Raw genomic sequence first — 144,179 nt, forward strand, 5'->3', positions numbered from 1 at the left:
AATTTTAAAAAATAAAATGATATTTACCCCCCTAAGTGCAAAATAGTAAAACCTGATCTAAACACAAAACACCCCAATTCAATTTCCCCAAAATCGACTAAGCCCTAAGCCCTAACCCGATACCCAATTTCACAATTCACAAACCCTAAATCCACAAATCACAAATCATGAATCATGAATCGATCCCTGTGCTGTCAACAATCACCCATCCCCTATTCTTGTCATTGCCAATCGATTGACGACGTGGAGGAATCACGACTTCACCTCCAAATCGCGAAACCAATTCTTCTCCTCCAAATCGAGCACAAAATCTGCAGGAATAAGTTAGTAAGTATCCATTCCAAACCCACAAATGATGGATTGATTTCGTTAAGGTTCATTAACATGCTTGAAAACTATGGTTTGTACAGTCTGAATTCGTTAAGGTTTATTTGCACACAGTTTAGGGTGAAAAATTGATGATAAAAAATGTATGGTCTATAGGGTCGATTCTCTGCTTGAATACTTGTCTGTGAAACACTGATGATGAAAAATGTATGGTTTGTGTGTGTGTTGCACACGAACAAGCCACTATTTGCAATTTTGCACACGGTTTAAGCCACTATTTGCACACGAACAAGCCACTGTGTTAATGAATCTTCAGTTTGCACATTATGAAAAACTTATGGCCTGTGTGTGTTGCTGGATTTTGTAGTTTGTGTTACTGGATTATGGAGTTTGTGTGCTTCGTTAATGATGGATTCTTATTTTTGAATTATAGGTATGGCCTCCGAAGGCAATTCCTCAAACACCCCAACATTGGATGACGTCAACGATATAGTTACAATCAGAGAAGTTGATCATAACATTTATGGAAGCACAACCATTACCCCTACAGAACAAAGTGTCAATAGCCCCGAAAATGTAGTGGACAATGACAATTCACTTCACAGGAAGAAAAAAGCCAAAACATCAGCGGTGTGGATAGAATTTAGGGAGGTGGTTGTCCTTGGTGGTGCAAAGAAGACAGAGTGCATCCACTATAAAACCAAGCTGAAAATGACTACTATTGGAAGCGCTACCCAATGTAATAGACATTTGAAGAAGTGTGCGAAGAGATCAGCTTCCTTAAGGCAACAACAAAAAAATTTTCACCTTTCCAGTTCTCAGGGTACATCTGTTATCCTACTTGCTCTACAAGGCCAGTTTGATATGCTTAAGATGAGGGAACTTATTGCCTATTGGGTGCTGATGCATGAGCATTCGTTTACTATTGTGAAGGAAGAAGTACTGAATAATATGACGAAGTATGGGATTCCTGAGTGGAGTCTGATTTTGTGTAACACTTGCAAGGATGACTATGTGAAACTGTATGAAAATGAGAAGCAGAAGTTGAAGACGGTACTGAAGGGTGTCAAAAAGATTGGTCTCACCCTAGATCTACGGAATCTAAGCAATCAAAGGATGGAATACATGGTGTTGTCTGGGCATTGAGTTGATGATAATTGGAAGTTGAATAGACGAGTCTTAAATTTTGTTCATTTGCCTCCTCCCTGTACTAGTATTGCCATTTTTGATGTCATTTTCAAGTGCTTGATGGAGTGGGGAATTGAAACTAAGGTCCACACGATCTTAGTGGACAGTGCTTCAAGCAATGGTGTTTCAATCGAAGTCTTGAAAGAAAATTTTTAGGCTACATGGAAGCTCATATATGGGGGCAATGTTGTGCACACATCTTGAACTTGGTTGTTCAAGATGACTTTTATCAAATAAGACACATTATTAATGACATCGGTGACTGCGTGTTATATATCAATGCATCGAAGAGTAGGCTTAAGGTTTTTTCAAAGATTGTTCAGAAGCTACGATTGCCGTCTCACAAGCTTATCCTTGATTGCAAAACACGATGGAATTCACTATATAATATGCTGCGGTAGTGAAGTTCAAACGTGTTTTTCCTAGATTGAAGGAAAAGGATATCAGTTACTATTACTATCCTAAGGAGGATGATTGGGACAAACTAGATAAACTTTGTGATAATTTGAAGGTATTTACTGGTGCGACTAATCTCATATCAGGGAGTGATTATCCGATATTAAACTTGTTTCTAAAACAAGTTCGTCTAATCAAAATGATGTTGGATAGTAAGAATAAAGATGAAGATGAATTTATAGGGGACATGTGTTGGAAAATGAAAGAAAAATTTGATAAATATTGGGGGGAATGTAATCTATTGATGGTTGTGGCTGCTGTCTTAGACCCTGAACTGAAGATGAGGGTCACACAGTGGTCGTTCCCTAAGATGTATCCTGACTCGGAAGTACGGGCAAATATTGATATTATTCGGAAGCCTTGTATGAGATATATAGGGAGTATGTTAATGCTAGTAAAGCATTAACTGCTTCCCGCACTTTTGCATCATGAGGGGATGAAGTTGAGGCTGTTGGTGAGGGGTTGGGGGCAACGGTAGCTAGGCCGAAGGATTGGGATGAATTTAGCAGCTTTCTAGATGTGGTCAAGACAGTTGAGTCAAGTAAATCAGAGTTAGATTGTTATTTGGAAGAGGGATGTCATAAATGTGTGGGGGATCCTACAGCATTTGATGCTTTACAGTGGTAAAAGGCAAATTCAACGAAGTTCCCAATTTTTTCTACCATGGCTCGTGACATTTTAATCATCCCTATCACTAAGATTGCTTATGAGTCTACTTTCAGCGTCGAGAGTAAGGTTATCAACATATATCAATCGTCGTTGGCTCTCGACACGGTGGAGATGCTCTTATATGGATGTGATTGGTGTCGCTCTTTGAATGGGGTGAAGAAAGGGTGCAAAGTAGGTTATATTGAATATTATTTTGATTAAATTCAATAATTACATTATCTTTATTCTAACTAAACTTTAATTACTCCTCCTTTGTTATTTCAAAAAGAACGGCAACTATTGGAGATTAGGTTTCCTATCTCGTAAGTTCCTCGGAATCATATTCAATACATGGTTTGGCTATGGCAGGAGTAATGCACAGGTACATGGTTTACGAGTTATTTTCTAGTTCTTGACTGGTTCTTTATGCTGTGGAAATCTATTTTATATTTTTTGTTTGTATTGTGGAAGTTGTTGGAATTGGGCAGTTAAGGCCAATTAGTTGGGTGTGGGGAAACAGTTGGGGCTGGAATTGAGCAGTAGAGACCATTTGGGCGTGGGGAAATAGTTGGGGAAATAATTGGGCAGTAGAGGCCATTTGGGTGTGGGGAAATAGAAGTTATTTGCTTGATTTTTCTTAATTGAATTGTGTTGGTGAGTTGCGGAAATTGGTTAGGTGAAATTTGGGCAGGTGTTCATCAATTAATTGTGTGTTGTAATTGCAGGTGAAGATTGGGTATTTAACAAATTTTAATGGTGGTTTCAGTACAAGACATAGACAACCCATCTACATACTACAGCCACCTCTATTTTGATTGTTGGATAGCTGTTATTTTGATGTCTTGGACTGTATTTTGATGCAAACTTAGTAGTTACTGCTAGATTAAAATTAAGACTGTATTTTGATACAATCACATGTTAATTTGTTATTGGTTTTGTAGCTCAAACATTAATTAAGTGAAGTGAACTAAAATAAGAAATTTAGTTCACTTAACTTAATTTTCCATACAAAGCTATCATGGTTCAAGGGTGGATCCAGTATCCTGGGCCTACCCTTGGATTTTGAAAAAAAATTGCAAATATTTATAATTAATTGTTTTTATATCAATAAGGTACAAATATATATGGCCCACGATCAAACTAATTGTTATAATTTGTTAATGCAGCAATGCCAAGCTGACCCATCATAAATATTGTGGCTATGTTGACCCACCAGTTTCATTATTATAAATATATTATCTATATGTCGTATGCGACCAATCTCCATAGGACCACAACTTTTGTATCCCTAATTTTATTTAGTGAGTGCGTCTCTCTTTCTCTTTGTCGTACTGGCTCGGTTGAAGTTACAACTTTTGAGGACTATTTTCTGCTTTTATCAGTTTTAGGTATGTATATTACTTGTTTTAGTTTAGTTTATTTTAGGGTTAAATCATATTTGTTTTTATGGAGGTTTTTTATTCTGATGAAAAAAAGTATGAATATTGTGAGTTTGTTTGATTTTGTAATTGGTTGAAAACATTATTATTAATTTGTGACTTTAGATATCACAAACACATTTATAAAATTAATTTTTTATATAATTAGAGGACACCTTGATTTTTTGCACCAATCATTAATATATTGATAATGATATTTTTATTATTTTATAATGTGATTAGTCTTGTGTTTAAATTATGCTCTATATAGTAATTAATTAAATCAGTTGATCTATGCCATTTAAATAAGCAAAAAATTGATTAGCAAATTATATAAGTTTTAAATTTCACTAGATTTTAATTATAAGAAAATTACACAAAAAACTGATTAATTATTGCTAAAATACCTTTATATTAGACTAATTGTTACATCTAAACGGTATCTCGTCCTTGTAATTTTAGTAATTAAGTTTGATCGGTCTTTCTTTACAGGTTCTCATATTATTCTTTTTTTTATTTGATAGCTATGATATTCATTATTTCAAGAGATTAACAAAATTCCAACAAAATTGTGATAGCGACTCTATGATATTGAGTGATTAACCCATAGAAAAGAAGCTCCCACATCAGCAACAACAACACCAAGTAAAGAAGCTCACCTTCGGTCGGGATGTTCAATTTATAGAGCTGTGAACTCCAGGATTGAGGATACTAATTAACGACTGTTGTACGACAAGCAAAGGAGAATTTCGAAGAGCATACTTGTTGAAAGGTCCTTGCCAACCTAAGATCATAACTTCCTTTCCACTCTTGTGGAGATAAGCGTGAGGTTCCAACCAGAGTGGTACAAAGAAAGTCCAAGTGGAGGGAATATTAGGGCAAAAGATTGCCTTTTTAAATGTTATCTTCAAAACGATTAGGGTGACCAAGCATGGTTGAAGTTTTGTGAGTAAGGGATTATATACGGAAAGATAAGCGAAAGTGAAAAAACATGGTGGAGTCATCATACATCAACCAATGTCGCCAAGGTGTGTTGATTGATAACCAAGGCAAATTGGACATCGCATCGCAGAATGCATCAATTGAGCATTAGACAGTTTACATCAAGGATTGACATTCTGGGTCATGACGAGTCGGTAATCTGAAAATCAGGTACTTTAGGAACATGAAGTTTCTATCCAATCATAATGACGACGTAAAAAAAGTTGTGCTGAAAATGCTCCAAAAAACCATCAAATGACGGCCCCAACACCCAAAGGGAATAACTAGTGTTGTTGCTCATTTGACGACTAAGAAAATATTGCAAAAATTGTGAGAGCTAAACAACCGGCCCTTTACTAGTAATGCTCTCATGATGGGCAGTGAAAGAACAAATGGTATGTTTTTCGTATGTGGACAAAAGGGTTGTGTTATTGAACGTTTTATTGGGTTGTGCATGTAAGTAAATCTGCAAAGTCTTAAAAGCATAGATGCCTTTTTGTAAAGCATGGATTGAGTTGACAGAGTCGAGGCAAGGTTATGATGAGCAAGCAATATGAGGGTGTGAGTTCATTGTGAAGACTTTGATATTGAGAGAAATAAATCAGCTTTCTACATTCATTGTTTCTCTCTCAACTCCAACTGGCGCTAGCAAAGTTGTAAGTAATCATTCGGCAGGGTGGAATTTTTTCAATCTCTTTTTATGTTACAAACAATAACCAGCATCTTGTAAGCGTAGAGATCTTCTACATGAAAACATAGAATGGGATTTCTGATGTGTGATCTTCATATGGGACAAGGTTTGAATCAAGAATACACTATTAAACGTCAGGGATACACGTTGGGTTCACACATAAGGACAATTCATGTCATAAAATTATTTCTTGTTGGATGTGCTGAGGTGATTGATTTGAAGGAGACAATTGGCAAACAAAAAGTCAAGCAAGGAGTTTATACGAACAGGGACAATGGAACCTTTTGTATCGAATGAAAGAGTATTGGAATCACAAATGACTATCACAAGCATTACAAAGAAAGACGGAATCTCTTAGCAATTAGAGCAAACTACTATGAAAAAGTACGTAGAGAAAACTAAATTTCTTGAAAACAAGGGTCGACAAAAAAGTGAATAAAAGAGAAATGAAGACACTGCTCCAAGTGGAAACACTGACATGGCAAAGATAAGGACAACCAATTGGAGATGGAAGATAACTTGGGGAGGACAAACGGGGGAGGCGCAGTACAATAAACACATTTAAGGGGGATTGATTGACAGTGGGATAACATCAAGAAGATACCAAAAGCATGGATGAAGTAAATATGAGATGCTTTAAGGTATGGCACTCTGATCCAATAACTCTTTTGTGATTAACAAAGAGATAGATTATGATTGCAAATCCGCCGACCAACACGATATGGGCCAGACACGATCAAACAGCGAGGACGGTAGCACCAAGCCATTCACCAGTGTGGAAGGGAGCCGACCTGCTAAAAAAAGGTGAGTTAAGAGGGAGTGCTTACACAAAGCTGGCTAAAAAGCAGGGGGCCGTGGGCTACGGCAACAGGAAAGGGCGCTGCAATCTGAAAAAGTTGCATACGAACGGGAGACTGACGGAGAAAAGCTGGGGGGTGACAGAAAAGGATGCTACAATTGAAAAGGAAGATCTATGGAACACTAGATTAATCGAGCGGAAATGAAATGTCAAAAGATCTTCAGGAACATCAACTTGCTTATATAAACAACAAGATCATTATTAAACGCAGGATACAGCATTCGGATGTAAACACAAGGATGCGTGGATCTAATCTGAGAAGTGAGTTGAATAACGTGCGATGGGAGACAACAAGCCTGGGATGGATCGGGAAACTAGAGTTGACTGGTAAGTGAACTCCTCGGTAGAAGATGTCAGTAGTTGAACTTTGAAGAGTTGACTGCCGACAGTGGGGCCGGGGACGGTGAAATAGGTGGTCCTACGAAACGGTGTCCGTGGAAGGATGGCCAACACATTGCTGCAAGTTTGGGAGTTATGAGGGGGGGAAAGTACACTAGTTGTGGCAAACATGGCGGCCGTGGAGGCCCCCCGGAGCAAAAACTAACCCCGCCACGTGCAGTGGAAAATGATGAGGAAGTGCAGTTGTTGATGCGGAGAAATATGTATTAAAGGTTCAAGAGCAAAAAACAGCCTGTAGGGTTGAAATTGGCGGAGGGTCATGCCAAGCAGTTCGACCCTAATGAGCCAGCTTGAACTGAGCTGCGAGCCAGCTCAAGCATCACAAGCCGCTCCTCCGGACAGGTCCAAGCGACCGAGCTCAATCGGTAGCAGCAGCGCTGAAACCCCAAAAACTTGGCGTCGCCTCGTTTACACCTATTAGGGGTGAGTTCGCACTCTATATACAAGTTGGCAAGTTCGCACTCTCATAACAAGTGTGCAAGCTCGGGCTCCATTTACGAGTGAGGCAAGTTGCACCCCATAACGAGTTTGGCGAGTCTACACTCTTATAGAGGCGTATGTTGTGGAACATACTCAGTAACATCTGAGCTCCAACCTTGGATTTGGACGATTCTCAAACCATTGGAAAGCTTACCAAGAGACTACAACTTATGTTACACTCGCAGACTCATACTCACCCGCCAATACTCCCCAACCGACAATAGCTTTGATTCCAGAGTGGATTGGGCGACATGGGCAGACCGGGGTTGGTTTTTGTGATTTGAAAGATGGAAAAACTGCTAAAAACAAAAGTTCGAGTGTTCAAGCCCCTCCTTCTAGTGTAAGAGTGATCTGAAAATTCACACCAACTAAGAATTCGATTGACCTTGATGAATCGAAACTGAGATGTGTGTGACTAATGAAAATCAGCATTTGAATAATAAGAGCAAAAATGAGTTATGACAAGAGACAATTTAAAGTGGTTTAGCGTTTGAATCTTGAGTTTACGTCCACTGTTTCTATTGAATGAGAATTACAAATGATGAATCTTTTCCTAGAACAATGTCCAGCCCTCAAAAACAAGTTTGATAGGTTATATAGCACCTATTTACATGATAGAGTTGAGGTAAGATTCAAATAGTAGGATTAGGAATTTGCAGGATTTTCGACTACCTATTGGAATCTAAGTTAATCTGAATACTTCCTTTCAATTGAATCAATCTAAATCTTCTCTCCATATGGGAATTATCCTCTGCAAATTTCCCACACAACGTAAATGAATTTTAAATGATAGTGAATATTAGTTCAATGCAAGTATTTGTCATGTCACTTTCTATAAAAATTCATATAAAACTTTGTAAGTGTAGTATTACTCTAGTTATATTATTAGGAAGTTGTTTTATTAAAAAGTCCGAATTAATGGTGGGTGATGCATAAGATTCTTGTCCGTTGTGACGTTTGTCCTATCTTAATCTTTATCTATATAGATGATTAAGATGGTGAGTTAAATAGACTCTCTGTCGGATCTCTTTTTAGTTTTGTTATACATTTCTCTTAACAACTAATTACAAATATAAATTTTAATAGAAAATAATGTGACAAGAGTGGTGGTAGTATAGATTTAAAAGGTGGAGTCAATGGCCCAATAAAACACTCCATCTAAATAGAACCATACCATAGGAAAAGCAAGCTAATATCGATCACTGAGCATTTAACTTAAGTAATTACCATTTATAATTTTAAGTACACTTAATGAAGTACATTACACTTTTGGTGTCCTCTAAGGTAGAATTGAAGAGGCACAAGGAAGAAAGTAGGGATGCAAAATCTTTGAACATGGCTATGAATGGAAGTATGCTCAAATTTCGGAGTTTTATTAGAGTAGCCTTAACGGACAGTCTCATGCCGTTATTTCCGAACAAGCTGCTCGGCAACAAATTTACACACGCAGAATCCACTCATGCATAATAATCTTAACTTAAGCAGTTGATTTGAGGGACAGAAGTGATTTGATTTCATCAGCTACACTCTGAGCATCAATACCAGCTAAATTAAGTCCTCGCCTTGACAATCCAACGCAGAACAAACCATTCTTTCCTTTCCAGTGATTTGGGTAGCTCACTTTTGTAATTCCATCTTCGTCCAATAAGTAATCATCTCCCTACATAATAAAATTAGTGCTCTGATTTATTTTATATGCTTTCGTTTATTAAATCTTTATAAATCAATTTACCTTAAGCCACTTATTTGTTGATCTCTTGAACCCCGTACAAAAAACAATTGAGTCAAATGGATTTGACTCGCCATTCTTGAACACCACTTCATTGCCTCTTAGTTTTTCTATAGCTGGCAACACCTGCACATTTCGACATCAATGGTGAGTTTAATATTGATAGTTACTATGCGAAATAAATGCACCAATATCTCGTGGCCCTTGCACTGGACAACACTTCTTGCTAACTAATTATTTTAATCATTTTATTTAGTTTTCTAACTTTTTGGCTCACACGTGCAATTAATTTACATTAAGTTAGCGTATAAGGCAATAGAATGTAGTAAGTCAACCAAATAACTTACTCCAGCAAAAACTTTTCTTTCAAGTAATGAAAATGTCAACAACGAACCCACCTCCCTCAATTAATAATTTAGGAACCGACAGAAACAAAGAACGGAAAAACGATGTAGCCATGACTCCTCTCTTTAACCTTGATCTCTCCGGATTTAATCTTCTTGAAAGTTCCGACATCGATGATTGGGTACTTGCCGTATGCATTCTTCAGGAAAATGGACCCCTTTAGTCTCCCAATTCCATACCTGCTCTGATCTCCGTAAACAAGCTTGCTTAGAAACACCAATAAACGAATCCACCATCCCTAAGGAAAATAATTTAACATAGCAAATCCCAGTACACAATCTGTTTTGACAATATATGAACCTGTACCATCATTCAACATCCAAAAATTAAATAATTAAGTCCATTTGTCAAAAATATAATATATATGTAGAGATTAAATGAACTGATTATTTACCGAACTACGAACAACTATGGAGGTTTTAGCACCGTGATTGGCTATGTCTAGTGCAATTTCCATGCCAGAATTACCAGACCCAACAAAGAACATTCATATTACCATATGGCTTGCCGTTTTTATAGCGAGTTGAGTGAATAACTTCTCCAGTGAAAGTAGTCCCTTCATCTCTGGTATAAAGGATGCTTGCTTCTCCATTTGCCAATCAAGAACCTGGCTCTGTATTCCTCACTCATCAGAACATACATAGCCTTAACAATCCCTTGGGTGTCTTCATCGTAGTTTGCCAACTCGACGATCTTGGTACAGAGTGATGTTGAAAGTAAAACATAGTGATCAAAGGTTGGGAGAAGGTCTGTGGGACAAAGTTGGATAAGAAGCAGGGAATGGCAAGTGAGGAAGCTCGCAGTACTGTTTAGCCAAGTGAAGATGGAGACGATCACGCATATTTCTAAAAGAGACGCGTAGCAACTTCTCGCTCAAGAATTATGTAAGGTATTGAGAGCTGGTTAGGCAGGCGGCCGCCGAGACCGAGGGGCCACACCCTACTATTATACACATGCTTCCCTTCCATTTTTTCTTTCATTATCTCAGCGGCTCCACGGCATAAGGATTGTTGTGAATGGCCACTTATATGTTATAGTATATACACACAGTAAATGATGTAATTATGGAAACTGATGATCATTACTACAGGTTATTTTAAGAAAATTTTACCCTAACATCGTTTAATAACTTTTTCACGTCATTTTATTATGATAATATAATTAATTTAAGTGGACCAGAAATTTGATAAATACAATATAACCTTTATAAACAATAACTGTAGGACCATATAGATTTTTTAATTAAAAGATGTATTTGATTAGATAAACATACATTTAATCAACTAAAAATTTATTATATTTTACCAATTATCATTGAATATGAACTAATCCACTAATATATATTAAAGCAATGATTTAAATTCATTATACTTGTCTACTAATTAAATAATTTCATAGTATATAATATATATAATTTAATTAAATAATGTTTAGAAAAATCGTTGTTAACATACCTGAAAAATCTAAGCTGAGAATGATACAACAATTTGGAGACTGTTACGTGCAGGAATCACCAAAGCATCATCAATACTTTATAATTTTTTATTCAATTCAAGAATTCAATCCCGGACTTCTAAATGTAATAAGAAAAATTATAGTTGAATCCAACAAGATTTAAATTTCAAAGTAATAGTAGAACATATTTTAATAAATACAGCATTTAGTATTTTTTATTTCATGTCTTTGAAATGCCTGTGCTCAGACCTCAGATACGTGTGAACGTAGAGTGACGTGGTTGCAATTGAGAAAGGCCTGCGTGTTTGTTGACGTTAGAAGGAAGGAGTGTCACGGGACATCAAATCCTAAGATGTTTGTGTAGAAAAATAATGAAATTTCCTATGTTTAATTTTATTTAAAAATAATTTTAAATTATTTGTAAATTGTCACATAATAATATAAAAAATGTAATTCAAAAGATAAAACAAAATATTTGTACAAGTAACAACGCAAGAATCTCGAGGAGAATTAGTGAAATATATGTCATTTCATTAAATAAAATACCCACTTCATTTCCAATTACTAAGCTATCCATAATGCCAAATTCTCTATAGTATTTGTGATTTATTTAGATTTAAGTGAGGTTATGTTCCACTACTATATAATTTAAAAGAAGTAATGATACATTTACACTACTCTTTACACTATTTTCATTACATCATGATGTGGTATACAACCAACCACACTTCTATTATAATATATAAAAATTAAAAATAATTAAAAATTTATGTATTATGATATATGTCACATCATGATAATGAATATGATATAAGAAGTGATATAAATGTAGTATTACTCATTTAAAAGATTGTCGGTGTCATTTACAATTGATGAAAATTTTTTGAGTAATTTATTATAACAACAATCCGTTAGGCAGTATCAATAAACATAAGAAGCTGGGTCGATAGAGTCAAATTGACAAGGTTAAGCTACTTCAATTGAGCTGCTTTATAAAATATGGATAATACAACTTAATTCATTATCAAAATTTGGTGAAAAAAACAATTAATTTGAGTATGAAAGATTTAAGATGAAAATGTTAATCAATATAATATAATATATATGAAAACTACGATGGATTGGCCTAGCGGTCAAGAAGGTTTGCTCATTTCATTAGCTTTTTAGATTTGAACCTTGGAATCACCTACTATATTTGTGACTTACCTTGAGTCCCAGAGATTAATTGAGATACACGCAAACTGGCCAGAACACTCTAGTCATAAAAAATAAGTGGCTCTTCTTAACCGTTAAACCAATCCCTTGGAGTTTTTATATAATATAAGCAATTATTCAAAAAACAAATATAATATATATATATACGTATGAAGGAATTGTAATAAATAAGACAACTAATCAAGTATTGGTTTAGAGGCAATCCGTTCACTGGAAAAATACATCCTTAATTATACTGGTAGAGGACAGATATTAGAGATTTAGATATAAATCCATGTTTGTTCAACTTCTTCCAGCTTTTTTGCTGTTCTTTTCCCAATCATGTGATCAACTTCTTCCAGCTTTGTTGTTGCTGTTTTCCCAACCAAATGCTTTTCTAAACCTTTAAAAGGGGTCTTCTAAAGCAATAGAATCATCCCGCTAAAGAACTTGAATTGTTCCCTAACCTCCCATTCATCAAGTAGTAATACAAATACAAGATTATTTTCACAAGTTTGTTTCTAAATTGAAAAATCTTTTGATCCATAATGAGTTTGGGGTGGAGTGCGGACGGGCTCAGTAGGGAAGGCCCACCCCCATATTGGCTGATGGAAAAGGAGTATGGGCTTCCTTCCCTAATCCTAACTCTACCCACTAGGCACTAGCTAATATTATTNATCTTTTAATTAGATCTAATTGTTACATCTAAAAACGTGATAAATCAGTCCTTGTAATTTTATTAATTAAAGTTTGATCGGTCTTTCTTTACATGTATCATATTATCTTTTTTTTATTTGATAGCTATGATATTCAATTATTTCAAGAGATTAACAAAAATTCCAACAAAAATTGTTGATAGAGACTCTATTGATATTGAGGTTAATTAAATCCCATTAGAAGAAGAAGTCCCACATCAGCAACAACAACACCAAGTAAAAGAAGCTCAACCTTCGGTCGGGATGTTCAATTTAGATGAGCTTGAAACTGATCCAGGATTGAGGATACCAATTAACAAGATTTGTTGTATTGACAAGCAAAATGAGGAAATTAACAAGATTTGTTGTACTGACAAGCAAAAGGAGGAAGTTCGAAGAGCATACTTGTTGAAAGGTCCTTGCCAACCTAAAGATCATAACTTTCCTTTCACTCTTTTTGGAGATAAAAAGCGTAGGTTTACACCAGAGTGGTACAAAGAAAGTCCAAGTTGGATGGAATATAGTGTGGCAAAAGATTGCATCTTTTGTTTAAATTGTTATCTTTTCAAAACTGATTATGGTGACCAAGCAGGTGGTGAAGTTTTTGTGAGTAAGGGATTTAATAACTGGAAAGATAAAGCGAAAGTGAAAAAACATGTTGGAGATCATTCTAGTACTCATAACCAATGTCATGCCAAGTGTGTTGATTTGATAAACCAAAGGCCAAATTGGACTATCGCATTCGCTAGAATGCATCAATTGATTGCATTAGATTTCTTTTACATCAAGGATTGACATTTCGTGGTCATGACGAGTCGGTTGAATCTGAAAATCAAGGTAACTTTATGGAACTATTGAAGTTTCTATCCAATCATAATGACGACGTAAAAAAAGTTGTGCTGGAAAATGCTCCAAAAAACCATCAAATGACGGCCCCCAACATCCAAAGGGAATTAACTAGTGTTTGTGCTCATTTGACGACTAAGAAAATTATTGCAAAAATTGTGAGAGCTAAACAACCGTTCCCTTTACTAGTTGATGAATCTCATGATGTGGCAGTGAAAGAACAAATGGTTATTGTTTTTCGCTATGTGGACAAAATAGGTTGTGTTATTGAACGTTTTATTGGGATTGTGCATGTTAAGAATATTTCTGCAAAGTCTTTGAAAATTGCAATAGATGCCTTTTTTGTAAAGCATGGATTGAGTTTGACAAGTTACGAGGCAAGGTTATGATGGAGCAAGCAATATGAGGGGTGAGTTCAATGGTTTGAAGACTTTGATATTGAGAGAAAATAAATCAGCTTTCTACATTCATTGTTTCTCTCATCAACTCCAACTGGCGCTAGTCAAAGTTGTAAGTAATCATTCGGCATTGGGTGAATTTTTTCAATCTCTTTTTATGTTATCAAACATTATACCAGCATCTTGTAAGCGTAGAGATCTTCTACATGATAAACAATATGAAAATGTGATTTCTGATGGTGATCTTCATATGGGACAAGGTTTGAATCAAGAATACACTATTAAACGATCAGGAGATACACGTTGGGGTTCACACATAAGGACAATTCATAGTGTCATAAAATTATTTTCTTTTGTTGTTGATGTGCTTAGGGTGATTGAATTGAAGGAGACAATTGGCAAAACAAAAGTCAAGCAAGGAGTTTATTACGAATCATGGACAATTTTGAATTCATCTTTTTGTTATTCTTAATGAAAAGAGTATTGGGAATCACAAATGAACTATCACAAGCATTACAAAGAAAAGATCGGGATCTTCTTAATGGCAAACAATTTGTACAAATTTAGAAGCGTTGATTGCATAAAATGAGAAATGAAGACACTTGCTTCGACATATTGTTAAAAGAAGCTTCTGATATATGCAAAGATAATGACATACCAATCTTGAAGAATATGGAAGATAACTTTGGGAGGACAAAACGGGGGGATTGTGCCAATTACGAATAAACATCATTTTAAGGTGGAATTGATGTATACAGTTTTGGATAACATTCAAGAAGAACTCAATAATCATTTTGATGAAGTAAATATGAGATTGCTTTAATGTATGGCATCTCTTGATCCAAGTAACTCTTTTGTTGTATTTAACAAAGATAGATTACTTGAATTTGCAAAGTTCTATCCTGCCGATTTTCCTCAACACGATATTTGGTTGCTCAATGATCAACTTGAAAACTATTATGAGGACGTTAGCACCAATGCCAATTTCACTCATGTTGAAGGGATTGCCGACCTTGCTAAAAAAAATGGTTGAGTTTAAGAGGGATGTTGCTTACAACAAAGTTTTCTTGCTTATTAAATTAGCATTGGTTTTGCCTGTGGCTACTGCAACAGTTGAAAGGGTATTCTCTGCAATGAATCTTATGAAAAATAGTTTGCATAATCGAACGGGAGACGACTGGATGAATAATTGCTTGGTGGTTTACATTGAAAAGGAAATTTTTGCTACAATTGAAAATGAAGATATCATTGAACACTTTCAGAATATATCGAAGCGGAAAATCATGTTAAATTGAAGATCTTCAGGTATACCATTCTAACTTGCTTTTATATTTAAACAATCAATATTCATATATTCAAATCTTCAGGTATACCATTCTAACTTGATTTTTTGTTTAATACACAGAGGATGTGTGGATCTTTAATCTAGATAGTTGAGTTTTGATATTAACGTCTGAATTTGGAGTTATACAACATGAAGTTTGACTGCTTCTCTGGTGATTTTAATCCATCTCTTTGTAAACTTTTATGTATTTTACTTGTGTTAGAGTTGTGATTGACCTCTAAATTTGTGTGAAGTATTTTTGGTGGATTGTGGTTGTTGTAAACTCTTTTGGTTATATTAGATTTAAGTTCTCGTGGTTTTTTGCTCTCTTCACATTGAAGAGATTTTTCCACGTAAAAATTTTCTTTTGTTTCCTTGTGAATTGGATGTTCTTGTCAACACATTTGCTCAAGGTTTTGCTTAAGGTTTGATGGGTTTTTAAAAGTTTACACTAGTTGTTTGGCAAACAATGGCGGAGCCGTGGAGGCCCCCCCGGAGCAAAAATCCTAACTCCGCCACTGTCATGGTTAATATGATTGAGGATGCAGTAGCTATTTTTGGATGCAAAATTATGTATTTAAATAGGTTCAAGAGCAAAAAACAGCCTGTAGGGTTGAAATTGGCGGAGGGTCATGCCCAAGCAGTTCGACCCTTAATGAGCCTAGCTTGAACTGGAGCTTGCGAGCCAGCTCAAGCTCAAGTTCAAGCTCGCTTTCTCTGACTTGACAGGCTCAAGCTTGAACTCGAGCTCAATCTTGTAGCATACGAGTCGAGCTCGATAAGCCAAAAACTTGGCTCGGCTCGTTTACAATCCTATTATGGTGAGTTCGCACTCTTATTAACAAGTTATGGCAAGTTCGCACTCTCATTAACAAGTTTTGTCAAGCTCGTGCTCTCATTTACGAGTGATGGCAAGTTTGCACCCTCATTAACGAGTTATGGCGAGTCTACACTCTTATTAACGAGTTATGGCGAGTTTGGAACATACTTCAGTAATTTGACAATAACTTGAGCTGCAAACCTTGGATTTGGACGATTCTCAAACCATTGGAAAGCTTACCAGAAGATCTACAACTTTTATGTTTACACTTCGCTAGACTCATACTTCATCACGCTCAATACTCCCCAACCGACAATAGCTTTGATTCCAGAGTTGGATTTGGCGACATGGGCTATAGCCATGGTTGGTTTTTTTGTGATTGAAAGATGGAAAAGAAACTGCTAAAAAACAGAAAGAGTTCGGAGTGTTCAAGCCCCTCCTTCTAGTGTTAAGATGTTGATCTGAAAATTCACACCAACTAAAGAGATTCGATTGACCTTGAATGAATCGAAACTGAGATGTGTGTGACTTAATGAAAATCAGCATTTGAATAATTAAAGAGCAAAAATGAGTTATGACAAGAGACAATTTTTAAAGTGGTTTAGCAAGTTTGAATCTTGAGTTTACGTCCACTGTTTCTATTGAATGAGAATTACAAATGATGAATCTTTTCCTAGAACAATTGTCCAGCCCCTCAAAAAACAAGTTATGATAGGTTTATATAGCACCTATTTACATGATAGAGTTGAGGTAAGATTCAAATAAGTATGATTAGGAAGTTGCATGATTTTCGACTACCTTAGTTGGAATCTAAGTTAATCTGAATATCTTCCTTTCAATTGAATCAATCTAAATATCTTCTCTCCTAATAGGGAATTATCCTCTGCAAATTTCCCACACAACGTAAATGAATTTTAAATGATAGTGAATAATATGTCAATGCAAAAGTATTGTCATGTCACTTTCTATAAATAATTTCATATAAAATCTTTGTAAGTGTAGTATTACTCTAGTTATATTATTAGGAAGTTGTTTTATTAAAAAGTCCGAATTAATGGTGGGTGATGCATAAGATTCATTGTCCGTTTGTGACGTTTGTCCTTATCTTAATCTTTATCATATATTAAGATGATTAAGATGGTGAGTTAAATAGATCTCTGTCTGATCTCTTTTTAGTTTTGTTATACATTTCTCTTAACAACTAAATTACAAATATAAATTATTTAATAGAAAATAATGTGACAAGAGTGGTGGTAGTATAGATTTAAAAGGTTGAGTCAATGGCCCAATAAAACACTCCATCTAAATGGAACCAGGCCATAGGAAAAGCAAGCTAATATCTGATCCATGAGCATTTTAACTTAAGTAATTACCATTTATAATTTTAAGTACACTTAATGAAGTACATTACACTTTTGGTGTCCTCTAAGGTAGAATTGAAGAGGCACAATGAAGAAAGTAGGGATGCAAAATCTTTGAACCATGGCTATGAAATGGAAGTATGCTCAAATTTCGGAGTTTTATTAGCGTAACCTTAAACGGACAATCTCATGCCGTTATTTCCGAACAAAGCTGCTCGAGCAACAAAAATTTACACACGCAGAATCAACTCATGCATAATATATCTTTAACTTTAAGCAGTTGATTTGAGGGACAGAAGTGATTTGATTTCATCAGCTACACTCTGAGCATCAATACCAGCTAAATTAAGTCCTCGCCTTGACAATCCAACGCAGAACAAACCATTCTTTCCTCTCCAATGATTTGGGTAGCTCACTTTTGTAATTCCATCTTCGTCCAATAAGTAATCATCTCCCTACATAATTAAAATTATTAGCTCTGTATTTATTTTATATGCTTTCGATTTATTATATCTTTAATAAATCAATTTACCTTAAGCCACTTATTTGTTGATCTCTTGAACCCCGTACAAAAAACAATTGAGTCAAATGGATGTGACTCGCCATTCTCGAATACCACTTCATTGCCTCTTATGTTTTCTATAGCTGGCAACACCTGCACATTTCAAGATAAATGGTGAGTTTAATATTTGATTGTTACTACGCAAAATAAATGCACCAATATCTCGTGGCCCTTGCACTGGACAACACTTCTTGCTAACTAATTAATTTTAAATCATTTTATTTAGTTTTCTCACTTTTTGGCTCTACACGTGCAATTAATTTAACACTAAGTTAGCGTATAAGGCAATAGAAAATGATAGTAAGTCAACTCAAATAACTTACTCCAGCAAAAGTTTTTTCTTCAAGTAATGAAAATGTCAACAACGAATCCCACCTCCCTCAATTAATATAATTTAGGAACCGACAGAAACAAAGAACGGAAAAAACGATGTAGCCATGACTCTCTCTTTATTACCTTGATCTCTCCGGATTTAATCTTCTTGAAAGTTCCGACATCGATGATTGGGTACTTGCCGTATGCATTCTTCAGGAAAAATGGACCCTCCTTAGGTCTCCCAATTCCATACCTGCTCTGATCTCCGTAAACAAGCTTGCTTAGAAACACCATAAACGAATCCACCATTCCATAAGGAAAATAATTTAACATAGCAAATCCCAAGTACACAATCTGTTTTGACAATATATGAACCTGTACCATCATTCAACAATCCAAAAATTAAATAATTAAGTCCATTTGTCAAAATATATAATATATATGTAGAGATTAAATGAGACTGATTATTTACCGAACTACGAACAACTATGGAGGTTTTAGCACCGTGATTGGCTAGGTCTAGTGCAATTTCCATGCCAGAATTACCAGACCCAACAACAAGAACATTCATATTACCATATGGCTTGCCGTTTTTATAGCGAGTTGAGTGAATAACTTCTCCAGTGAAAGTAGTCAATCCTTCAATCTCTGGTATAAAAGGAGTGCTTGCTTCTCCAGTTGCCAATATCAAGAACCTGGCTCTGTATTCCTCAATCTCATCAGAAACAATATTCATAGCCTTAACAATCCATTTCTTGGTGTCTTCATCGTAGTTTGCCAACTCGACCGATCTTTGGTACAGAGGAGTGATGTTGAAATGAGAAACATAGTGATCTAAGTGTTGGATGAATTGGTCTTTGGGAACAAAAGTTGGATAAGAAGCAGGGAATGGCAAGTGAGGAAGCTCGCAGTACTGTTTAGCCAAGTGAAGATGGAGACGATCATACGCATATTTCTTAAAAAGAGACGCGTAGCAATCTTCTCGCTCAAGAATTATGTAAGGTATTGAGAGCTGGTTAAGGCAGGCGGCCGCCGAGAGACCGGAGGGGCCACACCCTACTATTATAACACATGCTTCCTCTTCCATTTTTTCTTTCATTTAGCTCAGCGGCTCCACGGCATAAGGATTGTTGTGATTATGGCCACTTATATGGTATATAGTATATACACACAGTAAATGATGTAATTATGGAAACTGATGATCATTACTACAGGTTTATTTTAAGAAAATTTTACCCTAACTATCGTTTAATAACTTTTTCACGTCATTTTATTATGATAATATAATTAATTTAAAGTGGACCAGAAATTTGATAAATACAATATAACCTTTATAAACTAATAACTGTAGGACCATATAGATTTTATTAATTAAAAGATGTATTTATGATTAGATAAACATACATTTAATCAACTAAAAATTTATTATATTTTACCAATATAATCAATTGAATATGAACTAATCCACTAAATATATATTAAAGCAATGATTTAAATTCATTATACTTGTCTACTTAATTAAATAATATTCATAGTATATAATTATAGTAATTTAATTAAATAATGTTTAGAAGAAATCGTTGTTAACATCACTGAAAAATCTAAGCTGAGAATGATACAACAACTTTGGAGACTGTTACGTGCAAGGAATCACCCAAAGCATCATCAATACTTTATAATTTTTTATTACAATTCAAGAATTCAATCCCAGGACTTCTAAATGTAATAAGAAAAATTATAGTTGAAATCCAACAAGATTTAAATTTCAAAGTAATAGTAGAATCATATTTTAATAAAATATCAGCATTTATGAGTTATTTCATGTTCTTTGAAATGCCATGTGCTCAGACCTCAGATACGTGGTGAACGTAGAGTGACGTGGTTGCAATTGAGAAAGGCCTGCTGTGTTTGACGTTAGAAGGTAAGGAGTGTCACGGGACATCAAATCCTAAGATGTTTGGTAGGAAAAATAATGAGAAATTTCCTATGTTTAATTTTATTTAAAAAATAATTTTAAATTATTTGTAAATTGTCACATAATAATATAAAAAATGATAATTCAAAAAGATAAAACAAAAATTATTTGTACAAGTAACAACGCAAGAATCTCGAGGAGAATTAGTGAAATATATGTCAATTTCATTAAATAAAATACCCACTTCATTTCCAATTACTAAAGCTATCCATAATGCCAAATTCTCTATAGTTATTTGTAGATTTATTTAGATTTAAGTGAGGTTAGGTTCCACTACTATATAATTTAAAAGAAGTAATGATACATTTACACTACTCTTTTACACTATTTTCATTACATCATGATGTGGTATATACCACAACCACACAAATTCTATTATAATATTAAAAATTAAAAATAATTAAAAATTTATGTGATTATGATATATGTCACATCATGATGTAATGAATATGATATAAGAGAGTGATATAAATGTAGTATTACTCATTTAAAAGATTGTCGGTGTCATTTACAATTGATGAAAAATATTTTTTGAGTAATTTATTATAACAACAATCCGTTAGGCAAGTATCAATAAACATAAGAAGCTGGGTCGATAGAGTCAAATTGACAAGGTTAAGCTACTTCAATTGAGCTGCTTTATAAAATATGGATAATACAACTTAATTCATTATCAAAATTTGGTGAAAAAAACAATTAATTTGAGTATGAAAGATTTAAGATGAAAATGTTAATCAATATAATATAATATATATGAAAACTACGATGGATTGGCCTAGCGGTCAAGAAGGTTTGCTCATTTCATTAGCTTTTTAGATTTGAACCTTGGAATCACCTACTATATTTGTGACTTACCTTGAGTCCCAGAGATTAATTGAGATACACGCAAACTGGCCAGAACACTCTAGTCATAAAAAATAAGTGGCTCTTCTTAACCGTTAAACCAATCCCTTGGAGTTTTTATATAATATAAGCAATTATTCAAAAAACAAATATAATATATATATATACGTATGAAGGAATTGTAATAAATAAGACAACTAATCAAGTATTGGTTTAGAGGCAATCCGTTCACTGGAAAAATACATCCTTAATTATACTGGTAGAGGACAGATATTAGAGATTTAGATATAAATCCATGTTTGTTCAACTTCTTCCAGCTTTTTTGCTGTTCTTTTCCCAATCATGTGATCAACTTCTTCCAGCTTTGTTGTTGCTGTTTTCCCAATCAAATGCTTTTCTAAACCTTTAAAAGGGGTCTTCTAAAGCAATAGAATTATCCCGCTAAAGAACTTGTATTGTTCCCTAACCTCCCATTCATCAAGTAGTAATACAAATACAAGATTATTTTCACAAGTTTGTTTCTAAATTGAAAAATCTTTTGATCCATAATGAGTTTGGGGTGGAGTGCGGACGGGCTCAGTAAGGAAGGCCCACCCTCTATTGGCTAAAGGAGTATGGGCTTCCTTTCCTAATCCTAACTCTACCCACTAGGCACTAGCTAATATTATTATTATTATTATTGGCGTTTATGTGTTTGTTTGTTTTCGGCGTTTGATGACATAACTATTATTTTATATTATAATTGAAGATCCGGTTGAAGTTGAAGCTGTAAAATGAGAAGAGTCCAAAATTTATTTATGACGGGGTGAGGTGTCATTTTCAATATTTAAATCTAGAGATAGAATGGTCTCCTCCTATTACTATCCCCAGTAAAGTTTTACCAGAGTTGGCTCTGTTCACACTCACTCTCATCCCCTGTTGCTATTTGGACTTTAAACAAATCTTTCTGAATTCAATTTCAAAACATATTTACTTTTACAAACTGCTGTTTTCTAAATAATTATATTTCAACCCTGCAATAGAAAAAACTCATCATTGTGCATCCAAATTAACCCCATTGACTTCACGCACAGTACCAGCAAGTTAACCATCAGTGAGAGAGAGAGATAATAATATAATATCACTCTCCTTATAGCAAAAGTCTTTTTTAAACCTTCACAACAAAAATTCACGGGCATACTAACGGTATACAGCACACAACACTCAGAGAAAAGATAAAAGACCCACCCACTTCATGTGCTCCGGAAGAATTTTGCATAATCAATCTTGTCACTTAGCAAAAATGCAGAGCTGTATTTTCATAAGACAACCCATCATCTTTTGCCACCTATCATTCTGTCCCTACCACCACTTTTTGAGCTCAACTTTTAAGCCTTCACCATCCTTTACTTCTCCTCATTCTCCTCATAATTCTCTTTTCATTACCTCTCCTCTCTCTTCTTGAAGTTGAATATACACATTTATTGAAGTTGATTATAGGAGAATTGATTACGCATCATTTAATGGCTTCCTTTTGGTCCTTCTTGGCAACTTTATGCTCTTTATCACTATTTTTTCTTCAACTCAAATACTGCAAAGTCTCCACAATATCAGCTGCCCGCATTCTTGCCTAGTGCTCCTATTCCCATAGCTTCAACTCCAACTTTATCACCAGACTTACTCCTTGTTTTCCTACTCCTAAAGGTATGGCTCCTTCTCCAACTGATCATCTCTCCCAACAATTCCTTCAGTCCAAGCCCTCCAATCCAGACGTTAATAGCACCTGGACCTGAATTGGCTTTGTCACCATTTGGATCTTTGCCAGTTCCTCCTCAGTTTCAGCAGCGCCATTAAAGTTAGCATTTTTTTGGTTTTCTACTGTTTGCAATGCAGCTTCTTGTATGTGAGGTACTGAATGGCAGTTCCAATTATTGTCAGTAGTGCGTCCACTTTATGTTTGTATATTCTTTTGTGGTTATGTATTTGCTTTAGTGATTTTAGTGAATCAAGTGTGTATGGCATTGTTGGGCATTATGATAGGATAATGTTTTAAAAAAAATAACGAATAATTAGTTGTTCCTGTTATTCGTGTACTTTATTATTGTGTTGAGAAAGAATTTTTTTTGAGACTGATAGTGTAAAATTTATGGAACAGTTTAGTTTATTTCTTTTCCATTAAAAATGAGACTGCCATATTCATTAATGTTACCTGGCAGGCTCTGTTTGCAGTGAAGTGAATTTCTCTTTACTAGGCTACTAGCATAGGAAAATTTGAACATCCAAAAGGTTATATGTGAATCAGATTAAAATTTGCATAATTATAAATTTTATTATACATCTATATACATATGATAACATCTTCAACGTAAACCAAAAACAATGGAACTACCAAAATGTACACTACTCTAACTTTGTTAAGTTGAGCTAAAATATCCCCATTTACATGCTATATTCTATATAAACCTGTGCTACAGATTAGGCTACTTCCCAGCATCCAATTCCAACCCATATCTAGAGATCTAGAGAGGCAAACCACTACCCTGAGACTTTGAAGACCCACTAAATAACTTTCCTAAAATCCTCCTTCAATTTCTTGAACTCAAAGGGGCTGCTTTCTTGGAGTCTCTAGCTATAACTTTCTCAGCTTCATATTTTCTTCCTTGAGCACTCCCACAGTCATGCTCACGTGTCTAATCACTTCTCTCTTCTCTTCATCCTCTGCATTAGTTGATCCTCCTGTATCTTGTTCCTCTTTAAGTCTCTGAATTTTCTTCCTCAACACCTTGATTTCATCATTACGAACTCACTTGAAACAACATCTTTTTTCAATTCTTTAACACTTGAATTTCCTCTTCCTGTTCAGAATCTTCATCTTCTTTTATTCTATATCAACTTGGTGTCATTTTCCACTTCAGGATCCTCAACTCCTTCAATTTCATTTTCAATTTCAATTTCAGCCTCCTTTCAGGATTGTCAACTTCAGATCAGCATAGTCCTCTGCATCGGAAGTCTCTGAGTAGCTATAGTAGGTTTGACCCATTACACTTGATAATTTCTCTGATTTTGTGCTTGACTGAAGAGAATGGATCCAAATGTTCTAGGACACGAGTTCCAGTTTCAGACTTCACTTGATCATACCGCTCTGCTAATGACCGATGGGCCCGATAAAATCTTCAACCATGCTAATTAACTCTGGCCGTTTCTTGTAAAACATTTCTGCACGTTTGGCAAAGGAATCTGCATCTTCTTCAATCAATTTCGCATTGCCTTTGTCTTCTATCTAGCTCTGTATCAACCAGTCAATCAATTAATGAAAGAAAGCATCCAATCACATATATATCATAAATAGAAGTGAGCAATGAGTAGAGAATTATTAGATGTTAGAAAGTTGAAAGGGATGCATCAATAAACATCAAGAGATTCACATATGAACATTTTCAAAAGTTCTAATCTGTAAAATTGTAGTCATGTGAAAGTATTATCTTTTAACATTCACCATAAAATTTTAAGTTGGGGCAGTTATAACACGGAGAATTACAATCAAAATGTGTTTAAGGAAGATATTTGTTCGTAACACATTAGAAGTATGCAAACCACAAATAGTTGACCTAAGAATGAAACATGTTCAACTAGCTACCAATAATACTAGAAGTAGCATTTTATAATTTAACATAATGAAATACTTGTAGGGTCCTTCAATTCCAAAGTTTACCCACACACAGCAAAGAAGGGGCAAACAAAAGGAGCATTCTGAATTCAGAACATGACCCCACCACGCAAATGGGAATCAGGAAATGAGAGTCCAAGGCCCTACCACTTTCCTTGTTCCATAGAAGCAACACTTGTTCATCATAAAAAAGTTATACATGTTAACTGTACTAATGGGTCCCGTACATTATTGGTCATAAATAGCGTTGTACAATGCTTAAAGATTATTAATTAAGAGGCCAATCCTAAAAGTCAACAAATAGAAAGCGCTGACAAACTTTACGCATTTGAGTTAGGTTCCTCTACACTGAGACCACCATATCACAATAAATTATACCACCACTCGATTGATCTCTCTAGAAATCATCACTATCTGACCGAAGAACACATCAAAACCAGTGACATAAAAGATAATATATATCCTTCTTCAGAGGAACCTAAGGCTCTCCTCTCCCATTCATTCATTTCTCAAGCCCATCCTTTCTCATCCCTACCACTAATAATACTGTGGACCCTAAAACAATGTAATACTAATTCATAGATGGTATTATTATTCTGTAATACAGCTAATAAATCCAAAAGGTGAGCCCCTCATTAATTATCCTTTTGTTTCTTTACAGTAAACCATTTCAGATCAAAAAAAAAGATAGTTTAAAACCATAGAAGTACTCTACCCCTCAAAGTAACAAACAGTCTTCACCAATTATGTTCACTTGTAAGTCAATTTTTGTGTAAAGTAACATAACATCAAAAGAAAACAATTCAACCTTCAAGAATATTAAAAAAAAAAAAGCACATTCTCCAACGGTCGAGACTCAAGAATTAGAACCAAGATTCAAAAGGCACATGGTTCAGAGAAAAGAAAGAAAACAATAACAAAGAAAGAGTAGGATTATTTATAACAGGAAAAAGGGGTAAAGAGGTTTACCAGCAATAGTGGTTTGGAGCCATGGAGAACGGTTGGAGCTCTTGTGACTGTCAAACCACCACCAGTGTGATGTTTCCTTCTTCTTGATCATCTCCAGCATCCTTTCTATCTCTCTCTAACTCTTCTTACCTTCTTCACAATCAAATTCGAAAGCGAAAGACAAAGAAACAAAAAAATAAAATTCACACAGCCTTTTTAAAAGTTCAAGAACCTAGAAATAGACAGCACCAGAGTCCAGAGAGCAGATAGTATTATCAGAATTGGGTAACAGCCTTTGGATTGCTACATTTGTCATTAAAAAGGGCAAACTGTACAAATCTATGAAGGGGCAATTCAGTCATTTCAAGTCCTAAATGCCAAAGAGGGAATTTCAATTTTCAAATGCCATAATAGCTGCCAAAAACAGAGTATCTGGAAAATAAAAACAATGTGAATCTAATATATGGAAAGAAATATCTAGAACTTCCCAAAAAACAAAATCAAATCTCAAGAGAACGGAAAGACCTAAATGTCCTCCTTTGGATTCTCAGTCACTGTAGTGTTCTCAACCAGACATCAACTGATATTCAGGTTGTTATCACTACAAAATATAAAAATAATGAGAAAGAAAGAGTACCTGAGTGGTCTTCGGTTTGTGGGGAGAACCCGGAGAAGAGAGAAAGAGAGCGTGGCTACTTGGTAAATAGAAGAGACTGAGCGGTGCTGCAACACTTGTAGTTTAAATACAATACAAACTTGTTACTAATTTCACATCTATTAATATAATGCTTAAGATGTCGTAAACCCCGAGGCACCCAAAATACACATGCCTTCAAATTATTTTTAGATTTTTACTTTTGCACCCAACTCCCATGTCCATGTGGTGGTTAAATGGAGGGGTAAGTAAGTGTGTGAATTTTACATTTCCATTGGATTCAAGTGGTCTCTCGTTTAGCCGTTCTAAATCAGATGGCACCACAGGTTTTTTAGTATTTCTACAAAAGTAGATAGTGAAATTGTAAATAGTGCCTTGGTTGGTGGATCTAAATTCAAAAAGCCTAAACTTATGCCACTGTAACTGTACAATGCACAAGATAGGTAAACTGTTTTTGGACGTATTTATGTACCACTAATTCAAATGGCTTTCAAAATTCAACTTTGCGTGAAGGAAATCATTTGGAGCGTATGGGAGCCACAAAAAATATTAATAATAATAAAAGGAACAAAAATACTGCAACGGTCGAAAACGCCAGACTGGAGCTTCTATCATAAAAGAAGCAAACAAAATTATACAACGAGAGTCCAACTATCTGTAATCTGTCTCAGACTGACATCCATCAACACTTCAACTTCATGCTTGCATCAATAAAAGTAAACTACACTGCTATGCTAAATTTCACCATCAGTAAAACGTATTCTATCTCCTTAATTTCTTTTTTATTCAATATTTACACAAGTTACTGAGTTAGAACCCGAGGTGTACTCACTCTTAACAAAATTTCTTATCCATCCGTTATCGTTTAATATTATTTTACATGGATAAGCCCACCGGCTCTATATGATAAACTGTATATCTAAATCAACAATTCACGGGGGTTGTTGCTGTTGAGCAACGACTGGTGTGTAACGTGGGCGGCCAAATATAGGGCTCATGATGGCCTCATCGAATCTCCGCCAATAGTAATGGATACTGTGACCTGGGTCGCTTAGAAGCATGCGTAGACTTGCCGGACGAGGCATATCAGCTTAGCATCACGCCCATTTGCTAGAAGTGGCAACGCAACGGACAGACATAGGATCAGAGGATGTCCAGCTGCTTAAATCTTCCCGTTGCAGAGCCATTAACCTTACAAGAAGGTTTGTCATTAATCCAAACACTTGAGAAGAGATCAAGAATCCATCAGAATTTGAGAATGAGCGACGATTTTAACAGATCACTTTTTGGACACCTTCCCAAGCTAGACTTCATATACTTGAAACACATCGAGTAAAATTACAGAACAACCATTTTTTATAGCCATTGGGCAGATACCAACTTAAGATAGAACAACCAATCCAAATAAAGGGTAACTTTGAATCCTCTAGGACAGAGATCCCTTTCCACAGTGCTGAACAGAACAATTGTGATGATGCTGGCGATCATAAAGGTATTTCCGTCTAGTTAAGTATGTCCTGACCTAGTAAACTGCGAACACATCATAACACAAATTCCATCAGAAAAAGGAAAAAGAGTAAAAAAGACATGTTAATTATCATAAACAAATAAATGAGTGTGGCTATGCATCAATATTTGGTTTTCATGTATTCTAATTGCAAAAGGTTATAACACCGAACAAATTAAGCATATTGCCACTACTCAGAATGCTCATTCTTTTTCAGACTCGGAGTCTCATTCTGTCAATAACTATAAAAAAAAAAAAACTAACAGTCTAGTCAGAATGTGGTGCCGGCCAATTATACCAAATCAGTAAAGGGTTTCTGAAACTAAAAAGCAATTAAATTCATTTAATTGTCCCACATTTTAACTGATTGTATGCAAGTGCAACAGATACAGCACCGCGCATGAGCCCAGCCCACCAAACTATAACCTGAATTAGTATTATCATTTGTCATTAGTAATTCAAGAAAGAAAGAAAAAAATCAAAGCAAGACCAGCAAAGTTCCTACCTGCTGTTTAAATTCAATTTTGTTACGCTTACACTTCTTCGTTAAGTTGGTTAAAAATGATAAGGGAAATACAGAAGCTGCCCTTCCAACCAGAACAAGGCAAGCAACATTGAACTCACAGCAATTGAAGTTTCAGGACTGGAAAGCAAAAAAAAACAAAAATTAAGAACAAGAATAATATACATATATGCTGCAGGGCAAGTTACATCATGGACATTCTTGTATCCCAGAAAAACAAGAAGGGGCAAACGGGCATAGACAATCAAATAAATATATTTACAGATTAGTTGGGGAGGTTAAATGCAATTAGTACCTCTGGCTTACAACCTTCCACTTCTCAATATCCAAGGCATCCATACCAACATAAAGAAAGATGAATATCTCTGATATAAAAGACATCGTTGCAAAAGCATGCATGTACAAATCATTTGACAGCTCAAGAAATTACCAACATAACTATATACACACACAGAGTAAGAATACATTTTAAGGTATTGAAAAGCCATTTTGAAACATTCAACATACTTAGCGGTGACTCTTGAATCTTTATTCACACAGTGCTAATTGTAGTGTGACATGACAATCCCGCAAAACGGTGAGTATGCCACTCAAATGAAATAGCTGGAAGGACAAATAACAGTTGCCAACAAAATAATTGAAGACCAAAGTTGTATGACGCTAGAAAAAAAATGGTCATGATTTCATTAATTATACAGGTTAACTAGAAAATTACTTCAGCTATAATATATGAAAAGTAAGCCATAAGAATTTTAATAGCAACTTCTCGATCAGTTGTTCGGTCCCTGCAATTTGGCATGGTTTTAGGTACTTCAGTTTCCAAAAGATATTTATAGTAACTTATCCCATCAATATATTTTGACAGATAATACAAACAGAATCTGGAAAGAGTTCACCAGAGGCAAGCCAATGGCACACAAATCCCACTTACCATGGTCTGAAGTCTGAACTATTGATGAGTCATACCAAACATTTCTGTGAAAACATATACAACCAGGGTGTTTTAACCCACAATAATACTGATAAAGAATATTCATAAGCGAAAATTCTAGCTTTATCTTAAGACCGTTAGTCAAGTAATTTGTTTATATACCGATCAGTTAGGAGATCCCAGACAAACAAGAAGATGGAGTTTAGTCGTTTCTAATGGACAGTACCAAAACAATTGTAAAACTCCATCAATTAGTAGTTCCCTAAGAGAGAACAATATCTTTCCAACTAACAATGGTAAAAGAGCAACCATATGTGAATTTTTTATACCATGAAGAAGGTAAAAAGAAAGACAAAACTTGAGTAAATTCAATAAAGAACTAATTGGCAGCAAAATTAATTGCGGGTACGATGGTGTGATACCTGTCAAAGTAAAACTTCCTTCTAATCTATGCAATTATCAACCCAACCTGCAACAAAAGAGGCATGATTTTTATGATAAAACTAGGTATTCAGAATGTAAAAGAATGCAAGACCATTTTAAAGCGAAATGATAAATGGTTGTAAAATATTACTGAAAGCCCAAAATATCATTTGGATTCTATTAATCACTTACCCCTTCTTCCTTACAAGCCAAGTTGTTTGGAATTTTAAGAATAACAATATATAATCTAAAATATTACCCTCATGCAGCTGAAGAAAGAGGGAAAGAGGAAGAAGAGATTCACAGCCATCCCAAGCAACCAGCTTAAAACAAATAAATATAACAAATTGCCAATCAATTACATAACAGTGGTTGAGGTTATGTGTGAAAGGTCAAATCTTATCCATTTGGCACACTTTTCCTATCCTATCCTATCCTATTCTATTATCTTATCCTAAAAACTAAAAAATACGTTTGTTTTAATATTTTTTAAATCCAATCATATTCTATTTAACTTAAAATATTTAGATTATTTTAACCCTTTAGGTTTGTTATTTTAACTAAACACCTCTAACAATAAAAGTTTATAAATTAATAAAAACACCCCCACCATCCACATATTACCAGATTATGGCCACCACCGTCAGACCGATTGGATCTAGCCATTTGTGCACTGATCTAGCCTTTTTTCGGTCAAATCCACCATAGATTTGGTAAAAAAAGATCAGATCAGCACACTACCTGCTAGATCCAGCTGGTAGTGTACCATTATGACAGATTCTAGCCACCTTCCGATGATGGTGGCCAGCTGTCGGCAATACGTGGGTGGGTGAGGGTGTTTTTGTTAATTTATAATTTTTTTATTGTTGGGGGTGTTTAATTAAATTAACAAACGTAAGGAATTAAAAATAATCTAGGGTCCGTTTGGCTTATTATTTGTTCCCATATTCTCAAACCGATTTTGCGAATACCGTTTGGCTTATTATTCAGACAATACAACCCTGAAAATACAATTCTGACAGGTATCCTGACAGGTTTTTGACCATTGAAGACAATTTGCAGCTTTTGTTTCTCTTTCTCAGTTTTATTTCACTTTCTCAGTTTTGTTCACTGCATCAATGCTTCGCCACCGTGACAAACCATCTTGTTCTTCTTCCATCCAACTTCTTCTCCACCACAATCTTCCACCTGCAAATACAAAACAAAGCACATTCAACAAACGACCAGCCACCTAAATCAGAAAACCACCCCACAGCACCACCCAATCAATCTTCCACCATCCTCACAACAGAACCGCATGGCCACCACCCATTACCATCTTCCACCATCATGGCATTACCACCCAACCGCAACCACGCATCACCATCTGCCGCCATCATCACAACACAAACGTGACCGGAATCAAACCATCATCCACTGCATCACCATAATCACAAACAACACCACGAATCACAAACCATTGACGGCGACTTACGTTAAGCCCCGACGTCACCGATCAGAACAAACCCACAACTGTGAACCCACATCCTCACAGATCTGTCCCACGTGAACCACCGACATCATCGATCGTCACAAACCGACCACTGTGAACCCACCGTCGTCGTAGATCTGTCCAACGTTAAGCCCCGACGTCACTGATCGGAACAAACCCAGCACCGTGAACCATCGACTTTGCAGATCTGTCCTATGTGAACCACCGACTTTGCAGATCTGTCCCATGTGAACCACCGACAACCCCGATCGTCACAAACCAACCACCATGATCCCACCGTCGTTCGCAAATCTGTCCACAAGGAAAGCCCCGGCGTCATCGATCGGAACAAACCCACTATCGTGAACCACCCACGTCGCAGATCTGTCCACAGGGAAAGGTGATTGTGTTTGTCGCAGAACTGTCCAAAATATTCAGGGAAGGGAAAGGTGATTGTATATGATTTTTTTTTTTTTTTTTTTTTTTTTGCAGGTTATATCGTGTACAAAACATCTGCGCATAATTTGTGATTTTATTGCATATCTGTCCAAAATATTCAGAAAGGGGAAGAGACTCTCGAAGCACCCAAATCCAGTTTGTGAGCTTTGTGACCTATTTGTTTTCAAGACACCCGAGATGCAATTTTCCTCATTTTTATTTTATTGGAAATAATTTGTGTTAGTACTGTTTTTTCTTTTCATTAATCCTTTTAATTTCGATTTTAATATTGCGTTCTATAATTGGTTGACTCAAACTAATATCTGCACATGAGCACGATTGGATTTGTGGATTTGTTTGTGGGGTTTAACGGTTACAGTATGTGCTATGTTGCTTACAATGTTTAGCACATGCGTCAAAATATTGTGCAGTTTCATATGTTTTGTATGTAACATACTGTATGCAATGAATAAATTTTGGGAGTAAATAATTATTGGATTATTGGAAATAATTTGTTGGGATTTCACTAACTGATATATTTATTCTGTAGATTACAATCATATGCATAAATGTCAGTATAATTTGTCCCGACGTCGTAAGATCGATTACTACTTGCAGCAAAGGCGAAAGTTTCGACGTTTTTCCAGACTTGGAGTTCGTCATACACCCTCTTGGTCGACATTGTCTGTATCTTCCCCTGCATCTTCCCTTGCATTGATGTCTTCAAGCAGTGTTGGATTGAACAAGGTATAAGTTTATCTGTGTTTACTTGATTATGTTTACATGTGCGTATGTCTGTTTGCAATGTGATTGGTGATTCGTATGGTGTCCCAATGTTGGTTGTCGTTCTCACCGTACTATCCTTAGATGAGTGATAACATGAGCTGGTTTGCTGAGATGACCCACAAATTTCTGGTCCTGTTGTCTGAGCAGGCGAAAACTTTGCACTGTACTTCAATAAAAACAATAGATTACCAGGAAATGTTAGACGACATATCATCAGTGGCTGGGAGGAGACTCAACGTCACACAACTAACCTCTAAGTACTTTCGCCTGCGAAAAGTATATCAAGCATGGCGGAAATTGCTGTAACACACGGGGTTTGGTTGGGATCATGAGTCGCAAAGTCCAACGTGTCCCGTAGAGGTTTGGAAAGAACATGTGAAGGTAAATTTTCAACTTTTTTAACTAATATTAACAAACAACACCATAATTGTACGCATTTTTTTTTCGGATTGCCAAATATTAATATATTATTCTTTTACATTACTAGCAAAACCCACTGGCGCAACAATTCTACCACAAGAGACTTCCTCACAAGGACCTTTATGAAATCATATTTGAGAAGCAAACTGCCACTGGGAGATATGCGTACAACTCTACATCTCAACCGATGGAGACCTCCACTTATTCCAATCAGGGCGTGGTTCCTATGGATGATAGCGACTTTGAACCTGATCCAGATCGGACGACAGGGGAAAAACGGCCAAACACATCTGGCCATGGAAGAGCGAGAAATAGGAGGAGGCGAAGCGGCCCGGGACAATCACTTGCGGATGTCATTGGTAGATTAACGGATGAGCTTGTGGAGAAGCGGACTATAGGATCGAGGGCTAGCAATCGCAGTGGAGATGAGAGGGACAAGGAGAACACCAATGGTCCATCTAATCCGTTTTCCATGAGCAATTGTATTGACATCATGATGGTCATGCAAGTACCCATAGAGTTTTACATGCCGGTTGTGAAGTACTTATATCAAAACTCAGGGTGACGGGAGATATTCGTGAAACTCCCACCCAAGGAAAAGGCTAATTGGATTTATAACGACTTTCGCAATTTGTAGATGACACTGCATGTCCTAAGTGTTTGCCAACACTTGTGTATGCGTCAGTGGGCACTTGTCATTAGAATTAGAATTTATAACGCTACTGTATGAACTTATTAATTGTGCTACTGTTTTATGTGAGATTACATGTTTCATATGAGTTTTGGATTGTCATTAGAATTAAATATTGACTATAATATTTTGCTAAGTAGTACAACAACTGTTAATTGTGGATCAATGTTTTGCAAATATGCAGGTTTAAATGGTGTCGTCTAGTCGTACAGGAAGAAGATGATGTTCTACAGATGACGAAGAAGAAATACTGACAGATATAGCCATTGCACTTTGCGGTGTTGCCATGTTAGAAACAACTGGGCGTCAACTACGACATACATCCATATTAACTGGTCATGAGTACATGTTGGAAGTACTTAATGGCCATGCTGACAGGATCTTTGACAAGTGCCGCATGGACAGAGACTGTTTTACATACTTATGTGAAATTTTGTCAGAGCAAGGCAAATTGTGACCAACCAGGAGGACGAGTGTGGAAGAACAAGTTATGATATTTCTAATAATCATTGGTAAAAACGAGACAATCAGAACGATGATGGAGGATTTTGAACATTCAGTTGAGACGATCTCTAAACATGTTGGCGCAGTTTGCGAGGCAATATGTGAGTTGAAGATAGAGTTTATCAGACCACTTGACTTCAGTGATGTTCCATGGGAAATATCAACCAGCCGAAAATATTACCCTTTCTTTAAGGTACTGGTTCATTATGTTTTTTATTAGTGGATAGTTAAGTTCATTGTGTTATTAATGTTGATAGTCGGTTAATATCAGTAAAATTCAATTTTGATGATAGGACTGTATTGGAGCCATTGATGGCACACGTGTATACGCTTCGATTCCACATGAATTTGCCGATAGGTACCAGAATCTCAAAGGAACGTTGTCATAGAATGTAATGGCTGCATGTGACTTTAAGATGATGTTCACTTATGTCGTTACTGGATGGGAAGGATCTGCGCATGATTCCAGAGTGTTAAATTCAATTATTGATGATCCCAATTTTGGATTCCCACATCCTCCACCAGGTATAAGTATTTTCTTGACGTATTATAGCGTATTTGCTCCACTGTTGAGGCCCTGTAATTCAAATAACATGTATGATTTTATTACAGAGAAATACTATTTGGTTTATGCAAGTTATCCAAATAGAAAGGGGTTCCTCGCCCTTCATAGGCGAGTGGCTTACCATATTTCTAATCACAGCCGTAACCGAAGGGGGCCACAAGAGTTGTTTAACTACAAACATGTTTCACTCCGTAATGTTGTCGAGAGAACCTTTGGTGTTTTGAAAAGACGGTTCCGTATTCTGAATGGAATGAACAATTACCCGTTAGACAAACAAAGGAAAATTGTTATGGCATGTTGTGTACTTCATAATTTTATCAGAATGTATAATATGGAGGACTCTATTTTCTAACAGTATATTGAAAATACAGGTAATGAGCAAGTATATTGTGATCGCCAAAACAGGGCAGAAGATGGCTGAAATTGAGAAGGACCGAGTCAACCGCAGCAAGGTATTATAGACAATATGACGACTGTACGGGATAACATAATGAATGCACTGTAGGCATCACAGTAGACCATGTCGTAGTTGTTAATGGAGTATACGTGTAAGAATGATTGTAAGGGTTGATAATTAGTACTTTTGTCATATATGTATTAATGTGATGTTTTTAAATAGTTAGATTTAGAGGTGGAACAAATGGGTCGGGTTAGGCGGGTCAACCCTAACCGGGCCCACATTAGAGAGGGTTCAACCGCCTTAAAAAATGGGGGACCCTCCTCCTTTCCTTCATATCCAAACGGCACGCACACTCCCTAATTGGTTTTGTAGAGCTAGTAATTGACCCTTACTGTTTCCCTTTTCAATGAGCTTAAAATCAGCATAATTTCAAATCATGACCTGCAATTTTGATTTGGTTGGTGTCTTAATCTAAGGATATACGTATGGGGAGGGACCCTGTAGAAAGATGGTTAGGAGATGAGATTTCAAAAGAAAAAAGAAAAAAAGATAACAGGTTGAGAATAAGAAACAGTGAAGATATTCCTCTTTTACTACTGAGGTTGTGAATTGTGATGGTCCCATATGCATAAAGTTTAGATTCTTTAGAAAGCCTAACGATTAAGTGGTTATCAGATTGACAGAACTGTGAATTATTGTCAGTTTGTAAAGAATAATAGTCCTTGTTAAGAGGCGTGTGTTTTATCTGCTTCAAATCAAACGGGACCTGTGTTTATGCTTTTCTTATCATTCATTATACCTTAAAGACTGATTAAGGACTGGCAATATCCTCTTAACGTTAACTCTGAATGATAAACCCGTTGAATAAATCTAATTTTTCTTATATTACAATTTTATTGTATTAAAATTAAATTAATATTTAAAATATTAATAAAAAAATTAATTTAATTAAATTATTGATATCTAAAAAGTTAACTAAAAACAATTATATTTATTCATTTATAAATCGTTAATTATTTATTTGAAAAGTTAACTAAATAAAACAAAAAAAAAATTCAAAAAATATGGTTAACCCGGCCCGACCCACAGCCTAACCCAGCGGGTTAGGGTTGACGGACCGGGTTGGGCCGACCATTACCCCAAAAATGACGGGCCTAACCCGGCCTGCCTTTGTTGGCGGGCGGGTTAGGACCAACTCGCCAAAAGAAGTAACCCGTCGCGGGCTAGGTTGGGTTGGGCCGGACGGGTTACTTTTCCACCTCTAGTTGGATTAGTACTTGAAATTAATATGAGTTTACATTTTTTAATATTTATTAGTTACAAAATTACCAATAAAATGTTTAATATTATTAAAATGTAAATTGATAAGTTTTAAAGTTATAATAATACATTATTTTAACAAAATGCACCAAAATATTATATTAATAAATCATTTATAAAAAAATATATCAATCAAATGTTCAATACAAATATTAAGGTCAAAATACTCTACCAAACACATATTCTTCAAATCCTATTTTTGTAATAATAATCCTACTCAACTATCCAATGTTATTCCCAAAATTTTATCCAAAATAATAAAACAAACGGACTCCTAAATATTTTCAGAAAATGCTATTAAAACATATACCAAAAAACTTTTCAAAATACTATCCTGTTTTACAAAAATACAAAATAGCACAGATCCGGAAAATGCCATAACGACGTGTTATAGCACAGATCCGATCGGTCTGTGCCGTAACAAAATTTTTCGACCACTGCAGGTGGTGGGGGTATTTTTGTCATTTTATCTGTTAGGGTCTTTAATTAAATTAGTAAACCTAAGGGTTTTTTTACAAATTTTTAAAATTTACCTCGTAATACTCCCCTATCCAATAACCCAATACTATCCCCAAAATCCTATCTAAAATACTAAATCAAACGCACCCAATGTTATTCTAAATAACCAATCAAAAGAGCCTTAATTTTAGAACCCAACTCATCTGCTGTGGGCCAAATAATCCAGCCCAGTACCAAAAAATATCCCAACAGCATAGTGATTTTCTTCAAACTGTTTAATCACAAGTGAATAGTGATAAATCTTCATTTCTTAAGAATCATTTCTTCAATGTGAACTGGGATACTTCTCATTCATTCAATTTAAAATCTGTAAATGATTTGTTTTTTTCTCGAATAATTTGACGTTTTGGCTCTTTAATTTGACATTTTGGTCCTTTAATTTGATTAATTTGACGTTTGGTGAGAGTCACCTTCCTTGGTTTTAATGTGCATGGTACTTCCAATCTTCATTTCAATGTGCATATTTAATTCTTTTAGCTGTTAAAAACTCTTTTTGATTACCAGTCCATGGTACTTCCAATCTTTATTAATTTACTTAAGAAACGGTATTTAAATTAATAAAAAAGATAGTTTTAATTGGTTATATGAAATAATATTTTTATAAGAGGGTATTTAATAATTATAGAGGGATTTTTAACAGTTTTAAAAAAAACGTTGAGTTTGATTAAAATAAAGGATAGTGTGTAATATCAATAATGTTTTACTTACAATTGAGTCATATAACCAGATAAAAATTGCACAAAATTTATGTAAAATGACTACCTTATTTTTTGTTTTTTGTTTGTATGACTCGATTGTAAACATAGCATTGTTCGTGTAAAATATACTCAACAAACAAAATAATATTCTACATAGATACAATTAGTAATCCAATGTTAGAAAGACATTTAAGACTTTAATTGGTTCACTTTTCTGATTTTTTTATAATAGTATTTTAGAAAAAGTAAAGTTGAATTGAGTTGAGTTATTTTTAATTTTTTATTAATGTTTTGAGTTGAATAAAATATGATTAGATTAGGAGGATATTGAAACCAATTGCATTAAAAAGTACAAACGAGGCATCATTTAGACATTTACCACACCTTCGTCAAAGATTAGACTGTACAATAAAGGTGTCTCATCTTGATTAAGCAACTGTCAGATCACATACAAAACTTAGAAAACAATTTTCATGATTTAGTTCTCATTGAGAAGCTTGAAATGTACTAAACTACTGATACCTGCAAAGTGCAAATAGAATCTGTAGCCGAAAAGATTGCTCAAGTGCTTAAAAGTATTCGAAAACAAAGATATATTAATTTGAAGACAACAAGAGCAAAATAACTGCATAAAACAAAACAAATCCGACTACCTTGTGATTTCAGATTAAAGTGGCAAACCTAGATATCAAATCTTATTTTAATGAAGGATTGATGCCCCATCCTAAAATGTGATGCAATTAAAAATAATTGAAGTTATAGAGAATACCAAGTATTGATACATAAATATGCACCAATAAGAGAATTCCGATTGATCCTGTCGGAACCGGAATGAATGTGTTTGTGATTTAATAAAAATCAGTAATGAATAAAAAAAAAAGAATCATAAATAACAACACAAGACAATTTTTAAAGTGATTTGACAAATTAGAACTTGAGCCTACGTCCACTGTTATCTTATTGCTTTTGAGAGCTTACAAAGGACAATATGATTCCTAAGAAAATTTGCTTAGAACAATTGTCCAGCCCCTCTGAAAACAAGTTATGATGGGTTTATATAACACCTATTTACGTGGTAGAGTTGAGATAAGATTCAAATATATAGAATTAGGAAGTTGCATGATCTTCGGCTACTTTAGTTAGACTCTAAGTCAGTATGAATATCTTCCTTCCAAATTGAGTCAATCTAAATATCTTCTCTCCTAATAAGGAATTATCCTCTCCGGATTGACCGCACAACAATAGCCCCCCAGTTTTTGGAGTGTGTAATCATGCTTCAAAAACTCATATCTTTGATCTGGATGGTTGTCGCACTATAGGTTGTAGTCTCGAACTCAAGAACTTGAGTTATGTCTGGCGCGATCTAAGAGATCTGAAAGATCTTGAACACGTGATCTCAAGCGAATGAGCGAGTTTATGAGCTTAATCAGGGAGTATAAAAAGCTCGATCTGAGAGTGCGAGGAATTCGATTAAAAAACACGGAGAGTTTGATCTGAGAGCATAGTTAGATTAAAATGCATGAAGAGCTTGATATGAGAACATAGCTCGATCAGAAAGCATGGAGAGCTTAATCTAAGAGCATTGCTCGATCAGAAACCATGGAGAGCTTGATTTGAGAGGATGGCTCAATCAGAAAGCATGGAGAACTTGATCAAAGAGCATTACTCGATCAGATTGCATGGAGAGCTTGATCTGAGAGCATAGCTCGATCAGAAAACATGGAGAGCTTGAGAGCTAGCTTAAGAGCTCGATACTTGGGAGCTCAAGAGCTAGAGAGCTAACTTGAGAGCTAGCTTGAGAGCTCGATAGCTTGGGAGCTCGAGAGCTCAAGAGCTCAAGAGCTCGATAGCTTGGGAGCTAGAGAGCTAGCTTGGGGGCTCGATAGATTGGGAGCTAGAGAGCTAGCTTCAGAGCTTGATAGCTTGGCAGCTAGAGAGCTCGATAACTTGGGAGCTAGAGAGCTAGCTTGAGAGCTCGATAACTTGGGAGCTAAAGAGCTAGATTGAGAGCTCGATAGCTTAGGAGCTTGAGAGTTTGAGAGCTAGCGAGCTCTTTCTAATCTGAGAGATCTGAGAGCGCAATCTAAGCGATCTGGCCACGTGATCTGAGAGCTCTGATTTGGAATAGGCTTCAGTATTTTAACGATAACTTAAGCTATAGACCTCGGATTTGGATGATTATTGGACCGTAAAAAAGATAACTTGAAGGGCTACAATTCTTGTGTTTACTGCTTAGCCAGATTCAAACTTTATCCTGCTCATATTTTCACATTTGATAACGTGATTCTAGAAAAAGAAGCTGGGATTTGCTGAAGAAGTTGAGACTTGCTGGAAAAACATGGAGAGCTGATGTGAATCAGACCCTCCTTCTAGCGTCAATATGTTGATACAGAAATCTGTACTAACCAGAGAATTCCAATTGACCCTATCGGAACCGAAATGAATGTGCGTGTGATTTAATTAAAATCAACAATGAATAAAAAAGAAAGAGTCATAAATAAGAACACAAGACAATTTTTAAAGTGGTTCGGCAAGTTAGAACTTGAGCCTACGTCCACTGCTATCTTATTACTTTTGAGAGCTTACAAAGAACAGTATGATTCCTAAGAAAATTTGCTTAGAACAATTGTCCAGCCCCTCTGAAAACAAGTTATGATGGGTTTATATAACACCTATTTACGTGGTAGAGTTGAGATAAGATTCAAATATATAGAATTATGAAGTTGCATGATCTTCGGCTACTTTAGTTAGACTCTAAGTCAGTATGAATATCTTCCTTCCAAATTGAGCTAATCTAAATATCTTCTATCCTAATAGGGAATTATCCTCTTCAGATTGGCCGCACAACACCAAGATAATCTACTGGATCCAATAAATCAATATATGAAACTTGTTGAATAATTGAGCTACACCTGTATCAAGAGTCTAATGTTAAAAACCAAAATAATCATAATCAAAAGGGTATAGATTCTTTGGTACAACAATATGTCCTAAATTAACAAGAGTTTATTTTTATTAACAACCTTAAAGATATACCTGTTGATATAATGCCAAAAGAAATCAATGTACCAAAAACTACAAACATACTGATAGTGATGAAGTTTTTTCATATGAAATCACCTCACAGAAGAAAAGTAAATGGTTGAAGCAAACAATTAAGAAATAAAAAATTGATTTTGGGCAATACAAGTTGATAAACAGATGACCAACAACAATGAGTCCGAAAGTGGTAACGGAAAGCAATATATAATATGAACTTATATTGCAACAGAAAGTGAGGAAAAAGAGCATAGAAATTGTGATATAAAATCAAACTTATTCAGCATTAAAATATGATGGGTGGAAAAAGATATATAGAGAAGAGCTTTTCGTTAAACACCAAAGTGTGCGAGCTTTCCCTCTGGGGGCGATTTGGATCAGGGGTAATCTTTGTTTATTTTGCAAGATTCATGTGTTTGGTTTGCAAGTAATAAAATATTACGGTAATCTTTTATTGCAAATAGTGTTTATTGTTGGTAATGTAGGGGGTAATCTTATTACCTTGTTAGGGGGTGTTATTAAAACATTATCGGGGTAATCTGATTTTTCTATCCATTTTGCCTTTAATTAAAAACCATTTCGGACACAATTGCCTTCAAATGTCTACCAAATAACAATTGTCCAACCCCCCTACATTTGAGAAATTAGCTAAAACACCCCAACTACAAAAAGTTTAAAAGTTAACAAAATACCTCTAACCACCTAAGACCACTGCTGGCCGTGACTCACCACCGTCGATCGTCGGCATCAGTTACTGTAATGGTGCATGACCAGTTGGATCTAGCTGATTGTGCGTTGGTAAGGCCTTTTCTGGCCATGGATTGTTAACAACCAGATATAGCGTTTCTATGGCCATGAAATGGCATAGCCAAAGATTTGGCCTTTTCATGGCCATAGATTTAGTTGTTTTTCGGCCAGGGATTTGTGATCCATGGCCATTTCTGGCTTTGCCCGCGCATGGCTGGTTATATACAACCAATCGTGCGCCATTCCGTCAACTGTCGGCAATAGCCGGTGATGGTGGGTGGCTGTTGGTAGTGGCTTGGGGTGGGTGTGGGTGATTTTGCTACAAATTAAAGTTTTATATGACTGAGGTGTTTTAGCAAAATTTCAAATGTAGGGGGTTAAAATAAATGATTCAAAAAATAATAATAAAAAATACTATTATATTAATATTTAAAAAAGAGGGCAATTTAGCAATTTATATAATACACCCACCCATTTATCCTCTCAACCAAATATATTATTCACCAATTTATTCAAACCAACCAAACATATTTTCTAAACATTCCTAGTAATCTTTAAAGTGATATTTCTTTCCGTTAATATAATATACCCCTATAATAAAATATTATATGATCTAAACACCCCCTTAATGGTAAGTAGAATAACAATGCTAGTAGAAAGGCCCTACACTCAATGGCAAATCAAACCATTATCAATTGTTATGGACAAAATGTAAAGGTTAAATTAATTTTGGAATGTAGAATAGATAAATTCACAATGAAAAGTGAAGTAATTGAGCCGATCATCCATCGCTTATACCAGAATGTTAGAAATTTTCTTGATTGTACTAACATTAATTATAATTCTGTTTTATTTAAAATCGGGTAACTGTATAGTTCAAATGAGATATTTAGATGGATTTTATGTGATCATTTTAAAATTGTCCAATATATTTTATTATAATAATCTTGGTAAATGATTAGTGTGGGCTTAGCCCAATTAACCAATATTAAAATTGACTAGTTCTCATTTTCAAATGCATCAAAACAACTTAATCCATTGTAAGTTGCCATTCAGTGTGTGTTATTGCAAATAAAAACCTATGCTTACTGTCGCTTATGGAAAACCTATCACTTCTTCTGTAAAGAATTCAAGAGTTTAAAATCACGGTACAAACAAGTTTATCTATAACTTTTAATTATTGATTCTGTGCTCTATAATCTATGTGTTGATCTTTTGATTTCATTATGAATAGATTCTATTCTTATTGATTATCTGTTAACACAGAAAGCTGACCAATGACAATGCAAGCACAAAGGAGTATCAGAAACAGAGTTGTAGAATGTACGAAGTTTTATCTGGGTTATTAAATATTGTCGAATTAAATTAACAATATCCACACTCATATCCATTTAGCTTTCTCCGATCATAAGCTCCCTGTTCCAAACACAAATAATATATTTTATCACTTCGTCAGACTTAATATCAATGTAGATTAAAAAAACAAATCAACGAAATATATTAATAATTCTATAGGAATGAAACAAAACGAAACCAACCATTGGAAGGAACGGGGAAATGCAATAAAAGTAACCATTTCAAGTTTGGAACATAACTCTCAAAATTAACCAACCAAACCAAAAAAAAACAGCATAGTCATATTAACCAACCAAACAATGTAAAGTAATACTTATCCTCAAAAACACAAAACGTAAAATAATCGAAAACTTAACAGCTAAGAATCCGTAACTACCTTGAGAGCATCTATCTANAAGGAGGATCTAGCAAATCCCTCTTTGGTTCTTTTGAGATTGTCTTCGTGTGGACTACGTGGGTTCGATCCTACACTTGGATAGGTAGCAAAAACATTCGTTAACAAATTTGGTGGAGCCTCCAATGTGCGTTTGTTTCTCTTAACTCATGTTTAATATTTCTGCAGATTCTTATTATGATAAAATTGTAAAATTATACCCTTGATCTTGGCTCATGTAAACGATCCCTGAATTATTTGTTTTTTTGTTTCCGCTGCGTATATGGGACTGTTTACTAACACCTTTGGTGTTTGGAAAAGACGGTTCCGTATTCTGAATGGAATGAACAATTACCCGTTGGACAAACAAGGGAAAATTGTTATGGCATATTGTGTACTTCATAATTTTATTAGAACGTACAATATGAAGGACCCTATCTTCGAAGAGTATACTGAAAATACGGGTAATGAGCAAGTATATTGTGATCACCAAAACGGGGCAGAAGATGGCCGAAATGGAGAAGGGCCGAGTCAACCGCAGCAAGGTATTATAGACAACATGACTACTGTATGGGATAACATAACGAATGCACTGTGGGCAGCACAGTGGACCATGTCATAGTTGTTAATGGAATATACGTGTAAGAACGATTGTAAGAGTTGATAGTTAGTTCTTTTGTCATATATGTATTAATGTGATGTTTTTAAACAGTTGGATTAGTATTTGAAATTAATATGGGTTTACATTTTTTAATATTTATTGATTACAAAATTACCAATAAAATGTTTAATATTATTAAAATGTAAATTGATAAGTTTTAAGATTATAATAATACATTATTTTAACAAAATGCACCAAAATATTATATTAATAAATCATTTATAAAAAAATATATCAATCAAATATTCAACACAAATATCAAGGTCAAAATACTTTACCAAACACATATTCTTCAAATCTTATTCTCGTAATAATAATCATACTCAACTATCCAATAGTATTTCCAAAATCTTATCCAAAACAATAAAAAAACGAACGCTAAACTATCGAGTCCAACAAGTTTTAGTTAAACTATCAAATCATACTGTTAAATGTTACACTATTGAATCTAACATAGTTTAGCATTATATATTAATAATATATCTCTTTTTTTTTTTTTATGACTGAAGTGTTCAGGTGAGCTTACACGTACCTCAACTCAGGAACGTAGCTAGGAACTCATTCTAGGGGGGTCAAGACGTTAATTAAACTTAACAATACAATTGTAAATAAACTTATAATAAATAATATATTGGGTATAAGTTATACAAAAATATGAGTATTTATTTGTAATGCTTTTGAAAATTAATATATTTATTATTGTGTTTGCCTATTTGGAATAAACATATAATACTTTAACGAGTGTAAAACAAAACCAATAAAATTTACTAATGAATAAGTTACTAAGCCAACACAAATATCTACACCTCCAAATTCAACTACAATAAAAAATTTATTAATAAAATATTCAAAGATTTATCTAGCTTTTATAGTAAAATATTATAACTTTTGTAATAATTTCGCTTTTATGTTTTGACCCCTTAAAATAATGCATCAAAATATAGATTTTTTATATTTATCTTTTTTTTTTTTTCTCTTATCTTCAATATTTTTATATGACCAATATGTGGGTAGGCTAGATGATTATAACGAATTGGGGATTTTGTTGATAGGCATGCAGTCTCAAGTTTTTATTATTACTAAGCATCCACAATTTAAGTGAGGGGGTCGTGGCGGTAGATTACAGGCTAATATATATATATATATATATACTATATTATTATATATCTATATATATACTACACTTGCAATTCAATCTCACAAACTTTCTCTGACAACCTCGACTTGGTAGCTTACAATTGGTCAGCTCGTATTGGGTCCCACTTGCCCAATTGCGAACTGTCATGTCAGTTTTCTGAGAAAAAATTTGTATGATTGGGTTGTAAGCCAATCTTTATTTATTTATTTTTTTAAGTAAGAAGTAGTGAAACACAAAACAATTGACAGTAGTTTAATTTGACAAACAAATTTTATAAATGATATTTATTTTATAAAATATATGAAAAAATATACAAACTTTCTTCATTTTATTCTTTGTACAATTAAATAATATATATAAAATTCATTATATAATTTATTAAATGTATTTGTGAGATTTTTTTGTAAAAAATAAGAATTTAATTTGATATATTTGATGAATTTAAAAATTAATTTCACACACACACATATATATATATATATATAAAATTTTTTAAAGTCTAGAGGGTCAACTGACCCTCCTTGACCCCCCTCCCTCCGTCCTTGCCTCAAGTAATGTCCCGGGACCCTAGAACTACTAGACGAGTAAGAGTTCTAGTGACTATCCCTATTAGCAACCGAGGAGAGACTCGAACTCCCCTATTAGTAACCGAGGAAGGACTCGAACTCATGATTGCTAGTTACCCAAAATAAATAAAAATACACCCAAGAGTCCCTATAGAACCACTCAGCTATCCAAAGGTAGTTAATAGTATATCATTTGTTATTTCATTAAAGATATAATTGGTAAGTCATTGGATTTTATTACTAGATTTATACTTTAAATAAAACCTGCACGTTTTGAATTTTTTGTATTATTAATTTAACTATATGGGGCCGTTTGGATTAGGGGTATATAAAATAACGGGGATAATCTTCGTTTATTTTGCAAGATTCCGGTGTTTGGTTTACAAGTACTAAAATATTATGGTAATCTTTTATTGCAAATAGTGGTTACTGTTGGTAATGTGGGGGATAATTTTATTACCTTGTTAGGGGGTGTTATGAAAATATTACTAGGGTAATATGATTTTTCTACCCATTTTGCCCTTAATTAAAAACCATTTTGGACACAATTGCCTTCAAATGTCTACCAAATAACAATTACCTAGCCCCCCTACATTTGAGAAATTAGCTAAAACAGCCCAGCCACAAAAAAATTTAAAAGTTAACAAAATACCCCCATCCACCTAAGACCATTGCCAACCGTAACTCACCACCACCGCCCGCCGACGTCAGTCGTCGTAATGGTACACGAATGGTGGGATTTGGCCAGTCATGCGCCGGTAAAGCCTTTTTCGATGGAAACGGCCAGATCTAGCGTTTTCATGGCCGTTTCACTACCAAAGATGTGGCTGTGAAAAGGCCAGATCTTTGGTTGTGAAATGGCACGGCTAAAGATCTGGCCTTTTCACGGCCATATTTATGGCCGTTTTCGACCACATCTTTGGCCATGAAATGGTCATAGATCTCGCCGTTTTTCGGCCATGGACTCGTGATCCATGGCCATTTCTGGCTTTTCCGGTGCATGGCTGGCTATATATGGCCATTCGTGCGCCATTACGGCGACTACTGGTGGTGATGGTTGGTTACCAGCAGTGGCTTGGGGTGGATGAAGATGATTTTACTACAAATTAAAGTTTTATATGACTGGGGTGTTTTAGCAAAATTTCAAATGTAGGGGGTGAAAAGAAATGGTTCAAAAAATAATAATAAAAAATATTATTATATTAATATTTAAAAAGGAGGGTAATTTAGTAATCTATATAATATACCCACTCATTTATCCTTCCAACCAAACATGCTATTCACCAATTTATTCGAATTAATCAGATACATTTTCTAAACATTTCCAATCATTTTTAAGGTGATATTTCTTTCTGTTAATATAATATACCCATATGATCTAAACTCCACTTATATGTTATTATTTAGAAAATATGGATATCTAGTGTGGTATGAATTAAAATTTTATTGTCAATTTGTCCTTTTCGTAAAAATCTTATGAAATGATAAATATTGAGTCAAGTCTCATTAACTTTATAAAAGCGTAGCTTTTTTCTTCTAATAGTAATAAAGATGGGAACACGAACAATAATACTCAGTTTTGCAAAAAAACAGCGGCCTTGTCATGTCTATTCCATTGAACAGACAAATTTTGTGCTAGATTCCTGCACATTGTATGGTACTTCCCAAGTTACTATGAATCATACATATTTACCAAAAATAAAAGAGCCTTTTTAGTAATTTTCTTGGTGGAAGCGACAAATAGGAACTACCAAAAATAATGTCACATAATATAAATTAATTTAAAGTTATAAAGTAGATAAATAATACTAATAATGCAATAATAAAAAAAATAGATAATGAATTACTAATTTATGAAAGTGACATGTTTAAAATATGTCACGTCTTGTGGTAATTCTATAGCAACGATCAACTCTTTTAAACTGTTTTAAGTTTTAATTCTAGAGGCATCTATTATTTGTTTGCTTTATGGATTTACCAGCCTTCAATTAAACTAAAAAACAATGTCAGTTAGTTAATTGGATTAAATTATTAATTAGTTAATTATCAGAGGAAAAATATTTTTTCGTTTTGAATCAATCCAGCTGTGCTTTCAACATTGACAATCTGTTCACTGGGACCCAGCACCTAATTAATCCGAGCCACGTGTTTTGTTGTGCGATAACAGTACATAAGTACAATAATCCCTCTCCGCAAACAAAATGGTCAACCCAAACTCACGTAATAAAGAAGTCAAAGTACACAAATCAGACGGCTAAAATCCTCAGTCCATTTATCATCCCGATCAATTTCATCGGGTTCACAGTCACACTGCAGGCGCCAAAACCTCACCCTTTTGCAAAATAATTCTCTCTCCGCCTACCTTCCAAAAAATAAAAATAAATAAAATAAAAGAAACTAAACAATTAATTAAATAAAACCATTTTATTTATTTACATATATATCCGTTTCTCTCTCTGTACAGTTCGATTTTCAAACGGAGAGAAGCATGGAGCTCCAAAACACAGTGAAAGAAGCCCTAAACGCACTGTACCATCATCCAGATGATACGGTGCGTATGCAAGCCGATCGATGGTTGCAAGATTTTCAAGGCACCATCGATGCTTGGCAGGTGACTCTATAATCTCTCATTTCATTTTTATGATTTATAGTTTAAATTATCTGAAACTTATTGAACTTGAGTTCGATTATTTAGTGTTTATATTTGAATTATATGTTATATGCTTTTTAAAAATTTTGTTATGTGTTTTTGTTTTGTTTAATTTCGTTTTGGCGAGATTGGATCAATTAGCCGTGTTTAGTAATCAAAAGGCTAAGTTTGAATTCTTCTTTAGTTAGGGTTTTGTTTGAATTTTGAGTGCCCTTGGTTAACTGAAGCAGTGTCTTTACTTTTTAATGTTATGCTATTACATTTTGCTTCAGTCTACTTTCGCGCTGCTGCTGTTAATTTTATATTATACCTTGCTGTCTGAGTTTAGTTATTCTTTTTCCTCTATTGAGATGAAAATGTGTTTATTGTTCTCTTTCATATTATTTTGACGTCTTATACTTGCTTTAGGTTGCTGATAATTTGCTTCATGATGCCACCAGCAATCTAGAAACGTTAATATTTTGTTCTCAGACGCTTAGAAGTAAGGTAACGAAATGTAACTTTGCATCACTGCTCTGATGGCTCATGATTATTGAGCCAGTTGTGAAGTTTACAACTGTTTAATTTCACATGGCTGGGAGATGCTACCACTGTTGCAATATTTATAGCACCAAGATCTTGTGTGGCACTCTAGTGTTTATTTTATTATTAATAGCGGCTGATTTTGATTATTTCGGTATTTGATTTATAGGTACAACGGGATATTGAAGAGTTACCTTCTTCTGAAGCTGTTCGTGCGCTACAGGATTCCTTAAATGTGAGTGGTTGAAGATATGTACTTTCTTCCAAAGGCTTGGGTGTAAATTTTATTACAATATCTGATAGCATGTTTTGTATTTGATGAACCTTTGAAACTGAGCTATGATATTTTAATTCTAATTGTGAATTGCTGGTTTTCTGACTGAACATCTTATGATTTACATTGTCCTCATAGAGATTTTATCCCATAATAAGTTAACATGTGGCTCGATATTCTAATCTGTACTTGCATCTATGAAAAATAATTTTATGCTGCAGAGCTCCTGGTTCAATGATATATATTATTATCGTCCTCATCATCATTTTTATATATATTATTTGCAAGTAGAAGGAAGGGAGGAGGATGAGAGGCTAAACAACCCCCCTCCTCCTAACCTTGGGCAAGCTTTTAAATCTGTAAGATCGATCAACTTAAGATTTTCTTTGAGCTTCTTTCTAGTTTGAGAGGGTCCTGAACTCCGTACTATGTTCCTCCCGGATTTATTTTTTAGTTTAGAAATATTCTTGATGTTGTTTTTATGAACTAGATATACTTCATGAGTAATGGTACTATTTATATGTCCACTTACACATATGTTAACATGTACATAATGCTTGAATTTCCCATATCGTATATGGAAGTTAATGGCATGGATGTTTTAAAATGCAGACCTTATTGAAAAAGTTCCATAAAGGCCCCCCTAAAGTCAGGACTCAGGTATTTTCTTGATAGTTCCTTTTCACACACTATGACCTTTTTTCAATGCAACTTATCTATACTAAGAGAATTATTGTGCTGAATTATTTGGCTTTCTAGATAAGCATTGCAGTAGCTGCCTTGGCTGTCCATGTTCCTGCAGAAGATTGGGGAGGTGGTGGTATTGTTAGTTGGCTTCAGGATGAGATGAATTCTCACCCTGAATACATACCTGGATTTTTGGAGCTACTTACAGTATTGCCTGAGGTACTGCTTAAATCACATGTTGGAGATGGTTCTTTTTGCTGCATTTTGTTTGTTTGGTTGTTCCATTTGTATATATGTGCATTCGCTTAGGTTTTTAAGCAGACACAGTATGGGAGAACTGGCAAACTGTGAAGGAAAAAGGAGAAAATGGTTCTTATGAGGGAAATATCTTGATTGAAACTTATAATTAGTCTGATAATTGAAAAACTATAACGATAGAATGGCTGCATGATGCAAGAACTTGATATGCATTTTTTCTTTTGAACATAGTAGATGTACAATCATATGGAGCTCTATAAGCAGCCCACAACAAAGAACTAGAACAAGAAAGAAAAACAGAACTCTTATTTCCAGCTTAAGGTAAAACAGATTAGCTATCTCTATGGATATAGGAAAAAAGAATTATCCTTGAAACTAAAGCCATAAAGAAGCTGAGGAGTGGACAATGTCAACCAGTTTCAGAATTCAACATTTCAGAATATTAATTTAGTTACATCATTGAGTTTTCCTTCAGTTCAATCCTTACTCATTTTGAATATCGGATTTTCTAACTGGTTGCCTGGGAATGTTAATCAGGGTGCACCTTTTGGTGTTAGAGGATACTTGTTACCGCCTAAGACTCTTCTAGTGCTCTGAATCATGAGGGTTTTATTACTTTTAAAGCGGACGCAAAATGCTTTGCTTGTGTCCTTCACAAAAAATATAGAATTTTAGCTTGTTTGTTAGTGTTGGAGACATCTTCACTACCTCTTTGTCAATTATCTTTTTTTTTTTCTTTTTCTTTTTTTTCCTTTTTTCTGTTTGTTATTTCATCAGGAAGTATACAACTACAAGATAGCAGCTCGTCCAGAAAGACGTCGCCGGTTTGAAAAGGAGTTGACTTCTCAGATGGAGGTTGCTCTTAGCATATTGACAGCTTGTTTGCAGATTAATGAACTGAAGGAAAAGGTGGGACATTCTTCTTGCCGTTTCTCTCATAATGCCATATTTAACTGAGTATTGTATGGTTATTTTTAAGATTGCTTCCCTCATTAATTTACCCATTAAGAAGTGTGCTGGTGAAATCCTTTGATACATTTCTCTGTATTGATGGGGTAGGAAAGAGGAAGCTGTCAATTTCAAAATTTGAGTTCACTGATAGTGTACCTAAATGACTAATTTATGTATTTATTTATTTTTGTTGCTTGTATATACATAGTTTAAGTTGTTTATTAGGTTATGAAAAATATTTTTGATTTCGTCAATCATAGATGATATCAAAATATAGGCCTTTGAGTTAAAACAAAGGATAGTCTCTTGCTAGTAGAATTATTTCTTTCCAATATATTATTGAAATTAGTCCTGAATCGAATAGCAAACTGATTTGTGCAGAAAGTTTGTACCATAGAGACAATTATCAAGGTTTTTCTTTTTAGATCACAAAATTTGGTACCTACAACTAGCATAGCGTTGATGGTGTTGGAAAATCATAAGTCTGACTTTTATTTATCTCCTTATTTGTATGTCACGTGCAAAAATGATGTGGAAAGTGTTGTTACCATTTTCTTCATTGTCCCATAGCATTGAAGTTGTTTTCAACTTTTCCGCTGCTAAGGTATTGCTTGTGATTCTGGCCTGTATTGCTTCCTTAATCGCCGAAGACTTTTGTGCTTTTGGAGGAGCAAGGAAGGTTGAAGTTTAATTGGAAATGTAGTGTACTGAGAATTTATTAGATTATTGGGTGGACAAGAATGAAAAAAGTTTTTGAAGATGCTCTTGAGAAAGAATGGGGCACTTTATGGGATAAGACCCCTTTTATATCTTCATTATGGTCTTCGATTTGTAGTGGTTAATCCTTGCACGCATATAGACCCTCATACCTTGTGTACTTTTATTTAACTTTAGATTCTTCCTTTGTCATGTAGCATTTTGGATCCTTCTTTCATCGAAAGTTTAGACAAGTCTGCTTTTAAATGCATCATCAAGTGGCTTTCTGATCACTTCATCTTAATTGATTTGCCAGGTTCTCGAGGCATTTGCATCTTGGCTTCGATTAAAGCATAGGTGAGTATTTTGGAATGACATATTTTAGGTCATTCTTATGTAATATTTTTTAGTAGAACTAGAAACTGAGTCCTATGTATTTTGTTTGGTGATTTGCAATACTTTCCAGTTAGTATGAAAGCTCCTGCCAGAATTTTGTTTCTATAACATGTTTGAACCTCATGGAAATCTTAGATTATAATAAGGCTTTTTCTTTTGTATGAAAAGGATGGGATTTTCTATAAAGTTGATGTGTCATAAAGGGCAAGAAGTGGCCCTAAAGTGACTCCAGATCTGCATTATGGTTTTCATATTAATTTATTGACTTAGAGTCTGGTTTGATTTGTCTAATTTTTTCTTTTTCTTTTTATTATTATTATTTTGTGCAAGAAATCATGGCATAATTACACTCTATAAAAGAGTTAATTTCTTAAAGGGATTGCTTATCTAACCCAATTTTGTTGCTTTTTGCTAATTTAGTAAAACTTGTTGCTATTGATACCATAGATCTTGGTTGGTCCCTTGCTATAAATTTGTAGCTGACTTGTATGAACTTGCTAATCTGCCTTGCTTTAAAGGGAATAAATTATAGTTTATAATTCGTAGAACTTATCTTAACTTCTGCTGGTTTCAGGATTCATGGTTCTGTGCTTGCCTCTCATCCACTGGTGCTTACAGCTCTCTCAAGCTTGCATTCTGAGATACTTTCTGAGGCATCTGTAAATGGTATTGTCTTTGCAACATACTCATATTTCTTAAAACATATTGACTGTTCTTCTGATTTTGTAAAATGTGTTTATGGCGTTATTTTGATTTTCTGCCAACTATTTATGCTGTGCATTATAAATGGATATTGAACTTATCCAGAAAAGAATAGTTAGAGATATTAATGGAGTTTACCTCTCAAGAATATTGGCATTTTGTCTTTTTCAAAATAATGAGGAGAATGTGGAAATCAATTGTTCAAGCCTGAAAATTAGCAATAGAATTTTCTGAAATGTTATGAAAGAGCAACACAGTATGAATTTTCTTTTTAATCTTTGCAGTTATCTCTGAACTGATACACTACTCAGCAGCTGGAAGTTCTGGTGGTGCTGCTGTAAACATGCCCTTAATTCAAGTAATTGTACCTCAAATTATGAATTTAAAGGCACAGCTTACGGATTCATCAAAGGTATTGTGTCATTTAGTATTTCTGGGTCTCATGTGGATACCAGTGGCTGGCCCTGCATGAGTGATTGGAATTTGATGGTATTTTGTGTTTACTTTTATATTTACTTTCAGGATGAGGAAGATGTGAAGGCTATTGCTCGATTATTTGCTGACATGGGTGATTCATATGTTGAACTGATTGCAGCTGGTATACGTTATTTTCCTTTATTGAAACTCGTAATTTTGTGTGCTTTTTGCTTCATATGGTTCTTATTACTCCTGATTAATTCAAAACGCTGTGGATGAGTTGGTTGTTTTACTATGATTTATTCCTTTGTGGTTGATGTTTTTTTCCCACAGGTTCTGATGAATCAATGGTGATAGTGCATGCCCTGTTGGAAGTTGCTTCACACCCAGAATTTGATATTGCTTCAATGACTTTTAATTTTTGGCACAGTCTTCAGCTTATCTTGACAAAAAGGTGAATCATCTGCAGCTTACCAGAATAGATTGTTCGTCTTCAGTATGATGTTCTGGATATAATGATTCTGATGTACCAGGGATTCTCATATCTCATTTGGTAATGAAGCATCTGCTGAAGCCGAAAGAAATAGAAGGTTGCTGGTTTTTCGTTCAGCCTATGAGTCCCTTGTGTCCTTGGTGAGTCAGCCAGTTAACTTCATAACATCAACATTTTGTAGTTTCAGCTATTAATTTTCTTTAAATGGACCATGCCTCACGTATTTCAGTAATAATGGCACTACTCGCATTAGTTTAGGGGTTATTATCTTTAGAAAAAGGTTGTCCCCAGTGTGTTGTTTAGCTTGAGTAGAAGTAGATGAGTCACCTTGATTTCTGGCATTTGCATTATCAACCTCCACCAATTTTTTTCTGCCTAGAATTAATTGATATTTTTCTCCAAATGTATCTTAACTGATTAGAAGACGCAACTGTATGGAATTCTTATTAGCTAATGCTTCTAGAGTGCTATGGTTTTTCTTCACAGGTTAGCTTCCGAGTTCAATACCCTCGAGATTATCAAGACCTTTCATTAGAGGACCTCAAGGAGTTTAAACAGACTAGATATGGTAATAAAAAGATATTTGGTGTTTAAGATTATTTTTGCTTCTACTAGTACTTGCTAAAGGTTCATAGATCACATGGTGGTTGTTTCAAACAATGTTCTTTTGCTAAGCTCACAGAAACATAACAAGGCAATATTTTAGTATTGATTTTTATTTGTTACTGTGAGACCATATTTTAGTGGACAAAATAGTATCCTTGGGTTGCAATCGTTGATAGAATGGACAGATGTAATCCTTGAAAGGAACTTATGGGAGATGAGAGGTAGAAATAGCAACTATGGTTGGGAAAATGCTGACTGTGTGGTGATGCCTTCTAAAATTTGGACTTTGCTATTCAGTGAATGGCAATATAGTCAGATCTGTTAGCTTAGTGTATTGTTAACATGGTACTTTGTGTACTGGTGATCTGTTTCAATTTATATTGACTTTTGCATATAATTAATTACTTCTGATACCTTCCTCCTTTTCATCTATATGGTTCATGTTAAAGCTCATTTATTTAAGACTATAAGCGTAACAATTGAAAAATGAATGGCCCTCAGTTATCAGCATTGTTTTATTAGACACTTTGTTCATATTTTATGTTGTTTCAGTGACTAAAAAATAGGTACTTTGGCACGTTAATTTGAAATATGCTTCTGCTGTAAGGCAGAGTTTACATTTCTGGTCCTCTGAGTAATGCGTATTATAGGCTGCTCTTCAGAGGGGGATGCTATGAGAAACATCATGTGTTTAATTTTTTCCTATATTTATTGTGGGAATGTTCTATAGGCAGAGTTCGAAATTTTCTTGTCACTGTAACCTATATGTCTGTTCTTACACATATTTCTCATAGAAGTGAATCAAGAGCAATGAAGTAATTTGGTTTTATCATTCTCATTCAGTTTAGTCAACACAGTAATTTGTTTCTCCATGTCGCAGTGGTATTATTTATCTCATTGCTTATTCTATGTGATTTAGTCAAAGTTATCTTTTGAATGTGAAGGTTGTTACATCTGCCTCTTCTTTTATATTTTCATCTTGATGAGACCTGGCATCTAGCACTTCTTCAACGCTAACGGAATCTCTGATGTTGCTAGCTGTTGCGGATGTCCTAATCGATGCAGCATCAGTTTTAGGTGGTGATGCAACGTTGAAAATTCTTTACACGAAGCTTGTTGAGGTGTGTACCATTTGCTTTGTTGTGGGAGCAATAACCTCCATTGTCTGTGAAGTTGTTAGATCTTTTTTTATGGTTTAATTTGTGAATCTCACAAGGCTTATAATATTGCTGGTATTCAAAAGATTGTGTGTGCTCTCTTCTTTCAATGAGTAAGCTTACATGAATTCATATATGCTCACACACAATTTGTATCTATGCGTGTCTGAGAATTGGGGCCAAAATAAAACTGTGTAAGAGTTGTTATTATTACACTGCCAATGAATTCTTAAAGATCATCCCAATTGTACATCAAATGCCTATATGACGCCAACCTCCACCCTTATTGGATTTCTATAACTATTTGACTCAAATGCATATTTTCTTATTTAATAAAAGTTCAAGACTTGGCTCATTCTTCTCTAGAATCGCATATTTATTTTTCGATTGTAAAGTTGTTTAGCATGAGGGTTAACTAAATTCATTTAAGGGCTCTAATGAATAATGTTGATGTGGTTAGTTTTACTCCAAAGTTTTGAGCCCTTTGATTATGTAGTGATGTTATTTTTCTTAAGAGTGAAGCAGAGTACTGATGCCCTATCAGTTCTTTCATCTAATTCTTCTCATGTCCTATATTTTCCCTTTTTTTTCTCTAAGATAACGCCTTCTCTTGGAGTATATTTCATCCATAGCTAAGTCAAATTAGCTTGGGAGCTAAACAAGCCATTTGTTAGGTCTGATAAGAGAAGGGTTTCACCAATGGCTGTTGTCACTGAAAATCATATGGACACTAACTTTAGCTGTTGATGTCAGCGGATCTAACACCATCATACAGAGAGTGCCAGCTGTTCTTTTACTGGTCTATTTTTGCTGCAAGCAGAGTTTTCTTAATAGGTTTTCAATTCATCAAGCACTGGGGTAGGAGTGGACCCATTGTGTATGTATATTCTAGTAACCTGGGGATTCTTACTGCTATTATTTGACCAGCCTAGTGACTTTTGGCTGAGTTTAAACTCAGGTTTTACAGTCTAATAGAGGATTGAATTATGTGATTTTGGGAATATTTGGTCATCAAGCCTCGCATATTTATGAATTTCTGTCGCTAAGAATTAGACCGAGCATGTGCATCTATCGTTGGCTTTTAACAAAGGTCTTTCTCTTGTGAATTAGCACATTTGCTATATTGATCATCCTTCATCTGCAAACAAATTCCACTGACTCTTAGTTATGGAGTAAAGTGATCAAGATTTTCGGCAACAATTAAAGGGTTAGTATTATGCACTTCAGGTTGGTGCTCAAACTTGAATGATTTATAATGATATATTTAGTTTCTTCTTTCAGTTCCCAATTAGTTCAAGTTAACAATCCGTTTTCATGTAACCTGATGACAACCTGTTTTTTAGATCTTGGTCCATCCTAACTTTCTGTTTTTTAGAGTTTGGTCCATACAAAATTTCTGCTGCATGACATGAACCTGTGACATGGTTCTAGTGACCAGTTTGATGTTATGTGTTATCTTAGTTGCGAAAAGTTATAGTTAAAATATAGTGTCTGTCTTGGCAATGATGTTGCATTTCAGATAAGTTTTTTAGGAGGGCGACAAGCTAATTAGATAGTGGCATCCTCTTTTGAACAGACTTGAAGAATTATGATAAAAATAAGCCCTGAGTGTATAATGGCTACTCCCGGGATGTGCTGCTAGAGCATAGTGAAAGTTAGACCTTATGGCATTCTAATTGATGTTATGACTTTATGCACAGGGTTTTCTTTAGATATGGCGACTGGAAAGGTTATTATTGTTGCATCCTAGGGACATCTGATATTTCTTATGATGATAGGAAGCAGAGGAGTTGAAGTATCAAAGTTATTTTGAAGAATGGACACAGGAGATTGATGACATGGAATACTGTTATAAAACTATAATCACTATTCAGTTTTCTGTCCATTAGTATAAACTATAAAGTGTCTTATTATAATTTTTCACAATTTTCCTCTTGGGTAACTTAGTGTCTACTTTAGACCGAGGTTTGGCTCAACGCTAAAACTTGTTGTGCTACATTATTAATCTATTCTTGAATAATATGTGAAGTAGGATATCATGTTGAATGGGATGAGCCATTAGAATGTAGAATTGGGTGCTGGGATCCCTTCGTAGGTAAATTGTGTAAGAAAATTATATCAAACAGTATACTAGAAAAATTGAATGACCAAGCTGTTTGTAGTACTTGGTACTCATGTCCCTTCATGCTTAAAAACTATTTTTCTGCTATCATTTGGCTTAGAGCATTGTTGCAGTAGATGAAATTTTGGCATAATCTCGTTGACTTTGACTCATTTTTTCGTGTAGCCAAAAGTTTTAAAGTCTTGTTGATGATTGCTTATGTTCTTATTTATAGAGTTCTTTACTTAATGGGTTGCTATGATGTCGTTATTTTGTCTACGGAATTGTCAGATACTTGGTGAGAACATGTTAAGCTTATTTACCAGATCATGACTGATGAGATCTACGTACTTTTTTGCTATTCTTGGCAGTTATTTATTTTATTATGTTTGGGTTATTGATGCAACAACCTCTTCTGTGGCTCAAATGCTTTTCTTTTGTATTATCCAAGGGTGTGGCTTGTTGTGGAAATGAACATAGTGAGTGGCGTCCAGCAGAGGCTGCTTTATTTTGCATCCGGGCTATATCCAATTATGTTTCAGTCATTGAAGCTGAAGTGATGCCCCAGGTTTGAATGTTCTTCAATTTCTCTCATATTTTCATGGTATTATATATATAGATATTTTAATTGTATGCTTTTGCTTGGCTGCTTGGTGAGTGTTCCTATGTTTGATACCTCAATTTGCTTTTGAAAGTTAACTTGGCTCCTTATTCGGTTTGTGTAATTGAGTGTTTTGCATTTTATAGATTCTTTAATTGCCATGGGTAAATCTTTTTCTCTTTGTTTTTGTCCATTCACATGAATTTCAATGTTGTTCTATTTGTTATACAGGTTATGACTTTGCTTCCAAAACTTCCTCAACAACCCCAACTGCTTCAGACTGGTATTGTGTGAATGAGATTTTTTCTATTTTATTTTGGAAAACAGAACATTTTTTTTTTCTGTGTCAGTAGTCTTATGTTTTTCCAAATTGGTGGCTTGACAATTAGAAGCAACCTTTATGGTAGAGTGTTTATCCTTCATTATAAATGTGCTATCTGCTTACCTAATGAATTGCAGTTTGCTTAACCGTTGGAGCATATTCAAAATGGCTTGATGCTGCATCAAGCGATCCATCTATATTGGCTTCAGTCCTTGGTATGCTCACAAGTGGCATGGGTGTATCAGAAGATTCAGCTGCGGCTGCAGCTTTGGCATTTAGACACATCTGTGATGGTATAGGATCTCTTTTATTGAGTAATTATTTGTTGTGTGATTCTAAGACCGGGAGAAAAGAAAGAGAGAGGGGGGAGGGGGGAAGGTTTTGTTTTTACAATATCTTGGTCCCCATTGGTTGCTTACAGGGAATGAATGAATTATATGTGCTTGTAACAACAAAAAATGGGCTCTGTTTGGTTCACAATTTTGTGTTTTTGGGAAAAGTTTTTTGAAAAAAGTTAAAAAAAAGTTAAATTTGGCGGGTATTACGATGTAAAATTTACAAATTAATAAAATATCCCTTATGTTTGTTTTTTTACAAAACACCCCCTATAATAAAACATTAAAAGTTAATAAAAACACCCCCAACCCACCCTTAAATACGGACAGCTGGCTACCACCGCCGGAGGGTGGCCGGAGTCGCCATAACAAAAACATTAAAAATATTTAGGGGTATTTAATTAAATTAATAAATTTAAGGGGTTTAAAAAAAGTTGAATAAAGTTGAATAATATTGTGAGTTTTTGGATATTTTACTGTTTAACTTTTTTGGGAATACTAAAAATAGTATTCCCAAAATCCAACCAAACGAAGCCTAATCAACCTATATGTTCTCTTTATTATGTAAAATTTTTGTTTATGTCCCTAAATGGAATTGAGCTTTTGATCTTTAGGCTTCAGTGTCTTATTAGGAAATTGATGGCTTTGACATGAAGTGACTTCTAAAGGGCTGACAAATAAACAGAGTTTGGGTTCATAAAGGACAATGTTTTCAATTACATCCTGGAAGTTTTAAGGTTCCTGTTGGGTTTTGGGTTGGTATGTGTTGGGGTGAGGATTGGAGTAGCTCATTTAGGTTTTATCTCATGGTCAGGATACTTTTTTATTCTGCCTTGGAAATCTTAAATAGTTGTAATATGTCCTCTATGATCCTTATGTTTGCTGTCCTTGTGCCTGAATGTTTAATTTCAATGCTACTATTGATGTGTGTTCGTTTGGTTTTGATGTAGATTTAGTTTATCATTGATTGTTTCTTTGTTTACTTATTCACATGTCCATGGAAGTATGAGTCTGTTTTTAATTGGTTTTTAGTGTGATAGTAATGATTTATATACAATTGTAGATTGCCGGAAAAAGCTTTGTGGATACTTGGATGGTCTCTATAATGTGTATCGAACAGCAGTTAATGGGGAAGGTTGTTTAAAAGTTTCTGCTGAGGACTCATTGCATTTGGTTGAAGCCTTGAGGTATCTATTGCTCAACGACTTCAAAAGCGAAATACTAGATAATTTGAGTTCTGCATAAATAACTTGATTAATTTCTTCTAAATCTATTTTTGCAGCATGGTTATTACAGAACTTCCCCAAGATGATGCTAAGAAGGCTCTGGAGATGTTGTGCTTGCCAGTGGTTACTCCCTTACAGGTTAGTTCTGCTTCTACTGGATTCATTGAGTTTTATCTGCTAGTGGACAATATTATTAATTATATGATTTGACAATCAGGAAGTTATCAATCAAGGACCAGAAGTATTGCATAAGAAACATCCTCGTGACTTAACTGTTCATATTGATCGATTTGCCTACATCTTCAGGTGTAGTCACTGTCCTTTCAGTTCTGTCTTTTACTGATTTTATTCTATAGAATTATTCTCAATGTGCTATTATCCCCAATTTTAGGCATGTAAATCATCCTGAAGCTGTGGCAGATGCAATACAAAGGCTTTGGCCCATATTCAAAGCTATATTTGATATGTGAGCATTTGTAACCTACCAATTTTGGAATTTTCATGTAAATGTACCTTCACTGCATCACATTTCATTCTTGTCTAATATCTGTTGAGCATGTTTCTGGTGCAGTCGTGCTTGGGATATGCGTACGATGGAGTCTCTTTGTCGAGCTTGCAAATATGCTGTGAGTTCAATCAAACATTATAGAAATCTAGTAGTCAAAATGTTGCTTTCTGGTATATTGACTTGGTGGATTTACAGCTTTATATTAGAAATCTAATAATTAAATTAAACTTGAGCTCTATACTGATGCTATTTATCTGTGTTGAGATAAGAATCCAATGAAGGGCTGTCTTGTTTTTCTGTTGAAGCTTATCTTTCTCTCTCCATCAGGTGAGAACTTCCAAAAGGTATATGGGAATCACAATCGGAGCCATTCTAGAGGAGATTCAAGGTTTATATCAACAACACCAACAGCCATGTTTCCTTTATCTCTCTAGTGAAGTAATAAAGGTATGTATGGCTTGATACAAGCATCGACATTCTATTTACGTTTTTTACTATCATCATAAACTTGAGCAGTCAGCATGTTTTGCTTCACAGATATTTGGTTCTGACCCATCTTGTGCTAGCTACTTACAAAATTTGATTGAAGCTCTTTTCAAGCGCACGACATGTCTTCTCACAAGTATTGACGTATGATTTCAATGAGCTCTATATTGTCTTCTTCTTTTTAGGGTTTCCTGATATTTATGTTGCTTGATCCCCTATTTTGCAGGAGTTTACTTCAAGGCCTGACGTTGCAGATGATTGTTTTTTGTTGGCATCGAGGTGCATTCGCTATTGTTCTCAGCTATTTATCCCCTCTCCTGTATTTCCATCATTAGTAGATTGTGCTATGATGGGAATTACAGTACAGCACAGGTCTAGCTTCTCTTTTCTACTCTGTGTGTATGTTATATCTTTTTAAGCACTATGGTTTTTCTTGAGTGCTTAGATATGATTGTTTAAATTGGTCTATGCAAATATGATAAGAAGCTATGTTATATAAAGGGACAAGTGGAAAAGTAACACAAATGACCATTTAATTAATACAGTTATCCCTGGTATAGTCCACCACCGATTAAGCTAGTTTCCTTTTGGATCATACATCAAAGGAGACCTTGAGTTGGGCTTATCTTCCTCGAAGTTTTAAATACAGAACATCCTTCCGGACTAAGAAATAAGTTGTGTAACAGAATATCAAAAACTAAAAACAGTACTGTACTGTCACATCGTGCAGGCATTCTAGTAAACCCAAATTTCAGTATAAACTAATATCTGTGATCTGTAGGTGCTATCATGTTAAAAGTGTCCAACGCCAAAACTTTTTAGAAAATTATCTTACCACAAAGTGGTATAGCTTAGACACCAAGACACATGCATACAAACATATGCAAATGTAGCCCAAAAAAACCTTATGCATATGTACCCATCTACACTGTATGTTATCGTATCTGCATTAGATTTTTTGATATAAAAAATGGTGGAGATACACGATTTACATTTGTCTGTTGATACAAGGTTCAAGTTTACACTGCATTCATGTCTTTCAGGCCAGAGACCTTATGAAGGGTTTTCCTTGCATTGTTTTCTAATCTTTTTGTGTTTTCGCATTCGTAAATTTTTTGATTCCTATCCCTACAGACAGTTTTCTTTATTGTGTAATGGTTATTCATGAACACACTTTCTGAATCTATATGTTGGCATTTGTTCATGGTTAATTTACCCTGTTTCATTTTTTAATGTTTTATTTTTTTGGTTTGCAGGGAGGCCTCCAATTCCATATTGACCTTCCTATCTGATATCTTTGATCTTGTGAAGTCTTGTAAGGGAGAAGAATATTTATCTTTGAGGGATAGTGTCATTATTCCTCGAGGTGCCAGCATTACCAGAATTTTGATTGCCTCATTGACAGGAGCCCTTCCAAGTTCTCGGCTAGAGACGGTAGGTCCAAGTTTTCAATAAAATTTTAACATGTTATGGAAAATATAGTGAATTAGAATCATGTCTTTTTACCTATATTTTGTTGATTCGAGTGTTATGGAACCTTCTTTTACTCCAGGTAACTTATGCACTACTGGCCTTAACTCGAGCTTATCGTGTCCAAGCATTGGAGTGGGCCAAGGTGAGTGTTTCGTTGATCCCATTGACAGCTGTTGCAGAGGTGGAACGGACAAGATTTTTGCAAGCATTATCAGATGCAGCATCGGGAGCTGATGTCAATGCCCTGATGGGTCCAATTGAAGAACTGTCTGATGTTTGCCGTCGTAATCGAACAGTTCAAGAGATTGTTAAAGGAGCTTTGAAGCCACATGAATTAAATGTGGTGCCTGTATCATAGTGGAAAGTAAAAAAAAGGGGCTGTTTTGCTGAGGTCCCGATTGTCGGTTATATGAATTACTTGATTGTGTATTAGTTATATTTTTTTCATCATTGTGTATCCATTATCATTCTCCAATTTTTTCTGAGGAGAATCTGGCGTTTATATTGGGTGGGCGAGAATAGGTTGCCATTGTATCTTCATTGACTGAGTGGTTCCAATTGTTTTGGCTTCAATTTTTTTTTAGGGTAAAGTTTCGGGTATAGATTTGTAATTTTCTTTGGTAATGGAAAAGGCATTTTTTCTTTCATCATAAATTTTTTAATTCTTTACTGTGTGTATGTCTTGTCTTGAACAATGTTCTTACCTAAAGAAAATCTGAACTTGCAAATGGTTGGAAGTAATTTGCCTTGTCTTCATTGATGGTTAATGGCCAGACGTGAATGATAAGGAACCTGGTTTTGCTGTGGAGGACGTAGATATCTGTCACAGGTGTCAGAATGTCCCTTATTAAAGCACCCTCCACTCTTTCATCCTTCGACCACCTTTCACAATCCAAAGAATATATACTATGCTAGAAAAGGTTGAAGTTCTCATCTAATTCAATTCTATTGATGATAGCCGCGAAACATACTATGTAAGTCAGACCAAACAAGGATTCAATTCAACTGGGCGACAACACATTAATTTGAAGAAAGACTATAATTCTAGATTAAGGTATACGGTCAATAGAAAATAAAGTCATTCTCATTTCCATTGTTTGAAATAGCATAAAAGAATTCAATACACAAAAATGTGCATACACCCAAATGCATTAAGTCAACATGAAACTAAATACTGATTTGATTGAATTTTCGAGCACACCAACCATCTACAGCGTCACAAACAAAGCTGCAATAATATTGTAAACATAATTACACTCTTAACACTACAAATACTAAATTTAAAAATTAAAAACAGAGCACACCCCTCACCCGATATAGTAAAGGATGGAGAAAACCCATTTGTCATAGAAACATATTGCAAACGCAACGCAATTCATGAGAACTCTAAATGGAGTTCATACAATCTTGGAGTTAGCCTCGTCAAGATAAGAATGGGTATTGATTGCTATTGTGTATGGGCATTTTACTGACTAGAAATTTCATTCTGGTGGCATGCAAAACCTGGCCAAAAATTAAAAATTAAAAAAAAAAAAAAAGCCTACAGAAATTTCTAATTATATATATATATAGTAGTATTGAGAAACACTAGTTTTGGAACAATTATGAATTGAGAAATTTAAGTAAAAATAAATTAATTAATTAATTAAAAGGCTAATGTTGTATTTTTAAAAATCAGTAAATGAATTTTTGAGTGAAGTTGTAAATTAATTATCTAAAATCAGTAGAATCATTATCCTATTGTTACTGGAAAATTATTAATTTAACTCTTATTTAAATTTCTATTCCTACTCGTAAAGGCATACCGCAAACTTGTTATATAAATAGGAGTATACTTCTTTGACACAAGAAACCAGAATTCCCAATATCAATTTAAATCCTTGCCAAAAATAAGTATAAAAAGACCCACAGTAATTTCTAACTCTTATATATATAGTACTATTGAAAAACACTAGTTTTAGAACAATTATTAATTGAGAAATTTAATTGCAATGTCTTGAAACTTTAAAAAAAAAAAAAAAAAAATTAAAATGGTAATTTTAGAATTAATGCAAATGTTATTTAGAAATGGGGGCTAATAATTTAATTGGTGGGATGCGTATATAGCATCACTCATTAATAAATTATTCTTATTAAAATTCTTAAAAATCAATAAATTAATTCTTATTCAAATTCCTACTCCTACTCTATCACTAGAATCAGTATCTTATTCGTATTGGAAATTAATAAATTTAACTCTTATTCAAATTTCTATTTCTACTCGTAAAGGCATATCACAAGCTTGTTATATACATACGAGTATACTTCTTTGACACAAGAAACCACAATTCCCTCTAGGACTGTGCAAAACCGGGTACCCGAATCGGTTTTTAGAATACCCGGTTTACGGGTACCCGAATTTGATTAAAATTCATCATGAATTTTAATTTTTTACAAGATACAATTCCATCGGGGTATTTCATTCAATAATTTTACAATTGAAGAAGCAGCAGCAAAGAAGTATGTGAAAGGAAGTAGACTGAAGCCGAATGTGGAGAATTTTTGCAGTACCTTGAAGTCTTAAGAAAAAAATTTCAGTGGAGAATTAATTAATTAATTAAGCACCAACACATAAAACAATTCTATGCACTTCACCAACAAGCTAACATATGGGCACAACACGCTGATGTTTCTTTTTTATTTCCATCCTTTAAGAATCTCTTAAAGGTCCAGGATAAGTTTCCTTTTTATTTAGAAATTTTTTTCCCTAATAATAATGATCACGAGGGTTTCATGATCTTTACTTTTGGCACAAAATAATTAAAATAAATTAACTAAAAGAAAGTTAAGCAAAAGAGAGGGTTGGATATAGCATATCGCCTTTAATTTTCCCATAAATTAGTTAAAGCTCCACAAATAAAAACAAAATATATTGAAAACAAATAAAAAATTGGAAAAAGTTAGGATTGACACACAGAGGGCATCATTTCCAGACACAAGAAGCAAAAATCATAGTTAAAACAGAAGGATGAAGGGTTATCCGAAGACAAACTAAAGCAGAATTATTGATAAAAAGAATTTCATGATACTTATTAACTGTAAAGAAAATATGATCTTCAACATCAGTCCACAAACGTACTGGAGAGTGGAGACTAGAGAATTTGAGAGAGATGAGTGCAGATTGTGGGACCTGACGCACTTTACTGGAGAGTGGAACTGGAGACTAGAGAATTTGAGAGAGATGAGAACAAAGTGCGGGACCTGACGGCTGACGCAGTGACGCTGATGGGCTGAAATTTTAGGGCAATGTATTTGCCTATTTGGGGCTTTGCCCTTTGAAAATTGAAGTAAAAAAAAAAATTTTAAAAACTGGTTTTTTTTTTTTTTTTTTTAATAAAACCGGGTACCGGGTACCCGGTTATCTTAAATTAAATAACCGATAGCCGAACCGAAAATTCGAGTATCTTATAAAAATTACCCGAAACCGACCCGAATTTTTAGGTACCCGAAAATTCGGATTCGGTTCGGTTATCGGTTTTTTTTGCACAGCCCTAATTCCCTCCCTATATTTAATTCCTTGAAGTTTCCCGTTCAATTCCATGGCAAACTTTTTGAAGAAGACGTTAACTCTGTTACATAGCAAATTCGAAAAGAAAGAGGAGAAACACCATAGGGATGATGAGGAGGAGAAGAGGATTTGGGAGTCACTTTCGGAAGATATATTAGGCGAAATTATCCGCAAATTAAGTTTACATGATGCTCTTAGTATGAGTAGGGCTTGCATGTCCTGGAGATCAGCACTGCAAAACAATGTCCAAAACATTGTCTACAAAACAATGTCCAAAACATTGTCATCTGCAAACGTTGTAGTTGCAGGAATTATTTTTCCATATGATAAGTTAGTAACTTGTAGGCCAAAAGACAAGAGTTGGACCATCTGGGATTATGATCATTTACGAGACATCATATTTTCTATTGGAATATTGCATGCTTTGATATACACAGAATTACATTCTCTTGAAACACATCCATTGAGGGTAGGGTATATGGATGTTATTCTCAAATTATTATCAGTCCCTCGTCTTGATATCCAACAATATAATGAAATTGAATTCGAATTAGGATTGACATCAGTTTGTGAAGGGCTTGTGTCATATTTGGTGGAGTCCAAAGGCGAAATTTTACTTGTTCAAAAGATGTTTGAACATACAATTACTCGAATAGGCTACTATGAGTCTATGATCATTATGATACTAGTTGTGGATTTATGTATGACTTAACTCGTGGATTTTATATGCTAAAGATTGGTTATCCTACTATCGCATTCATCAATACAACTAGGTTAAATAGCTTGGATGACCAAATATTATTTGTGTCACAACACAGTTCATACATTTTAGATAGAAATCTCAACGACTTGGAAGGGATATTTGTGTCACAACGCAGTTCATACATTTTAGATAGAAATCTCAACGACTTGGAAGGGAATTGCATTTTCTTTTTGGATGAGAATGATCATGTTAACGATGAAGATTATGATCAGGGAGAAAATAGTCAATTTTATGAACCACATCCCTCTGGCGAATCAGGTATTTTTAACTTTAAAGATAAAAAAATACTGCACACTCTCCCAAGTTTCAAGAATTTACCACATTTTCAAATGTGTTGAGTAAAAACAAAGTTGAAGAATCCATAGGTTTTATTTATCTTACATGTATAAAGTCTTTATTCCCATTATCATTTTTCTTAATATTTGGGTTGCTAGTTATGCGCCAATTAACTGTAACAGTATATATGACTTGAAGCTTCATAAAGCTTCTAATTGCAAGACAGATTTAATAATATATTTTGATTGTTATCCTTGTACAGTTTCAATTCATCATATGAGGACACTGCACCAATCTATGAACTCTTGTGAGTACTAATTGGTTGGTTAATGGGCAGATGTGAATGATGAGGAACCTGGTTTTGCTGTGGAGGAAGTAGATATCTGTCACAGATGTCAGAATATCCTTTATTAAAAGCTTAAATTACTTGAAATTTGTTGTATCCAGTGACATATGACTTTGAGGATTGGTCATGTAATTAGATAGGAAGAGTTTTTAAATTATGTTGTATGGTTGAACTCAAATCAAAGATTAGAACGATTAAGAAACTTTAAATAAGTTATTTTATATGTACAAAGAATTTTTTTTAATATTAGAATCCTTTTTTCTAATTTACAACTAGACAATTTATTTTATATTTATCTTTAAATTTATAAATACTTTATTTTGAAAAGTTCTTCTGTTTTAATAATTTTTACATTCCTGAGTTAAAATAAGCTAATTAAGTAGATTTCTGAATACGAGGACCTATTGCTTTTATTGGGCCAGTATCAGCCCTTTGGATCAGGATCAGGATCATGGAGCACGGTAAAGTGCTTTTGTCCTCAGCGATTGAAATTGACGACCAGCCCAAGCGCGTATAGGAAATTCAGTCAACATCTCTCTCACCTGCTAAATTCATATTCATTCACCAATAATTGATTTGGTGCCTACAAGTTGCATCACCATCACCATCACCACCACCACCACCACCACGCTCTGCAACCTTTGATCTTAATCCAACATCTCTCACTTCTCTAAAATAAAATGTAACAACCTCAGCTTCTAAAGCCTCCCTCGTCGGCTGGCTTCTGCTGCAATCATGGTCTCTTCATCACAAAAAGGCCTTCACACTCTCTTATCAGCCAACCTCAAAAAGCTAACCATCACACCACCCTCCGCTTCTTCTCCCGACTTCGACTTCTCTGAAGTTTTCGGACCCTTAACTCCCCACCACAACAACAACAACTCCGCCCAATCACCTGCTTCCACGTCATCAGCTTCCGCTTTCTTAGCGGACCCACCTGTTATCTACAACCGTTCCCACTCCTTCGTGGGTCCATCCCCTCGCTACACCCTCTCCTCTTCTCTCCCTCTCCAAATCCAAGAACTTGAAAACGAAAGCCTTGAAATTGCTAGTGAAAGTGAGAGTGAAATTAAAAGCGAGAAAAAGATCGGGCCGGGAGATTTTGAGATACTGAGAGTTGTAGGACAAGGTGCGTTCGGTAAAGTTTTTCAGGTGAGGAAAAAGGTAGATAGAGATGATATTAACGGTGGTGATAGTGATGGTGATGGGGATGGGGATGGGGATGGGATATATGCAATGAAAGTGATGAGAAAAGAAACGATAATAAAGAAGAATCATGTGGATTACATGAAGGCTGAGAGGGATATTCTCACCAAAGTCATGCATCCTTTCATTGTTCAGCTTCGCTATTCTTTCCAGGTAATTTTTTTAAAGTTAATTGGATTCAATGTTTATTTAGTGTCTATTTACTGTTGTTTTATGGATGAACTTTCGCAGACAAACTGTAAGCTGTATTTGATCTTGGACTTTATAAATGGAGGACATCTCTTCTTTCATCTGTATAGGCAGGGGATTTTCAGGTAATTTGTTTTAAACTTATGAAATTTCCTTTGTGAAGTATGTTCAACTGTTTTGATTGTGACTTTTGGTTTTGTGTATGTCTTGAGTAGTGAGGATCAAGCTAGGATTTATACTGCTGAGATAGTATGTGCTGTTGCACATCTTCACAAGTGTGGGATCGTGCATCGTGATCTTAAACCTGAAAATATACTCATGGACGTTGATGGGCATGTAATAGACCTCTTGTACTCAACTTTATGCTTTTAAAATAATGATATTAATTTAAGCTATGAGTTATTTTACCTTTTTGTTGAACATATGTTTAATTCCTAAATGTGATGCTTGTTTTATAGGTTATGCTAACTGATTTTGGACTGGCAAAGGAAATTGATGAATCAAGCAGATCAAATTCAATGTGTGGGACAACCGAGTACATGGCGCCGGAAATTTTACTTTCTAAAGGCCATAACAAGGATGCGGATTGGTGGAGTGTTGGAATACTCCTGTATGAAATGTTAACTGGGCAGGTAAGACCATCTGTGGAATATGCAATGTATATAGATATGTTTGTGTGTGTAAATTTCAACTTTTATTGCTGGTAACTTACAAATTAATACTGCTTGTCTGTATGCGAATAATCAGATGAATTCTTTTTTGGTGTAACATACTTGTACAAGTTTATGAACCACTTTTTTATCCGGTTTTTTCAATTACTTTGCTTGAATTGTTATCCAGTTTTCTTTTTTTTAGGAATGTTTTTAGATTGCTTACCCATTACACAGAGGATTGCCCGTGCCCTGTTGATGTTTTTGACTGACTTATTTAAATTTGTTGTCACTCTTTCTTTCTGGCAGCCACCATTTACTCATGCCAATAGGCAGAAGCTTCAGCAGAGAATTATCAATGAAAAAGTGAAACTTCCACCATTTCTCACCGGCGAAGCACACTCGTTGCTCAAAGGAGTAAGAATTCCATTAGCCCAACACCCCCAACCCCACCCCCCCTCCCCTTCTCCCTGTCCTTTTTTAATTTACAAATTGATGGCTAAAACAATGGAAAATCTTTTTGTTTCAGTTGCTGCAAAAGGATCCAACTAGAAGGTTAGGTAGTGGACCCAATGGAGGAGATGACATCAAACGTCATAAATGGTTTCGGTCAATCAACTGGAAGAAATTGGAGGCTAGAGAACTGGTGCCAAAGTTCAAGCCAGATGTGAGTGGAAAAGATTGTACTGCAAATTTTGACCGGTGCTGGACGACAATGCCTGCAGATGATTCACCAGGTACTACACCGACAGCAGGTGAGCATTTTCAGGGGTATACTTACGTGGCACCTAACCCCTGGCTTTCATCAGATGACAGAAAAGTTCACAACCAAGGAGAAATAAAAGAAAAATAAGAGATCGATAATGAAGGGTAAATGAAAGAAGTCATCTGTCTACATTGTGATGTTAACTCATTGTAAGTTTTTTTTTTTTTTTTCAACCAGAACACAAAATGATACAATATCTACATTATATGTACTCTCTTAAACTGTTCTCATACAAATGACCATAGATTTTCATTCAAGGGGTTTGTAAATGCTCTCATCTGTTGTATTTGTAGATGGCAATAATCCCAGCAGATTTTTAATTGAATAATACTTTTTTATATTAAATTGAAGTGGATTCCGGTCAGAGCTCTTGAGTACACTTTATTCCTTGTTAGAATGAAATATATTTTGATTCTTTTGGTCCAAATATTTAATCTAAGAACTATATGTCAACGAAAATATCTGAAGCCTTATTATTAAATCTCAACCCTTTGTTGTAATCCTGACATGGTAGTGTTTTCCCGAGAAACCAACAGTGGTTTTTAAGATAGAAAATCTTAAATTTCTTGACTGTGTGAGGCAAGACAAACAAAACATGAGCTGGACATGGGATGGAGAAAGTTGGCTGAAATGGTAACGAGGAAAAAAAATAGACTTCATTGCAGTTGTATTGACTAGCCTGAGCTAAGTTGAATTTGCAGAAGGATTATGGTTTTGATGTTGTAAAATAAGAAAAATCAAAAGATAGGAAACTAGATAGAGCTGTATAATGGAGCAGTTCCACTATGATAACGATAAGGTTTATTGGGTCAAGCTGAGGCAATCAGAAATTGAATCCTCTTAATGAGATAGTATACACATTTGATAAAGAGATACTTGGGCATGGCCGAACAATAATGTCTTTCTTGTTAAGCCCTTTTATCTCTTTAGGTAAATTGGAGAGCATCGGAACTGGATAAGGTTCTTAAATCTGATTTAGCACCAATTAAAGCATAGCAGAGTACTGATCTAAAGCACCAAGATGCCTCATGGGTGGCCTTAGTTACAGTGTATTTAGGGACAGAAAGCCATAGGGTGGTTGGTGGATTCCCTCCATGGCTTACTCATGACGGCGATGTAAAACTAGTGACGTTGAGCAGTGACGAAAAAGTCAAAAGAAGCCATTACAAAGAAGAAAGCGGAAAAAGGGCTGTGTAGGGAGAATCTTGTTCCCCGGGACCAAGCAACATATTGCGCTTACACACCTCACTTAAATGCGCTTAACTGCAGCAGCATACCACAGAGAACTCGAATCAGTTTTACCTTAAACAAATTAGGAAAAAGGATCATGTGAATATATAGATATAATCCCAGTTTTCTCTTCCCTGTAAATTACGTTGATCGCCGAGTGTGCCGGTATCTGGAGGAAAGTTATGTGTATGCATATTATGCCATGTGCAATAAACACTTCAAGATATCTAAAGAGGATAGATTCTTCCCAGTGAGGTTTCAACCTTCAGAAAAGGATTTCATTTCCAATGAGAAAGGGATCCACATCCTCAGATTTGGTTGGTTGTCGGTTGTGAAAAAGAGTTAGCACAAATCTAGATGACCCCATTTACTGGACCACTCTATAAACCCCCTAAAATCCATTGCTTCAAAACCAAGTTTCATAAGCTTATTTATAGACCCTGTCCATCATTCAATCTTCAATCATCTCATTTTGTTCTAGGCGTGTAGTTTGTGTTATACTTTTTTAGAGTAGCCATGAGAGGTAAGGATAGAAGCAATTCTCTTCGTGATAATTCAATGAAGATGGTGGTCAATATCGTCAAACAGTCATCTTTTTCCATTGCCAACATGAGTCTTGGAGTTGCCAAACCTTCCACAACTGCCAAAGATCTTGGACTTAGGAAAGGCTCTATCGCGGGTGATAATGAACCGCTGCTTCCTCAGTTTCCGGGGAGCCAAAAGTCAGAAAAGCCATGGAACAGTCCAAAGCCTATTTTCTTGATGGAGCCAAGCGGAGAGGATAAGTCTTCATATGCGAATAAATTGCATGAAGAGAAATTCGCTAACTACATAATGAAGGTGCACCAGAAGAACCAAAGTTTTTCTGAGGCATCAAATCTTTCACAAGACATACTGCCACCTCCACCTCGCGCAGTGATGTAGCCAGTTATATCTTTGTTATGCATTTAAATTATGATTCCAGTTACCCTGTTTAGAATAAACCACTAAATAAAACAAAATATTTTGTAGTAATTTTTCTTTATTGTCGATTTTTGTTTTCAGAAGTGTACATATAATTAATTTCTGTATTTGGTTTTCTTTTATCCCTTGTTGCCTGGAGCTCATGGGGCAGGACATTATAAATGCTCTGTTTGTACTATATAATTTTTGTTGTCTCCTTCTATTTAAAGATAAATTTTCCATTGTGGATTAGTCTATGCTTAATCATAGAGATATGATACAGACATCATATCTTGATTGGGGATAACATTACAACCACTTGAAAGATTCCAATCCCTAAAATACTAATATCTCTGATAGAATTACTCTGTTTTCAGGAAATGCTTTCCTGTCAATTTAGATAAATCTCAAGAATCAGGGGAATCTATGATCGATCATGTAGGTCCTGGAAGAAGTAGAGAAGGAAGGGCAAGCAATCTTGGTCTTTGATAATATAAACAACCCCACGTGATTTCAATAATATCTAAATCAAAGACTATTGCAAAAGGATCTTTTATTACTGTTTATGAGGAAGTTTGTTGATAAAATTTTACTACTGTATAAAAGAAGTAGCCAGTATTCAAATTCCAAACTCTATTGTTCTTTATTTATATAATGCAGAGATAGTATGAACTTTTTTTCTAATCCCATAACCATGATGCCATAATACCATGCCCACAAAGTCTGATAAAAAAAAGGTTTGATGTTACTTACAATCTTATATCACCAAGGAGATCCTTTTAATGTTCTTAGTTTTTTGTTCAATATATATATAAATGACAACACATACATCTAGGGGTGGGAAAAAAAAAAAACCAAAAACTGGACTGAAACCAAACCCAAAATCCAGTTTTTTTAAAAACCAGTTCGGTTTCGGTTAGAAAAATAATTGAACCGGTTTCCGCTGGTGGTTGAGTATGGTAGAAGGTATCTTGTGTGTTGTGTTTTGCAAAACTCTGTTTTTAAATTATTTTTTATTTAAAAACTGGTTTTCCAAACCAAATTATCGGTCCGGTTTACAACCAGTTTAAGCTGTAAATCGGTTCGATTTTTTGCTTTAACCAGTTTTTTCCACCCCTAAAATTATCATATCAAAGTAGACCAGGACATAATCTATGAAACCTTGTGAAAGGATCATGATTCCATAAATGAATACAATATAATAACATTTATGATTCTTATATTTTTAATATAGAAAAATTAATAAAGATGGTGCATGAATATGAATATGGAGAAGAAGAAAAAAAATATTTAATAGGAAAGAAACAATGTAATGAGAGTTTTAGAAGAAATGGATTACAGAGAGTAAAGCAAGCAAGAAGAATCTTCATTTAACAACCACCTGGTTAACAAAAGTGCCAGATTGAATTACCTGGAATTTATACTCCATCATTATGCAAAAAACATTTTCAAAAGGAGACAGCATCTTTAAAGTCTATTACCAGGCATTTTCCTTTCTGTGTCAACTAAGCCAATCATCTTGAAATAGTATTTTATTAAAGAAAACCGCCCAACAAATTTCTAATTGAAAGTTTTGTCTTCAGGATATCACACAACTTTTTCTTGCAAAACCACTCAACGAATTACTTCATTACAGACTTTCAGTGCAGCTCCATGAGGATCTCTATGGGGTCCAGCTAGAATACTACAATCTCTCCATTTCAAGGAAAAGTAGATAGCCAAAGATTGGTTCTTTAATAAAGCGTGTATTGAAATGGATATCTGGTCTTATAAAATAAGTGAACCCCATAAAGAAAATTTTGCCTTGGCTTTGCTTTAATAAAGCAGGTTCCTCCTACGAGATTTTATATAGATTTGTATGCGTTTATTCATTTATTGCTTGGAAGCAAAAAAATTCATAGTTTAATCCAAACCCATTTCGTGTGTTGCCAAGCAATTGCTTCAACAGTTTTCGGAGACTAGGTAAAAGCTACAAGAAATGTTGAAGTCAATGTGTTCCTTCTCTTCTGTTTTTCAAATTGCCCAGAAACTGCGTTTTTGAAACTTTTTGCTCATTTTATTCATAGCAATAATCTGTCACCAAAGTATCTATAACTGTAGTTGCTATTTATTTACATAATAATCTTTAAATTGTTCCTGAATTGCATATAGGTTTTTATCTGCTAAATGGGTAGCTTCAGTAGCTTGGGGATTCATTTCATTTATCTTTGTTTACGCATTCATGATGTTACTGCCGGTCTCCCAAGTTGCGCTTTTGAGAAACAAAGCAACTCCAAGAAACCGAAAAAGGAATTTCGAAGACAATCCCAATTTTCTTTATCCACGCATCCATCACACCATTTCCATTGGTACCACCCAAGAAAAAGAATTCAAACAGGCAAACAATGTCTCAACCACACTTGAAGTTGCACACAGTTTTTCCACTTTTTTTCTTTTCTTTTTTTTCTGTCGCCTCTTATCGTCATAGTTCTAATTCAATTTGCTAACCTCAACCAAACTTACAGGGAGTTGGTTGGTTTAACAAAATTTCCTATCCAATGTAATTAAAATCAATTGCTCCTTCAGTGCCGTCTTCAAACATATTTAGAAAATTGTTTAATTCATATATAGCTGAAAATTGCACATAAGCAGCGTAGGCCCCCTTCCACCGCCCGCCATGCAAAGTGGAAGCTCAACATAAACGTAAAGTAAACATTGATGATTAAACCACAATACCCCAAATCTCAAACTCTCTTTGTTAACAAATACCCATCGGATGGGATGGGACTGATTTTAGTCCACATTCATTTGGCAGCCGCAATTTTGAGTGATTTGAATGACCACCACTCATGTTTTTCTTAACTCCTTTTCCTTTTGAACAGTAATAATATCGTAATGGAAAAATAAACAACTGTTTCTTAATTCGTGGTAAAATACAATTTTTCAGATAAGGAAGATTATGGCTATTGAACCAAGGAATTAACCTTACGATCAAGAATTTTTACTTTCTTTATTGATTTTTTGAGTTCTAACTATCTTGAAATTACCTGTGATTTACCTTAAAACATTAGATTTGTAAAATATTTAATAAACCCCAAAGATTAACTTAAAACATTAAATTTGTAAAGTATTTAATAAACCCCAAAGATTAACTGGGACAGGCATATATTCTGCAAGGCTCCAACCCAGTTCAAGACGGTCTAGGATTGGTTGATATGGGGGAGAGAATCCAAGCCCCAAAAGGCAAAGCCAAGTTTTGAAAATAAAATCGTTTCAACTGTAAGAATCCTTCTTTTCATTATTTTTTATTTTTATTAATCTTTCTTGAATACTCTTAACCTAAACACCAAATTCATGTGAATAATAATAATAAAGGTCTTGTCAACTGTGCTCAAAGCTCAGCTTCATGTAAATTGCTTTTCCACATAGCAAAAATTAGTCTAATACTACCCACTAGAAGCCGCTTGTATGGAGGAAGGCCCTTTCACCATAGAAATCATCGAAGTCACCCACCTGCAGGAGATAACAAGCCCTATAAAATTGACATGACAGCATCCTTTGCCTCTTTAATTAAAGACCAATCGAGCCATAGATGTAAACCCACCACACAAATGACAACTCACTTTGCTCTTTATATAAATCCAAAGATAAGGTATCCTCTGTGTGCCCCATACCATACCACCAGTCATTAAAAGGGTACATCTATCCAAATCCATTAATGAGGACCATATTCAATACCACATTCATTCCCAAAATTCAATCACATAAAAAAGAGAGAAGATAAAAAAATGCTTCCCTACCACTAACATCCAACTTGATATTTTCCTTCATAAAGTGATCAACACCACTAGATGTCAGACAACAGATCTACCAAGATCATAATGAAAGGAGAATATAAGGTTTATCATCAGTTATATTAATTATACTGGACAAACAGACAAATTAGCAAGAATTAAAGATAATTCCATCATAAAACCAACAACACAGCAACAGGAAATCATAGTCTTTTTCATGCTCTGTACAACAACAAAGGATCATTAACAGTCACCTAATTATCTTATCATCATCTCCCTCTAATTATCCACCTTTCCTTCAACTCTTATTTCCCTTCTCAAGCAACACTGATCATGTTATTGCCATCCCCATTATTTAAGGTGGGCATCACCTGAAAAGCTGAATGCCTTGATGATGAAGATTCCCTTTGACCCGACGGCAAGGACAGCTTAAGGGACAATGGCGATGGATCCATCATTAGATTCAAATTCAAGTTAAGATCGGACATTTTTACAGCTTGAGGAGCTGGAACCACAGGAATTGGGCGGACGAGATTTGTCCCCATTATGATTGATTGATTGAGTTGTCCTAATGTCAGATTTTCCATTGGATTCTCAGTCGTTACCGGTAAAGCTACAGGCACAGGACGCATCACAGCAAAGTTGTTTGTTTCAAGCTGCTGCAGAGTCGCCGATGTATTGTTGTCTAGCTGATCAACTTGCTCATCCTCTATTGGAATATCCGCCACCTGAAAGAGTTCAACCCACAAAATCTTAACTTTGTTAGGTTTATGATCTATACTTTTTACAAGTTTGACATGAGATCCAAGAAAAAAAAAATATTTTTCTCATTGTTTGAATTGATTGATTTGAGTCAACTTATTCAGATTCAACTTCATTTTATTATAGTTTCTCAATGTTTGAATTGATTGATTTAAGTCAACTAATTCAGATTCAAGAAATCAAAGTGAAATGGTTACCGAATCTGTAGTGATATCAAAGAGGCTAGATCGGCGGCGTCGACGGTTGAGATTGCTCCGGCGAAGAAAGTACTTCTGAGCATGACTAGCCACCTGTGTTGGAGTTCTTGTCTTAACGAAATTTCTAGATATTCCTCTCCAGTCTCCTCTCCCTACTTTCTGTAACCCTAACAAGAACAGCTTATGCTCTTCCTCCGTCCAAGGCACTCCTAATATTATCCAATTAAATTAAATAAAAAAAATCAACAACAAAATTGTAAATTCATGAGACTAAAACTTAAACAAAAAGAGATCTGAATCCAACCTCGCTTCCGCTCGCGACTCGCTCTAGAGTTCGGAACAGCGTCGTCAGCAGAGGCGTAACCAGCAGCCACCACGTCATCCTTCTTGTTGTTGTTGTTGTTGTTATCGTTACCGTTGTTTTCATGAGGTTGTTCATACTGAGACAAGTTATTCATACTCACACTCTTCCTCATGGAATCCACCACCACTCTCACGCCAAACAACATAATCTCGCCGCCGTCGGTGACGGAGGAGCCACTGGTATCCGACATCGTACGAGTTGATAAAATTTTATACTGTATAAAAGAAGTAGCCAGTATTCAAATTCCAAACTCTATTGTTCTTTATTTATATAATGCAGAGATAGTATGAACTTTTTTTCTAATCCCAAACCATGATGCCATAATACCATGCCCCAAAGTCTGATAAAAAAAAGTTTGATGTTACTTAAATCATATCACCAAGGAGATCTTTTAATGTTCTTAGTTTTTTGTTCAATATATATATAAATGACAACAATACAATCTAGGGGTGGAAAAAAAAAACCAAAAAATGACGAAACCAAACCCAAAATCGTTTTTTAAAAACCGTGGTTTCGGTTAGAAAAATAATTGAACCGGTTTCGCTGGTGTTGAGTTATGGAGAAGGTATCTTGGTGTTTGTGTTTTGCAAAATTTTCTTAAATTATTTTTATTTAAAAAGTTTTCAAACAAATTATCGGTCCGGTTACAACCAGTTTAAGCGTAAATCGGTTCGTTTTTTGTTTAACCAGCTTTTTCCACCCCTAAAATTATCATATCAAAGTAGAACGGACATAATTATAACCTGTGAAAGGATCATGATTCCTAAATGAATACAATATAATAACATTTATTATTCTTATATTTTAATATAAAAATTAATAAAGATGGTGCATGAATATGAATATGGAGAAGAAGAAAAAAAAATTTAATAGGAAAGAAACAATGTAATGAGAGTTTTAGAGAAAATGGATCAGAGAGTAAAGCAAGCAAGAAGAATCTATTTAACAACCACCTGGTTAACAAAAGTCCAAAATCCATATCCATTATGAAAAAACATTTTCAAAAGGAGAAGCATCTTTAAAGTCTATTACCAGGCATTTTCCTTTCCGTGTCAACTAAGCCAATCTCTTGAAATAGTATTTTATTAAAGAAACCCCCCAACAATTTCTAATTGAAAGTTTGTCTTCAGGATATCACACAACTTTTCTTGCAAAACCACTCAACGAATTACTTCATTACAGACTTTCAGTGCAGTCATGAGGATCTCTATGGGGTCCAGCTAGAATACTACAATCTCTCCATTTCAAGGAAAAGTAGATAGCCAAAGATTGGTTCTTAATAAAGCGTGTATTGAAATGGATATCTGGTCTTATAAAATAAGTGAACCCATAAAGAAAATTTTGCCTGGTTTGCTTTAATAAAGCAGGTTCCTCTAAGAGATTTATATAGTTATTAGTTGTATGCGTTTATTCATTATGTTGGAAGCAAAAATCATAGTTTAATCCAAACCCATTTGTGTGTTGCCAAGCAATTGCTCAACAGTTTTCGGAGACTAGAAAAGCTACAAGAAATGTTGAAGTCAATGTGTTCCTTTTTCTGTTTTTCAAATTGCCAGAAACTGCGTTTTGAAACTTTTGCTCATTTATTCATAGCACATAATCTGTCCCAAAGTATCTTAACTGTAGTTGCTATTTATTTACATAATAATCTTTAAATTGTTCCTGAATTGCATATAGGTTTTATCTGTAAAGGTAGCTTCAGTGCTTGGGGATTATTTCATTTATCTTTGTTTACGCATTCATGATGTTACTGCCGGTCTCACTCCCAAACAAAGCAACTCCAAGAAACCGAAAAAGGAATTTCGAAGACAATCTCAATTTTTTTCTATACACCATTTCCATTGGTACCACCCAAGAAAAAGAATTCAAACAGGCAAACAATGTTCAACCACACTTGAAGTTGCACAAGTTTTTCCACTTTTTTTTTTTTTTTTTTTCTGTCGCCTCTTATCGTCATAGTTCTAATTCAATTTGCTAACCTCAACCAAACTTACAGGGAGTTGGTTGGTTTAACAAAATTTCCTATAAAATCAATTGCTCCTTCAGTGCCGTCTTCAAACATATTTAGAAAATTGTTTAATTTATAGCTGAAAATGCACATAAGCAGCGTAGGCCCCCTTCCACCGCCCGCCATGCAAAGTGGAAGCTAACATAAACGTAAAGTAAACATTGATGATTAAACCACAATACCCCAATCTCAAACTCTCTTTGTTAACAAATACCCATCGGATGGAGGGGAGATTTTAGTCCAATTCATTTGGCAGTTCAAGGGGTTTGTAAATGCTCTCATCTGTTGTATTTGTAGATGGCAATAATCCCAGCAGATTTTTAATTGAATAATACTTTTTTATATTAAATTGAAGTGGATTCCGGTCAGAGCTCTTGAGTACACTTTATTCCTTGTTAGAATGAAATATATTTTGATTCTTTTGGTCCAAATATTTAATCTAAGAACTATATGTCAACGAAAATATCTGAAGCCTTATTATTAAATCTCAACCCTTTGTTGTAATCCTGACATGGTAGTGTTTTCCCGAGAAACCAACAGTGGTTTTTAAGATAGAAAATCTTAAATTTCTTGACTGTGTGAGGCAAGACAAACAAAACATGAGCTGGACATGGGATGGAGAAAGTTGGCTGAAATGGTAACGAGGAAAAAAAATAGACTTCATTGCAGTTGTATTGACTAGCCTGAGCTAAGTTGAATTTGCAGAAGGATTATGGTTTTGATGTTGTAAAATAAGAAAAATCAAAAGATAGGAAACTAGATAGAGCTGTATAATGGAGCAGTTCCACTATGATAACGATAAGGTTTATTGGGTCAAGCTGAGGCAATCAGAAATTGAATCCTCTTAATGAGATAGTATACACATTTGATAAAGAGATACTTGGGCATGGCCGAACAATAATGTCTTTCTTGTTAAGCCCTTTTATCTCTTTAGGTAAATTGGAGAGCATCGGAACTGGATAAGGTTCTTAAATCTGATTTAGCACCAATTAAAGCATAGCAGAGTACTGATCTAAAGCACCAAGATGCCTCATGGGTGGCCTTAGTTACAGTGTATTTAGGGACAGAAAGCCATAGGGTGGTTGGTGGATTCCCTCCATGGCTTACTCATGACGGCGATGTAAAACTAGTGACGTTGAGCAGTGACGAAAAAGTCAAAAGAAGCCATTACAAAGAAGAAAGCGGAAAAAGGGCTGTGTAGGGAGAATCTTGTTCCCCGGGACCAAGCAACATATTGCGCTTACACACCTCACTTAAATGCGCTTAACTGCAGCAGCATACCACAGAGAACTCGAATCAGTTTTACCTTAAACAAATTAGGAAAAAGGATCATGTGAATATATAGATATAATCCCAGTTTTCTCTTCCCTGTAAATTACGTTGATCGCCGAGTGTGCCGGTATCTGGAGGAAAGTTATGTGTATGCATATTATGCCATGTGCAATAAACACTTCAAGATATCTAAAGAGGATAGATTCTTCCCAGTGAGGTTTCAACCTTCAGAAAAGGATTTCATTTCCAATGAGAAAGGGATCCACATCCTCAGATTTGGTTGGTTGTCGGTTGTGAAAAAGAGTTAGCACAAATCTAGATGACCCCATTTACTGGACCACTCTATAAACCCCCTAAAATCCATTGCTTCAAAACCAAGTTTCATAAGCTTATTTATAGACCCTGTCCATCATTCAATCTTCAATCATCTCATTTTGTTCTAGGCGTGTAGTTTGTGTTATACTTTTTTAGAGTAGCCATGAGAGGTAAGGATAGAAGCAATTCTCTTCGTGATAATTCAATGAAGATGGTGGTCAATATCGTCAAACAGTCATCTTTTTCCATTGCCAACATGAGTCTTGGAGTTGCCAAACCTTCCACAACTGCCAAAGATCTTGGACTTAGGAAAGGCTCTATCGCGGGTGATAATGAACCGCTGCTTCCTCAGTTTCCGGGGAGCCAAAAGTCAGAAAAGCCATGGAACAGTCCAAAGCCTATTTTCTTGATGGAGCCAAGCGGAGAGGATAAGTCTTCATATGCGAATAAATTGCATGAAGAGAAATTCGCTAACTACATAATGAAGGTGCACCAGAAGAACCAAAGTTTTTCTGAGGCATCAAATCTTTCACAAGACATACTGCCACCTCCACCTCGCGCAGTGATGTAGCCAGTTATATCTTTGTTATGCATTTAAATTATGATTCCAGTTACCCTGTTTAGAATAAACCACTAAATAAAACAAAATATTTTGTAGTAATTTTTCTTTATTGTCGATTTTTGTTTTCAGAAGTGTACATATAATTAATTTCTGTATTTGGTTTTCTTTTATCCCTTGTTGCCTGGAGCTCATGGGGCAGGACATTATAAATGCTCTGTTTGTACTATATAATTTTTGTTGTCTCCTTCTATTTAAAGATAAATTTTCCATTGTGGATTAGTCTATGCTTAATCATAGAGATATGATACAGACATCATATCTTGATTGGGGATAACATTACAACCACTTGAAAGATTCCAATCCCTAAAATACTAATATCTCTGATAGAATTACTCTGTTTTCAGGAAATGCTTTCCTGTCAATTTAGATAAATCTCAAGAATCAGGGGAATCTATGATCGATCATGTAGGTCCTGGAAGAAGTAGAGAAGGAAGGGCAAGCAATCTTGGTCTTTGATAATATAAACAACCCCACGTGATTTCAATAATATCTAAATCAAAGACTATTGCAAAAGGATCTTTTATTACTGTTTATGAGGAAGTTTGTTGATAAAATTTTACTACTGTATAAAAGAAGTAGCCAGTATTCAAATTCCAAACTCTATTGTTCTTTATTTATATAATGCAGAGATAGTATGAACTTTTTTTCTAATCCCATAACCATGATGCCATAATACCATGCCCACAAAGTCTGATAAAAAAAAGGTTTGATGTTACTTACAATCTTATATCACCAAGGAGATCCTTTTAATGTTCTTAGTTTTTTGTTCAATATATATATAAATGACAACACATACATCTAGGGGTGGGAAAAAAAAAAAACCAAAAACTGGACTGAAACCAAACCCAAAATCCAGTTTTTTTAAAAACCAGTTCGGTTTCGGTTAGAAAAATAATTGAACCGGTTTCCGCTGGTGGTTGAGTATGGTAGAAGGTATCTTGTGTGTTGTGTTTTGCAAAACTCTGTTTTTAAATTATTTTTTATTTAAAAACTGGTTTTCCAAACCAAATTATCGGTCCGGTTTACAACCAGTTTAAGCTGTAAATCGGTTCGATTTTTTGCTTTAACCAGTTTTTTCCACCCCTAAAATTATCATATCAAAGTAGACCAGGACATAATCTATGAAACCTTGTGAAAGGATCATGATTCCATAAATGAATACAATATAATAACATTTATGATTCTTATATTTTTAATATAGAAAAATTAATAAAGATGGTGCATGAATATGAATATGGAGAAGAAGAAAAAAAATATTTAATAGGAAAGAAACAATGTAATGAGAGTTTTAGAAGAAATGGATTACAGAGAGTAAAGCAAGCAAGAAGAATCTTCATTTAACAACCACCTGGTTAACAAAAGTGCCAGATTGAATTACCTGGAATTTATACTCCATCATTATGCAAAAAACATTTTCAAAAGGAGACAGCATCTTTAAAGTCTATTACCAGGCATTTTCCTTTCTGTGTCAACTAAGCCAATCATCTTGAAATAGTATTTTATTAAAGAAAACCGCCCAACAAATTTCTAATTGAAAGTTTTGTCTTCAGGATATCACACAACTTTTTCTTGCAAAACCACTCAACGAATTACTTCATTACAGACTTTCAGTGCAGCTCCATGAGGATCTCTATGGGGTCCAGCTAGAATACTACAATCTCTCCATTTCAAGGAAAAGTAGATAGCCAAAGATTGGTTCTTTAATAAAGCGTGTATTGAAATGGATATCTGGTCTTATAAAATAAGTGAACCCCATAAAGAAAATTTTGCCTTGGCTTTGCTTTAATAAAGCAGGTTCCTCCTACGAGATTTTATATAGATTTGTATGCGTTTATTCATTTATTGCTTGGAAGCAAAAAAATTCATAGTTTAATCCAAACCCATTTCGTGTGTTGCCAAGCAATTGCTTCAACAGTTTTCGGAGACTAGGTAAAAGCTACAAGAAATGTTGAAGTCAATGTGTTCCTTCTCTTCTGTTTTTCAAATTGCCCAGAAACTGCGTTTTTGAAACTTTTTGCTCATTTTATTCATAGCAATAATCTGTCACCAAAGTATCTATAACTGTAGTTGCTATTTATTTACATAATAATCTTTAAATTGTTCCTGAATTGCATATAGGTTTTTATCTGCTAAATGGGTAGCTTCAGTAGCTTGGGGATTCATTTCATTTATCTTTGTTTACGCATTCATGATGTTACTGCCGGTCTCCCAAGTTGCGCTTTTGAGAAACAAAGCAACTCCAAGAAACCGAAAAAGGAATTTCGAAGACAATCCCAATTTTCTTTATCCACGCATCCATCACACCATTTCCATTGGTACCACCCAAGAAAAAGAATTCAAACAGGCAAACAATGTCTCAACCACACTTGAAGTTGCACACAGTTTTTCCACTTTTTTTCTTTTCTTTTTTTTCTGTCGCCTCTTATCGTCATAGTTCTAATTCAATTTGCTAACCTCAACCAAACTTACAGGGAGTTGGTTGGTTTAACAAAATTTCCTATCCAATGTAATTAAAATCAATTGCTCCTTCAGTGCCGTCTTCAAACATATTTAGAAAATTGTTTAATTCATATATAGCTGAAAATTGCACATAAGCAGCGTAGGCCCCCTTCCACCGCCCGCCATGCAAAGTGGAAGCTCAACATAAACGTAAAGTAAACATTGATGATTAAACCACAATACCCCAAATCTCAAACTCTCTTTGTTAACAAATACCCATCGGATGGGATGGGACTGATTTTAGTCCACATTCATTTGGCAGCCGCAATTTTGAGTGATTTGAATGACCACCACTCATGTTTTTCTTAACTCCTTTTCCTTTTGAACAGTAATAATATCGTAATGGAAAAATAAACAACTGTTTCTTAATTCGTGGTAAAATACAATTTTTCAGATAAGGAAGATTATGGCTATTGAACCAAGGAATTAACCTTACGATCAAGAATTTTTACTTTCTTTATTGATTTTTTGAGTTCTAACTATCTTGAAATTACCTGTGATTTACCTTAAAACATTAGATTTGTAAAATATTTAATAAACCCCAAAGATTAACTTAAAACATTAAATTTGTAAAGTATTTAATAAACCCCAAAGATTAACTGGGACAGGCATATATTCTGCAAGGCTCCAACCCAGTTCAAGACGGTCTAGGATTGGTTGATATGGGGGAGAGAATCCAAGCCCCAAAAGGCAAAGCCAAGTTTTGAAAATAAAATCGTTTCAACTGTAAGAATCCTTCTTTTCATTATTTTTTATTTTTATTAATCTTTCTTGAATACTCTTAACCTAAACACCAAATTCATGTGAATAATAATAATAAAGGTCTTGTCAACTGTGCTCAAAGCTCAGCTTCATGTAAATTGCTTTTCCACATAGCAAAAATTAGTCTAATACTACCCACTAGAAGCCGCTTGTATGGAGGAAGGCCCTTTCACCATAGAAATCATCGAAGTCACCCACCTGCAGGAGATAACAAGCCCTATAAAATTGACATGACAGCATCCTTTGCCTCTTTAATTAAAGACCAATCGAGCCATAGATGTAAACCCACCACACAAATGACAACTCACTTTGCTCTTTATATAAATCCAAAGATAAGGTATCCTCTGTGTGCCCCATACCATACCACCAGTCATTAAAAGGGTACATCTATCCAAATCCATTAATGAGGACCATATTCAATACCACATTCATTCCCAAAATTCAATCACATAAAAAAGAGAGAAGATAAAAAAATGCTTCCCTACCACTAACATCCAACTTGATATTTTCCTTCATAAAGTGATCAACACCACTAGATGTCAGACAACAGATCTACCAAGATCATAATGAAAGGAGAATATAAGGTTTATCATCAGTTATATTAATTATACTGGACAAACAGACAAATTAGCAAGAATTAAAGATAATTCCATCATAAAACCAACAACACAGCAACAGGAAATCATAGTCTTTTTCATGCTCTGTACAACAACAAAGGATCATTAACAGTCACCTAATTATCTTATCATCATCTCCCTCTAATTATCCACCTTTCCTTCAACTCTTATTTCCCTTCTCAAGCAACACTGATCATGTTATTGCCATCCCCATTATTTAAGGTGGGCATCACCTGAAAAGCTGAATGCCTTGATGATGAAGATTCCCTTTGACCCGACGGCAAGGACAGCTTAAGGGACAATGGCGATGGATCCATCATTAGATTCAAATTCAAGTTAAGATCGGACATTTTTACAGCTTGAGGAGCTGGAACCACAGGAATTGGGCGGACGAGATTTGTCCCCATTATGATTGATTGATTGAGTTGTCCTAATGTCAGATTTTCCATTGGATTCTCAGTCGTTACCGGTAAAGCTACAGGCACAGGACGCATCACAGCAAAGTTGTTTGTTTCAAGCTGCTGCAGAGTCGCCGATGTATTGTTGTCTAGCTGATCAACTTGCTCATCCTCTATTGGAATATCCGCCACCTGAAAGAGTTCAACCCACAAAATCTTAACTTTGTTAGGTTTATGATCTATACTTTTTACAAGTTTGACATGAGATCCAAGAAAAAAAAAATATTTTTCTCATTGTTTGAATTGATTGATTTGAGTCAACTTATTCAGATTCAACTTCATTTTATTATAGTTTCTCAATGTTTGAATTGATTGATTTAAGTCAACTAATTCAGATTCAAGAAATCAAAGTGAAATGGTTACCGAATCTGTAGTGATATCAAAGAGGCTAGATCGGCGGCGTCGACGGTTGAGATTGCTCCGGCGAAGAAAGTACTTCTGAGCATGACTAGCCACCTGTGTTGGAGTTCTTGTCTTAACGAAATTTCTAGATATTCCTCTCCAGTCTCCTCTCCCTACTTTCTGTAACCCTAACAAGAACAGCTTATGCTCTTCCTCCGTCCAAGGCACTCCTAATATTATCCAATTAAATTAAATAAAAAAAATCAACAACAAAATTGTAAATTCATGAGACTAAAACTTAAACAAACAGAGATCTGAATCCAACCTCGCTTCCGCTCGCGACTCGCTCTAGAGTTCGGAACAGCGTCGTCAGCAGAGGCGTAACCAGCAGCCACCACGTCATCCTTCTTGTTGTTGTTGTTGTTGTTATCGTTACCGTTGTTTTCATGAGGTTGTTCATACTGAGACAAGTTATTCATACTCACACTCTTCCTCATGGAATCCACCACCACTCTCACGCCAAACAACATAATCTCGCCGCCGTCGGTGACGGAGGAGCCACTGGTATCCGACATCGTACGATGAGAAAGAAGAAAATAAAACAGCAAGTTGAAGAAAAAGAAATGAGTAAGTTAATGTAGACTGTGATATGAAGAGCTGGAACTTATATTTATAGAACGGGATGACTGATGTGGAATTGACAACTGGTAGCATGTGTGTACGGTTCCCACGTGGCATTTATTGGTTCGTCTATTTGGCTTAGTTGTGTGATGTCTACTGTATATTTATCGGCTCAAATTTTTTTTTTTTTATTAATTTATTTATTTCTCGTACTCCTCTACCATCTAATTATTTGATGAAACAAATTTGAATAGCACGAAAAATGTAAAGATAAATTGAATGTTCACGTTTTGGTTTAACTAATCACCCACCATTTATGTATTAATAATAAGAATTTCACGTTTAAATTAGGCTAATCTGACAGCAGCTTTGCATTATGTCGGCATATAATTGAGCTTGCATGGCCACTAGTGAAAGCACAAGTAAAAGCTAACAAAAATGATAATTGATGAAATGGGTTTTTTCTCATAAAGAGCAAACTACAAGTTCTCACCGAGGTTTAGCAAAATGGCAAATTTTTTGATTTTATATATCTAAATTTTCACTCTTAAATAACATAAAATTATTAAATACGGTTAAAAGGTAAAATTGATATTCAAAATCTTATATCTCAATCAACCAAAATCGCATTAGTTAGGTACAATTCGATAACTAGACCTCTACATGATTCAAACTTCATCACTCTCCTTAACCACATCAAACCCAAACCTAAACCCATACCCTGAAATCAAAACACCTTAGATCCAAAAGCTAAAACAATTCAAGAATACTACGTGCGACTGTCGTCTCAAGCCAATCTGATCTGATTTTGACGTCGTCGGACACCCCCAACACTACCAAACAGTTCTCTTAACCTACACACCAAAACCTTCATCCCCACCCAGAAACACCCGTCAATTGTCGGTCGCCGCTCATCTAGGGTAGGATGCTTCAAGCCAATTTCCATTCAATTCGACACCGAAAATCAACTCCCAACACCACCATTCACCTCACCAACTTCCACTCGCCAAATCCCTTATCATCCCCACCAAGATCTCTCATCAATCGCCAATCATCGCTCATCTAAAGTTTGCGCGTTTCAAGTTGATTTCGATCGATTTTGGCACCAAAAATCAACCCTAACACCACCATTCACCTCATTGGCTCCACTAACAAAACCCATATAGTCCTACTAAGATCAACTATCATCGCAGTGCCGCTCATCTAGGTTCACGTGCTTCAAGCCAATTTCAGCATTGAAAATCAACCTCGACAACACCATTCACTCACATGCATCCCCCTACCAAAACCCTCATATCCTAGACCATGATTGACTATCGGTCGCCATCCACTACTCTCGAACAATTCTGCGCAACAGTGTGATTGGGTTGATCGAGTCTTTTTTGGAGTTCATTTGAAAGGAGATTGATTGTGTTTGGAGTTTATTTGTATTGTTGATTGATTGGGATTTTCGGCGGCCTTTCTCACCATAATTTTTGGCTAGCGATAATACATGTGAAGATAGAGAGAGTGAAGAGAATTTGAGATGAGTTATTTTGAAATCAAAAGTTAAAGGTTTAAGGGTAGTTTGTAAAAACTTTTTATACTATGTCAAACCTAAAAATTAACTAATTAGAACCTAAAATCAAAAGATATATTAAGGGTGAAAATATGAAATAAAAGATTGAAACTAGCCATTTCGCTCATCCTTATGTGGGAACATGTCATTTACTCTCTCATAAATAAATGAGAAGCACATGATAGTGCGCGCAACCTTTCTGAGAAAAATAATATCTTATCCTATCTCTTACTTTTTATTGTTGTGAGTTTAGTCAACCCAGCTTGTCCAATCAATTTGACTTAAAAAATTAACTTAATCATGTGAATAAGTACTTCGTGTTTATATTAATTACACGTCTATTCGAATCAACAAAAGCTTGACTTGAGTTTAATTAGTTTATTATTCTTAAGGAATCAAACTAACCTCCTCCTTTATGAAAAGTTTTTTTAACTCAACGTGCGGTTCATTACATTTACAGAAAAACTGGTTTATCCCCTAATTACATGTCATGTTATAAAATGACTGCAAATATATAATTAAAAAATGAAAGATGAGAAGAGAGAGAATTAAGTCTTGAATGGGTCCTTTTGTTTAATCACTTTCATGGTGGGGTGCATCTGGGAGAATAAGCCAAGATAAGGTTTGTGGGTGCCACCTCTTCTCTCTTTCCTTACCCATTTTGACCTAACATTTTATCACAAGATGCTTCACATACTCGTTCTCTGCAACTTGGTGTCTCTGTCAAACTGATAAAGCTACCTAATTAATAAAAGATGGGTGAATACTAATTGAGCTTTCTGACACACAAAGGGATTATCGACCTTTTTGTATTCAACAGATGCAGGTTTTCTCTGTTCATAAACTTTTGCTTTGGCATTGTGGCGTGTGATTTGAATTCTCTTTTTCGTATCCAATGAATCCAGAATATCTACTAAGTTATTTCCTTGGTGTTAAAGTAATTCATCTATCCCTACACTTGGGAAACGAAAGATCCAACCTAATGATATTTCAAAACGAATTTTACTGTTTTGAGGATAAGATTTGAATGATGAATAAGTTGAACTCCCATATTGAAACCAAAATTGAAGGATAGATCTGTTTATGTATGTGCTTTTTGCTCTGTTAAATGCACAAAGGCTTCCAGTAGTTATAACCAGATCACATCACATTACCAAAAGAAATGGAAGAGAAGCATTATCAGTGCACCCAACCCAAGTGGAGCAGGACTCGTGCAAGGTGCTGAATAAGAAAACAAAACACTAAAATATGTGAAGTGGGTAAACATAATTGTTCAAAAATCTTTGCTAAATATGTTAAAATCTTATCTCTGTTTATCTCAAAGGCATGGTTTCCAGTTTTGTGTAATATGACTTCTTCATTAGTGGTCCATGGCTTTGTAGGTTTTCTCCCATTTTGGTTGACAAGAAATATTTCATTTTGATTTTGTTTCAGTGCACAGCCCCACATCAAACCAAGAATTTTTTATTCTCTTTCATGTGCTTGCAATTCTAAGCCTCTCAACATCACTGTCAAAAAGATTGCATTGAGACTAGATGAAGATCCTACTTCAGCAACAATTTGACACCTCTGACTAAGAAAGGTTTGGACACCATTACAACACTCACATCTGTGTGATGGAGCATATATCTCTAGTACAAATAATAAATATATAGCTTATAATTGCTTTCAGATATATTTATTAAATCATCATAAACCAATTATCAATTACCACTTGGGTTAGTAAAAAAAGGTTTGTAAAATTTGTTTGTCAGCGTAATATTGTCTTAGTACAAAATTTTGTCGTTGAATTAAAATTAAGAACATTGCCATGGAAACCTGTACACCTAAATTGAAGTACATGATATGTGAACAATGAGCTTTCTCTTTTCTGATTAGTCCTAAAATTTCCAAACCTTTCATCCCAGATTTTACATCACCCCTTTCATCATCCAAGCTCTCCTTGCTTTAAATTTGACCAGTAAACAATAATGCCCTGAGCTTCAACACTCTGCAATTTCACCTGCTTCTGGCACTGCATGAGCTGATATCAAACTTGTCACGAGCATAATTTTTTTCCTCCATGCAAACATCAAACGGTATAACAACATTCTTATACTCAACTGTTCCCTTTCTTTCAACTGTAAGTGGGAGACAGAGATCTTCCGAGCATTGAAAACTGATGAATGGATTTTGTATATCTATTTATACTGTGCTTGTCATAAGCTCTGTTCTCGTATTTCTTGTTTCAGAAGCAGAAGTATCATGTTGATCATTCTTTACATCTGTTGCAGATGTTTGTGTTCTGGGTGGAGAAAAGGGTGAGTTACTTAAAGTAATTATGTTATTCTTCGTAGACCCATTTGAAGATGATTCTATGCCTGTCAGAATTCGCTTGAGTTGAGACCGCTGGCAGATAATTCTTCCTTTATTCCATCCTGGGAAATTAAATAAAGGTGATACATCCTGCAGGAATGTGTAAGCAGCCTTCGCTATTGGATAATCTTGTGTGATTGAATTTCTCTCCATGTGTCCCCGTCTGATCAACAGAAGGTAGATCATCATTATAGAAAACTTAAAAATCATACAATTATGTCAAGTCTAATGAATTGTCAGCATATTGCAAAAGATACAATGGTCTGTATCCCTTTAAGGACATACTTGACTTGGAATTATAGGCTAAACCCCTAGTATTTTATACAGTGAAGTTAACATTTGCATCCCAACTCAACCATCTTCTAACCTAACAGGTTTCAACAACATGGGTCTACACCAAGTTCACTAATCACACAAGCAGTTCAGAAATTAGGCATATAGAATTTCCGCTGAGCTTAATCCCAATTAGTCAGCTTTCTGACCAAACAGGGGTGAATAATATAGGTCCATGTATCAAGCTGCAAATTTGAGTGGCCAGCCTATTGCACAACTGTCCAATTTGATTTTCAGGTAAGGTTCAATATTTGGCCTTTTGAGCTGGATTGGGTTTTACCATAGCATGGTCCACAGAGTCTGGCCCAGCACATGTTATGTAATATATCACAAATACCCTTAGGTCCAACCTTGGTTCTTTTATTGCACACATATAATTAGATATGCTACATGAAGAGGCAAAGGTACCTAAGACTGTTCATCCAAGAAAGAAGAAGAACAATGAGTATAGAGCAGCAGTTCGGACAACTGATGTGATAAGAAGTTAACGATGACAAAAGAGGCTGAAAAGACCATGAGTTAAGAAGTTATAAATTCAGAGATGACATGGCCCAAACATAACTAGACAACAAAGAAAAGGTTACAGGAACTCTCAACTGTTGTCTGGCAGAGTTGGGCTGGGCAAACATGACTCAGACAACCCAATCCAGTATTCTCTCCCTCAAAGAGGATAAAACAGAAATCATGATAGCTCTGAGGAAAAAACTACTTACACTACAACAACAGTTGCAAGTTGAGGAAGATCTTCGCCACTTGTGAACATCTCATACATATTGTTGAGCCAAACTGATATTGCTGTATATGCACTGCCTTCCCACATTCTGTAAAACAATCAACTTATAGATTAAAAGAAAATTACTATAAAATAAAAAATAAAAAAAAATTACTTGAGAAAGTAATTTTTCATGGTACCTGTGGATATCCACAGACCAAACAAGTCTGTTATTACGAAAAAGTTCAGGGAAAAGACCCCTCTTTGTGGCTTCATGAAGCACTCTTGCAGCCCGTTCTCTCTGGCCAAGCCACCAAAGTGCTTCCAAAAGTGCATTGTAGAACCTCATTCCCAAACCGCAACCTTCAGAGTTAAGTTTGTCAAAGACATACTCTACCATCTGCCAGTTAGACTCATCATCATATTCTCCCTTGATCATCTTCCCAGTTACTTGGTGGATATTTGACACTCTATTTGTGTACATCTCATCTAGTAATTCATAGGCATCGTCCCACCTGAATTAACGAGCTAAAGGGATCAGATATATTGCCAAAAAGGAAATAGGCGTAAACAGCTTATATCACATTTATAAATTACATGAATTAATTATAATGTCACAAGTTAATAAAAACTAAAACACACTACTTCTGCTTCTCTGGCATTTACAAATTAATTACAGTTGGCCAAGCTCAAAGATGTTATATGCAAATCAATAATTATTTAGCAGATATTCGTTTGCCAAATAGCCCTTACATCTCCCTTTATCATATAACTTTTTTCCAAACTTTAAGCATCACATCCATATGCAATATACATAGTTAAGTGATTTCTATAACTCAAATTTGGTGCACTTCAAGGCAATTTATCAAGATATAAGGACTTTCGTTAGCACTGACAGCCAAAACTTGAACAAAGATAGCTTATCTAAATCAGCAAGAAGTTGCATAAATTAAAGACCTACTGAATATGTATCAAGGCACAGAGAAGACAATATTAAGCAGTTAACGGAAAGTTTAAATTTCACATCCTGACGCCTAAAAAACTTCAAGTAAATTATTGGTATCTTTTGTGCAGTAGCACCACAATATTTACCGATCATGTAATGTTTCATAAAACATATCACAGGACGTAATACTCTTATAAGTTAACTTTCATGAAAGCATAGCATAGTAGCAAGCACATTGTTTTCTCATGCAACCTCACACAAAAAAGACTTCCAAATACTATTTCATTAATAAAAAGCTCAAAAGGATTAAGTTGACAACTTTTTAATCCTTTATGAGAAACAATAATCTGTGCTTGCCAAGCATACATTTCAACCACCAACCATATTCATTTTTATAATAAGTTTGAAAAGAAAGTATATAAATTAAATGTCTCAAATGTCATTAAGAAAAGAATTTGTCATGCAAAATGCGAGTTCATGGTTTTTGTTCACATAGACTTGTCCTTAGATTTTAACAACTTACTAAACTTCTAGATGAACAAGGTGTTAATATTGTATTCTATGATGAAATAAAATAACTTATATCTAAAATATCCACTATATAACAGGATCCCTAGTGTTCAAGTTCTTCACACATTCATGATCTTGAAAGAGAATAAATGCAATTATTGAGACATCTAACCCTTCATGAATGAATAAACCGAGTGAACACCAACCTGTTACTCTTTGCATAAACAGCCAGCATCATACAGTAGCACATAACATTGGGAAATATTCCGAAAGCTTTAATTTCCTGGAATTGTTCCTTACTCTCATCAACAAGGCCTGCGAAGCAGTAAACACTTAAAACTGCCTCAAGGGTCCTCTCATCAGGATCACATCTCACCTTTTCCATCTCAACATATGCCTTTATAGCTTCCTCAAACTGGCCTCCTTGCCTAAAAGATTCAATCACAGCATTGAAGGAATCCCGATTCCTTGAAACACCAGCCTCACCCATTCTTGACAAAATTGCCTCACACTCTTTGTACAGTCCACCTCTTGCAAAGGTATGCAGCACTGAGTTGAAAGTTTCAACAGTTGGGCTGCTCTGCATTTCATTCATTGTGTTAAAAGCAACAAGCGCTTCCTCATACAATGCAGCCTGTCCATATGCTTCAATAACACCAGTGTATGCCTTGGAACTTGGTACTATCCCTCTCTCATTCATGTAAAGTAAAATCTTCTTGACATCCTCATGTAGGCCTCCCTTCCCACAAGCAAAAATCAAACCCTCGTAAGTCTCCATATTCGGCTCAACATTCTCCTCTGCCATATCTTGAAACAAAGTTACCACCTCCTTAAAATACCCACCTTCTCCAAAAACCTGTATCAAAATATTATAAGTAGCTGCATTTGGCTCTGTATTACTCGCTTTCATCTCAAGGAAAAGCTCTCTCACATCATCATACCTCCCATTCCTCCCATACAAATTCAACAAAATACTATAAGTTGCAGCATTTGCAACACACCCTGCTGCCTGCATCTGCCTAAACACTCCCATGGCCTCCTTTATCGACCCCATTTTCGCATGCGCCTCCAATAACACATTATACGATGTTACATCCGGTAAATTCCCTCCTACCTCCATCTGCCCAAGGAGCTCCGAAACCTTTTCTAGTTTCCCCAATTTCCCAAACGTCTCAACGAGATAACTATATGTCGTTAAATCAGGCAATACCCCACCTTCATTCATTGTCCTGAAAACCATCTCCGCCTCATCACCTAAACCTCTAGCACCACAAGCACTTAACAATGTATTATAAGTCACAATATCAGGTTGTATCCCTTCATGTCTCATTTCCGCAAATAATCCTAATAAACCCTCCCAATCTAATCCTCCCCTCGCACAAGCATTGATCACAGTATTATAAGTCAAAATATTAGGCAAAATCTTTTCTCTTTTCATTCTCTCTAAGAGTTCAAGAGATGTTTCATACTGACCGTGACGCCCGTACGCATTAATCAAAGCTGTGTAAGAGAAAACACTTCGCGGCACGCCTTGACTGGGCATTTCCTCGAAAATCTCAGCCGATTTCTCGAGCAAATTCTCGCGCCCTAACAAACTTATCATTATCGTGTATATTTGTTCGTTCGGTTTGCACCAGATCTGTCTCTGCATATATTTAAATAAACGAAGCGAGCGTTGCCAGTCGCCGCGTTGAGCGAATTCCTTGAAGACCAAAGCGAAGTCGTTCAAGGAAAGCTTGTTTTTGAATAAATCGAGGCATCGCGCGATACTGCCACGCGGCGGGAGGGAGCTAAGCTTGTTGATTAGGGTTTCAACGTCGTAGCTATACTTTCCTTTCTGGACGACGACAGAGGGATTGCCGAGGACCAACTCTTTCGGCTTGGCTCGGACTTTCACGGCGAGGGAAGAGAATCCCCGGTCTCCAACGAGGAATATCCGGTGTCCGTATAAGAGTTGTTTGTCACCGGAGAGGAATCTCCGTTGAATGGGGAAATTGAATTGGTAAGGCTTCAAATCTGGTTTCAGAAGTGAAGGATTGGGTATCGAGAGGGTCATCTTGGTGAAATAACTTGCATGGGCTTCGAGAAAATAAAGGAAATGAACTTTTGGGGTGGACTGTTGAGATTTTCTAGCGAATTTTAACGGGAAAGTTACAGGGAAGAAGGGGGTTGGGTTTAAGTGTTAGAACAAGCTCTTGAAGAAAGACACGTGGAGTTTTTGTGGATAACAGGAAAAGGGATATTGGAGGAGGTTTAAGAACCCTGATCCAGTACCCAAATCCGAAGGTTTGACCCGATATTAAGCTAGTTTTTGGCGGTAAATGATTTTTAAACGACAGAGTGACTAAAATGTTTATGATAATAGCAATTATAATTTTTTGTTTATATATAAAGTAACATAAATATAAAATCCTTCAATAATTGACTTGATTTATTTCAAGTTAAAACCAATGGCACCCTTTTATTTTACTATATTTTGAAATCAACAAGTAATATATCTCAAAGAATAATGATATTTATAAGCAAAATAAATTATGTGTATATAAATTTAAAATTGAAATCTTATATTATATCCAACTAATATGATAATTGATTTGATAAGTTAAGTCATTTATCTCATTATATTTTAAATAACAACATATTATTAAATTAAATATCATCTGTAAATATAATATTATTGAAAGAAACGTAACTTATAACCTTTTATCTTTAATATTTGTGAAAACACATAAGTGCCATTTAATAAGAATTAGGAATTAGTTTGAGTAATAGTTTTTTTTGGATAAATAGTTTAAGTAATAGTTGTGTATGAAGAATTTGACTCTTCATTATTTATTATTATTATTCTTTTAATATTAAGTATCTAAATATTATAATCCCAAACTATCAATAATATATTCTTAAATCACCACTGGGTGATGGCACAATGGTATGCGAGTAAAAAGAAGTTTTATAAATTTTTGAATTCAAGTCTTCTTAAACACTAATAGAGATGGGTACTGGACTCTTATTTAACTGTTTCTTCCAGAGTCCTGAAGAATTAGTTGAAATACACATAAATTGTCAGACACCTCGGTGATTAAAAAAAATATTGTTATATATTATATAAATACTATATTATAATTTGGGTCACTATTGAGGGATTTGCCATTTTTATTTTATTTTATTTTATGATTACAATATATTTTGAAATCAATTAGGGGATATAATCTTGAAAATTAATTCCCCATAATTTACATATCTAATAAACCCTCAACAAAATCCAAAGATTAATTAATTAATAGAAAATTAATCTTTTTCTTTTTTGATAATTTATAGTTAGCTGTTATGACATTTGAGAGCGCATTCTGTTAAAACAGTGACGAGGTTGACAACTCAAAAAACCTAAACAACTCTTGTTAAGATTCTCAAAACCCAACCACCTTTTTCACATAAACGGCCTAATCTTCTGTTCGCTACCCACCCCTAGGCCGCAATCACCACTGCCCAACTGTCACACTTCACTTTTCTCAATGCACCTCTTCCCAAAATCACAATATCTTTTTGCCACGTGTCATAAATTCCAGTGTACGCATCAGCTTCACTCCACTACGCGAGCCCCCGCCTTTTGCCTCGCGCCATAAAACCGAACGGAGTTAACGGTTTGTCTTCTCACGGGGAGTCTTGAGTTTGATGAACTAACGAGGGTATTTTGGTAAAATGGACTGAATTTTCAGTCGTAACAGACAGCTGCTAAGGGAAAGCGAAAATAAAACAAAACCATCTCCCTTGTTTCTGTTGTCTAAGCTTTGGTTGAAAGCGAAACGGCAAAACATCACTGTGTTATGCATTTCACTGACCTTAGATAATGTCCGATTCTGAGGTAAATTTTTTCTTTTAAACCCTTTTGTGAACATCTCACTGACTACTAGCGCATCAGTTTGATATTTTGCGGTTTTCTTTTTCTTTGGTGGGGTTTGGGGTTCAGGGTTGATCCTGATTTGTGTGTGTAGTTAAGTTATGTGTTTTAAAGAGTGTTTTTTTTTTAGGGTTTTGTCTGATTTTGACTATAATATTTGGTGTGTGTTGGTTTTGTGGTAGCATAAACTGATGGCCTTGAAGAAGGCGTATGCGGATATAATTTTAAACACGGCGAAAGAGGCGGGGGCGAGGATAATGGTGTCGGAGAGGAAAGCGATGAGGTATCAGAGGGAGCTGTTTTCGGCCAAAGAAGACTCGTTGCGTATGCTGCTTAGGCTTAAGCAAATGTTGGATACTAAGGTATTCTGGTTTTTTTTTTTTTTTTTTTTTTTTGTCTCCAATGGGATTGTATTAATCTTGTTTTGCTGTTTTGGTGTTCGTGGGAGTTGATGAAGGGTTCCATCTGTTTGGTGGTTGCGTGTTGTTATGTGGGTTTGGTGTTAATTGTTGTTTGGTGATGGAACTTCTAATTTAATTCGTTTAATTGATTCATTTTATTGGGGTGTTGCTGTGTTATCTTATTTTTTTAATTTGGCTTGTCTTGCTGGTGTGTCTCTTATGATTGATAATCTGTTGTGTTGTTTTTGCTTTACATTGTAGAGAGTATTTCATTGTATATGGTTTCTTTTTCTTTCCATTTTTTGCAAAAAAATAAATCCCAGGCATGCGGTGAATCGGATACAATGTGTGACATTGAGGTTTTCACTTTTCCGTTAATGATTGTTTCCATAGGCAGTCTTATATTGGAGCATGGTTTTTCTATTCTTTTTGTCAGTTAATGATGGATTCTATTGGTTTATATTGTATTTTAATAATGGTGATGGCATGTATAATGTCTTATACCCTTTTCATTGTCCTATTGCTGGAATTTTCCTGGAGAGAATGTTAAAATGATATTCCAATTCTGTTATTACAGGAGTTTTAATCATCTTAAAATCATATCATTGTGTAAATTTTCTATCTTCATTCACCAAAAATTATCCTGTTAGAGTTTCGTTGTGTTCATCAAATAGTTATTCTCTTATTTCTTATATTTTGGTCTTCACCCTGCGTGTGCTTGTATTTGGAAGGAATTCAGGTGGGATTGGGGATAAGCCGTATTATAAAAGTTGTCTAGATAGCACTGTTATTCATTCTAATATTAGAGCGATATTTATATGTCTTTCTTGTCTGATTACTTTTAGAAACTGAAGAACAGAGGCAGTTTGGTTCCTTCTTTTTTCTTTTCTCCTATGGTTCTATCTTGTTTCATTCTTATTGCCTAATATATTATCTCAACTACATATTTTTAAGTTGCTTGCTTGAAAGAGCATTTCTGCAGTCTCAACCTTGACTCAAGACTGAATTGACAGAAAACAAAAAGTGGGTGCATGGCTTATTGCAAATTTCTCTATGTTCGGCTACAATTACTTTGTTATGTGCTTTGACATTGTTATATTATCTATTGTCCCATTTATATGTTTTCAGAGAATATTTTGTGTTGCCACATGGTCTAAAGTGGTAAAATGGATTACTGATTCTTGAGATAGCAGGAAGAACGGGGAAAGAGGCTTATTGAGTTGGGTTGAATTAAGCAACATAGTGAGGTCATTGGAGGCCAATCTTCCGTTTGATAGTTTCAGCCCATTTTGCGCTCTCTATTTTGAACTCTTGCTTATGTTTTCAGCTTGTGTAAGACAGCTAATAGAATTAAACTAATGGTGCATTAATTATAGGTTAATGAAGCACAGGTAGCAGCCTTGTGTCAACAAAGAAAGATAGACGAACTTGAAGCACAACTTGGTGAAGCAGAAGATATAGTAAAAGAGCTTAGAACAGAGTTGAGAGAAGCACAAGATGAATTGGAGAGGGCAACAAATAATCAAATGCGGCTTTTGGATGAACAAAATTCCTATGGTGATGTTGCTACTATGATGACAGCATCACTAGACAACAGACTCAATACTTCTGAGACTGTGGTGTCTTCTCTACCTGATGCAATATCTGAATTGGTTGTGACTTCTGATGTGAGGAATTCACCTTTGAAGATGACATTTGAGGGGAACCAATGTTATGGTGAAAACGGTTCTCATAAAGATAATTGTTTTTTTTGCAACTCTGACTTTGCCTCTATAGTTATGAGAAGAAAAGAGCCTAAGCTTTACAGGAATGGGTGCACTCAGAGAATTCATGCATTTGAAAGGAACCTCTTAGATGGAAATTTGTCTCTTCCTGGGCAAGTAGATGATGTAAAAAATGGAACCTCTATTGTAGAAGATGAAGATGTGTGCAAAAACCTTGACACTGGGCCTGATAAAATGTATGGAGTAGAGAATGATCCAGATGAATTCAAAATGATGGAGGGAAATAGCAACTGCATTTCAGTTCATGCTTTGAAGTCCTTTTGCTGGAAGAGAAAGAGAGCTGCTAGATATAAGAAAAGAAAAGGTTTCTTTTGGAATTTTCCAGATGAGATCGTAGAAACAACACAAGAAAATGATCTTTCCTGCCCCAGGAGTTTCCCTGCTGCAGTTGGTAAAGGTGTCCAACTTGAGGATTCTAAGATATTTGAATCTAAAGCTGAGAAGGATTTGGAATCTCTGTCGACCCTGCAATTACTGTCAGATAATACTAAGACGATTCTTCAGTCAGGATGTGCAGAAGTTATTGAAAGTGATTTAGAGTTTCGCAATGCTTGTACTGTTCAAACCCTAGCAAACAGTGATGACTTGTTGATAGATACATTAGAGTTGGCAAGACAGGAATGTGGATCTGTAGAGAGTTCTGAGGTTCCCGCTTGCAGTACAGATGTTCAAGCTGTTAATATGTCTTCAGTAAATACAGATCTTAAAGTGTCTAATTTAACTGAAAGGATTCCTACTCAACCTTTAAATGCTAAATTTCTCAAGTACACATTCCAAAGGAAGCGGAAGAAGGAGTCTTTGAGTGGTTATGATGGGAATTCTTCTGCTGAAGAAAGCATTGTGAAGACAAAGATGGGGGAGAAGCAAAATGGTTCTTTGGAGTCACAGAAGCCAACTGAATCATCTCGAGATAGTCGACGACTAGCGCAAGTTGCTCGTCAGGTTGGCTATATGTTTATTCATGTTTCTGCATTGTGTTTGTATGCATGTATTTGGAGTATTTTTTCATGTGAGTACTCATCTAGAAATGATAATATCTTTAACAGTTCTGGGGCTGTGATGAACTGTGGCTCAACTGGGATATTAGCTAGTATTTTTTTTTTCTTTTTTCTGAATATACTAATGCCTTTGTTTAATAATCAATTTGTGAATGTCATCTGAATTGCTGATGATGGATCATAGATTTATTTAATTCACATGTTTGCTTGAGGCTTCCAATAACGTGCCATTAGTACAGTCATAAGTTCTGATCGATATCTGATAAGTAATATTCTTGTAGATCCAAAATCTCTCTTTCCATTTTCCCTTTATTTCTTAAATTTCTGGAAAAATAGGCTGATTTATCCATTTTATTACCAGCAAAAACATCAAAATGGTAAGTCTGAGCTGTCAAAAGCAAGTGCATTGTTGAGCCTTGAGAATGGTTGCTTCGTTTCTTGTCAGCGTATTCATGCTTCATCTCTATATCTTGCATTCCTTTTCTATCCACTTTTCTTTTTGTGTGTGTCAAGGCGGGTGTCGTATTTTAGTAATTGAGGATTGTTCTCATCAGGTTTAAGTTGTGTCGCAGTTTTGCTTGACTCACATGAAGCAGGTGGATGATGAGAGAGAACTTCTGCTTTTTGAAGCATTTCTTTTTCAATATCCATTAGTAATAACAGGAAAACATGCAGAAAAGTACATGTTTGCTATTGACTTTGGACTGTCTCATCCGAAAACAAACTTCTATTCTATGTGGCTTTTGATTATTCCACTGAAACTATATTTGAAGTTCCTTGCCTATAGAATTAACATCTTCTGATGACCTGGTCGCCTTTTTTTGTCCTAATCATGATATTATATATGGCTAAGTTGCTTGACAATTATTATGTTTTCTTATCATGTTACATATCGTTTAGAATTAATCACTAAATTTCTCTTTCGCAGCTTATATCTCTGTCCGAGAAGAAGTGCTGTATTCGCCTGAATGGAGCACAAAATTGACCCCTGACCCTCTTCAATGTAGCTCAGAAGATGGTTTTTTGTGAAACAATCCTGATGAGCAGGCTGCAGATTATCAACAAGGGAGAGCTATGTTCCCAACTTTATAATATATAGACATTATATTATCATCAAGAAATCATAATTGTTGTACTTCTCTAATGGTGCATTATATTATATTTAAGTAGTCAAATGAAACTATTTGAGGCATTTCCATGAAAGCGATTATTAAAATTGTTACTTGGTATGTTCTAGTATCCAGATAATCCATGACTGCTGCTTAACTCTCAATTTCTTGATTCTGAGATCAAGTCGCTAGGTCCTGGAATTTTATGCCATAACATGAATTGAGAACTTGCATATCCTCAAATGCTACCAGTTTGTTATTTTCAGTTGCTTGCACTAGCAAATGACTCAATTCATAACTGAATTTGCCGACCAAAAGATGAGCAGAATAGCGTTTACAACCTGTTTTCAAAATCATTTGTAATTGGTTTGAGGAAATTGTATTGAAAATAAGTTTTGTGTAAGGGTATATATTAGACAATGTTTACTTTTTTCAATGTATTTTATATATAAAAAAACTAATTTCTAATACAATGATACAATAAACTTGAGAGGGGTAATTGTGTTTTTATATAAGATCTTGGTGTTAAAATTTGAGGCAAAGAAAAGAGACGTGAGGAAATTATTAACTCCTTAATTCTGATATTTTTGCTTCATAAGACTGAAAGAAATGAATCAAAAAATATAATTTTTGTATACAGAAAGTATAACCAATTGAGAAATAAATAAATTAACTATTTTTGGGTGATCAAGTTGTTTGATAGGAACTCTTGAGTGTATTACTCAAGAGATTCTGAGTTCGAGTTTCTCCACGGTCCCTAATAGAGGTAGCCATTAAAACTCTTATCCAGTCTGTAGTTTCAGAGTCTGGAGGATTAATTAGGATCCCAAAAAATTAATTGAAGTATAAGTAAACTGACTCAGACCTCAGACCTCCAATCATATTAAAAAAAAATTAATTAATTAACTAACTTGGTGCAAAATATAAGCTCCCTGGAGAGAAACAAAACCCCATCAAAATATATGTTTATGTAACGGGATATTTGTATAAATTTTTTGTATAAACAAAAGAGAGTTTATATAAACTTACGTGATACATCATGTGTGTACATATAAGAGCCCGTATAATATTAATGTAACGTTTAAATTAGGTGGGTTAAATAATACATGGTGCGCTTTGTGATGTACCATATAAGTTTGTACAAAGGTACAAAGAGTTTGTACAAATAGATTACCTTGTATAATACGTGCTGGGAACAAAAATACAATCTTGATCTGGAACCAAAATTATAAAACCCTTTTGGTTTTTGGTTGCCGGTTGAGAGTGAGAAGTTCAAGTGAAGATGGGAGTGGCAAGCAAAGCAGGAGATTTGATATTCAAAGCGTTCACAGCTGGTCTTGGTGTTGCCACCATTTATCTCACCGCTACTTTCTCTGTTAATGTCTACAGAGGCCTCGCTTGGCATAACGCTCAATCGGTAACTACCCATTCCCTTTCTCGCTTTCAGAAAGCAATTCACTGTATATATGTTCATCAAGCCCTAGGTTTTTATTGCTATATCTGATATGAAGTGGGTGGCCTTGTTTTTTGTTACCATTTTCTTGTCGAATTTGATGTTTTAAATTTGTAGTTTTCGATTTCGTTTGTTTGGTTCATGATTGTGCCGGCTAAGACCTGTATTACACAAACTTCCTTCGCTCTGTGTTTATATATGTTACAGCACCTTTTTGTTTTAGTCTTTAATAAGTTTATTTTCCAATTATTATTTACTTATTATAAGGATTATTATTTACTTTCCGATTATCAATTTCCTAGTCAGATTTTGTAAGGCAAACTCTAGCCTATATAAGTTTATACGGTGAGTAGTGGAGACTTAAAGTTGATTATTTAATATAAATTTTAGTATTTTTCTTCTTTATTTGCATCTTCTTCCTGGGTCATTAGAATATAGAAAACAAAAGAAAAAAAAAAAAAAAAAAGCAGATATGTAGCTTACTTTTAGAAGTTAGAAGAAATCTAAATCGGTTCATGGCCTGCTGTGGCAATATTGAGGTATTTACTTGGTACTGAATAGTCTTGGCTTTACAGGTCTCTTGTAGGGAAAGGTTTCACAAATTTGGCTGTGAAAAACTATAGGACTTGGAATTTGGAATTTTGTTTAATAATATGTGAATGCTGGGGAATGGAGCAAGGTATCTGAGTGATTTTTATAACTATCTACTCTTATGTGTAAAACCCTTGATGCACACTTCAGTGCTCAAGAGCTAGATGTTAGTTGTGATCTTGCATCATTTCAAGGTCTAGTTATAGCCCTGAAGTTTTCTATGTTTATTTGATGTTTTTGACAACTTCACAAACAACAAAAACGTGAGTAGCCAATCCTGGTCTGAGTAAAAGAGCATTGGGATGGTTGATATTTTAATGGTTTTGGCCTATACATGCTTTTTTTTTTTTTTATTGATAAATAGAATTTTCATTTCAAGTAAAGTTGTATATTTGTCAAAACCTTTACAGTAGCCTATTGGATATCATCAATTGCATTTATGAAACTGCTATTTGTTTTAAGTTTAGCTGTTGGAAACTTGGCATGAAATACCACTACTCGTGAGTTCCTAAACCAAGGCCTTAGAGAGAATTTGAAAACCTACCTAGACTGGGAATCTGAACTGTGAACAAATAGTTTTTGGGAAAATATTGAAGTGCTTTAGATGCTATATTAAGAGTCTTCATGTTTACCTTGAATTGTATGTCTAAATTAATTTATTGCTACCGTCCACGCATTTTGGTTGTACATTTTAATAGTTCTCTGTCATTTTGATTCTTATATGTAGTGAAGATTAACTATTGAAATGGTCATGGGTCTTTAATATGTGTTACAAGGAAGTGAAATGCTTTTGGTAGTTTGCTTGATTACAGAATAACACCATCCCCTCCATTCTTGTTTTACCACCCTACCTAATAATAGTATTAGTTATACTCTTAGGTATTAAAATGTTTGTGTGGTAGCTTGCAAGACTTTGGAACAAAACATGTGCTCCTCTCTTTGTTTGTATATTATGATGCTGCATTTGGATTTAACCGAACACGTGCTGATTATGAAGTGATGAAAGCTGTTATTCTTTGATATCCTTATGTTTATTTTTGTTTTCAATATATGCTGAAAGAGTAATGTGTACAAGTTCTATCACTTAATGTCATAGCTTGTTATTTTCATTGGTTGCTTCTGCCAAGTTAATTTGATTGAGATCTGAGATTGAGCATTTTTCTACAGAAACCTGAGAAGCCGGACTCCAGTGAGTAATCCCCTTGAGTCTGTGCTGCAATCCGAGGTTGAAAGATGTTACATGTTTTCCCTCATGAAATTAAAATGTATACTTTAAGCATATCTTCAATTTTTCCTTTCACTCAGGTATGAGATTCAGTTTCTAAAACCATAGAGTTCTCAGTTATTGAAAATGTATTAACTTTAAATTTTAAATGATTTCATTCGAGTATTTATCTGCTATTCTATTGCCCCATGTTGGGAATGTAATGCTACTGGATGTTGCAATAAAACTGAGGAATATCCATTTTTGAGATTAAGAGTGAGTGACTGTGTAGATATGGGGTTTGGGGTTTGATCACAACTCTGACTCATTTGAAGAAAATAGGTTCTTGAAGTTCCTGAATTTTATTAATCTTTTCTCTTCTTCTATAAAAATCTAATATAATTAGATGGGTTTTAATGCTTTAGGATAAATATTCTAGATTAAATTTTTTAATAATTCGACCTCATTATAGACAGTATTAGAGTCACAGGAGCCATCATATCGACAATGCAGCCTGCATTCTTCTGCATGGTGGTCTTTTATTTTATGTAAGCTACAGGGGTATGCTTAAAGATATTATCATTAATCACGATCATCACTTTCAATTCATATCAAGTAATATCCAAAGCAAGAACAACAAAAGAAAATGACTTGGTAACCATCAATGGGAGGAGATAAAGGCTGCCCTAATCTATACACATCTCACACTTTAATATGGTGGTGGCGGCCTGGTGGAAACATTTGGTGTAAAGTGAAGTCTCTTCTTTCCGTTTTCAATATACTTGCAAAATAAGTAAAAAAAGAATGCTAATCTAATTCAAGAATTATTCAATAAATATGCTTTTTTCTTGGTCCCCCGAGTGCTGACTGAGGGGACTACTTTCATGGTTAAGTAAAAAAGAAAAAGAAAATTCTGTATCCATGTCCAGTAATGGGCCTCTGACATAGAATCATCTTCACCTACTATCACGCGTCTAATGATTTCTTCATGACCTCCCAGCTTTGCACCTGCTACACAATTAGGAAATTACAAATCAAATGGTTAGCAGGAGTCACAGGATTTGATCTCAGCTTTGAATAGAAAAGGGAAACAATATACTATACGCCCAACTTGGCATTATAAAAGACCATGGCAGAAACTTCATGGAAAACGGCATCCATGTGAATTGACTATTGAGCCAGCTGGACAGCAGAAATTTATTTAGGAAAAGTTATGGGTCCTTTTGTGAAAAAAGCATTATAGAAAACCTCCAAATATTTGGTTGAGGTAATAACACTATTTTGCTAGGCTGGCGGAGCCCTTTGATAAAATAAAAAAAAAAACAAAGAAAGAAAAAACAACTATTGAGGCTTGAGGACTATCTCACAGGAAATCCCTATTTAGATCAAACCATCTTTCGGATGTCCTCCCACCTATCAGGGCTTATCATCAATTGCAAAGATGGCATGTCAATGCATGGCCCGACAAAGATAGACATCGGGAAGGTATATACTCCTAACATGAAATATCTTAGACAAATCCATATTCAAGAAGGTTTTGTGGAGGGTTCTAACTATACAAATCTTTTGTTAAGGGCAATGCATTTCAAAGGGGACGGACAGGGGGAAAAGAGAACCCCTGAACTATGCTGTATTGCGTCATGCATGTACCTATTACCTGGCAGTTTAGCGAGATTATGAAAAAGAAAAAGAACAAATAAAAAAGGAAACCATGAGACTGCATGAAAATCAAAGGGCCAAAATCTATTTTATTTTATAATACCTACAGATTCCACTAGTTACTGATGTGCCACCTCTGATACACCCCTTGAGTCGGCGCAAATTTCTGCTAGTGGATTCACAATGAATCCACCACCCTGATACCTCAACCCATGATTCTGCAACTTAAGCATTTCAGAATTGCCATTAATATCAGTTCTGTGACGCATGGCACTCGATAAGGTGCCACCAGGAGTAGTAAATCTTGAGGTTGAACTTCGGCCTTCTGTCTTCCTCCAGAATTTGGAGCTTAAAAAATCTGCACCTGGTAGCATACAACATGTGATTCCCTGGGAGCCAGTTTTGGTCATCCTTCCAGTTGATACAGCCAAGTCATACGATATCTCATCCAGTGCCAGCTCAAGGCCATGAACACGTGTCTCCAAAGAGTTCATCCCATTTTGTGTGCTACCAATGAATCTCTATACGTATGGAGGAAATATGAGCCACAAGTGAGAAGAAACATTCATCAAAATGCACTGAGAATTGATTCAGAAGTACATATATACTAGAACTCTCATATACAATTTCAGATCTTAAAAGTATTGACACATGCATGCTCAGATTGTATGGAACTAGAGTAAATTGTATAAGTTTTCAAATATCGTAACTTAGAATCCAACTATGGTACACTTATTTTGAATTATTGAAAGAGCATTTGAACCTAATTAATCATCATTCTTTAAGTCCAATGATGAAGAATTATAAAATCTAGAAGCAATCAAAGACTATAAGGACAATAATTCAATTTCATAGAATTATTTGTCCTCCATATTACATCTGTCAAGCTTACACCCGATCAAGTGTGGATAATTAAGTGGCAGGTTTATTGTAATTCACTGATATTGTCATTTAAGGATGCCACCAGTGATGACAAAGTTTGTCTAACATAACATGGTTTCGTATGTAAGGTAAGGTTCAATGAAACGAAGAACAACTCTCTAACACATATTACTTGATAAATAGGTGTAAACAGATGTATTAGACGGTAAAATATCAAGCTAAGAATGAAGTCAAATTTCCAGGCATTATAAACTAACCTGAAGGAGATCTAGCAGACTGGACTGCTGTTTTTCAATCTGAACAAGTTGATTGCGGATCAAAGATAAATCTTCACAGTCTTTATGATTCGTGTGTAGATTCTCGCAGTTATTACTTACTACAACAGTATCTTCATGGCTCTCCTCATGATATGGAGCCACCCGAGATCCAGACCTCAACCCTCCAAATTTTTGCACCTTGTCATCAGAACTCTTATTGAAAAGGCCACGTCTTGTATCAGGCTTTGGAAGCCTAGCATTCTCATTGTTCCTTCTTTCTGAGATGTTCCCATCTCTCTCCTTGACATCATCCTCATGAGCATCCGTCAAAGAAGCAGAACCCGGAACAGAAATATCGACTTTCCAGTTGGAAGGTTTTTTATGCTCCAGCTTTTGGAAGATTGCCGGACTTGTTTTCTTCAAGGGACCTCTCTTCCTGGTAGTGGTTGCAAATGAACTATCAGGTGGAGTTGACTTGCCAGCTGGAATCGATTTCCTCTTCAACTCAAGACCTGCGGTGAAATTCTTGGACCCGGCTGGATATCTTCCATCACTTGAATTTTCTAATCCCCATCAACATAAAAGCGAAAAAAAAAAAATCAGACAAATGATCAATCAAAAAAAGAGAACATGCAACATAGCATAAATCATCTTAAAGCAAATCCAAATAACAATTCGGCGAGAAATTGCAAATTCAGATCTTTTAGTTCCCTCAACAAATCTAAAACAGATGATTCAATTCTTCAAAAGATCTAAGATTTCTCAATCATGAATGTAAAAAAATACCTTTAGATGAACAATGCGATTGCAGTGGCGGAGACACCTGCTCCGATATATCTGGAACTTGTTTCCATGCCTCTATCATCTGATTCATAACCTCCCTAACAGCCTTTACCTTTATAAAAAAATTAAAAATTAAAAAACCATAAAATTTCAACAGCAACTATATAATTAACACTAAAACTAAAAGATAGTAAATTCAAACCTTATCAAATCTCCTACTCTCAAAAACTTTCAAGCAATTGGCCTTAAACTCTGCCACCGAATCCTTCTCCACCGCCGCCAACCTCCACAGCGCCTCCGCTGCCGCTTTTCTCGCCGCCCAGTCATCACTACTCAAAAACCCAAGCAAACAGCTCACCAGCCCCTTCAGCCCCTCCCCGCCAGCCGCACCAGATCCGATAACACTCCCAACCACCACCAAAGCTGCCGCCTTGGCCTTGAACCCTTCATTCTTCACCAACCTCTCCAATCTCGCCAACATCCTCTCCAGCCTCCCCGCCTCTGGATCCGGCGCCGCATCGATAGCCGCCGCAAGGCACAGTGCCGCACCGACCTGCGCGTTCATATCCTGCTCCGTGAAAAGCGCGTCGGACAGCAACTTCAAAATAGTGACGAATGCCGACGCACTGACACGTGACGAGAGAGACGAAATTGTGCTTATGCACGTGGCCTGGATGGAGGAATTCTTGTCACGGAAATTGCGTGTGAAATTGTTGACGATCTTGGTGACGTAAGGCGAAAGATTGTGGGACGACGACAGAGTGGCGATGACATGGATGCATTCTTTTCTGACTCCCGGTTTATCGGAGGAATTCGTAGAAAGAATGCAGGAGAGAAATGTCGGGAGCAGAACCGTGTCCAACGTGGAGGCTATTGAGTCCAGTTCGGTTGCCGCTTGTGAATACGTGTCACGGTCGGAGAGTTTTGTCAGTAAACCGTACACTTTGAGCTTGAGAGGTTGAGCCATTTCGGTTTGTGGTGAATGTAACTTTTTAGAAGCTTCGGGGAAGAGGAGGTGGTGCCGCCGGGATCTCAGGAACCGCTGGTAACATTTGGCGGTGGTGAGTGTCAGTGAAAGAAGGACAGTTGTGTTTTGAGTAATTTGTGTGTGCGCTTTTTAAAAGTTGGAAGGAAAATGAAATAAAGGGAAGGGATGTCACGAGAGTTGTTAACTACGGTGTCGTTTTATGTGGAGCGATGAAGGGAGGTTTTGTTGTTTTTACTTTACTCAAAGTGGATTAATCTTTAAACGCAGTTAATGATGATACTAATGATCAGATGAAGTCACAAACCGCCACGTGGAGGATTTATTTTGCAGATAATGTGGGCAGTGCAGAGTATGGAGCGTAAAGGGGTGTGAAAGAAGAAGCGCAGTGGTCCTGAAGATGGCGCCAGAGAGCATGTGAAAATACATTAGGCAGTTAATACCGGTAAATTAGCGCCAAAATTAAGGAGTCACGTGACTTGACTGTAATTACTGTGCCTGTAATCAAGATGCTTCAATTTCTTACCCTTAAATTATTACATGTACATTATGAAGGTCGTGTTTGTGAGAAACCCACATGATGCGTACAAATAATAAACCAAAAATTTATTTTGGTTTTTTGGTCAAGGAACAACTACATTTAACTATGTATAATAAATAAAATTCAATATAATGTCGGCAGTAATCTGTCCGCTTTCAAAATAAGTGTATAGATAAGGGGTCGGAATGCAATTTTTATTTTTTAAATCAACGACAATTTGTCAAGTATTGGTAACAAATCATCAAAATCAAACAGCAATGTGGGGCTAGGCTTGGTTGATCAATCGTTAAAACTGGGGCTCACAGCATTTGATTTGCCTACGCAACCGTTTTGGATTTGATTAATTTACCCAGGAGGTTTATCTGTTATTGACATTTAAATTAATGGTGATAGAGCAACCATCCTCAGCAATTGTTATCTCAACCTCTTTACCTAACCAGACTTTCATGAATTCATGAAAATTGTAAGCTTCCAATTAGAGCTCAGTTGGTGAAAAGTTTTATTTATTAGTTTAGGCGAATGATTGACCTAAACAAAAGGTTTAGTTCAACTACTGATTAATGGCGATAAGTGATCAGTGCCGAGAACCACAATTAGAATATACGTCCTAGTTTAGAACTCAAGAATGAATAGAGATAACTTTCTAACTTTGACCCTGTAGCTGTAAGGTTACTTAATAGCCATACTTGTCAGTTGGATCATCGATAGAAACAATTTGTAAATTCAAAACTGACCAAATCCATCGAAGTTGATACTCGTAGTTTCAAAAAGAACCGTGAAAATTATCATCTTCTACCCCACTGTAACTAAACCAGTTAAATTAATCACGAATACGGGCATGCAACATCGATCTTCAATTCTACATAAATGCATATATATATAACTCTCGAGGCTTTCATGCTCTATTTTAAAAATCGAACCGGACTGGCCGGTCAGACCAGGACTCGGCAGCTTCTCCAGTCTAGTTCATGTCTTAGGGTGGTTTTTGTAATATTTCAAAATTATAAGGGTTACTTGGTAATTTTATAGGGGTGTCTTGAATATGTATCAAAAGTTTGGGGATTAATTGATAATTTTTGTGGCATTTTAAAATAAATCAAAATTTTAGGGACTAAATTGAACTTTTTTAGGGGAATTTTGTAATATATTAAAATTTGAGGGATTAATAAAATTTTTAAAAAATAAAATTATCGCTGACGTTATCGGTCCAACCGGTTGGACTAGTTGACCCGTGACCCAAGCAGCAAAACGAGTTACCTTTCAATCCGGGTTTTAAAACAATGCTTTCATGTGATGAAGAAGAGGAAGCCCCAATGTGCAATTCCTCTTCATGTGGTGAGACATATAACGTGTAGACTGTAGTAGCAAAGGACAAATTTTAGTCTAATGTCGTCGATTAGCATTTAACCGGATAAGGCAGGCATGTGTCGATATGGTGTTGAGTCTGCATGGAGTTTTATTAAATAACCACGAAACTTGTTCAATAAATTCAACTTGATTGAAGATTTCGTGTTACTTTTAATTTTAGCAAAGTGATCAAATTAGTTGATTAAGTCCCTCAAACGTGTCCATTTTATTAGAAGATAGGGTGACTTTGAATTTAAGAAAGGAAAAAGAAAGTGGTATTATTTGAGATATTGTTTTCACAGATTGACGGAGGGTTCATGAATCATCCTGGTCAAGGTGATGATGCCCATGTGATGGTGTCCAATCTCTACGGTCCAAATGCGTGTTTTGGTGATAGTCATAGTAGACCCCATCTTCTATGGCTATTTAATATATCATATTATGTCATATAGATAATCATATGTTAGGTGCCGTTTGTATTAATATAATTTATATATTATATGGTCACCCTTCCTAATTCCACATGCAGGCTACAGATTCATCAATCATCATGCCTTTGTTTTATTTTCATATTCTTCTAATTAAATAATTGGTTTACAAGTCTTTTTCGATGTTTTCCATGGAACATTGTATTTATATTTTATAGTTGGCCAGTCGTAAATTTTTATGATGAGATTGTGAATGAATTTGTTACTTTGGGCCTGGGCTGATATGAAGGCCTAGATAGGGTAAACAGTCAATTAGCCCAAGAAATAAACCAATATGAAGAGTCCAAGCAATTAAGAGAAGAGATCTGGGGTGGGCAAATGGCTCTAGATGAAACCCAAGGAAAAAGGCTCTTTACCTTGGAGATGTCAAATGGGTTTGATTCTTAGGCTAATATGAAGGCCGACCCAAACTCCACTAGCCCAATAATGAAGTCGGCTTAACCCAATGTTTAGGCCTAAAGAAAGGTCCAAGAGGGTTACTAACTCGAACTCTATGATATAGATTGGCTTTTCAAGACACCGCATCAAAGTTAAAATATGTCATACTTTTGAGAGGCATGTTTGTTATTCATATGGAGAATCCACTCTTTCCAAGAACACCCTAAAAAGGTTCAAAAAGAGAGAGAATCCTTATCTTTTGAACACACAAAATTAGAGTTCAATTTACTCGTATTTTCATACCTTTCAATTTCTTTATACTAAAAATTTTGTATATTATTTTTATTTAAGTTTTCCATCACATAAAAGAAAAAAAAAAAAAAGTTTGCTTTGTAGGATACACCATGTTTTTTCGATAATAAACAATGGTAAAAAGACATATTTAGTAGACTAATCATCAATAAGCAATACTTACAATGTCAACAGAGTTATTAAAAGAGTGTAGGTCTCGACAATCAACTATTATCGACGACCCTAATGACCACATTTAAAAAACACACACATGTATATATATATATATCAAAATTTAAGATATTTAATTTGCTATTTAAATAAGTTGTAAACAATTTGTTTAGAAAAAAAAAAAAAAAATTTGAAATGTTCAGGTCAACAATTTGAATAATAAACTTTATTAAATATGTTTTAACCTTTTTTAAAGAAAAAAAAAAAAGTTAAATTATTTCCACTACAAAAGTACAGGTGATGGACATAAATATATATTAGAGCTTAGCCACTAAAATATTGTGCCTTTGTCGCATAAAGATAGGTCTCGTTATCTTAAGATGTAATTAGAAGTTGTTTAATTAATTAAACATTGACTTAACACATGGTGTTAATGATTTAGTGATTTGAGTGTCACTCACCCTCAAACAATCTCTTTCCAATCCAATTGCTTTTCAGGCTATACCAAAAGTTCAGCCAACCTTCCACATTTTTGTATTTTTTTGCTGATATTTAAAAAATATATTTATATATATATCTCTAAAGCATTATTTTGTCCTATGCGTGCCTTTATATATTTGATCAATATGGTAAGTCAAACTGCAAAACATGTATCGATCATAATATAACTCACCTTTAGGGGTAGTCAGGTTTGGGTACCTGTTATTTTTTTCAAAGAACTGGAATCAATCGGTTTCGGTTCCTCAATAGCTAGATTTGTAACCTGGTTTCAATTTCAGATACCCAAGAAAATTACGAATAACCCTTACTATTCACAAAAATGATAAATATATCTTATAAAAATTATAAATATATTGCACTAGTTTACAAAAATTACAAATACATACTAAATGCCCATCAATTCCACCCTTGGTACTCGAACCTCAGTTGCGGTTACGGTTCCCATTCTTGAAGTGGTTGAATTAGAACTAGAATTGCATAATACCGATTCTACCAAATTTGGAATCAAAACTGACCCTTTCTATGTAGAATCAAAACCCTTAATACCTACTGGTTCTAGTTATACCTAGATTTCTTGCCCACCCATACCCACCTGTTGTGGTCAATACATATTTTGTGGTTTATAAATTTAACATTTATCAAAGAATTTGATAAAATTAAATAGCATTGAAAAATATTATGTTATTTTACACTTATTTTTTATCATCCTTAAATAAATAAGGATGAATGATTTATAAAGAGTGTCAATCATTACTTAAACATTTAACATTTACGTATTTTAAAGTATTAATTATTAAATTTATTTTCTGAATATTTAATTTCTATTAATGTTGAACTTTACATTTCCTTTTTATTAATTCAAATATCTATATATTTAATGCTATTAAAAATCCCAAATTAAATTTACAATATAGCCACTAACCAGGCATTTCAAACGAGTGAGAAGACGCCACGTAACGCGATCTCACCTTTCAGTTGAGTGGACGAAGAAATATCAACAGCACTTAAGTGGCAGATCAGAAAGATGGTACGGATTTTATTGAGATATTTTTTCTTTATTTTGGGGCGGCGGGACGCCCATCTCTCTCACTTTGACTTTGGGTTTTACAACTCAATAATGCTAAGAACGCATGACTGTACACCAAATTCTTATACTGAATCATGTGTCACGTGATTTAGACCAATCACGTATTCTATTAATAAATATTTTATAAGTGAACGGTTCTTCATCAACTATAGATGATCATTCACTGTTATTAGATAGAGTCTATTATATATAGATACTCATCTATACGAATTGAATGATAGACTCCCATCCATATATATAATATGGACAGGGGTCTATATTTAATAGACGTCTGTTCAAACTTTAAATTAAAAAAAGTTTCTAAACAAAAATAATGGATGAGCATTCATAGGTTATAGACGACTGTCCCTAAATAATAGACGAGCGTCCACATATAATAGACATCTATCTATACTTTAAATAAAATAAAATTATATACAAAATACAGGGATGCCCGTTCATTAGTTATGGACGGCCGTCTCTAAATAATGGACGTGCGTCCACATATAATGGACGCCCGTCCATACTGTAAATTTAAAAAAAATTATGGATGACCGTCCATATGTTATGGATGGTCGTCCCTGAATAATGGACGGGCATCCACATATAATGGACGTTCGTCAATGCTTTCAATTAAAACACAAATTTTAAAACAAATTTTTTGGACGCCCGTCTATATGTTATGGACAATAGTCCATATTAAATGGACTCCGTAATATAATAATTTTTTTTTAATTTACTTTTTTTTTTTTTCTATTTGTAAAAAACATTAGCTTCTCCGATACGACTTCTCCAAAACAAGCACCAAATTTTTTACACGAAACAAAAAAAGAAAAAAACTTCATATTATACCTATTGCCTTTTGCTTCATCGTTCCCATCTCTTCTTTGCGTCTGCGTTCTTCTCGTCTATGGTTGTACCAATTTCTTTCTCAACAGCCACAACCGGTTTCTTCCTCAACAACCAACTACCATGACAAGAAAGAAAACTATCAATTTTTCATGAAACAATCATTTAGGGTCGAAAGGGAGATAGGGAGATCAAAATTTGTTCAAATTAGAAAGATTTGTTGAGGTTGTTAAGGGGTTTTTATTTAACTTATGCATTTTTTTAGTTTTGTATTATATTTTGGATTGAATATATGTTACAATAGAAAATAATTGGTAGAGAATATTTGTTGGTGATTGTTATGAATCAAATTCATGAACGCAAACACTAGCATTGGTTTTGCATTAAATTACAGAATATAGAAGAGTCCAGTTTGCATCATTTTAATAATGTTGAGGTAAATTGTGCTCAAAACCTTGACTTTTTCGTTAACATGATTTTAAATTTATTGTATTGTATTGTTTCTTATGATGTGTTGTATTAGTATATTCTAATTTTGTCTATTATAAAACTATTAAATGATCAAGAAAATGAACATGATGAATTAGAAGATATGGGATGTGCGGAGGAAGAAGTTAAGCCTCATATTGGAATGGTGTTTGATTTAGTTGATAATCTGGTGAAGTATTACAAACGGTATGGTAACAAAATGAGTTTTTAAACAATGATACGTACGTCAAAGAAAGGCGATGATGGAGAGATGAGATATGTGACAGTGGCATGTTCTTGTTCTAGGAAGGAGAGATATAAATCCAGAAATATCTTGAAAAAACAACCTATTGCCAAAACAGATTGTAAGAGTCGAATTAGTGTAACTTTGAATGGTAAATGCAAATGGGAAATTAAATTAATTGTTCTTAAACATAACCATGATCTTACAAGTCCGACAAAAAGAAGATATTTTAAGGTTAACCGAACGATACAACTAGTGGCGGATCTAGCCACTCATGGCCCACCCTCAAATTTTTTTTTTAATATTAATATGTAAATTTATATATTTTGGCCCACCCTAGAAAAAATATTAATGGACAAAAATAGTAATGTATAATAAATTTTTATTTTGGCCCACCCTAAAAGAAATTCCTGGATCCGCTACTGGATACAACCTTATGTGAAAAGGAGGCTTGAAGTTAATGATGTGGTTGAGATTAGACCGTATAAAAATTTTATGTCATGTTCAATTGAGGCAGGAGGTGTAGAGAATTTGACGTTTCTACAAAAAGATTGTAGGAACTACATTGAAAAAGTGAGAAGGCTATGACTTGGAGTTGGAAATGCTTCGGCAGTACTCAATATTTTATGAAAATGCAAAAGGAGAATTCAAATTTCTGGTACATGATTGATGTAGATGAAGAGAGTCAATTACATAATGTGTTATAGGTTTATGCTAGATGTAGGGCTGCATATAAAGAATTCGGTAGTGTTGTCACCTTTGACACAACGTATCTGACGAACAAGTATGATATGTCATTTGCTGCTTTTGTAGGGGTTGATCATCATAGACATTCGACATTGTTAGGTTGTAAGTTAATTTCCCATGAGGACACTAAGACATTTGTATGACTATTTCGTTATTTGCTTGAATGCATGGATGTTGCTCCTAATGGAATTATCACTGATCAAGATAAAGTCATGCAAAATGCAATTGAGATTGTTTTCCCTGGTACAAGACATAGGTGGTGTTTGTAGCATATAATGAAGAAATTGCCTAAAGTTAAGAGGGTACAAGGAATATGAAACTATAAAATTTAAGTTGTAAAATATTGTGTATGATTCCTTTACGCATGAAGAGTTTGAAAAACGGTGGAACCAATTTGTTGATGTTCACAACCTTCACGAGAATGGATGGTTATGTGGATTGTACAAAGAAAGAGTATAGTGGGTGCCCGCATTTCTTAAAGATACTTTCTGGGAAGGTATGTCTACTACCCAACGTAGTAAAAGTATGCATGCATTTTTTGATGGATATGTAAATTTCAAAACTACTTTGAAACAATTCGTGGAGCAATATAATAATACATTGCGAGATAAAGTGGAAAAAGAAAGGGAGGCTGATTTTAGATCTTTCAAATCTTGGATACCATGCATAACTAATTACTCTATTGAGAAACAATTTCAAAGTGCATACACAACTGCAAAGTTTAAAGAGTTTCAAAAAGAGATTGCGGGGTGAATTATCTTTTCTAAATAAGTGTGATTCATACGAGAAGTATCAAGTTTTATAAGATGTTTGGTTTGGAGATAGTAGTCACCGTGTTCCCTTTGCGGTATACTTTGAAGAAAGTTCGTGTGATATTCATTGTACTTGTCATTTGTTTGAGTCCAGGGGGATTTTATGCAGACATGTCATTATGGTGTTAATTTATAAAAAGGTTTCACACGTTCTAAAAAAAGTACATTTTACAGCGTTGGAGGAAAAATATAAACAGATGCCATACAAAAATTAAAGTGAGTTATAATAGGTGGAGCACGAACATTGAGGGACAACGTTTTGATAAGTTGTCTAATATAATGTTGACAGTAGCCGATATGACATCAAACAATGAGGAAGATTATAATATGTTGACAGAGTTTATGATTGACATGAGAAAAAAGTTGGAGCAAAAGGAAAGTGAGGGACGGCTTGGTAGAAAAGATTATCATATGGTAAGTCAAACTGCAAAACATGTATCGATCATAATATAACTCACCTGTAGGGGTGATCAAGTTTGGGTACCCACCCTTTTTCCAAGGAATTGGAATCGATCGGTTTCAGTTCCTCAATAGCTAGAATTAGAACTGGGAATTGAAACTTGGTTTCGATTTAAGATACCCAAGAAAATTACGAATAACCCTTACTATTCACAAAAATGATAAACATACCCTATAAAATTTACAAATACATCGCATTACAAAAATTACAAATACACACTAAATGCCCGTCAGTTCCACCTTGGGTACTCAAACCTCGATTGAGGTTGCGGTTTCCAATCTTGAAGTGGTTGAATTAGAACTAGAATCACACAATGCCGATTCCACCAAATTTGGAACCAAAACTAACTATTTCTATGTGGAATCGAAACCCTAGGTATCTGCTGGTTCTAGTTTTACCTGGATTTCTTGCTCACCCATACCCACCTATTGTGGTCAATACATATTTTGCGGTTTATAAATTTAACATTTATCAAAGAATTTGATAAAATTAAATAGTATTGAAAAATATTGTGTTAGTTTACGCTTAATTTTTATCATCCTTAAATAAATAAAGATAAATGATTTATAAAGAGTATCAATCAGTACTTAAACATTAAACATTAAACATTTACGTATTTTAAAGTATTAATTATTAAATTTATTTTCTGAATATTTAATTTCTATTAATGTTGAACTTTACATTTCCTTTTTATTAATTCAAATATCTAATATTTTATGCTATTAAAAATCCCAAATTAAATTTGCAATATAACCAGTAACCAGTAACCACTAACCAGACATTTCAAACTAGTGAGAAGACGCCACGTAACGCGATCTCACCTTTCAGTTGAGTGGACGAAGAAATATCAACAGCACTTAAGTGGAAGATCAGAAAGATGGTACGGGGCGGCGGGACCCCCATCTCTCTCACTTTAACTTTGGGTTTTACAACTTCACCGCACAAAATCGACAAAACTTCTCACGCCACGCAATTTACAGCCATTGCACGCGGGGGAACCTGCTTTTCCCGTGGCCCGTACTCATCTCTGCATCTTCACCCTACACGTGTTATGTAATCTCACCATCCTTCACAATAGGTTACTATGCTAGAAAATCCAACAAACAAGTTGTCAATTGATGAAAGAAGAGTAGTCATTACGTTGACATGGAACTTTTATTTATTTATACCCGTTACAACCTCTTTATAATAATATTCTAGATAGGCATAACTTTTATAGAGTTATAATAATTCTTAGTCTAATTAAAGTAATTATAAATAAGAATAAATTTTATATTATAATAAATTATAATTTTTTGAAGTCTCATCTTAAAAAATTTATCTCTACATAATAATAATTATATGTATATTATAAAAAATATATGTTATATTACCTTAAATGTTTAAGATGAAATAAAATATTTATCTAAAGTTATTTGGGACAATTATTTATATTTTAGAGTTGTTACCATATCTTTTATTAAAAGTAAAATATTTCTAGCTCTCAAGCATGTTTAGAGCTTCTTGACACTAAACTTTTGGTATTTCCGTACTATCATCCTTAGAATCATCACATTTCTCTTCTTGTTTAATTTCAGTAATAATTAATTTCTTCTTCAATTAAAACATACACAACTTATTACTCATTTGGATGATTAACGAAGATATCAATATTCACTTGATTAGTGTAACGAAGTCGTTGAATCTAATCACCTAATCTTGCAATGGCTCTTTGATATCTATTTATGTACTATCATAATTCTATTAAAATAATGAATTGAAATCTTAATAATACTAAAATATGAATTACAATAATTCTTGTAACTACACCTCTATTCTCTATTAAGTTATAACATTTTTATAGTAATAAATTTAGTTCGTCTCAATATTATGATTATAGAGAAGGTCTATTGTATTGCATAAATTAGGGGCCGTTTAACTATCAAAAGCATATGGATAAAGCATAAACCTGTTGATTACGATAACGATGAACAAATTTAGTATAATCTATTAGAAACTTAAGATGTAAATATAAGTTTATAAAATGAGATGGTTGACACGTGTACACATAAGCTTTTGTGAAACAAGGCATGAGGTTTAGTGATTGGTATGACATATTATAACACAACTCCAACTCCTTAGTCTATAATAATAAAGAGATGCCATACCCATGCTCCTACTTTAAGTATGATTTTGGCTCTCACGTTTCATGTTCTCACTATTCTTTCACTAATTTGGTATAACATACCATTACTCATCTCTCACCAAAACCCAAACCCATCTTTAGTTTCTCTCTATCGCACAGCTTTTGTTTAATTGTTTTCAAGTTTAGATTAAGGCTTTAATTAACAAGTGAATAATATTAACCTTAGTGTTCATAATAACCAAATATTTGGTCTCATAGGAGAAGATTGTTGTATACTCTTTTATGATTTTTTGGGCACAAGACAAATAATTTATTAATTTTATTTGTTACTAATAGTTTATGTTTAACGATCTGACATCGGGAATGAGTATCCTTTTCCTTTTATAAGTATTTGTGAAGGGTTAATATTATTATCGTAATAATATGAAATATAAGAATTTCAAGAGGTTGGTTTGACCGTCAAGAAGGTTTATTCTCTTTATGAATTTAATGAGCCTAATCAAATTGTTTCATCTTGACATATTGGGTTTGTGTTTATTACTCCATCTTGACATGTTGGATTTATATTAATAATTAAAAATTAATAATAATTATATTTATAATTAATAATAATACTAATACTAATTATATAGGTGTATTGCATTCAAAGGTCTAATCATAATGACCACTTGGATTTGTGATTGTCATGTGGTTGAATTTTATTAGTGATGTTGTAGATAATATTAATTATTGTATTGGTATTTCAAAGTTGGATGCGAGGTTTAATGAGATATTAAGGCACAACATTAATATTCCAATAATAATAATATCGGTGTATTGCATTGACATTTCAAAGCTGTGACTATTTTGACATGTTGGATGTGCATTAATAACAAGTATACAGATGCATTGAATTGTTATTAATAATTGTGGTTTAATGACATCTGTTTAGGATTGCTATTAATAATTATATAAGTGCATTGTATTGACATTGCAAACCTTTCTTCATATTCAATTCGTATTTAATTGTGTTGACATTTGAAATGTCTAAATAAGGGATTATAAAAGAGTGTATGCTCAGTTGTATATTATCGTAATATGTTAGTTGGTGTCAACAATACGTCTAGTCTTTTGTTAATTGTTTATAAGTCATTTTAGTTTGTGTCAATAATACTTCTGTTCTTCATGATTTTGTTAATTGATAATTTTTTATTTATTTATGTTTTTGTTGTTGTTTACAGGTCAAAGATTCATGAATTGACATAGAATAAAGATGAAATATCCGATTGACATTGTCAAATGAGTTGTTATTTTGATTCGTTCTTCTGAACTGTAAGTATATCTTTTAACTATTGTAATACGAAATCGTAAGCACATCTTCTAACTATTTCAACGGTTATTATTTGATTGAATGATTGTTTTTGTTCAGTCAATCTATTTGAATGGTTAATTGTGTTAATTTTGTTGAATGGTAAGTGTATTCATTAATAATTTTACTATAAAGATTAATTAACTTTTGTTAATTTCATTTTCAGGTAACAGTTGCTATACGAATGAATAATTGTTCCTTAACAATCTTAACATGAAGATCGATTAAATTTTGTTATGTTTGTTTTCAAGGAAATGTTCATGTACTTTACTAAGATCAAATTGAGGATAATCATATTGTCAACCGAATTGTGAGTATATGTCATATCTATATTAGTAGAAACGGTTCATTTGTGTTGAATATATTTTCTCTAAAAACATTCGTCTATTTTATTTTGTTATATAAATGATTAATTGTTTATATCCTGCTGATATGTGAGGATATATGTTAAATGAATTAATTTTGGTTGATTCCGTTTTCCAATTAATAGGTGTTATTTAAAATATTTCTTATTAGTCCTAATATGATAATCTCTTAAATTTGGGTTAAGTAAACCATTCATTTTATCATCACACACATTTCTGTTTCCATTGTCGAACCATTTCTTTTATCATCACACACATTTTGGTTTTCCCTGTTCCTTGATTTCCACTAAACATTCATAATAGTAAATTAATCATAACTTGCTCAATAAAAATACAATTTGATAAGTGATTTGAATATTTGAAAACTAGACAGATAGGGCTTTATATTGATATATTATACGCTTAATTTGGATAACTATAGCCCCATTGTCAAACCATTCCTTTTATCATCCCACACATTTCGGTTTCCACTGAACAGTCAATAGTACATCGACCATAACTTGCTCAATAAAACTATAATTGATGAGAAGTTTGAAACTTTAGAAACTAGACAGTCAGGGATTTAATTTGGTATATTATGCTTAATTTGGATAACTATAGCCCCACTGCCAAATCATTCATTTTATCATCACACAAATTTTGGTTTCCATTGAACAATCAGTAATTTTAATTGTATTTGTTCTATCTCTTTTTGTTGATATTTTTTTATGTTACATAAATATATCGAAAACATGTTGTTGCTGAATATAATAAATTTTATTTGTATCACAAATATCATCTAATGTTTGTTGCCGAACCATGTAGCTTTAGTAAATCATTTGTAATATGCCGAACCATTATTATTATCCTTAAAGGAAAACAAATATTGTTATGTAATTTTAATTGTAATTGTTCTATCTCTTTTTGTTGATATCTTTTTATGTTACGTATATATGTCATGAAAAGATGTTGTTGCTGTATATAACTAATTTTATTTATTTAACAAATATCAACTGATGTTTGATGTTGAACCATGTAGCTTTAGTAAACCATTCATTTTATCATCACATATATTTAGGTTTCCGCTGAACAATTAGTAGTAAATTGACCATAACTTGATCAATAAAACTCCAATTGATGAGAGATTTGAATATTTAAATATCAACTGATATTTGATGTTGAACCATGTAGCTTTAGTAAACCCTTCATTTTATCATCACACATATGTAGGTTTTTACTGAACAATTAGTAATAAATTGACCATAACTTGATCAATAAAACTCCAATTGATGAGAGGTTTGAATATTTAAAAACTAGACAGACAAAACTTTAATTTGATATATTATACGCTTAATTTAGATAACTGTAGCCCCATTATCAAACCGTTCATTTTATCATCACTCACATTCCGGTTTCCACTTAATAGTCAATAGTAAATCAACCATAACCCTCTCAATAAAAATCCAATTGATGAGAAGTTTAAATCTTTATAAACTATACAGATAGTGATTTAATTTGATATATTATACACTTAATTTGGATAACTTTAGCCCCACTTTCAAACCATTCATTTTATCATCACACACATTTTGGTTTCTACTGAACAGTCAGTAGTAGAGTGATCATAACTTGCTCAATAAAAATCCAATTGATGAGAGGTTTGAATCTTTAGAAACTAGACAGACAGGGTTTTAATTTGATATATTATAAGGTTAATTTGGATAACTATAGCCCTACTATCGAACCATTCCTTTTATTATCACACACATTTTAGTTTCTCCTATTTATCGATTTTCACTTAACAGTCAGTGGTAAATTAGTAATAACTTGCTCAATAAAAATCTAATTGATGAGCGGTTTGAATCTTTGGAAACTAGAAAGATAGGGCTTTAATTTTTGATATACTATACGATAAATTTGGATAATTATATATATACTTTTGAATCATTCATTTTATCATCACACACATAAAATAAATTCAATTTTAGTGATGACAAAGGAAAACAAATATTGATACGTAGTTTTAATTATATTTGTTCTATCTCTTTTTGTTGAATTTTGGATTGATTTTGTTGTTTGATTAGTGGGTTTTACAATTATCGTTTTTTCATTAGGATGCTATCATCAAATGCTTTTTTTTGCTATAGGTGGTGGTCAATTCTATTTGCAGCAAATGAATTTATGTCACATGACCTTTATCTTCATGGCTTCTTCAATGCTTCAACTAAGTTGCTTTCAGATTATACTGTTGGAGTTGTTGTTGCTTTCTATGTGAGTTCTCTTCTCAATATTCTGAATTTTTTTTTTCTAAAATAATAATAATAAAAATAATTAATTTTCTCTTCTCAACAATCAAAATCAGTTTTTTGCTTTGGACTTGCAAGTCTCTTGCTTAAACGTTCACATTTTTCAACAAGGTAGCTCTTTCTCTTATTGATTTATGGGCTTATCAATAATACCTAGTGGATTATCCTACAATTTTTTTGTTTTAGCAATGCTACAGTTACCGACGGGTGTACACCAAATTTGTGCACCGAATGACGTGACAAAATCCTGATCGTTGATTTATTATCAGTTAATATTAATCAATGGTCAGGATTTTGCCACGTCATTCGGTGCACAAATTCGGTATAAACTGTTCGGTAACTCTATCATTTTCCTTTTTTTTTTTTTGCTTTTCCTTATAAAGTTTTAAACTTTGGCTACAGATGTCAAATGGTGACATATTTGAGAAGAACCATGATGATATAAACTTTAAGTTCAATTTGTGGATATTTTATTTATTGATTTTTTAGTTATCAATTCAAGATAAAATAAACTTCAATATAGAAAATATATATTTGAAACACAAAAAAACCAATAATAATGTAAAAAAAAAAAAATAAACATACCCATGCAACGCAACTTGAAAATAAATATAAGTTACAGAAATTATGGAAGGTCAATATAAATTTTAGGTTTAAATAGTTGATCTTGATAATATTTAGGTGATATTAAATATCATATCATACACGATGCATTACAAAATACTGACATCGAATATTAAAGACATGTCTGCAAAAATAATATCAATTGTATAAAGTGATGATCCTAAAAGTATAATTAGACCATATAATATTCAAGTTATTTTTTCAAGTTGGATGAATGATTTAATGACATCTACCTATAATTGATATTAATAATTATACATATATAATTATTAATTTTATCTTGACACATACTCACACACACAAACACACATATATACTTTAAAATTTGTATAATTTAACAATTATTCTTAATCTAATTAGTTTAGTTTGTTAGAATAAATTTATTTATAATCTATTTTAAAAATATTGAATAAACATACTGTGCAATGTTTGGACCCTATGTCTAGTTTATTTATATTTCACACAAAGATTGAATAATTTTTTTAACAGTAAATTAAAATGCATAAAATTTGCTTCTACACTAATCCATTTATCACGCAACTATAATGACTAGTCAATTAATATAATATATAATATATTTATTATATATTATAACAAAAAATTTGTTGATTATTTTAGGTTTATGTAAAATTGTAATATAATCTCATATAATTTTAACTAAATACAAAAATTAATATGCCAATAATATGTGTAAAATATTATTTCATTGGCTTTAACGCTGCCTATTGTAACAGTTTCTAGAACTCTCCCTCAAAAACCTTAAAAAAAAAGAAAACCCTAAACACGTGTGTACGTAAAATTGGAAAGTTAAATATGAAATAAAATTATGGCCCTTGATTTTTGTTATTATTAAATATGATCATTAAAATAAAATACATGGGACAACACCCAATCGACATAGAAAGGCAAAAAGAAAATCCAATTTGTTAGCATAATAAAATTCATGAACTGCCCAATAATGAATAATGACACCCGTACCCCGAGTTTTAAACAAAGAAAATCTGGATAATTAGAAAGTAATAGCAGATTGGGATAGGTCGTTAATTTCCGTATACCCAGCGACGTCGTATGGTCTCCCTTCGCCGGTGCTGAAATTACAAAAGTAACCTTCTGATAAAAATCTTCTCCCAGGGAATTCATTCAAAAACTCAGCTGTCCAAAGCCAAAAAATTAGGTGAAAACCAGGGGTATTTTGGTAACTTGGTGATTATATAAATGAAACACTGGGCCTCTCTATTTGTAGGTATTGTGAAAGAAAGGGCGAGCGAAGCAGAGGAGTTTCCGTTATCCACATTGTCAATATCTCTCTTGGAAATTAAAGATAGAAAAACACCCAAGTTTCAATCAAGAATTTATTTCCAGGATTCAATCGTTAGGGTTTTCTTATTTTGAATCCGAATTCGTTTATCAATCGACTTTGGTTGCAAGAAAAAATGGTTTCTGATTCAATCACCAACGCTTCGATTCCATCTATCCCCAACTCTAAGGATTTCGCCAAGAAAAAGAGGGTAATTAATTTCATATATTCCATCTTTAATTTTCGTATTGTACTTTTTATTTTTTTATATAATTGATTTTGTGTTCTTGTTTGGGTTTCAGACCAATAGGTCTGCCAAATTGAAGCAGTGCAAGCTCGACGCTCGTCGCGAGCAATGGCTTTCGCAAGGTATGCAAACGATCTTTATTTGCTTGCGTAACATCTTGAGTTTATAATGATTCTGAATATAATTAAATAATATTTTTGTTTTCTTTGTTGTTTTGGTTTTTATTTTTATTTTTATTTTTATCGATTTGTGATGGTTTGGTATTTGTTAGGTGCGGCGAAGAGCAAGGGATGCAAGGACGGATTAGGGGATGACCGGAAGGAGAGGGACCGGGCGTTGGAAAATTCAAGGCAAAGAGAGGAGGACAATAATAACGACAGATCGATCCATCATGAGAGTGATTCAGAGTCCCCGTCGAACAGCCCTGTTAACAGCCTCTTAAGTGGCGGAGGAACGGATTCGGCTACGAATTTCGGTGGAAGTAGTGGCAGCAGTAGCAGCAGCGGTAGTAGTGTTTGCGGTAGCAGTACTGGTGGCTGTTGCTCTGGTAGCATAACGGAAGAGGAAGAGGAAGATGGTTGTTTGGACGATTGGGAGGCTGTAGCCGATGCTCTTGCCGCGGATGATGATAACAATAACAATAAAACGGAAGTGGAACATGATAATCCCTGTTACCAATCAGCCTCTGAGAGTCAATTAAGTGTTCAGTCCGATTCTCTGCATGATTTGACCAGTGAGTTTGGTTTAGATTCTGTGAATTCAATGCCTGACAGTGCGAGAGTTGGGTATAATATGCGGGCATGGAGACCGGATGATGCTTTTAGACCTCAGACACTGCCTAATTTGGCAAAGCAGCGGAGTTTTCCTGCTTCGGATCGGCGTTTTGTTCCAGGTGGGGTTCCATGGACTTGCAACAATGTTTTAACAGTGCCCTCTTCTTGTCCTATATGTTGTGAGGAATTGGACTTCACAGACTCGAATTTTTTGCCCTGTTTGTGCGGTTTCCGACTCTGCTTGTTTTGTCACAAGAGGATTCTTGAGGAGGATGGGCGGTGTCCTGGCTGTAGGAAGCCATATAAGCGTGATGAAATTGAGTCGGAGGCAAGTGTGCAAGGAGGCAGCCTGACATTTCGGTTGGCTCGTTCTTGTAGCATGATTGCGAGGTCTTAAGTAGAGGAGATGTCTTCGTCCCTGTTTTCTTGAATTAAGTATGTTGGGTCTATCTTTTTCGTGTGTCTTTTATGTTGTTATGTTAGTGTTAGACTCATTTCATAGACACTTTAGATGTTGATATAGGGTTATTGTGTTTTGCACCCCGGAATTGAGCTGCTTCTCTTATGAGTTTGGTTCTTATCTGTATGGTGCGTGTGTTAATGTAGAGGACTTATGTTGCTATTATGTGAATAGATAAGGTGGTATAGAAATTGAATACATAAAAAAGTGACTATAATAACTGTTCTATCCTTCACTTAGTTTCAATGTTGCATGGGCCTTTTTCTATATATATTTCTTCCTTCCTCAGAATAACTTTGCCAGTTTAATTTCCACAACGAAAGTTGTCCTCAGACCGTTGATACTCAGATTGGCCTATTTATTTTAAATTTTTTGTCTGCACATGATTTCATAGAAGCCTTGAAGCTGACGTAATTTTCACATGAATGTGTTGTATTTCCCTTTATTCTAGTTTTGGTTGTATTCTTCATTAACACATTTCTTAGTTGTATTACATTTAATGGCCTTAAATGCTTTCTAAAGGGTTCTGTGCAGTGTGTACATGTAGAGATTCCTTTTATGGGAGTTGGACTTAAAAATTGATTATTAGTCATAATCTTAGTTACTATCTAATCTTTGAACGTGCAGTCTTTATGCACGGAGGTGTACATGCTGAGATTTTCATGCATACATGATAGTCCTAGATTCTCTCTATGGTTCTGGTCTGTGCTGTCTACAGTTGCAAATTCACATAGCTGACTTTGACTGTAGTACTTATTCAATCTTAATTCATTGCTAAAGAGTCAATTTTTGCTGTTACTTTTAGAGATTAATTATTTGAAAAAGTATTAGAATAGAATATATATGGAGGTGCCACTAAAGCCTAAAATATGTTGAAAGGAAATCTTTGGATGGTGTATGATTAATTTACTAGTCTAGGCCTCATTTGTTGTGGTCTGCTTCATGCTTCACGGTGTTTTTTGATTGTTACTTAACATATCACATGTATTAAATCTATTTGTAGCTTTGTCTTTCTGGTTTATACACTGTTGTATTCAATGATGGATCATGCGATGGTGAGGTTTTGAGGTTAGAGTGGTAAATGTCCTGCAGGCTGAAATCTACTGGGGTTCTCTATATAGTGAATAGTTGTACAATGTTCTAGCCTTGCTTCTTGTGTAAAAGTTTCTAGCCTCGTTTCTGAGGCTCATTTATATTGAGACTCGTGTCTCTGCCAATATCGAATATATGGGGTTAAAAGCAATCTTTACCTCCCGAATGTGTATAGATTGTGTTATTTACAATATTTTATTTCACTGCTATTGTGATATTAATGTCTGGCAAGTCAATTTAATTTGTCACAATCTGATTTTTTGTAAAAATTGGCTGTGTTTGCATAGTTACTAATTTTCTTTATACACACACACACACCCCTCATTTAAGTATATGGTTACCTACATATGACAAATTTTACTATTTATTAATTTCCCTGTCACATTCAAGTAATTTCTGTAGACAATAGAAGCAGTTATTTTCTCCAAATGGGAAGAAAAAGAGGAAGGTGATTATTTGACTTTTTCATGAGAGGAGAAAATGAAAAGCAAATAAAAGTTATGGGTTATTACTCTGAGATTGATGTTGAACTGTGATTTAGTGTTCCACTGCAGTGTGCTTTAACTAATATTTTCATGATTTGAGCTGATCATTGTAGTGAGGTGTCATCTTTCTCAAGCAATAGATCTAGGTGGTGACAGATTGCATAGAAGTTTTTGAAGGGTTTCTTTATCTGTAAGTACTTCCGATCTCCCCTCTCCACACATGTTTGTAATTTTGTGTAGAAACCCTAGAGATAAATGTTTCTTTCTGAGTCATTCTAATCTGTGTATAGCTCAGTAGCTTAGGCTGTGATAGTAGATTATCACATGTGTGATTGTGTTCTTGGCCAATTTTGGATCTCTTAATTATTGTGGTTCTCTTTTGAACTGCTTCTCATCTTTATTTGCTTTTTTGTTGTGGAAAATTCTCGTTTAGGGACCTATTGTCATGCTTTACCAGCTTTTTCATGATAGCTAGCAGCATTTGTTTTAGGGGCACTATCGATACTGGATCTTGATAACGAAGTCATATGCTAACCCAACCTGAAGTTGAAGTGTTCCTGTGTCTGGGGTAGGTATTAGCAATTTATTTACTCATTTTATATGGTCATCCGTGATGTATTCATTTTAAGCAATGAAATTTTGCATTTTACTAACATGAATTACTTCGGTGAAGTTTTAGTTCTTTGGGAAATTGAAGTACTGTGAAACCTTCTGGCCTCATCACTTTTAATCGAAGAAGTCTTATAATGTTAGATTTTGTTCAAATGTACTTATCATTTTTTTTTTTGGGTAATGATGTACTTATCATTTAGATTGTAGTTTTGCTCAATTTTGGCTTGAAAACAGGGATGTAGCACAACTTCATTCACGTTGTACTTGTACATATGTTTGTATTTATGTTTTTACAATTGTTGCAAGCCCTATTTTCTGTATAAATTTAACCTTTTGAGTGTGGCCAGAATCTAGCAAATTACAATCTAAATGATTGGTCGGATGCATTTAGTAAAGTACAATCTAAACTACCTTTACGTCTTTGAAATTATGATTTTACAATTGTTGCAAGCATTGTTTTCATGCAGTAATTTAACATTGCTAAACACTTGAATCTATTGCCCTACTAGTACTCTAAGGGCTTTTATCTTACAAATGGTTCATAGACCTCAATTTATTTTTCTTGCAGTTGCAGCCATTCATGTATCTACTCACGAGTTCGTACTGCTAATTGAGCATTTATTTGGATGTATTGCGTGTAATAATATTTCTAATGGGGCATTTATTTGGATTGATTGCGAGTAATAATTTCAATTAAAACCAATTTGTTTTATGATGTTTCTTATTGTTCATTTTCTCCTGTGATTGCTGATAGTTTGAACTTTTGTCTCAAACCCTGTTACTGAATTCATTTCCAGTAAGTTTTAGCTGGATCATGGAGTTCGTCAAATTTTGTCATCTTAAAGATATAATACATATAATCTTGTTATTTGTCACTTGCTATCCTGGGAAATCCTTGAAAGAATTTGGGTGGGGACTGGGGTTTCTCTTGACTTGTGGGGAAGACATGTCTTTGGAAACAACCAAAAAAAAAATAAAAAGCAGTTGCAGCTCTGTTCTTGACAATCCATGAAAGGCCCGCAAGGCGGGTCTTTTGATGCTTTCAAATCTTAGAATATATTGATCAAGTATACATTAAAACTAGATACTGTAATTATATAATATGTAAAACAAGCTTGGAGCTAACAATTGTTAGCGTTAGTTATTGAAGAAGACGATTATGGACAAAATTTCTTGTTTATGAGCCCTGTAATGCGAGATTCTGATCTAAGTTGCTCAGGGAGTGTGTTCCACCACTTGATGAAGGTAGAATCCTCGAAAAACACATCAGCACCTAGCTCTTCACGTTCAATCCACGATTCTACCTTTTCTTCCAGGTGCGAAATCCTTTCCCTAACATCTTCTGACAATCCGAAATTGTTACTAGTTCTAAGGCAAATCTCCAGCTCCTCTACCTCTGCCCAGAAACAGGATTCCCAACTGGATCCTTTTTCCATTTTGAAGGCATACTCACGCCACTTTTGGGTGAATCTGTATCGTTTCGGTCTGCCTTTTATCATTTAAGCTCCTGTATCTTCATTTTTCAAGTGCCTGTAGTAGTTAGCAATATCTAGAGGTTCAACAATGCGTCGGTACCTTGTTCCAATATTCAACCACTCTTCACGACCTTCAAACCCATCAGGAAGTTCGTATCTTTTTATCATTTCCATTATCTCGTCTATGATACCAACCAATTCAAGCCTCGTCACATTTGCGGCGAAATCATCATGGCCTTTTGACTTCTTGAAGGCATCATAGTAGCTGTGTTTGTTAGCCTCACACTTGGCTTTATATCTTTCCAGCTTTTCTATTCCATTTTCGATATTCCTCATTTTACCGTCGATCCTTTCTTGGTTTCTCAATTTTTGCTTCTCTAACTCTTTGGCAGCGCAAAGGCACAATCTGGCTCTTGTGCTCTGTAATTGGAAGATTCAAGACATAAACATTAGTTTTGATATGAAAAATCTTAAAATCGAATGTTTAATTTTGGCATTACTTAAAAGACTTACCAAACCCAGGTTATTCAAGAGAGTGTCAATTCTTTCTCTTCCAACAACACCATCTGAAGACAATGGAAGCCCATCCCAAGAGTCTAAATCGGTCACATTTTTCGTCTCTAAGCTCTGTAATTTATCTAGATATTTCTGGTGCTCCTTGAGGCTTCTTATAGCAACCTGTTGAACTTCTGCTTCGGAGCGTAATTGAGAAGAGTAGAACAGTATCTGCAGAACAGCATCAGGGTTTTTCAAAAGCAACAGCTCGCTTTCATCATCTGTAAAAATAATATAGTTTCCGAATGGTCTATACGGGCTTAGCTCAATAAAACTTGACAAAGTTTCGGATAACCTATTTGTGTTTCCCATCAATTGACAAGCGGCATGACTTGTAAGAGATGAAGCGTTCCTCGTTACATTTTCATAAAGTTTTGATGATGCTTCTTCAATTGGCTCTTGAAAGGGAAGTGTGGTTTTGGGATTCAAGTAATCCAGGATTAAGGGTAGGTAGTTCTCGATGGAAGAGAGAGGAGCAAACAAAACTCGAGGTATAATATCGTATCTCGAAACAAAGTGAAGGAAGTACTGTGACCAATTTTCTCGCCCAAGAGCATGATTGAATATTCTATCACCAACAAGGGGAGATCCAAAAGTGACACAGAACGGTGGCTTCCTGAGGTTTATTGTTGAATCGGGTTTGTATTGCTGCTGAAGGAACCACACTGTCACTAGAATGGCAATAGCACCACCTGAGGAATGCCCTGTAAACACTATTTGCTTATTCTCTGCCACAGCTTTCCCCACCTGGAAATAATCAGAAACACAAGCAGCAGGGCTGATTCAATGAAAATCTGGGGCCTTGGATAAAAATTATTATTAAGAGAATGGTAGTTATTACCATTTTCTGTTAGACTTTTACAAAGAAAGACTTCAAATAAAATTTAATTAGAGAATAATCCTATTTTATTAGAAAAGGAAATGCTTAATCATGAAATTTGTACCTTAATAATAGATCATGGAGATTATGGATATAACGAGGGGGTAAGTAATAGATATATTAAGTTTTTCTTGACACCAGAACAGGGTAACTAAGACTATTGCTAAACTGAAAATGGTGAATTTGAATAGCAAAAGCAAAAAGAAAAGTCAAAAAGTATTGGTAGATAGATGATCAGTGATCAGAATTACCTCCTTCAGTAGATGTGGCAAAATTGTTAGAAATCTATTCAGAAAAGCTTCGTTCACTGTTGCAACTTCATCATTGCTTATACTTCTTAGAGATGGAAATTGATCGCGATTGATCTCCTTTTTTCCAAATGGGTTTTGAGTGAACCACTCGTTTACCGACCAAGTTCCGGCAAAGCTAAATATCACATCGGTTTTACTTGACTTGTCGTGGAGATAAAGCTTTTCCGGATATTTATAAGCCTTCATCGCCAATGAGCAGGCTTTATTGATCAGCTCTTCTCCCAACCCAAACCTTGAACTCGCCATTCTTGCGGAATTTGCAGCTGTGCTTTTGCTTGTTGATCTCTCTTATTCTCTGAGCTAAATTTAAAGGGGATGAAACAGGTGAAGAATGACTTAGAACACCCTTTTCTTGCTCGATTGGATGGTGGACCTCAGCGCAGATTAAGGAGTTTTTGGGCATTAAACAATCATTGACTGACTTAGATACTTCCCTGCAATTTCACTAGAAACACCTTTTTTTTTTTATGACGGCAAGTCAATCCACGCACTACAATTGCAACTTTTTCTTATTTTCTTGTGTTGATTTGGTAGTGCAATTGCTTGGAAGCTGTAGTTTTGGTAGTCCAAAATATCCTTGTAACATGACGCCATGACGGGACGCGTGAACTGTAGATTAACCTGAGAATGGTAAGTTATGGTGGTTGATGTAAATGAAAAGGTTACCCAGCTACTTATCACTGTTTCTAAGCGAAAATATATATATATATTTACTTTCATATTTACTTAATACATTTTATTTTTCTTGGATGGTTAATTTTTAATCTATGGTGAATCGGTTGAGCAGGAAGACATAGTCGGCTTAAATCCCTAGTATCACCTAAATTTAGGCCCAAACTCTTGCCATCTTTACACAAGTGAAGTCCTATGGGGCGGATGTTTGATTTTTCCCCTCTACTTGAGCATCGAGAGCAAAATCCAGAAAGGTCAAGATCAGCGATGGTAAATTTCTCAAACAATCAGGTAATTATTTCTCATGCACCAGCTGATTAACGAAATCTGTTTGGTCACTGTGAAATTTAAGAGGTCAGGAAATGCATGGGTTGTACTCTCTTGATATCATTTGAGGCAGCTTACAAATATATATAAGGTTCATGTTCGTTGATTGAATTAACTTTAGGCATTTGTGTCTTAGGGTTTAAAATCGTTATTTTATTTGTATCTAATAGTTTTTCTTTTTTCAAAAAGTTTGCATTAGGTGATTAGGGTTTGTAACATCCTATTTCGTTAATCGTCTTAACAGAACAAAAAAAGAGAAAATTGATCATGGAAAATGAATCTAGGACTGAGAAATCCATTATATTTATTTCTGGAGTTGGTCAAATTTCAACACACAAATATTCTTCAAAAGCTATCATCTGATTCACTGGAAGTTTTCGTCTCAGCTATATTTGACATGAATTGTTCACGGAAATTTCGGAATGTCACTGGAGTTCTTGCTGCTGGTGAAAGTGATGGTGACGTCGATGATACTACACTCATCACATTCTTCTTTTGTAAATTTTGAGTAATGTCGGTGCAAACTCGATCAACCATGTCAAGAAAATCTTTCACTATGCCAAACAGTTGAATGGGGTGTGCCCATCTGTCTTTGGCACCTCCTGCTTGATAATATTCTGTTGTTCGCTTCACAAGCTCCATAACCCTTATTTGCTCCTCTCTAACCACTTTAAGTTCCTCTTCGCACTCCTCTAGAAACCCTTTCATTTCCCTTAGAAACCCACCTTTCTCACCAGTGGCACAGCGTGTCACTAGCTGCCGAATTTCTGCAACATGGGATGTGAGAGAGGTGCATGTATTGATGAAAGGGTCACATTCTATTGTGGCTGCTTTCTTTACATTTGAGAACTCAAAACTTAAGCTTCCCACTACTGGCAATCCTAATTTAAGGTACTCTTTGTCTTTGTCCTCTGCTGTGAGGCCATCTGAATTTAAATCTCTATTTTTGCTTCTTAGAGTATTACTTCTTCCAAGGCTATGGTTCCGACTGATTACACAGCGTCTACCCTCTGATCGGATCACTTGTTCCACAACAAAGTGGAGTAGAGTAGTCTTCCCATCGGTGCTTTTAACATCAGACAGCTTGCGGAGGGCAGTTAAGTTGAAACCTTGTGCATCTCCCCTGGAGGTTCCAGCATTCATCTTATTACCAGCCTTAAGAATGGCTTCAAGAAGTTTTAGGAAGAGCCCTCGGGTTCTAAGCTCCTTACAGCCCAATTCAAGAGCTTGCAAGGACTCTTTAAGGTGAAGAATTTCCGAATCATAATTTGATCTAAAAAGCATTGCATTAATACGGATGAATGCCAAAGGAACAGCTTTCAGGATGTGGAAAAGGAAAGACTCGGCATCTGCAAGTTTAGTTGGGTTGCCGTTGAATTGGAGGATTTTTGCCGATTCTTCTTGGCTTGGAGAAATTTTGGTCAGTTTTTCTAAAATGTCACTGGTAAGTCCCTGGCCCTCAAGGAGGGCCTCAATGATTTCTTTTCGGGAGATTGCTAGAGATCTTAGTACAATTGCTGTATTCTGGGACTTGCGGGGCTCAAGGATAAAAATTTGGGCAGTCATTGCAGGATTAGAACTGCTTGAACTGATGGACATATTAGTGCTTCCAGGGGTTCTGCGATTGGTGGTAGTGTATCCAAATAGATTTTCAATCATTTCATCATCAAATCTGTGCACCATGTAGAAGAATCAGCAATAAGAAATGTAGTAGTGCATCAGGACTTCAAATTATGTTATAAATGTGTTTTTGGAAAAATTACCTAAGCGATCCATCCTTGATCTCATTCCAGACCATTGAATGATCAACATTGGTTAAAACCTTGTCCCAGTGCAATGGTTTCAGCTTCTTCTGGCCAACAACAGTCCTTTTTGAGTTCTCCGCTGCAGCAGCTCCTTCCTTACTCTTATCTGCATTCCGTCTAGGTGCAGGTGGAGGTTTCAATAATGGAATCGAATTTAGTCCCTTAGGTGGTGGAAGTGTTGTAGAATTTCTTTTTACTGGTATTGGTGGTGGTGGTGGCGGTGGTGGACGAGCAAGCAGAGGTGGAGGAGGAGGAGGTGGTGGTGGCGGCGGTGGTGGTGCTGGAACTTTTTCAGTTGGAGTGGCTGGAGGAGGAGGTGGAGTTTGCTCCAGCAGCTTTGCTGAAAATGGAGGTGGTGGAGTAGGATTTTGTTGAACTGTCTCTGCCTTTTTCTTATAACCATACAAATCAGATGGCTCATGGAGTGACAAAGCTTCCCTTGGTTTTGGTTTTCTCAGTACGTCCACTCTGTTTTCTTCATCTTCTTCTTCTTCATAACTAGGATTGAACACAATCTTCGGAAAAGTAGCTTTAAGTTGCCCATCTTCGAGTCTCCTCATGTACAGGACATCTTGTCCGTTTTCATCAACAATTAAACCTTTTACTTTTCCTTTAAACTTATTGAAGTCTTCATGAGTGAGTGTTGCTTCCTCTCGACGGAAGCTTGAGTTGGTTTTAGTTTTCTTGCGGTGTTTTGCTATTCTTTGGAAGAATAAGAACGCCACTCCAGCAATAACTAGAGTAATTGCAGCTGTGGCAGCAATGGTCTTGACAATGCTTCGATCTGATGTAGGTGGTGGCATTGCTGGAATTTGTTCCGCAGGAAAGAGAAACTATCAACTTTCTTTGAAGAATCCTACCGGGAAGAAGAAAGGAAAACAAGAAGTAAGAAGCACAACAAAAAGAGAAGTAAAGGACATGGGTGGACCATTTTCTCAAAGAGTAATTTTTCTGTTGTTGTTTCAATGCTATGTGATTTTAGGCAATGTGAGTAAATTTTTCTGTTGTTGTTTCAATGCTATGTGATTTTAGGCAGTGGGAGTAAATTTTTCTGTCGTGCAGATTGGTTCTGTTAGCTGACAGTTTCAATGAAGGTAGTTGTTGTTGGTTGGATTTGCTTAACTCTTGCTGAAAAAGTCTTAACAAAAGGGACAATAATATCTTAACAAAAGGGACAATAATATTCTCAGATTTTGATTACTATATGATTGTTGCAGGCAGAAGGACCTTTAAGTGAGTTAGCCAGTTTTCGATGCAAGTATAGTTTTAGCCGGCCTTGCACAACTTCAATGTAATCGACAACAAAGTCTATAAATATAATTTGATCTCTTGGAACATCCTTCGTTGCATTGTTAGTATTATCAAATTAGAATAAAATAATCAAGAAAAACTTTGAAGACCAGACCCGAATGTCTTGCAAGCTGCCACTCGGCATCACAGTATTGTCAAAATGTTCTAACTGATCTAGTTTTCTTTCTTTTCTAAAGTCGGAAACTAGGGCCTGAACCCAAGTTATATCTTTGATTTGCATTGTTGTTCCTTTAAAGACCTCCATGGGTTTAAACGCTACAAGACATGCTGCTGCTGCTACTCTCAAATCAACACAAACTCAGGGATGAATGAATGGGCTAGACATAAATATGAAAGTGAAAAGCCTGCAGTCCATTTAATGATTTGGTGATATTAGAACTAGAAGCTTTAAAAGTTGTGCACCATCCCCATTTATGGGAGTGATAAGAATGTAGATACCCCGAATAATTATGTATTTATCTTGGTGTTCCTGTAGTGGATTTAAAGAATTCAACAGAATTTGGAAGTGTTATTGAGAAATAAATTTTAGCTATTCCTATATTATACCATAAAAATTCAGATAGAGTTAGCCATATTTAAAATTAAAAATTCAAAGATACTTGATTTGTTGTAGTAGATGGGAAAAGGAGAAGCATTTAACCAAGAATAATACCATACCCAACAGATATTAGATTCCTTTCACATGCAACACCTGTAATATGCTTCATATCTTGAAGTCAAACCGAAAGAAGGTTTGGTTTAGAGAATATTATATTATTGAGAATGTTATGTTAATAAAAAGATAGATTATTTAGGGAAATATGTTTGGTTAGATTGAAATAAATTGGTTAGTATGTTATATATTGATACATTTAGTTAGGAAGAATAAATTTATAGGTACGTTATTTAACAAAATCACCCCCACCTACCCCAAGCCACTGTCGGTGGTCGGTGGTGGTGTTGGGTAGCCTGCAATTTGTTTTAAATACAAAGGCATCACTATTAAAAAACTTAATTAATTAGGGATATAATTGCAATGACAGGTTCATGTAAATTAATTTCAAAATAAATGCATTATTGTCTAAAATTTTTATTAATAAGAAGTAAAATTGTAACAAAAATAACATTACCAATGGAGCGTTTGGATCATATAATGTTTTATTGTAAGGATATATTGTATTAAATAGAAAGAAATATCAACTTGAAGATTGCTGAGAATGTTTAGAAATTGTGTTTGGTTGGTTCGAATAAATTGATGAATAATATGTTTCATTGGGAAGATAAATGGTGGGTATGTTATATAAATTACTAAATTGTCCTATTTTTTTAAATATTAATATAATAAATTTTTTTATTATTATTTTTTGAATCAATTCTTTTAACCCTCAACATTTGAATTTTTTTTAAAACACCATAGTTATATAAAACTTTAATTTGTAGTAAAATGACCCCCACACCCACCCTCAGCCACTGCTGGCAGCCAGCCACCGCCGACAGTTGACAAAATAGCGCACGATTGGCCGCATATGATTGTTCGTGCGTCGGCAAAGTCGGAAATGACCATGGATCACAAATCCATGGCCGAAAAACAACCAAATCTATGGTCGTGAAACAGTCATAGAATCACCAGGTCTGGCCGAAAAAGGCCTTACCAATGCACGACTGATCAGATCTTGCCGGTCGTGCATCAGTACTGTGATTGATGTCGACGGTCGGTGGTTGGATGGCTGGGGGTATTTTATTAACTTTTAAACTTTTTGTGGCTAAGATGTTTTAGCTAATTTCTCAAATGTAGGAAGGCCAACTAATTGTTATTTGGTAGACATTTGAGAGTAATTGTGTCTGAAATGGTTTTTAATTAAGGACAAAATAGATAGAAAAATCATATTATTCTAATAATATTTTAATAACACCCTCTAACAAAATAATAAGATTATCCTAAACATTATCAACAATAAATACTATTTATAATAAAAGATTACCATAATATTTTGTTACTTGTAAACTAAACACCATAATCTTATAAAATAAACAAAAATTATCCCTATTATCTTATATATCCCCGGATCAAAACGGTTCCTAAATAAAATATCCTATGTTGTTAACAATAATTATTATTAATTTTAGAAGATTAACTTCTTTTTTATATTTTATACTATTACTTTTGACAATTAAATATGATAATATAGTCCCTATAATAGAAAACAACCCACCTCGACAATAGAAAATAACCCGCAACCAAACAACACAGTAAGAAACTGCGGCACTGTACTTGTTTCTTGGTCATCCCAAATAGCTAAAGATGAACTGTTGAAGCAAGTGAGTTTCTGCGTTCAACCCAAGAAGCCATTAGTTCTTGAATTATCAGTCAGTCATTTTGGGCAGAGTGATTTTCGAAGTCCCATAGACTAATATTTCATTTTAGACTGTTAAAAAAGTCTATTACCTTTTACAAGTTTATCTCCAGAAAGTTGAATGCAAATTACGATAATCATATTCAGATGTTAAACTAAACTTTTACCAGTACCAAATACCGAGATTAAGGAACCCAAGGATGATAAATTAATTTATCCCCTCACATTTGGGATTTCACTGATTTCAATTAAGTTTTCATCTCCCACAAAACGTACAAGAAGATTTTCTTTACATTTCTTACATAATTTTCACCTTTTTATTTGGTTCTAATTAAACTTTCAAGTCAGCATGTATGTAGGCCAGACTACACACATAAATAAAACAAAACTAATCTTCTACTTGGGGGTTGTGAGTAAACTACTGATTATAGACAATAAACGGCAAATCTTTGCCACTCATATCAGTCTCTGTCAAGCAATTTAGACCGCTTGGAGGGACTACCCAGTAGGAGCTCCGGCTGACTAAGCGGTGATGATGGAGAAGATGGTGGGTCGGAAGATGATGCATCATCACCAGCAGGCAACTGCAAGAATGATAGTGAAGTTGTTGGCGAGGATGATGATGATGATGATGATGATGATGATGAAGATGAGGGCTGATCCTCATCCCTTTGCTTCCTCTTCTGATGTCTTGTCTTGGAATTTTCCTCTAATTCCCCTTTAATTATGAATTCTTTTAGCCTTCTAACATCAGATAGTTTTACAGGCTTCACTATGTAATCCTCTGCACCTTCTTCCAAACACCTGATTTTCAGTAAAACAAAGGAAGCTTGTCAATGGGGTTGCTGTAAACATTGTTCTGAAACAATATGATCAAGTTGATTGGTTGGGTACTTAATTTTGGAACAATATTAAGATAAACATATAATAAATAATATTTTGCTTCTAAACATTCAAGATATTAAGATTCGGATCCTTCTCTTCCTTAATTCTAAATTACACAGTAGTTCCAATCAACAAGATAACACCATGTGCAGGTTTTTATAATATGTTTTCGTTTAAAGAACCCACAAAAGGTGTCTGCAGAACACAATAGTGGCATCAATATTTGTGACATCTCCATTATTATGTCCCTAGTAATGCAATAACAATCACACCCTATTATGAGTATGAAAACAGGCTGGAAATACTGATTAACTCAACAGATTTCGATCAGAACAATTTCACAGGCACATGATTTCAATTCAAATCAAATAGAGCCCAAATATTTATTAACATCCAAGGACTCCCTAGATTGTGTTGTGTCAAGAATTGATTTGCAATCAAAATGCATTCACACCCTAAACCCTAAAGAAGAGATGAAAAAAAATTATACCTGTCAATACGAGTCAGAATATTTTCAGATGACATTATCACAACTGGGATTTCTCTGAAAGCTGATGATTCCTGCTCAAACGTAGATTAAATAACAGATCAGCATAACAGGTTATAGAATGAAATCTCATCATAGAGATACAGTGGCCTCAGAAAATGTCCTTGAAAGAAAAAGGGGAAGGCCTAAAGAACTGACCTTGATCTTTTTGAGCAGTTCGTAACCAGTCATCCCAGGCATAGAGTAATCAGTCATGATCAGATTCACCTTCAGAGCCTGTAAATCAACAAATTATCATTCAAAAGAACAAGAAAAGAATAAACTTAATTTGCAATAACTTTTCGGTTGCTGAGAAAAATGTAGAAAAAAAAAAATCATCTCAACTTGGCCTAACCAAAAAGGAGGAAAAAAAAAATAAAAATTTCACAGTCCATCATATTATCTCTGTTATTCTCATGAAAGTTTATTAACTTTTTGCCCTGTTCCATTTTCTCATCAACCAAACACAAACACAAAAAGAAAAATTTAAAGCAATATTAGCTTACATCAAAATCAACCGAGCTCTTCCCTCCATCCAATCCCAGATATTGCAGAGCTCTTATTCCACTTTCCACAGCCGTGACTGCAAGAACCCAAATTCAATCAGCTTCACAAACATCTTTTATCCATCTCACCACCCCCAAAAAAACACATACCTTTACAAGCCGACACCTTGAGCAACCTTTCAATAACCTTACGATCAACATAACTGTCATCAACAGCAAGAACATGCAACTCCTCATCAGACGGTGTACCGTAAACCTCAGCAGCCGTTGCCGTTGCCGTTGCCATTTCCAATCCTCAAATTAAAAAAGAATCTCACTTTACGCGTCAAATGCAGGATCCGTTGGTGGGTTTTCTTTGAAAACTTGTGTTGTATATGCAAGAAAGAAAATAATAAGTGACACGGGACCTTGTGCTTTAACTTTTTAAATAAGGCAAGGCAAATGCCAGGAAGGGAAAGGTAAAGGGAAAGAGAGAGAGAGAGAGAGAGAGATAAAGGCATGAGATTCTGAGGATCCAAATATCGTAAGATCTTAGCAAATCTTTCTTTTTAAGAAGTAGCAGTTGGGATGAGCATTATGTGGCAACTTGTTATTTGTCGTGTCAATTTACTAAAATTTCTTGGGAAATATTTGTAGGACCAGTTTGTGTCAGGGAGAAGACAAACCGTATATATTATAACGTGTATATGTTGAGTCGAGGATTTTGACTCTTGGGTTCTTCTTAGATTTTCTCAAGATCTCACCATGGTCCCCTCGTCTTCTCTTTGACCGGCATTCTCTGACCCACAGCACACAGATAAAACCTCCACTCTGTTCTTCAATCAAATCATCAAATCAATAACACCGCCAATATTTTTGATTTCTTGTTTCATTTTTATCAACTGATTTTAATGGTCATTGATTAGAGTAAATCTTACACTTTGATAACCTTTTATTTTTATCCCTTAATCATGAGATCTATATTTACATCTGATATTATTAAATTTATCCCAAAATCAAAATAAATAAATGATAAATATTTTCATATCAACTAAAGTCTACAGCAACCCAATATCTTATATGAAGATCTCACTTTTTCTTTTTTTCTAAAAGCTAATAATAAATTAATAATACGATCGGCCTGTGGTTTTGATATGATAAAACTTTTGTTATAAAGTAGAACTTTTACAGATGTTAAAGAACTGGAAAATTAGAAAGACACGGTTTGACCAAAGGTCTCAAGACACTCAAGTCAAATATTTATAATTAGAAACCTGACCTAAAGCGGAGGTATATTAGGTTTCGAAAATTAGTAAAAGAAAAGCTTGAGTGGAGCGCAGCGGCGGCGGCAAAATAGGAAAGCCGCCCTCGGAGTGGCTGTGAGTAGCTAATTGTCACCTCAAATGTTTTTTTTTTAAATTACTGATGTACGGTAACACAATCTTAGGTTTTGATACGGTAGAGAGTGGGTCATGGACTTCTCATGGTAGTGCTCCACATCCCACATTAATTAACATTTTATTTAATTAATTAAAGTGGGTTCTGTTATTTATTTTCCTCCATTTGCGTGATGCTTCAGACTTAATTACTCTCATTTAATATGCCCATGATCTGCTTTGGAGTTTACGCATCATCATTCTTTTTTTTTTTTTTAATTTATTTTATTTATCTTTGGGTTTAATTTTTGAAAGAGAATAGAATCTCTGATGGAGTGTAAATGGGAAGAGATTTTGTTGTCCTTTGCAAATCCGTAGTGAATCCTGAGGTGACAACGCGAAGCACCTTTTACAAGGAGTATCGATTTCAGCAATCACATTTTATTATTACTTTAATTTTTTAATTTTCTTAACAAAACTTTGCTAATTCTACCGACCTACCAACCCAATTCGTATAAATATTGGGAATTGCTTGCCAGATTGGGGATGATAGTAATTAATATCTGTAACATATAATACAATTAGATTTGTTCAATGGTCAAAATTCACCATGATCTAAGGGGGATTGATTATCGATAACCGATTGTGACCAATAAAATTGCAATTGTTCCAATCTTAAGGGTGTACTGTAATAAGAGTAAACCACATGTTCCCACCCAAACATTAGTGAAAACCCAAGATCCCGCACCTGGTTTCGTTTATCCCATATTCCCATTTTTAGATTAATACGGTTAATGATTTTTTTGGTTCTAACACACTATAGAGAATATTATTACCAAAATACCATTATAAATAAATTAGTAAATTATTTTTTAATCCCAAATAGATTTGAATTTTCCAACAGCTACAAGGGAGGGGAAAATTGTGAGAAAAGGCTCAGATCTAACTAAAATAGAGGCGAACGAGGCTGGGAGATGGATGTGTTTTGTCAGGCATGAGTAGGGGAAGATAGTGATGGTGGTGACGATGATGTCAAATGGTGCCAGAATCCGGCTAGATTTGGATTTTTCCAACAGTCGCGAGGGAAGGGAAAATCGCGGATAAAAGGCTCAGATCCGGCCAAAATGGAGGCGGACGAGGCTAGGGGATTGATAGGTTTTGTCGGGGATGAGTGGGGGAAGCTAGTGTTGGTGACGGTGATGTCAAACGGCGCCAGAATCTGGCTAGATCTGGGTTTTTCTGATAGCTGCAAGGGAGGGAAAAATCATGGAGAAAATGCTCAAACCCAGCCAAAATGGAGGCGGATGAGGTTGGGGGATGGATGGGTTCTGTCGGGGATGAGTGGGGGAACCTAGTGGTGATGGCGATGTTGTCAAATAGAATCAGAATCCGGTAGCCACGAGGGAGGAGAAAATTGCAGAGAAAAGGCTTAGATCCAGCCAAAATGGAGGCAGGTGAGGCTGGGGGATGGATGAGTGGGGGAAGCTAGTGGCGGCGGCGGCGATGTCCAATGGCGACGAATTCCGGCAAGATGTAATTTTTTGTGATTGTCATCGGGGGAGGGGGGGGGGGGGGGGGTTGTGCAGTGATGTGGGGTGCTTGTGGAAAAAATTTGAGATGTAAAGGGTTATGTTCAATTTTCATTTTTATTTAAGATTTGAT

At 34.9% G+C, this 144,179-nt stretch overlaps 12 protein-coding genes, 1 long non-coding RNA gene and 3 pseudogenes across 16 annotated transcripts; 6 read left to right on the forward strand and 10 right to left on the reverse strand.

Moving 5' to 3' along the window:
• Positions 1-8,924: 8,924 nt before the first annotated feature.
• LOC116108786 lies at positions 8,925-10,536 on the reverse strand (annotated as a pseudogene).
• A 2,653-nt stretch (positions 10,537-13,189) lies between these two features.
• LOC116108787 (zinc finger MYM-type protein 1-like) lies at positions 13,190-14,160 on the forward strand. Its single transcript, XM_031395020.1, has 2 exons — positions 13,190-13,598; positions 13,715-14,160. Exons 1-2 carry the CDS (start codon positions 13,190-13,192, stop codon positions 14,158-14,160), a joined length of 855 nt encoding a protein of 284 aa, XP_031250880.1.
• A 3,505-nt stretch (positions 14,161-17,665) lies between these two features.
• On the reverse strand, positions 17,666-19,692 carry LOC116108851 (probable indole-3-pyruvate monooxygenase YUCCA10). Its single transcript, XM_031395089.1, has 4 exons — positions 19,024-19,692; positions 18,693-18,926; positions 18,207-18,329; positions 17,666-18,129 (listed from the first exon to the last, which is right to left on the reverse strand). Exons 1-4 carry the CDS (start codon positions 19,648-19,650, stop codon positions 17,947-17,949), a joined length of 1,167 nt encoding a protein of 388 aa, XP_031250949.1. The 5' UTR covers positions 19,651-19,692; the 3' UTR covers positions 17,666-17,946.
• A 4,285-nt stretch (positions 19,693-23,977) lies between these two features.
• Positions 23,978-26,588, reverse strand: LOC116108788 (annotated as a pseudogene).
• A 1,382-nt stretch (positions 26,589-27,970) lies between these two features.
• On the reverse strand, positions 27,971-40,914 carry LOC116108756 (annotated as a pseudogene).
• Positions 40,915-48,118: 7,204 nt separating this feature from the next.
• Positions 48,119-63,186, forward strand: LOC116108757 (transportin MOS14-like). The gene is made up of 27 exons (XM_031394994.1): positions 48,119-48,305; positions 48,753-48,830; positions 49,036-49,101; positions 49,753-49,800; positions 49,900-50,046; positions 50,863-50,994; positions 52,049-52,089; positions 52,703-52,794; positions 53,115-53,242; positions 53,353-53,428; positions 53,581-53,701; positions 53,781-53,880; positions 54,227-54,308; positions 55,385-55,467; positions 58,056-58,172; positions 58,437-58,488; positions 58,665-58,820; positions 59,926-60,049; positions 60,145-60,226; positions 60,306-60,394; positions 60,480-60,554; positions 60,660-60,714; positions 60,924-61,043; positions 61,134-61,226; positions 61,309-61,454; positions 62,339-62,516; positions 62,635-63,186. The coding sequence occupies exons 1-27, from the start codon at positions 48,183-48,185 to the stop codon at positions 62,911-62,913; spliced, it is 2,883 nt and encodes a 960-aa protein (XP_031250854.1). The 5' UTR covers positions 48,119-48,182; the 3' UTR covers positions 62,914-63,186.
• A 4,861-nt stretch (positions 63,187-68,047) lies between these two features.
• Positions 68,048-70,463, forward strand: LOC116108843 (serine/threonine-protein kinase AtPK2/AtPK19-like). The gene is made up of 6 exons (XM_031395078.1): positions 68,048-68,846; positions 68,925-69,007; positions 69,098-69,218; positions 69,341-69,514; positions 69,842-69,949; positions 70,062-70,463. The coding sequence occupies exons 1-6, from the start codon at positions 68,223-68,225 to the stop codon at positions 70,383-70,385; spliced, it is 1,434 nt and encodes a 477-aa protein (XP_031250938.1). The 5' UTR covers positions 68,048-68,222; the 3' UTR covers positions 70,386-70,463.
• Positions 70,464-76,168: 5,705 nt separating this feature from the next.
• Positions 76,169-87,108, reverse strand: LOC116108764 (transcription factor MYB1R1-like). Its single transcript, XM_031394999.1, has 4 exons — positions 87,035-87,108; positions 77,507-77,754; positions 77,203-77,411; positions 76,169-76,971 (listed from the first exon to the last, which is right to left on the reverse strand). Coding segments are annotated over exons 1-4 (870 nt in total). The 5' UTR covers positions 87,037-87,108; the 3' UTR covers positions 76,169-76,560.
• Positions 87,109-90,359: 3,251 nt separating this feature from the next.
• LOC116108834 (pentatricopeptide repeat-containing protein At1g74850, chloroplastic) lies at positions 90,360-95,688 on the reverse strand. Its single transcript, XM_031395068.1, has 4 exons — positions 93,703-95,688; positions 92,241-92,555; positions 92,042-92,149; positions 90,360-91,158 (listed from the first exon to the last, which is right to left on the reverse strand). The coding sequence occupies exons 1-4, from the start codon at positions 95,550-95,552 to the stop codon at positions 90,825-90,827; spliced, it is 2,607 nt and encodes an 868-aa protein (XP_031250928.1). The 5' UTR covers positions 95,553-95,688; the 3' UTR covers positions 90,360-90,824.
• A 1,490-nt stretch (positions 95,689-97,178) lies between these two features.
• Positions 97,179-101,779, forward strand: LOC116108848. Its single transcript, XM_031395081.1, has 4 exons — positions 97,179-97,358; positions 97,577-97,756; positions 99,172-100,521; positions 101,506-101,779. The coding sequence occupies exons 1-4, from the start codon at positions 97,344-97,346 to the stop codon at positions 101,560-101,562; spliced, it is 1,602 nt and encodes a 533-aa protein (XP_031250941.1). The 5' UTR covers positions 97,179-97,343; the 3' UTR covers positions 101,563-101,779.
• A 1,121-nt stretch (positions 101,780-102,900) lies between these two features.
• On the forward strand, positions 102,901-105,208 carry LOC116108838. The gene is made up of 2 exons (XR_004124686.1): positions 102,901-103,103; positions 104,898-105,208. It is a non-coding gene; the product is annotated as an uncharacterized LOC116108838 (long non-coding RNA).
• Positions 105,209-105,508: 300 nt separating this feature from the next.
• On the reverse strand, positions 105,509-109,641 carry LOC116108819 (TORTIFOLIA1-like protein 3). Of its 4 annotated transcripts, none has more exons than XM_031395050.1 (5): positions 108,718-109,641; positions 108,519-108,627; positions 107,733-108,295; positions 106,701-107,114; positions 105,509-105,942 (listed from the first exon to the last, which is right to left on the reverse strand). In XM_031395050.1, the coding sequence occupies exons 1-4, from the start codon at positions 109,480-109,482 to the stop codon at positions 106,713-106,715; spliced, it is 1,839 nt and encodes a 612-aa protein (XP_031250910.1). In that variant the 5' UTR covers positions 109,483-109,641; the 3' UTR covers positions 105,509-105,942; positions 106,701-106,712. The 4 variants fall into 4 exon arrangements, with proteins under 4 accessions (XP_031250910.1, XP_031250907.1, XP_031250908.1 ...); XM_031395047.1 differs by having other exon boundaries at positions 105,509-105,945; XM_031395048.1 differs by having other exon boundaries at positions 106,697-107,114.
• Positions 109,642-126,004: 16,363 nt separating this feature from the next.
• LOC116108840 lies at positions 126,005-127,456 on the forward strand. The gene is made up of 3 exons (XM_031395074.1): positions 126,005-126,118; positions 126,210-126,276; positions 126,426-127,456. Exons 1-3 carry the CDS (start codon positions 126,044-126,046, stop codon positions 127,322-127,324), a joined length of 1,041 nt encoding a protein of 346 aa, XP_031250934.1. The 5' UTR covers positions 126,005-126,043; the 3' UTR covers positions 127,325-127,456.
• A 3,095-nt stretch (positions 127,457-130,551) lies between these two features.
• LOC116108789 (protein EDS1B-like) lies at positions 130,552-133,043 on the reverse strand. Its single transcript, XM_031395021.1, is given in 3 exon segments — positions 130,552-131,471; positions 131,565-132,384; positions 132,898-133,043. Coding segments are annotated over 3 exon segments (1,704 nt in total). The 3' UTR covers positions 130,552-130,733.
• A 1,095-nt stretch (positions 133,044-134,138) lies between these two features.
• Positions 134,139-136,521, reverse strand: LOC116108804 (formin-like protein 8). The gene is made up of 2 exons (XM_031395031.1): positions 135,560-136,521; positions 134,139-135,468 (listed from the first exon to the last, which is right to left on the reverse strand). Exons 1-2 carry the CDS (start codon positions 136,402-136,404, stop codon positions 134,142-134,144), a joined length of 2,172 nt encoding a protein of 723 aa, XP_031250891.1. The 5' UTR covers positions 136,405-136,521; the 3' UTR covers positions 134,139-134,141.
• Positions 136,522-139,414: 2,893 nt separating this feature from the next.
• On the reverse strand, positions 139,415-141,637 carry LOC116108777 (two-component response regulator ARR5). Its single transcript, XM_031395014.1, has 5 exons — positions 141,313-141,637; positions 141,163-141,239; positions 140,816-140,893; positions 140,621-140,691; positions 139,415-140,049 (listed from the first exon to the last, which is right to left on the reverse strand). The coding sequence occupies exons 1-5, from the start codon at positions 141,446-141,448 to the stop codon at positions 139,707-139,709; spliced, it is 705 nt and encodes a 234-aa protein (XP_031250874.1). The 5' UTR covers positions 141,449-141,637; the 3' UTR covers positions 139,415-139,706.
• Between the last annotated feature and the right edge of the window lie 2,542 nt (positions 141,638-144,179).

Source organism: Pistacia vera, unplaced genomic scaffold (genome assembly GCF_008641045.1).
Source record: "Pistacia vera cultivar Batoury unplaced genomic scaffold, PisVer_v2 Contig57, whole genome shotgun sequence".
Lineage (NCBI taxonomy): Eukaryota > Viridiplantae > Streptophyta > Magnoliopsida > Sapindales > Anacardiaceae > Pistacia > Pistacia vera.

Coding starts and splice junctions, on each gene's coding strand:
- LOC116108777 (XM_031395014.1), bottom strand. CDS start 141,448: ATGGCAACGGCAACGGCAACGGCTGCTGAGGTTTACGGTACACCGTCT. Junction 140,894..141,162: donor AGAGCTCGGTTGATTTTGAT/GTAAGCTAATAT, acceptor GTTGATTTACAG/GCTCTGAAGGTGAATCTGAT. Junction 140,692..140,815: donor AACTGCTCAAAAAGATCAAG/GTCAGTTCTTTA, acceptor ACGTTTGAGCAG/GAATCATCAGCTTTCAGAGA.
- LOC116108819 (XM_031395050.1), bottom strand. CDS start 109,482: ATGGCTCAACCTCTCAAGCTCAAAGTGTACGGTTTACTGACAAAACTC. Junction 108,628..108,717: donor AGAGTAGGAGATTTGATAAG/GTTTGAATTTAC, acceptor TTTTTTATAAAG/GTAAAGGCTGTTAGGGAGGT. Junction 107,115..107,732: donor GTCTGCTAGATCTCCTTCAG/GTTAGTTTATAA, acceptor CCATACGTATAG/AGATTCATTGGTAGCACACA.
- LOC116108840 (XM_031395074.1), top strand. CDS start 126,044: ATGGTTTCTGATTCAATCACCAACGCTTCGATTCCATCTATCCCCAAC. Junction 126,119..126,209: donor ATTTCGCCAAGAAAAAGAGG/GTAATTAATTTC, acceptor TTTGGGTTTCAG/ACCAATAGGTCTGCCAAATT. Junction 126,277..126,425: donor CGAGCAATGGCTTTCGCAAG/GTATGCAAACGA, acceptor GGTATTTGTTAG/GTGCGGCGAAGAGCAAGGGA.
- LOC116108834 (XM_031395068.1), bottom strand. CDS start 95,552: ATGACCCTCTCGATACCCAATCCTTCACTTCTGAAACCAGATTTGAAG. Junction 92,150..92,240: donor TGGTCTGTGGATATCCACAG/GTACCATGAAAA, acceptor ATTGTTTTACAG/AATGTGGGAAGGCAGTGCAT. Junction 91,159..92,041: donor CTTGCAACTGTTGTTGTAGT/GTAAGTAGTTTT, acceptor TCTGTTGATCAG/ACGGGGACACATGGAGAGAA.
- LOC116108764 (XM_031394999.1), bottom strand. Junction 77,412..77,506: donor GAGTCGCGAGCGGAAGCGAG/GTTGGATTCAGA, acceptor GGATAATATTAG/GAGTGCCTTGGACGGAGGAA. Junction 76,972..77,202: donor TTGATATCACTACAGATTCG/GTAACCATTTCA, acceptor GAACTCTTTCAG/GTGGCGGATATTCCAATAGA.
- LOC116108757 (XM_031394994.1), top strand. CDS start 48,183: ATGGAGCTCCAAAACACAGTGAAAGAAGCCCTAAACGCACTGTACCAT. Junction 53,429..53,580: donor TGTTGAACTGATTGCAGCTG/GTATACGTTATT, acceptor TTTTTCCCACAG/GTTCTGATGAATCAATGGTG. Junction 58,173..58,436: donor AAGCTGAAGTGATGCCCCAG/GTTTGAATGTTC, acceptor TTTGTTATACAG/GTTATGACTTTGCTTCCAAA.
- LOC116108848 (XM_031395081.1), top strand. Junction 97,757..99,171: donor AGCAAATGTTGGATACTAAG/GTATTCTGGTTT, acceptor CATTAATTATAG/GTTAATGAAGCACAGGTAGC. Junction 100,522..101,505: donor TAGCGCAAGTTGCTCGTCAG/GTTGGCTATATG, acceptor TCTCTTTCGCAG/CTTATATCTCTGTCCGAGAA.
- LOC116108804 (XM_031395031.1), bottom strand. CDS start 136,404: ATGCCACCACCTACATCAGATCGAAGCATTGTCAAGACCATTGCTGCC. Junction 135,469..135,559: donor ATCAAGGATGGATCGCTTAG/GTAATTTTTCCA, acceptor CATGGTGCACAG/ATTTGATGATGAAATGATTG.
- LOC116108843 (XM_031395078.1), top strand. CDS start 68,223: ATGGTCTCTTCATCACAAAAAGGCCTTCACACTCTCTTATCAGCCAAC. Junction 69,008..69,097: donor TATAGGCAGGGGATTTTCAG/GTAATTTGTTTT, acceptor TGTCTTGAGTAG/TGAGGATCAAGCTAGGATTT. Junction 69,515..69,841: donor ATGAAATGTTAACTGGGCAG/GTAAGACCATCT, acceptor TCTTTCTGGCAG/CCACCATTTACTCATGCCAA.
- LOC116108851 (XM_031395089.1), bottom strand. CDS start 19,650: ATGAAAGAAAAAATGGAAGAGGAAGCATGTGTTATAATAGTAGGGTGT. Junction 18,927..19,023: donor CCATAGTTGTTCGTAGTTCG/GTAAATAATCAG, acceptor ATGATGGTACAG/GTTCATATATTGTCAAAACA. Junction 18,130..18,206: donor CAACAAATAAGTGGCTTAAG/GTAAATTGATTT, acceptor TTAATTATGTAG/GGAGATGATTACTTATTGGA.
- LOC116108787 (XM_031395020.1), top strand. CDS start 13,190: ATGTTCAATTTAGATGAGCTTGAAACTGATCCAGGATTGAGGATACCA. Junction 13,599..13,714: donor ACATGTTGGAGATCATTCTA/GTACTCATAACC, acceptor TTTTACATCAAG/GATTGACATTTCGTGGTCAT.